Below are 120,054 nucleotides of genomic sequence, written 5' to 3' on the forward strand. Positions count from 1 at the left end.
CACGTCACATCTATTCCTTTATCATTCCTAAAAGCTCCTGTTACCGATCGTGCTTCCAAATGGCAGTGTATGAGAAAAACCCCAGTAAATTCACATGGTGGGAATATGAACCCATTGCATTCACTGCACTGACACTGTGACACTGTGACACCTGACACATCACTGACACTGATGTGACACCTGGGCTTCTAATGTTTATGGCAGGTGAAGTTGAGATACAAAATAAAATCTTCAGGGCAGTTCATCAAGGAAATTGATCGCATAATCCAAGATCCAATTATTGAATGAGACATCAACCTTCATTGTTGAATAACATTGCTGGCGATTATTCATCACTCATCACACTTAAGTGGAGGTTAATATTGGACTTGACTGTGGTAATGAGATTTAAATGCTTTAGAATACTTGCATGATATGTTTTAATATTAACGTCTGCAGCACCGAACTCTAGGGGTTTCACCCCCAGCTAAATATAAATTTGATTAGAGCAATCTTCATGGTTTCCATCACGTTTTAAAATTTGTTCAAGATTACCTGGTTTATCCTGTGGTTATGAAACAGAATCATGCCCCAGTCTTTAATGATGAATCTGGGTCTCAAATGTATTCAGGTTCATGATAAATTAATGCCTAAACACTGCAGGGAACCGAGCTGAATTTTTTAACTGTCCCAGCACGACTCAATATCATTGTGCCTGATTGTGTCATTGGTATCAGGACCTAACATAACATCTAGCTTCTTCCCAACAACCGTCAGGCTTTTGAACAAGTTCACTTGGAAGAGGGTAACTTTGACAGTATATCGCTCCCTCCCTTGGACTTGCAGAAGAGTCATCCCAGAATTTAGTCAGCACACTGGGCTACATTTGGTTTGAAAATGGCAATGAGCCACTGGGTAAATATAATGACGTGCAGAACAAAACGTTAAACCTCTGTTTTGGTGGAGGGCCACACCAGGAAATTGTCAAACCCCTAGAGTAAATGCAATCAATAGAGCTTGAGAGGCAAGGTTTAAGACAGATGGATATAATCACTGGACAACAACAATCAGTACTAAGGGAAAGGCCAACATTGAGCATTTTAAACCTGCTCTACAAAATATAGCAAACGAAAGGCCAGACATTTAGTTTAACATGGGATGAGGCAACATTTCCCAATCCCTGTAGAAAATAAACCTTACACTGCAAAGCTGGTGCTGCAGTTCAGAACTGTCTAAATAAACCTTACACTGCAAAGCAGCAGTTCAGAACTGTCTAAATAACCCTCCACTAGCTAATTACTTTCAAAACAACTTTACGTGGAATTCCACCCCCTGGTACATGCTAGCATTTATGATTCATCTCAGCATCAAAACATCCCTCTCTCATCCAATTCTATAAGTATCATCTTCAATTCCTTTTGCCATCATGAATTTCGCTAGTTCCCCTGAAAAGCATCGCGCTGACCTGAACTCATTTATTCAGTGAAGCAGTCAAACTTTACAGGGTTGTAATCAGAGTAAAACTGTCAATGACGCAAAGGTAACCCGGCATTGTCAGCTCCTTCCTACACAACGAGACCAAGGAGGTGGCCATAGAACTGGCCTTAGAATAGGGCTCATACACACCTAATGCCCCTATCATTCTAGGCTCAAGATACTGCAGATGCTGGAGAAACTCAATGGGTCAGGCAGCATCTGTGGTTGGAAATTGTCAGATGACATTCGGATCAGTTAGATGCTGCCTGACTCACAAAGTTCATCCAGCAGTCTCGAAACAAGGAACTGCAGATGCTGGCTCACGAGAAAAAAGACACACAACGTGCTGGAGTGACTCAGCGGGACAAAAAAAGACGCATAAAGTGCTGGAGTAACTCAGAGGGACAGCCAAATTAATCCAGACATTATTATTTGTTTGCAGCCTGCATCCGGTTTCCCCAAAGTATTGATCGTGCCCTATTTCTGGTCAATAGAGTCCATTTCTGGGCTGCCTCAGAGCTTCACCCATGCATGTGCCAAGCACAAGCACTTTTACATCACACATTACCTTGTGTAAGGTAAACAATCTCTGCTTCAACTGCCACACAAAATACTCATGTTTTATATCCAGTAATATGCTGAAGAAAAACAAACTTTCTCACTAACAGTTTACCCGTCATTTTTACCTTAGCTTGTGAAGGACAATAGACAATAGACAATGGACAATAGGTACAGGAGGAGGCCATTCGGCCCTTCGAGCCAGCACCGCCATTCAATGTGATCATGGCCGATCATTCTCAATCAGTACCCCGTTCCTGCCTTCTCCCTATACCCCCTGACTCCGCTATCCTTAAGAGCTCTATCTAGCTCTCTCTTGAATGCATTCAGAGAATTGGCCTCCACTGCCTTCTGAGGCAGAGAGTTCCACAGATTCACAACTCTCTGACTGAAAAAGTTTTTCCTCATCTCAGTTCAAAATGGCCTACCCCTTATTCCTAAACTGTGGCCCCTGGTTCTGGACTCCCCCAACATTGGGAACATGTTTCCTGCCTCTAAAGTGTCCAACCCCTTAATAATCTTATACGTTTCGATAAGGTCCCCTCTCATCCTTCTAAATTCCAGTTTGGAAGGAGGGAGTGGTCAGAGTCAAACGTAGTACCAAACAATCCTTCAACACTTTCTACCACTTTAGTTTAGTTTAGTATAGAGATACAGCGTGGAAAAAGGCCCTTCGGTCCACGGAGTCCGTGCCGACCAGCGATCCCCGCACACTAATACTATCCAACACACACTAGGGGCAATTTACAATTTTACCAAGCCAATCAACCTACAAACCTGTACGTCTTCGGAGTGTGGGAGGAAAGCGGAGCTCCTGGTGAAAACCCACGCAGATCACCGGGAGAACGTACAAACTCCATACAGACAGCATCCATAATCGGGATGGAACCTGGGTCTCTGGCACTGTAAGGCAGCAACTACCGCTGCACCACTGTGCCGCCCTAATACTTTTTAAATTTACATTTACTTTCCATAAAAAATGCAATCCGTTTAAGTTACTGTTGTTAGATTTTTGTATATCTAATTAGTCTATTGATCATTTTTGTCTTCATATTTCTATATCTAATTAATGGAAAAAATAATTGGAAGGTCTGGGTATGCTCATTCTCCCTTTTGCAGCAATGTCATGAAATCCTAATCTAACAAAACTTGAGCATTTTCACTCCATTAACTGCAGCAATCCATAAAGAAGGTTCACAACTACCTTCACAGGGAAAAACTTGTCCCTGTCAACATTTCATATCCCAAGAATGCATTAAAAAACATTTTCAATTATATTATGGTCAAGGAAATTAGAAAACATCAGAGCAGCTTAGACCTTTCAGCCCATTTAGACCATTCGATCATGGCAGATCTATTTTTTTCCTTCTCTACCCATTATCCTGCTTCTCCCCATAACCTTTGACACCCTTACTAATTAGGAATCTAGCAATCTCAGCTTTAAAAATACCCAAAGACTTGGCCTCCAACTGTCTTTGGCAATGAATTCCACAGATTCACTACTCTCAGGCTAAAGGAATCCCTTGTCATCTCCATTCTGAAGGGAACCCTTTTATTCTGAGTCTGTCCCCTCTGGTTCTAGACGCTACCAATACTAGAAACTTCCTTTTCACGCCTATTCTATCTAGGCCTTTCATTATGCCTCCACTCTCTCTGTTACTATCTCACACTTGGGGTGGGGTGTGTCTTACAGAAACAACATGACCATTATAGTCATTTTACTGTCACATAATAACAATGCAAGAGCAAATTAATTTCTAGCTCATCCGTTTAAAAAAAGTCAACAAATTTACTTTCACAATGAAATAACAATATTACTATAACAATTATAATATTGTTTAATAAAATAGATATGAATGGAAAGGCTACATTTGTTAGCAAAACACAAAGTGCTGGAGTAACTTTGTGGGTCAGGCAGCATCTCTGGAAGGAATGGACAGGTTAATTTTTAGTTCGGGAACCTTCTTCAGACTGATTGAAGAAGGGAGGGGGGAAGAGAGAAAACTAGAAAAGAGAGGTGAAGGCAGGAACAAGCCAAGCAAGAGATAATGTGTAGGAAGGAACTGCAGATGCTGGTTTACACCAAAGATAGACACAACATGCTGGAGTAGCTCAGCGGGTCCAGCGGTATCTCTGGAGAAAAGGACTTTTTTCGCCAGAGATGCTGCCTGTCCCACTGAGTTACTCCAGCATGTTGTGTCTATTACAGCAAGTGACAGGTGGATGCAGGTGAGGATGAGGTTGACCTGGCAGATAGGAGAAGTAAGTGGCAAAGGCGAGAAGTGAGAAGGACATTGCCTGCCAAAAAGAAGATCATTAGGCAACACCCTTGTGAATCTAATTGGTGAGCAGATGAATGGGTGTCTGAATATGATCTCATGCACATAGTTCATGTGTTGCCACTATCCAGTCATATACTTTGCTGGGGAAACTATCCTACTATTCCTGGGAGAAATAGCCGCAGTTTGTTGCTTCTACGCTTTAAACAGAATGCCACTGAGGACATTGGCTTTGTTTTGCTGTACAACTGATTATTTGCAGTGAGTCACATTTGCTAGCACACCACAGTGGTGGCAAAGAATACTCTGGGATAATCCCAGTGGCCAGATTCACATTACCGTAGTAGAAATACCTTACATGTGCAGCTCAAATACTAGAACCCAGGGTGAACATCTTTCAATTGCAGTTGGGGAAAGCAGGCGATGTTAAATGGGAGAAACACCCACTGGAGACATGACCTTTACTACGCATTCAATTCTCGCCTCTTTCTATTACTGACTAATCAACAGCAGACTGCTACCCTGTTCACAGGCTTCTCATTGTGCTTCAGCTCGTTGCTCGGAAGCCACGGACATCCAAGGGTCAATCGTTAGTTTGAGTTGAGCTAATATCATCTGCCACTCCTAATCAGCCCTGCTCCCATTACAATACCAGTTGAAGGAACGTACCAAACCATGGTATATGTGAGGTCCACAATACCTCACATATACCTGATGCACCAAATGTCACTGACTATCCAATTATTAAAATGCTAATTTTTTCTTTTACGTAGAGATTGGCATCTTCCAATACATTCCTATAGGGCACTACATAACCTATAGGATCAGGGAAGTATTCCTATAGGGCACTAAATAACCTATAGGATCAGGGAACTAATGGCAATCTAATCTTACCATCTCAAGTCTCTAACAGCTTTAGACTCTTAGACTTTAGAGATACAGCGCAGAATCAGGCCCTTTGGCCCACCGAGTCTGCGCCAACCAGTGATGACCCCGTGCACTAACACCATCCTACACACTAGGGACAATTTACAATTTCACCAAAGCCAATTAACCTCCAAACCTTCATGTCTTTGGAGCATGAGGGGAAAATGGAGCACCCGGACAAAAAACCCACGTGGTCACAAGGAGAATGTGCAAGTCCCATACAGACAGCATCCGTTGTCAAGATCGGCCCCGGGTCTCTGGCGCTGTAAGGCAGCGGCTCTATCGCTGTGTCACCGTGCCGGCCCAGCTTTTGAGGTTTCTGGTTTGAGGTGTGATTCCTCGATCAGAGCCCATCAAAGAGATGATAAGTTGCAACGATCATTGATTTGTTTTCTGGTCATGCTGGCTGATATTGGCCATCGTGTCAGGAGACCGTCCTTCTACTACTCAAACAGTGACTTGACATCCTCGGCATTCATCTAAACCATAGGATCAGGGCAAAGCTCATCAATTGTGTTTTCTCTGCCCCTCGAGATTGAAATTACAACCCAGATGATGTTCTCATGCCCGAGGGAAGGTTGCAGCTGTGGCTGGAGGAGGAGCATGGCCAAGAAAGACAACGTGACCAACGGTAGAAACGCGAGTGAGTGGCAAGTTCTTTTGCCGCTCCATGTTGACCAACTGATACAAACTCCCAATACAACTGCAATCTTCTTACTGCTATTACTTCCATTGATTGGGTGCAAAAATCATAACCTTGACGGCCCTTTCGTTTCATGCCAATCTTTGCTCCCGACCCCACCTTAGCATAATGCACTGAAAGTTCATAAGTTCATGAACAGTAATTCAGGAGCAGAATTAGGCCATTCGGCCCACCAAGTATACTCCACCATTTAATCATGGCTGATCTTTCATTCCCTCTCAACTCCATTCTTCTGCCTTCTCCCCACAAGTCCTGACATCCTTACTTAATAAACTTATTGAAATGCTTCTCGATAATCTTTGCAAAGTTGAGCTTCTCAGATTGGGTGGCACCAGGAATCTGACGTACCTCCCAAGCACCTGGTCGGCAAGGTGTGAGGAATACCTGGGCTAATGGTTCCGAACCCAGCGTAACGATCTCCAACACCCCTCGTCTGAGATCAGCTAATTCAGTTCAAAGCTGCGATTGAACCTGGGACCCTCTGGGCTGCACATTTGCCCAATAACTACTCTTATGTTGGTGTATCTAATCAACTAAAGGTTTGAGCCGATTGCCTTTGAATGAAACATGTAACTAAATGAGTGTAGTTCCAACACAATGTAAAATTGCCCCACAGAGAGATGCACCATCGAAAGGCATCAACTAATCTTTGCATCTGTGTCCATGGCTCATCAGGTCCTTGTTTCTCAGGTGAAGGGATCTGAACCTGGAGATCCTGCCTGGATGACTTTGCTACAAGTTGGCCACCATGACAGCAATGGACAGGACAGGGCTTGCAAGTCCACACCACAGGACACCAGCAGAGCCCCTCAGACTCTCTCTGTTCGATTCACTGCCGTCAGAGCTTTCCATGGTGCCCGACGGTCTGACCCTGGAACTGCACAGCTCGTGCAAGTTGCCCTGGAACTGCAGCTTCCTGGACTCCTTCCTCAGCGACTCCCAGATGGCAGCTGCATCTTCTGGGCAACCTTCCAGAACCGAGTCTGCGCAGGCATGGAAGCTGTCCCAGGACCTACAGGTAGAAGCACAGAACAGACCAACTCGATCAGCTCGAACAGTGTGGAAGATACAAGCACAAGACAAGATCAGGAGGTTTAGTTTAGTTTAGCTTAGCTTATTTTAGAGATACAGGGCGCAATAAAGGATAAAATAAGTATTTGCAATCTAATCTCACCTTCTCAAGTCTCTAAGAGCTTTAGGCGATTAGACTTTAGAAATACAGCACAGAAACAGGCCCTTCAGCCCACCGAGTCCACACTGACCAGTGACCACTACACCAGCACTATTCTACAAATTAGGGACAATTTATAATCTTTACCGGAGCCAATTAACCTACAAAACTGCATATCTTTGAAGTGTGGGAGGAAACCGGAGCTCCCGGGGAAAACCCACATGGTCACGGGGAGAACATATAAACTCTGTACAGACTGCACCCATGGATGGGATTGAACCTGGGTCTGGCAGCAATTCCACCGTTGCGCCACCGTGCCGCACAAAGGTCTTCTAATCCATTAACTATCGCAGAACACCAATGAGAAAAGTTTGCACCTTCTCCCTGTGACTACCTGGGTTTCCTCCAGGTGTCCTGATTTCCTCCCACATCCCAGACATGTATGGGTTTGTTAGATTAATTGGTCCTCTGTAACATTTCCCCCTAGTGTATAGGGAGTGGATGCGAAAGCAGAATAACATAGAACTAGTATGAAAGGGTGATCGGTGGTCGGTGTGGACTTGGTGGGCCGAAGGCCCTGTTTCCATGCTGTATCTAAATTAAACTAATGTATCATGACTTGGACAGGTTGTGAGTGGGCGAATGCATGGCAGATGCAGTTTAATGTGGATAAATGTGAGGTTTTCCAGTTTGGTGGTAAGAACAGGAAGGCAGATTATTATCTGAATGGTGGCAAGTTAGGAAAAGAGGAAGCACAACGAGATTTGGGTGTCCTTGTTCATCAGTCACTGAAAGGAAGCATGCAGGTACAGCAGGCAGTGAAGAAAGCTAATGGAATGTTGGCCTTTATAACAAGAGGAGTTGAGTATAGGAGCAAAGAGGTCCTTCTGCAGTTGTACAGGGCCCTTGTGAGACCTGGAGCATTGTGCGCAGTTTTGGTCTCCAAATTTGAGGAAGGACATTCTTACTATTGAGGGAGTGCAGCGTAGGTTCACCAGGTTAATTCCCGGAATGGCAGGACTGTCATATGTTGAAACACTGGAGCGACTGGGCTTGTATACACTGGAATTTAGAAGGACGAGAGGGGATCTTATTGAAACATATAAGATTATTAAGGGATTGGACACGCTAGAGGCAGGAAACATGTTCCCGGTGTTGGGGGACTCCCGAGCCAGGGGTCACAGTTTAAGAATAAGAGGTAGGCCATTTAGAACGGAGATGAGGACAAACTTTTTCACTCAGAGAGTTGTGAAGCTGTGGAACTCTCTGCCTCAGAAGGCAGTGGAGGCCAATTCTCTGGATGCATTCAAGAGAGAGTTAGATAGAGCTCAATGATAGCAGAGTTAAGGGCTATGGGGAGGGCAAGAACGGGGTACTGATTGTGGATGATTAGCCTGGATCATGGTGAATGGCGGTGCTGGCTCGAAGGCCTGAATGGCCTCCTCCTGCACCTATTGTCTATTGGATGACACCACTGGTGTCAACTGATCTGAAGATAGACAGAAAATGCCAGAGTAGTTTAGTGGGTCAGGCATCATCATCTCTAGAGAAAAGGAATACGTCCTTCCAAATATCCCGTATGATTGCTTCCCACCTGCAACCATGTGATGATTATTTACGTACCCAAATCAGTGGAAGAAAACAGCAGAAAATGTCCCTCTAATCTCCTGAAGCAGTTATAAATGACCCGGGGGATCAATAAACCCGATTAATATTATCAGGTGCGTTTTTCCCTACTTTATACTTTTATACGTTTCCACCAGTGGGAGGGTTTAGGACCAGACGTCAAAGCCTCAGAATAAAATGACATTCTTGTAGAATGGAGTTGAGGAGAAATTTCTTTAGCCAGAGGGTGGTGGATCTGTGGAATTCATTGCCACGGATGGCGGTGGAGGCCAAGTCACTGAGTATTCTTAAAGCGGAGATTGACAGTTTCTTGAGTAGTAAGTGTGTGAAAGGTTATGGGGAGAAGGCAGGAGAATGGGGTTGAGAGGGAAAGATAGATCAGCCGTGACTGAATGGTGGAGCAGACTCGATGGGCCACTGCACTTGTTCCCTTGGGCAGGCGTTGGCATTTTTGGCACAGGCTCTACGCCTCCTGGCGAGACGTGGAGTAGCCGAGGCCGGAGCCCCCGCGGGTCGGAGCACGTGGCCGACAGGGCCTGGGTCAGTGGTATCCGCGGCTGAGGTGGGAGCCCGTGGCTGGGGGAGTGGACGGAGCAGTGTGGCCAGGGGAGTGGACGGAGCAGTGTGGCTGGGGGAGTGGACGGAGCAGTGTGGCTGGGGGAGTGGACGGAGCAGTGTGGCTGGGGGAGTGGACGGAGGAGTGTGGTCGGGGGCGTGGACGGAGCAGTGTTTTTTTTTTTTTTTTTTTTTTTTTTTAATCAAAAATATTTATTCAAATATTAAAATAATATATACAATGCAATAAAACCAAAACAGAACCCACCACCAGAATATTATACAAACAAATATACCTATTAAAACTATCATACAATTATACTACAATCCCCATCCAGGATACATCCAATCCCCCGCGGTGCCCAGCGGTCCCGGAATTCCTCCAGGGTGCCCGTGGACAGCGCGTAGTCCCTCTCCAACACCACCCGGGCACGGACGTAACCCCGGAAAAGGGGCAGGCAGCTGGCTCGGGCAGAGCCCTCTTCCGCCTGGCGCCGTGAGTCTCGGATGGCCAGCTTGGCCTGGCCCAGGAGCAACCCAACAAGGACATCTTCGGCCCTACCCTCTCCCCTACGCACAGGGTGTCCAAAGATGAGGATGGTGGGTGAAAAATGCAGCCAAAAAGCAAGGAGCAGCCCCTTTAGATATTGGAACAGGGGCTGCAACCTCACACACTGCATGTACACGTGGTACACAGACTCTTCCAACCCGCAAAAGTGGCAGGCGGCTGGCGAGTCTGTGAACCGCGCGAGGAACAGGTTGCAGGGGACTCCTCGGTGCAATATCTTCCACCCCAGGTCCCCGATGGAGAGGGGCAGAATTCCTGCGTAGAGGGACCCCCACCGCGGGGTCACCTCGCGACCGGAAGGCAACACTGACCGCCACTTAGTGTCCGGACGGTGGACCAGGGCGAGGAAGTGCAGGGTGTGGAGGAGGAGCCCGTACAGGACACGCCTCCCTGCGTCTCGGAGGGAGATGAAGGGTGTCGAGGAAATGCGACTCATGTTGTGTGGGACCGGCTCCCGGGAAGGATTACGGCGCCTCGGTCCGACGAGTACTTCCGGCTGAGCGGGGGTTTGCTCAGCCGCAGATGCTCCACACATTTGAGCCTCTCCGACACCCAGTGGGGCAGGACAAGGGCCGGCTGCTCTCACGCCTGGGCCGCCGCCCTCCGTCAGCGGAGGGGGGGCCCGGTCGACAGCAACCAGGTTCCAGACTCTCAGCAAGTCCCGGTAGAAGCCGGGCATTCCCAGCAGGATAGCACGGCTGACGCCCACCATCGGGATCCGCGTACCTGCTTGAAGGCAGCGGCCCCGTTGGAAAAAGTGTGTCGCCAGCACGTGCCACCTGGGAGGACGCTCCGAGTACAGGTATCTCTGCAGAGTCCTGAGGCGGAGAGCCGCCAACTGGGTGCGGATGCACACCAGCGACTGCCCGCCCTCCTCAATCGGGAGACTCAGGACCGCTGCAGAGACCCAGTGCTTTCCGTTGCCCCAGAAGAAGTCCACCAACTTCTTCTGGATGATCCCAGCAAAAGTGGCTGAAGGGACCAATGTGGTCAATCTGTACCAGAGCAGGGAAGCCACGAGTTGGTTAATGACCAACACCCTGCCCCGGTAGGAAAGCACCCTGAGGAGACCTGACCAGCGCCCCAGCCGGGCGACGACTTTCAACTCCAGCTCCTGCCAGTTCGCCAGCCAGGTCTCCGCGACGGGACTCAGGTAGACTCCCAAGTAAAGGAGGCGCGTGGTGCTCCACGTGAAAAACCGCATCTCCTCAGGGAGGGAGTCCACCTGCCATGGACCCACCAAGAGTCCAGAACATTTCCCCCAATTGATCCTTGCAGAGGAGGCGGCCGAGAAGACTCGTTGGCACTCGCGCATCCTCTGCAGATCAGCGGGGTCAGTGACCATGAGGAGCACGTCATCGGCATAGACCGAGAGGACCACCTCCATATCTGGCTCGCGTAGAACCATGCCCGTCAACCTCCTCCGAAGCAGACTAAGGAATGGCTCCACGCAGATGGCGTACAGTTGGCCTGACATGGGGCAGCCCTGACGTACTCCTCTGCGGAAGGGAATGGGAGCCGTCAAGGATCCGTTGACCTTGATGAGGCACTCCGCAGTGGTGTATAGAAGTCGGATCCGGGCCACAAAGTGCGGTCCGAACCCAAACGCCCGCAGAGTCCTCACCAGATACTCGTGATCCACCCTGTCGAAAGCCTTCTCCTGGTCAAGGGAGAGAAAGGCAGTGGGTACACCGGTCTCCTGAGCCAGGTAGACCAGGTCCCGGACCAGATGGATATTGTCCTGGATGGACCGGCCCGGGACTGTGTAAGACTGGTCAGGGTGGATCACTTGGGCCAGCACTGGGCCCAGACGGTTGGCCATTGCCTTAGCAAAGACCTTGTAATCGGTACAGAGGAGGGAGACCGGGCGCCAGTTCTTTAGTAGGCGGAGATCACCCTTCTTGGGCAGAAGGACCACTACAGCCCTCCGCCAAGACAGGGGCATCTCCCCGGTCGCCAGGCTCTCCCTCAGGACCATGGTGTAGTCCTCCCCCAAGGTCCCCCAGAAAGTGCGGAGGAACTCTGCTGTCAGTCCGTCCAGGCCAGGGGATTTGCCCCTTTGAATCTGATGGAGGGCCGCAGTCAGTTCGTCTAGTGTCAGGGGGGCGTCCAGACGCTCGGCACCCTCCGGGCCGACCGTGGTTAGACCTTCCCACAGATCACTGCACTCGTCCACGCCGGAGCTATCCGGTGAAAACAAGGTCCCATAAAAGGAACGAACCGCCGCGTTGATGTCTTCTGGTTCGGTGACGGGGGAGTCATCGTCAGCGAGCAGCTCCACTAACTGCTGACGGACTCCCCGCCATTTCTCCAGCGAGTAGAAGAAGGGTGAACCGCGGTCCAAATCGTGGAGCATTTGGATCCGCGACCTCACATACGCGCCTCGGGATTGCTGTAACTGCAGCTCCTTCAGCGCGTCCTTCTTCTCCTGGTATTCCCTCCAGAGGGTCGGGTCCCCACCGGTCTGACTTAGACGCGAATCCAAATCGAGCAGCTCACTCCCGAGCTGTCGGACCTTGGAATCGCGTCTCTTGGTAGACCCCCTAGTGTACTCCTGACAGAAACGCCGGATGTGGGCCTTGCCCACGTCCCACCATAGCCGCAGGGAGTGAAATCCTCCCCTCTTCCCCTTCCAAGTGGTCCAGAACCTCACAAACGAGTCCCGGAAGCGGCGATCCTCCAGCAGCCGGTTGTTAAAGTGCCAGTACGCGGACCCTCCCCTCGTGCGCAGCAGGGTAAACTCTGCCCACACCAGGTGGTGGTCCGAGCAAGGCATCGGCCGCATGGAGGCCGCCGAGACCCGGGAGACGTACGCCCGAGAAATGTACAGGCGGTCAATGCGAGAGCCACCCCCCTCTGACCTCCTGGAGAAGGCACTGGAGTCGGGGTGGAGGTTCCTCCAGGTGTCTACCAAGTCAAAGGAGCCCACGAGCTCCTTCAACTTCTTCACCGACTCCTGGCCGCGCTGGATACCTGAACGGTCTCCTTCCTCGAGGGTACAGTTGAAATCTCCCCCAAAGATCACGCAGTCGCCAGGGTCGATGGAGCTCAAAAGGGTAGACACCTCCCGGAACAGGCACGTCTGCAACACGGCGGGCTTGGGGGCGTACACGTTGACAAAATGCAACGGCACGCCATCCAGGCGCACGGCCAGGTGAAGCAAGCGGCCTGGCACCAATTCCTGGACCTTTAGGATTTCTGGCCGGAAATTCGGGGCCAGCAAAATGGCCACCCCACTGGAAATGGAGCTGAGGTGGCTCATGAAGACCTCACCACTCCACTCCAGGAGCCAGGTGGACTCGTCTCCTGGGATGGTGTGGGTTTCCTGCAGGAAGCTCACCGCATATTTCCCATCCCTCAGGGTTGAGAGATGGTTAAACCTGCGGAGAGGCCCCCTGCTGCCATTGATGTTATAACTGGCTATGGTGATCGCCATGTCAGAAGTACACTAGATCCCCTCACCAGTCCCCTGGTCACTGACAGCAGAGTCGCCTTTGCCGCTACGGACCCTAGATGGATTGGCAGTGCGTTTCACCTTCCGGATCTTGGCAACAAGGGACGCTCTACTGGTCCCTCTACCCTCAGCAGGAACGACGCTGCTCTGGGCCTCGGCGTCCTTTTCCAGGTCGTCCAAGAAAGACCTGAGCTGACGCCGGTCGTTCCCCTTCACCCCCATCCCTCCCTTCACCCCCGTCCCTCCCTTCACCCCCGTCCCTCCCTTCACCCCCGTCCCTCCCTTTCCCCTCCCCTTCCTTTTGAGGATGAGGTTCAGGGAGCTGGTGACCCCTTGTAAGTTCGGCCACCGGAGGGAGGCCAGTTTGGGCCGATGTTGGGCTCCTTCGGTGGCCGCGATGAACTCGCGGATCTCCTCCACTGGAATGAGAGGAGTGGCGTCGGGGGCAGCGAGAACATCCATTGACTCATTGCCCGAGGAGTCCTCTTCCACCCCCCCACTGCAGATGGAGTCACCGTTCCCATCCTTGGACACACCTTCTGTGCTTGAGACTCCCGCCCCACCCTGTGCAGCGGTTGCCTCTTCCCCACCCTCTGGTCTCACCTCCACCTCAGTCCCCACCGTGGGGCCAGTGGCAGAGGGGCCTTCCTCGGGTGTACCTGGGCAGTCAAGACCATTGACAGTGGGGTCTATCCCTCCACCAGTTGGGCCCAGAGTGGACTCTGGTGCCCCAGACTCAGGGAGTCCCTCTGGAGCCAGGTCCTGCGGGAGAGAAGGGCTGGTTTCCCCTTCCCCCTCCCCCCCTACTATCCCTAACTCCACAGGCGTGTTCTGCACCTCGTCCTGGGTGGGTTGCTCCTGGGCTTCCTCGGGTGCATGAATTGGGATTCCCTCCCCAACAGGAATCTCTCCCTGCTCCATTACACCCGAGTGGTCCCCATCACCACCCTCCCCAGAAACCCCTTCAGAGCATGGAACCGGGGCCTGAACCAGAGGGCAGGAGTCATCCTCCACCACAGCACTCCCCGCCCCACTGGAAGATTCCCCTATGTCCCCCTTCTGCTCCTCCCTGGAGAGATTCCTCCTTCTTTTTTTCGAAGGGGAGGAGCTCACAGACTCTGGGGTCACCTGAGCAACCCTAGTCTGCGGCTCCCCCTCCTCCCGCCCAATCCCCTCTGCCCCTGGCTGGATTATGGGGCTTGCGGACTCCCTAACGGGAGGTGACGGGATGGGTGGCAAAGTCTTATCCCCGGGGGGTTTGCGTGGACGGAGCAGTGTGGCTGGGGGAGTGGACGGAGCCCGTGGCTGGGGGAGTGGACGGAGCAGTGTGGCCGGGGGAGTGGACGGAGCCTGTGGCTGGGGGAGTGGACGGAGCCTGTGGCTGGGGGAGTGGACGGAGCCTGTGGCTGGGGGAGTGGACAGAGCTCGTGGCTGGGGGAGTGGACGGAGCAGTGTGGCTGGGGGAGTGGACGGAGCCCGTGGCTGGGGGAGTGGACGGAGCCCATGGCTGGGGGAGTGGACAGAGCCCGTGGCTGGGGAGTGGACGGAGCAGTGTGGCTGGGGGAGTGGACGGAGCAGTGTGGCTGGGGGAGTGGATGGAGCAGTGTGGCTGGGGGAGTGGACGGAGCAGTGTGGCTGGGGGAGTGGACGGAGCCCGTGGCTGGGGGAGTGGACGGAGCCTGTGGCTGGGGAGTGGACAGAGCAGTGTGGCTGGGGGAGTGGACAGAGCCCGTGGCTGGGGGAGTGGACAGAGCCCGTGGCTGGGGGAGTGGACGGAGCAGTGTGGCTGGGGGAGTGGATGGAGCAGTGTGGCTGGGGGAATGGACGGAGCCCGTGGCTGGGGGAGTGGACAGAGCCCGTGGCTGGGGGAGTGGACAGAGCCCATGGCTGGGGGAGTGGACAGAGCAGTGTGGCTGGGGGAGTGGACGGAGCCCATGGCTGGGGGAGTGGACGGAGCCTGTGGCTGGGGAGTGGACAGAGCAGTGTGGCTGGGGGAGTGGACGGAGCCCGTGGCTGGGGGAGTGGACAGAGCCCGTGGCTGGGGAGTGGACAGAGCCCGTGGCCAGGGCCTGGGTCAGCACCACTGAGGCAGCTGGAGAAGACCTGGCAGTGATAGTGGAGGGGTCGGTGCGGAGGTCGATGGGGGCGCTGACCGACGGACGAGGACGGGCCACGTGGAGCGAGGACGCCGCTGCCGAGGGAAGGAGGACCCGGCATGGGGGACCGCCGTGAGGGGGGGGGGGTGAGAGGGAGGACAAAGGGGGACCTGGCGCGGATACTGTGTACACTTTGCAGCTTTGTCAGCACCCATATGTGGCAACCATTTGCATATCTTGGGCACGCAAGCAAAGAATTTCACTGTGACCTGTCCCACGTGACAATAAAGTATTCATTCACTCATTCATCAGTCCATGATGAAGGTGGAAAGTGTAAGTGTAGAAACAAGGAACTGCAGCTGGTTAATACACAAAAGGACACAGAGTGCTGGAGTAACTCAGCAAGTCAGGCAGCACCTCTGGAGACATGAATAGGTGACATTTCGAGTCGGAACCTTTCTTCAGATATTGTAAGTGGTGGAAAACAAATTGATGTAATAATATATTTCTCCTTTTAACAGATCAAAACTACATCCTTCTAACCTTCTGAATTATTAAATGAATTCAGAAGACACGATTGTTTAAAACTTAGCAAGTAATCAACATAATTTTAAATATATTGTTAGCTAATTATATAAAAAATACAAAAAAATTATTTAAAAAATTTACTGCATTATTAATTCCAAAATCAGTAAGATAAGTTATTTAGTGCAAGATTTTATTACTAAATGTATGAGTACATAGAACATAGAAAAGTACAGCACAGGAACATGGCCCACCATGTCTGTGTGGAACATAATACCAACTAATATCATCTGACTATACGTGATCCATGTCCCTCCATTCCCAGTATATCCAGGTGTCTATCCAAATCCTCGTCAATGCCACTAACATACAGTACCTGCCTCCACCACCAGCCCTGGCAGCATGTTTCGGGCACCCACCACCCTCTTTGTAAAAGACTTGCCCTGCACCTCTCCTCTAAACTTTTCCCCTCTCACCTTTAAGCTATTCCCTCTAGTCTTTGACATTTCCAGCCTGGGAACTAGGTTCTGACTGTCTACCCTATCTAGGCCTCTCATTAATTTATATACTTCTGTCGTGTCTCCCCTTAACCTACAGCGTTCTTGACAAAATAATGCAGGTTTGCCTAACCTCTTCTTATAGCTAATACCCCATAATCCAGGCAGCATTCTGGTACACCTCTCCACTGCCTCCACATGCTTCTTGTAATGGGGTGACGCAATACTTCAAATACGGCCTAACCAAAGTCTTATGGAGCTGGGTCGACACAAAATGCTGGAGTAACTCAGCGGGTCAGGCAGCATCCCTGGAGAGAAGGAATGGGTGACGTTTCGGGTCGAGACCCTTCTTCAGACTGATTATAGAGCTGCGTTAAGGCTTCCTGACTCTTATACTCAACGCCCCGAACTATGAAGGCAAGCAGACCACACGCCTTCTTTACCTCGGATAGTGAATTAAATTATAATGCTGAAGTCCGGATTAGAGGAATGCAAACGAAATACTTTGTGGGAAATGAATGTATTTTGAAAGTAACTTTAATTAGTAGTCTGGACAGATAACTAATTGGCTTGGCACATTAATTATGAAGCAAGAGGGCAACAGTTCACTGGATGTCACCAGCCGCAGCCAGTGAGAAATGTCTTGTAATTTAAGTCTCAGAATAATGGAGAGTAAATCCATAGCCGAGAAGCAGAAATCAATTGGAGTGAGAGGGGGAGATGTGGGAGTGGAAATCATAACCCTGCTACTCGAGCAACAAGCAAATCGCTGGTGATCTGATCTGTCTTGGAGATTATCAATCCAAGAGCAACTTTCTTGTTACTGTCAGATTGTAGCAATTTTCATGTTTGGCAAAATGCATTAAAATGCATGAATGTTGTTACCTTTGCCTTGCAGAGTGAAGAAGCTCAGTAATTGCTGTGTAAAACTTGTCAAGCTACGGATGGAAAAGGTTTAGATATCTGAAGACAGGTCCTGACCCGAAACGTCACCTATCCATTTTCTCCAGAGATGCTGCCTGACCTGCTGAGTTACTCCAGAATTTTGTGTCTATCTTTCGTATTAACCGGCATCTGCAGTTCCTCTTTATTATATAAAGTTTAGTGGGATATGGGCCAAACGCAGGCAGATGGGACTAATGTACGGCACAGTGGTGCAGCAATAGATTGGCGCCTTACAGCGCCAGAGACCCAGGCTCGATCCCGACTACAGGCGCTGTGTGAATGGAGTTTGCACGTTCGCCTGTGACCGCGTGGGTTTTCTCCGGGTGCTCCGGTTTCCGTCCCACACTCGTAAAGCAGAAAGTGGTCTGGTGCTCACTGGTTAAAACCACATTGTGTGATATGCAGAGGGATAGAATCTCAGAGGGAAGGACACACCTATCTACTCACCGACACACTGTGTCCAATTCCTTCACCTCCTCACTTTCCCCTTCAATCGATTTGGCCAAACTGTCTCCCAGTTTCAGCAAACATTCGGCAAATCCTTTGTATATGTGGCTGCACCTCTTGCCCGTGGCACCAGCTTCATTGAAGAGAAGAACTGTAAATAATAAGAAAAGATTCAGCCCATTGGGTCTACCCCATCATTCAATCATGATGATCAATCTTTCCCTTCTCCCGCCTTCTCCCCATATACCGCCTGACACCCGTACCAATCAAGTATCTCCACCTTAAAAATATCCATTGATGGCCGCCAAAGCTGTCTGTGGCAATGAATTCCACAGATTCACCCCCCTCTGACTAAAGAAATTCCTCCTCATCCCTATTTCCTTTTATTCTGAGGCTATGCCGTCTTGTTCTAGACTCTCCCACTAGTGGAAACATCCTCTCCACATCCACTCTATCCAGGCCTTTCACTATTCGGTAAGTTTCAATGAGGTCCCCCCTCATCCTTCTGAACCCCAGCGAGTACAGGCCTAGTGGCCTCAAACACTCATCATATGTTAACCCAGTCATCCCTGGGATCATTCTCATAAACCTGTTCTGGACTCTCTCCAAAGCCAGCACATCTTTCCACCGATATGCTTCACCGATTACATTATCATAAGCGGAAGTGGCAGCGCCTAACGGCTATGGCTCGCTAGCAGTCTGTTCGTCTTTTTTCCTTTTTTTTGTTGTGTGTCGGTGTTGGGATGGTTTTTGTATTTTTTTGGTTGTGTATGTGTGGGGGGGGGTGGTGTGGGTGGGGGGGTGGTGGGGGGGGTGGGGGAAACTTTTCTCTTTTAGGTCTCTTCCTCACGGCGCGGGGTGCGGCTCGGCCGCGGGGCCTAACATCGCCCGGAGCGGCTCGGCCGCTGGACTTTACATCGCCCGGTGCGGCTTGGCCGCTGGACTTAACAGTGCCCGGTGCGGCTCGGCCGCGGGACTTTTCATCGCCCGGTGCGGCTTGGCCGCGGGACTTTACATTGCTGGTGCGGCTCGGCCGCTGGACTTAACAGTGCCCGGTGCAGCTCGGCTGCGGGGCCTAACATCGCCCGGTGCGGCTCGGCCGCGGGACTTTACATCGCCCGGTGCAGCTCGGCCGCGGGACTCTTCATCGCTGGTGCAGCTCGGCCACGGGACTTAACATTGCCCGGTGCGGCTCGGCCGCGGGGCTTTACATCGCTGGTGCGGCTCGGCCGCGGGACCTTTCATCGCTGGTGCGGCTCGGCCGCGGGACTTAACATCGCCCGGTGCGGCTCGGCCACGGGACTTAGCTGCGCAAGGCTTGGTCGCGGGGCCTTCCATCGCCCGGCTCGGCCGCGAGACGTTTCAGCGCCCGGTGCGACTCGGCCGCGGGGACTTCCATCCCCTTGCGGGGACTGTGCGGGTCGGTCGGGGACGAGCTGTCTGTCGGTGGGCGTGGGGAAGAGAGTGGAAGTTTTGTTGCCTCCATCACAGTGAGGGGGTATTTGGAGTCACTGTGATGGATGTTTGTGTTGGGGTTATGTGTCTTGTGTTCTTTTTTGTATGACTGCTATGTAGTTTCGTTCGGTACCCTGGTACCGAATGACAAATAAAGCTCTGTTATACTGTTATACTGTTATATATGGGGCCCAAAACTGCTCACAATACTCCAAATGCAGTCTTCCCAGCACCTTATAAGTCCGTTTACAGTGGGCACTATGCAGAGAAGGTTTACTAGGTTGGGACGAAGAGTTTGGACAGGTTGGGTGTGTGCATATTGGTGTTTGAAAGAATGGGAGAGATCTTTCGCACCTGCGGAGGAGAGGCAAGGTGGGTGCTGAGACAGTGTTTCCCATCACGGTGCAACCGAGAGTGAAGGAGCTGCGTTTCCAAATAAGAGACCGTGCTTTTGGGAAGGGGGTCACGAGGAATTTCTTCTTTTGGAAAGTCATGAGTCTTTAGAATCAGCGTTCCATAGACCCATTGAGCCTGATTCACCGAGCTGGAGATCATTCGATTGCTGGTGTGTAGGGGAGTCGAGAGTTATGGGCAGGGATGTGTAGCAATGCCATTGATCAGAAGACCCACAATCAAATTGAACAGCAGATCAGGCTCAAGGGACTGCTTAGCCTACTCGAGCTCTTATTTCTAATATCCTCAGAGATAATAATGTAGATTTAACTTTCCACTCAATGTTTAAAAGCTTTCTGTCAACGTTAGAGGCAGGAAACATGTTCCCAATGTTGGGGGCATCCAGAACAAGGGGCCACAGTTTAAGAATAAGGGGTAGGCCATTTAGAACTGAGATGAGGAAAAACTTTTTCAGTCAGAGAGTTGTGAATCTGTGGAATTCTCTGCCTCAGAAGGCAGTGGAGGCCAATTCTCTGAATGCATTCAAGAGAGAGTTAGATAGAGCTCTTAAGGATAGCAGAGTCAGGGGGTATGGGGAGAAGGCAGGAACGGGGTACTGATTGAGAATGATCAGCCATGATCACATTGAATGGTGGTGCTGGCTCGAAAGGCCGAATGACCTCCTCCTGCACCTATTGTCTATTGTCTATTGTAACCCCAAATTATTGGTTTTCAGGAAAACCTGCACAGACTCACCACGCATATCGGCATGCTCTTTTAATTCAAACTCGCAATATATCTCTCATGCATGAACACAAACGTCCTGATCAGCACGTTATTAAACTGAGAGCAAAGACAAGGGGCTGGGGCAACTTAACGGGTCAGGCAGCATCTGTAGATGGAATGGACAGGCAACGTTTAGGCTTGGGGGATTGTGCTCGGAAGGCGCAGTCAGGAGTCAGAAGGCGCGTTTAGGCTTCCTCAGTCCATTTCCCTCCACAGATGCTGTCTGACCTGCTGAGAACCTCTGAGAGTTGTTTTTGGCTCGGGATTCCAGCATCTGCAGTCTTTACTGACCCCATTAACCGGCAAGGCTGTTCAGAGTTCCCAGTGCCGCAAATCCACTCGCCTACGTTCCTGACGGATAGCCCAGCAGAACACCCTGATCAGCTGTTGCAATAAATGTGCAGACAGACACAAAATGCTGGAGTAACTCAGCATGACAGGCAGCATCTGTGGAGAGGAGGAATGGTTGATGTTGCAGGTCGAGACCCTTCTTCAGACTAGAGAGATGGGTGTCAACCCGAAACGTTGCCCATTCTTTCTCTCCAGAGATGCTGCCTTTCTTGCTGGGTTACTCCAGCATTTTGTGTCTCTCTCCTGTTTAGCCCAGCATCTGCAGTTCCTTCCTGTGGCGTAGCTCTGCACATCTGCTGGATGAACACACGCGAACATCAAACCTGTGATTGTCCTGACTGCGCCTTCCGAGCACAATCCCCCACAGGCCGATTACTAGTTGACCCACCAGGACCATCATTTCCCTTCCCTTGAAGCTATTCCCGATCCATTGCAGGAGCTGGGGTAATTAATTATTGGCAGGCTCTTAGTTCTCTGCAGTTGCTACATAGTTATCACCCAAGGGTACAAGTAGTGGCAGCACGATGACGCAGCGGTAGAGTTGCTGCCTCGCAGCGCTAGGGACCTGGGCTCCATCCCAACTACTGGTGGTGTCTGTACAGAGTTTGTACGTTCTCCCCGTGGCCTGCATGGGTTTTCTCCGGGTGCTCTGGTTTCCTCCCACACTCCAAAGACACACAGGTTTGTAGGTTGATTGGCTTTGGTAAAATTGTAAATTGTCCCTAGTGTGTGTAAGATGCGGGGATCGCTGGTCGACGAGGACTCGGTGGGCCAAAGGGCCTGTTTCAACGTTGCATCTCTAAACTAAACTAAACTAAACTAAACTAAACTAAACTCTGCTTCCTATGATGAAGCCGATTCTGTATCCAGTTAGCTAGCTCTCCCTGAATCCCATGAGATCTAGCCTTCCAGAGCAGCCTACTATGTGGAGCCTTATTAAAAGCTTTTCTGAAGTCCATATAGACAACGTCTACATCCCTGCTAGAGTTCCCAACTGTCCCGTATTAGCCGGGACATCTCGTGTTATTGGGCTAAATTGGTTTGTCCCGTATGGGACCACCCTTGTCCCGTGTTAGGCCTGGGGGACACTGTAGGCCCGGACGCTGTAGGCCCGGATGCTGTAGGCCCGGACGCTGTAGGCCCGGACGCTGTAGGCCCGGACGCTGTAGGCCCGGAGGCCCGGGTGCCGCCTAACGGAGGTTGCGTAGCAACCCGCCTCCCAGCCCGGGCGGCCGCCATTGGTGGAGCGGAGCACATGGCCGCTGGCTAGGTGAGGTCACGTGGGGCGCGGGGCGATGAGGTCACCTTGTCCATTATTTGGGAGTGAGATAGTTGGCACCCCAAGTCCCTGCCCTCATCAACCTTCTTGGTTACTTCTTCAAAAAAAATCAAAAATATCCATCTGTTGTAATCTCTAATAACCTGCCTTTGCAGATAATTCCCATGTTAAATATTTTATGATACTCAAAAGGACTCAATAATATAATGGCGTATTGGTTGGTTGTGATTTCCCAGATGCATGTGGTGTTATTGAAGGAGGGACAGAAGGGTTGAACATTGCGTGCAATGACTGCTGTTTACTTCAACTCCCTAATTACACAAATGAGTCCCTGGTGAACAAAGGCAATTTGGAAAAGTGCTTTTCACCACACACTCAATCGTACATTTGATAATCCGTTTTGTGTGTGAGGGAAAGATTTATTGAAATAAGTGTGTTTTATCCTTGTTCCCAACGATTGTTGGGGACTAGCATGCCATCAGAATATTAACAACATAATCTTGAGTAAATGACTGAACTATTTTATGAATTCTGACCTCTGCAGGTGAGATTTCCCAGTGAAAGTGGACAAACGACAGATTAATTTTTAGCATACAGACTTGACTTACGCAGTTTTATATGTTAAGTTTCAGGTAATGCGATCTAGATACTTGTACAGTAATATATTTGTGAAGCGGCAACACTTGCTTCATGTGATGAGGTTGTAGCACTGATAGGCGATTACAGACAGCAACAAGCTATTTATTTGCAATGAAACTACCAGTCTCTTCAACATTATTTCTTGACGATTGGCTTCATGGAAATTTCTGTTCGTGACAATCAACTATTAATGGGACCCCATGTGGGCCTGGTCTCAGTCGTATGATCTCAATCAGTTACTTAAATTTAGATTTAACTTCATTTATCTTGTTCTTGATCTCATGCCAAAATAATCAGTTCCGCACACGTTAATAAATTTAATCGGAGAGATTCCCACTAGAAATTAGGTTGGGATCAATCAACGTGAGAGTGTATACTCAATAACGTTCAGACCACGGGCTGCAGATGCTGGTTTACTGAAAAAGACACTGGAGTAACTCAGTAGGTCAGGCAGCATCTCTAGAGTAGATCGTACATGACGTTTCAAGTTAGGACCCTTCTTCATCCTGGGCTTCCTCAAGGGCATTGATTTTAGTTTAGTTTAGAGATACAGCAAGGGAACAGGCCCTTCACTCCGCTGAGTCTATGCTGACCATCAATCACCAGTTCACATGAGTTCTATGTTATCGCACTTCCAGTCCCTACACATTAAGGGCAATTTTACAGACGCCAATTAACCTACAAACCCACACGTCTTTGGGATGTGGGAGGAAACCGGAGCACCCGGAGGAAACTCAAAACGCTCTCACGGAGATAAAATGCAAACTCCACACAGACAGAACATGCAAACTACACACAGGCAGAACGTGCAAACTCCACACAGACAACACGTGCAAACGCCACACAGGCAGAACGTGCAAACTCCACACAGACAGAACGTGCAAACTCCACACAGGCAGAACGTGCAAACTTCACACAGACAGAACGTGCAAACTCCACACAGACAGAACGTGCAAACTCCACACAGGCAGAACGTGCAAACTCCACACAGACAGAACGTGCAAACTCCACACAGACAACACGTGCAAACGCCACACAGACAGAACGTGCAAACTCCACACAGACAACACGTGCAAACGCCACACAGGCAGAACGTGCAAACTCCACACAGGCAGAACGTGCAAACTCCACACAGAACACAGGTGAAAACGCCACACAGGCAGAACGTGCAAACGCCACACAGGCAGAACGTGCAAACTCCACACAGGCAGAACGTGCAAACTCCACACAGGCAGAACGTGCAAACTCCACACAGGCAGAACGTGCAAACTCCACACAGACAACACGTGCAAACGCCACACAGACAGAACGTGCAAACTCCACACAGACAGAACGTGCAAACTCCACAGGCAACATGTGCAAACTCCACACAGAACGTGCAAACTCCACACAGACAGAGCGTGCAAACTCCACACAGACAGAGCGTGCAAACTCCACACAGACAGAGCGTGCAAACTCCACACAGACAGAACGTGCAAACTCCACACAGAACGTGCAACTCCACACAAACAACACGTGCAAACTCCACACAGACAGAACGTGCAAACTCCACACAGACAGAATGTGCAAACTCCACACAGGCAGAACATGCAACTCCACACAGACAGAACATGCAAACTCCACACAGACAGAACATGCAACTCCACACAGGCAGAACATGCAAACTCCACACAAACACCCGAGGTCAGGATCGAACCCAGGTCTCTGGCACAGCTCTATCATGTTGCCCTATTTTCAACACTATGGGAGGACATTCACAGGAAAGCAGTTGTTCTGCCGACCAGTTTGATGTGCTTGACGATTAATTCCAGTGATACATTCCAAACTTCCTCATCGTCAACCATTTAGTCCAGGTTCGTAAGTTCATAAGTTGTATGAGCAGAATTAGGCCACTTGGCCCTTCGTCTATTCCACCATTCAATCATAGGGTCATAGAGATCATAGAGTCCTACAGCACAGAAAGAGGCCCTTCGGCCCATCGTGTCCGTGCCGCCCGTTACCAAACACGGTCTAATTTTAATCCCATTTTCCCGCATTTGGACCGTAGCCCTGAATGTTGTAACATTTCAAGTGCCCATCCAAATGCCTCTTAAACGTTGTGAGTGTTCCCGCCTCCACCACCACCCCAGGCAGTGAGTTCCAGACTCCAACCACCCTCTGGGTGAAAAAGTTCTTTCTCACATCCCCCCGAAACCTCCCTCCCCTTACCCTGTATCTATGTCCCCTCGTTGTTGAACCTTCCACCAGTGGAAGAAGTTCCCCGCCATCTACCTTATCTATGCCCCTCATGATCTTGTACACCTCGATCATGTCCCCTCTCAGCCTTCTCTGCTCCAGGGAAAACAACCCCAGCCTGCTCAGTCTCTCCTCATAGCCGAGGCCCTTCATTCCTGGCAGCATCCTGGTGAATCTCCTCTGCACCCTCTCCAAAGCTATCACATCCTTTCTATAATGTGGTGACCAGAACTGTACACAATACTCCAGCTGCGGCCTAACCAGTGTTCTGTACAATTCCATCATTACCCCCCTACTTTTATATTCGATGCCCCGGCTAATGAAGGCCAGTAGCCCATATGCCTTCATGGCTGATCTATCTTTACCTCTCAACCCCATTCGCCTGCCTTCTTCCCGTAACCCCTGGCACCTGTACACCTGTACCTGCCCACGTGGGGAGCAGCCACAGGTAGCCAGCCGCCTGTCCCTCCAGCACTCTGTGCACAACAATGCCTTATTCCTGCAGCCGATGTCCTCTTTGGCCCAATCCACCCCCCACCTGGGCAATCGCCTCTGCCAATGACATGCCGATGAATTTTAAATCATGAAAGATTATTACATGCCACAAGTTGGACATGTGAAGGGATTTTGCTCTCATTTCCCCTCCCCCAACATCCCTGGAGGACTGTGCAGACGTTGACGAGGATCAGAATGTGACATTTGAGACAATAATCCCTTACATATCCAAAGAAATTAATTTTAAATCCCCTCTTCACATTTGAGTGCCCCAATCAGCACAGCAGACAACTGTCAAAGCCAACTCATTGGGTATTTTTTAAGTGTGGGTTTTCTCCGGGTGCTTAGGATTTCTCCAAAGACATACAGGTTTGCATGCTAATTGACTTGGTAAAATTATAAACTGTCCCTAGCGTTTGTAGGATAGTGTTAATGTGAGGGGATCGCTGGTTGGCACAGACCTGGTGGGTCGAAGGGCCTGTTTCCACACTGTATCTCTAAACTAAACTAAACTAAATATAGAACAAGATACAAGTACAGCACATGAACAGGCCCTTCGGCCCACAATGTCTGTGCCAAACATGATGCCAAGATAAACCAATTAGACTTTAGACTTTAGAGATATAGTGTGGAAAACAAGTCCTTTGGCCCAGCGAGTCCACGTCGACCAGCAATCGACCGACACTAGCACTATCCTCCTTCAGTCTGAAGAAGGGTCCGATGCGAAACGTCACCCATTCCTTCTCTCCAGAGATGCTGCCTGTCCTTCTGAGTTACTCCAGCATTTTGTGTCTATTTTCAATTTAAACCAGCATCTGCAGTTCCTTCCTAAACCTCTCACCTTAAAGTCAGGCAAGATCTCAGTTTACTTTGGAAACATGTCTTGAATAGTGCAGCACCCCCTCAGTATTACTGCCGAAAACGGTCATGTGATAGGAGCAGAATTAGGCCATTCGGCCCATCAAGTCTACTCCGCCATTCAAACATGGCTGATCTATCTCTCCCTCCTATCCCCATTCCTTGGCCTTCTCCTCATAATCCCTGACACCCTAGACCCAACAACTAGCCGAGATGCTCAAGACTTTGCTGTGTGTTTAAACTCATAAGCTTAACTCCAAGGCAAGAGAACCATCCCTCGTATAATAAACATGATCAACTGCACCTTTCATTTATTATCTCAAACAACGTAACATTTATTACTTTATCTACCAGTGCCATTGTCCATGTGATCGTTGCTGGGGCTTCTGATTGTAGTGTGTACATATTCATGTTTTATGCAATTGTGCATATTTTCATCTTCAGCATTTATAACAATCATGACATTTGATACCGTGAAGATTGCAGGACAAGAGTTTGCCCTCTAGGTGCTGAGCAATTCTGATTAGTACTCCACTGAGAAACTGGAGGTCAAATGCAGGGTCCGTTCTGCTCCCTGTGTTGGGCTCGGAAAGCAGGCTCTGATTGCCTCTCCCAAATTTTGCTTGTGTTTTTATTCTTGGCTTTTGATTGTTCAGACAGACTCCAGGTGATCTCTGGAATACTGAATGTGTCTCAGGATTGAAGAGTGCAATGTCAAACAGTCATCCCACAGCTGACTGCCAGATGCCTCAGCCGTAAGCTGGTCGCTGGTCAGGTTTATCATCTTGCTTGTAAAATGCTGGATTAGAAAATCTGATTATTTATTCAGCGCTGTTTCAGTCATGAGTCATGTTCCCATTCTCTCTTGCTTTTAGCAGAGGTCACAATTCTTTGTTTCGTTACATTCCCAACCGGAGAGCATTGAAGTCACTGTGTGACGTAAAGAAGTTGATACGCACAGTGAAGTCTCTCAACCAGCAGTCAAAGAAGTTGATTAAATCCTGGGTGACAAATTATCAGGATGCGTCACAGCCTGGTTTGGGAACAGCTCCATCCAAGACTGCAAGAAATTGCAGAGAATTGTGAATGTAGCCCAGACCATCACACAAACCAGCCTCCCTTCCTTTGACTCCGTCTACACCTCACGCTGCCTCGGCAAGGCCAGCAGCATAATCAAGGACCAGTCGCACCCCGGCCACTCCATCTTTTCCCCTCTCACATCGGGTAAAAGGTGTAGAAGTGTGAAAACGCACACCTCCAGATTCAGGGGCAGTTTCTTCCTGGCTGTTATCAGACAACTGAATCATCCTACCACAACTAGAGAACAGTCCTGAGCTACTATCTACTGCAATGGAGACCCTTGGACTACCTTTGATTGAACTTTACTGGACTTTATCTTACACTAAACATTATTCCCTTTATCATGTATCTGTCCACTGTGGATGGCTCGATTGTAATCAGGTATAGTCTATGCCACACACTTGATACTGTGTATTTAAATGATGCATGTCCCATAGCTCCTCTGTGCATTAATGGCACATAATTTCAGGCTGACAAGAGTGAACTTCTGACGTAGTAGGGGTCATAACTCAACAGCAGCTACCTCTTCAAGTTATTGGCTTCAATTAATGTCCTGAACTAGAAGCAGCAGATTGGAGACTTTGCCAATAAGTAGCTGGACATTCGGGTAAAAGTCCCATGCCATTGGAAAAACATGGTGGCCTTAACTTGATCATGGAAATGTGTGGCCCATCAGTTCAGTGTTGTTCACCAGTGACGATTCACCCACACAGGCCGAGGGAAGTGTGGATGCTTTCCCTCCACTCGACCAGGACTTTGCACCTCTGCCAGAGCCAGTCCGTCAGCCAGCGCCTGTGCAGTGCGCCCAGCTGTGGTCAAACACGCTTCCCACAGCTCCTGGACCAGTTGCCTCCAACAGGTGACTCTTGTGTGCAGACACTCGTGATGCAGTCTCCCAACAGGAGCCTACAGGCATCTATCTGCCCATGTGCACATTAGTTTAGTTTAGAGACACAGCACGGAAACAGGTCCTTTGGCCCACTGGGTCCGCGCCGACCTGCAATCCCTGTACACTAACACTACCCCACACACACTAAGGACAATTTATAATTATACCAAGCCAATTCACCCACAAACCTGTACATCTTGGGACTGTGGGAGGAAACCGCAAATCCCAGAGAAAACTCACACTGGTCATGGGGGAGAACGTACAAACTCCGTACAGACAGCACCCGTGGTCAGGATGGAACCCGGGACTCTGGTGCTGTGAGGCAGCAACTCTACCGCTGCACCACCCTTGGGTCTATCATATTTCGGGATTCTTTTTCGGTTTTAACTCAATAACTTACATAAATAACAGGCAGTGCAAGTTTGCATTTCTAGATTCACTTGTTTAGGGAGATGGACGCTGGCAATGAAACTGGGAGGAACACAGAGCATGCATGGGATCTTTAATGTGAGGAAGTATCAGGAATTAAATCATCTAAACCACCATATTTCCACTCACCTTAGATCTACTTGGCTCTATTATGGATCCCAGACCTGCATTCATTTGCTTCCGGAGTTAAGCATCATATAATATTTCAGCCAAACTGTAAACATTTAACTTATCTCTATGAGGTGATTGTTCCCATCTCCAGAGATGCTGCCTGTCCCGTTGTTGCTCCAGCATTTTGTGTCTATCTGCAGTTTATAAAACTTTGGTGAAGCCACCTTTGGAGTATTGTGTGCAGTTCTGGTCACCCCATTGCTGGAAGGATCAGGGGGCTTTGGAGAGGTCTACCACAATACTGCCTGGATTTAAGAGTCTTAGCTATAAGGAGAGCTTGGACAAACTTGTATTGTGTTCCCTGAATCGTTGGAGGCTGAGGAGAGACTTGATAGTGGTTATAAAATGATGAGAGGCAGAGATAGGGTAGACAGTCAGAATCTTTTCTCTGGGGTGGAAATGTTTAAGACAATGGGGCATAGGGTTAAGATACGAGGGGCAAAACTTAAAGGCAATGCACAGAGCAAGTGATTTCTACACAGAGTGGAATGTGCAGTGGAACGCATTGTCAGGTGTGGTGCTAGCTGGTACAATAGTGGGATTTCAGATGATTTTAGACAGGCACGTGAATGGAGGAATGTGGATCACGTGCAGGCAAAGGAGGTTAGTTTAACTTGGCATCATGTTTGGCACGGGCATTTTGGGCGGAAGGGCAGGTTTCTGTGCTGCCCGAAGTATGTTGCAATGGAAAAATACAGGTCTACTTTGGGGACTTTGCAAGCTGCTTAATGGGCCAAGACATTCACGGCAGATGCAGTTTAATGTAGATAAGTGTGAGGTTATTCACTTTGGAAGTAAGAATAGAAAGGCAGATTATTATCTGAATGGTGTCAAGTTAGGAAGAGGGGATGTTCAATGAGATCTGGGTGTCCTAGTGCATCAGTCACTGAAAGGAAGCATGCAGGTACAGCAGGCAGTGAAGAAAGCCAATGGAATGTTGGCCTTCGTAACAAGAGGAGTTGAGTATAGGAGCAAAGAGGTCCTTCTACAGTTGTACCGGGCCCTGGTCAGACCGCACCTGGAGTACTGTGTGCAGTTTTGGTCTCCAAATTTGAGGAAGGATATTCTTGCTATTGAGGGCGTGCAGCGTAGGTTCACTAGGTTAATTCCCGGAATGGCGGGACTGTCGTATGTTGAAAGGCTGGAGCAATTAGGCTTGTATACACTGGAATTTAGAAGGATGAGGGGGGATCTTATTGAAACATATAAGATAATTAGGGGATTGGACACATTAGAGGCAGGAAACATGTTCCCAATGTTGGGGGAGTCCAGAACAAGGGGCCACAGTTTAAGAATAAGGGGTAGGCCATTTAGAAAGGAGATGAGGAAGAACTTTTTCAGTCAGAGAGTGGTGAAGGTGTGGAATTCTCTGCCTCAGAAGGCAGTGGAGGCCAGTTCATTGGATGCTTTCAAGAGAGAGCTGGATAGAGCTCTTAAGGATAGCGGAGTGAGGGGGTATGGGGAGAAGGCAGGAACGGGGTACTGATTGAGAGTGATCAGCCATGATCGCATTGAATGGCGGTGCTGGCTCGAAGGGCTGAATGGCCTACTCCTGCACCTATTGTCTATTGACATTCACTGGGAAAGGACTGAGAACCTCGATGTGGATTGTCTCCCGTGGAGTTAGGACCTTTATTTGGAAGGGATGGGGGAGCGAATGTCTTGCACAGTGAGAGGTAACAGAAACAAATATCAATGCAGTTGCCTAGTGCTCTTCATGCATAAACATATCCCAAGGTAATTCCTGGAGATACAAGTATAAATAGATGCTGACCCAAATTAAAAGATCTTAGATGAAGTAACCAAAATCCCCATGAAAGATGGATATTTTAGGGAGAGTTTGAGAGGAAGAGGAATTGATGCCGAGAGTTTGCAGAGTGAAATGAGGTTTAGAGACTGGAACTCTGGTGCCCAATTGTAGGGCACTGAGGTCAACAATGAATCAATGGTCTGGGCGGGTGTTTTAGGTTTGGGTTAGAGACAAAGAGGAGGGAATTCATGAGCAATTTAAGCACAGGGATGAGAATTTTGAGTCTGCAGTGTTGAAGGTAGGATTTATTAACATCACTGGAACTTTTACCCAGACATGGGGAATCAAGAAAGAAGACAGAGGTTTAAGTTGAGGGGGGAAGATTTAACAGGAAGCTGAGGGGTGCAGAGGGTGGTGGGTGTATGGAAAGAGATGCCGGAGGAGGTAGTTGTGGCAAGTACTATAATAACATTTAAAAGGCATGTGGACAGGTACATGGATAGGAAAAGTTGAGAGGAATATTGGGCAAATGCGGGCAGGTGGGACTAGCGTGGATGGAGCATTTTGGTCAGCTTGGACAAATTGTGCTGAAGGTCCTGTTTCCGTGCTGCATAACTCCATGACTACAAAATGACAGGGGTTATAGTCCAGTAGGATGAGCTTGATGCGAGGTGAAATAAAGGCAACAGGGAAACACAGAGACAGAAAGCGATAGGAAGTGCTAATGTACATGAGATCGCTGGTGTAACTGCCTCTAGAGGTGATAGAGAAAGCCAGGCAAGTCTTGCACACAGATAGTCAGCCCAGCAGTACGATTATTGATTCTTCTAACTTCAAATAACCCTTGCCTCCTCTGACTCTGTCCCTCCCCCACCATAGTCATCGCTGTCGTCCTGTTGGGCTTCTCTGTATACTTATTATCACCCAGCCCACAGCCAACAATGACCTATTGTGCCCCACATTTCCTTGATTATCATTTATTTTTACATATCTTTCATTCATTGTTCATAATTACTGATAATATCTCTTGTTCCCCTTGCGCCCGGCTCTCAGTCTGAAGAAGAGTCTTGACCCAAAACGTCACCCATTCCTTTTCTCCGGAGATGCTGCCTGACCCGCTGAGTTACTCCAGCACTCTGTGTTTGTGAGGGGCTGATGTGGTTAATGCTCTGGGTGGTTAGGGTCCGATCTCGATGGTGGAGGGGATGGTGGAGGGTGGTGTTGTCATTTACACCGAGGATCAAACAGGTCGCTGAGATTGCAATCAACCTGAAGTGGCTGGGGAGATAGACTGTGTTAATTGTGAGAGTGCACATTTTCTAAAAGCAATGAGAGATCAGCTGGACCAGTCTACGACTCATCTAATAGACAGCACACACGGACAACACCAGCGGAGAAGAGAAATGACAGCGATGTGGAGTTGACACTTGGGGATAATTTGAGGTGATGAAGAATCTCTAAGTTCCCAAGTTTAATCATTCTGTAGAAGGTGCAGTTACTAAAGAAACCATACAGCTGCCCATTAAAGTGAAAGATGTGAACTGACATTGCAATGGAACTTTGCGCCTGTACTACAACAAGCAGGCATCCTTCTGCATTTACTTGTGATGAGGAACACAGCTGTAGATTCAAACTAAACGATCAATATGAGAGGGGAACGGCAACAAATGTGCAGCCCGTAATGGAGATGATGTCTAAAATGGAGGTGAAATCAAGATCAATGGACAGTTTAAAGAAGTATGTGAAATCCTAGAACAAAAACGTATTGTCCATCATCCAGCCTTAGATCTAGTTCTTTAAATGCCAATGCAGCACTCTCATTTTTCTTGAAAGCAATGCTGAGGAGTCTGGCATCTTATCGATTCTCAGATATGATGCACAGTTGAAGTCTTTTGTTATCATTGTACTTGACATTAAGGATGGAATGAGGATGAGACACGTTTTTCAATGAATTCAGTTGGGGCAGGGATCCTTTATGGGCACCATGCTGATGAAATCAATTTTATATTAAATAACAACCGGTACTTGTTATTCCAGACCATCCTGTTCAGCAGACTTCGCCAAAGCATGAATGTTTCAAAAATTAAACATGATTTTCGTTTTTTAACCCGGATTCTAGTGCAGCAGAAAGTCCCAGGCCCGGTGGCACTTAGACCATTTTGCCAGTTAACACTGTCATGCCAACATCTTCCTTCTCAAGTAGACATGGGAGCAGGAGAAAATTCCTGATGGTGTTCCCTATTGCCAACTTGTAGTCAGAGTCTGACCATTGACATAGCAAAACTGAATGGGGAAGTTTGATTTATCATAGAGTCATAGAGTGAAATAGTGTGGAAACAGGCCCTTCAGCCCAACTCGCCCACACCGGCCAACAAGTCCCAGCTACCCTAGTCCCACCTGCCTGTGCTTGGTCCATACCAATTTACAGTTCTGATACCCACAGAATGGTGGTCCCAACATCATTGGATACAAGGATTTTTTTTAAATAGAGTTGCACATGCTTCATTTAAGTAATAAAAATAATGCGTTAACAGAAGGACTCCCTGAGGCCAGGCCGGTCACTGGCAGAGTGGTTGCCATAGGGCAGAGGTCCCGGCAAACATTAGCTTTAATGTAGACACAAAGAAAAGCAGATGTTGGAAACTTGAGTGACACGTGATGGAGTAACTCAGTGGGTCAGGCAGCATCTCTGTTTCAAACAGTTTTAATATTATCGCTTCTCGCATTCTGGGCAAAAGTTAAAGCGGGAAAGCACGTTTAAGAAACATTTAGACGTGTATAGATAGGAAAGGTTTAGAGGGATATGGGCCAAACGCAGGCAGGTGGACTAGTGTAGATGGGGCATGTTGGTCGGCGTGGGCAAGTTGAGCCGAAGGGCCTGTGTTCACGCTGTATGACTTTATGCAGAGCTGGAATTTGATCAAGATTGGATGTAACTATATATGTGGAAAGGTCTGAGAGAACTCCCACTACATTGCAAATGCCAAACTGCTGAACAAACTGATCAATACACGACTGAGGGCAATGGAACTGCAATGAGTAACAGTAAATACAGAAACGTGCTGCCAACTATGCCTTGTGTATCAAACTGCTCAACTATTGAGGGCGGTGGGTGTATGGAACGAGCTGCCAGAGGAGCCAGTAGAGGCAGGGACTATAACAACATGTAGAAGACACTTGGACAGGTACATGGATATGAAAGGCTTAGAGGGATATTGACCAAACGCGGGCTGGTGGGACTAATGTAGATGGGGCATCTTGGTCGGCATGGCAGGCTGGGCCTGGAAGAGTGCAGCGGGTCGGGCAGCGTCTGGGGAGGGGGTGGGGATGGGCAGCGTCTGGGGAGGGGGTGGGGGTGGGCAGCCGACGTTTCTGCCCTGGACTCCATTCCCTCTCCAGGTGCTGTCTGACCCTCCAGCAGTTTGTATTTTGCTCAGTATTCCAGTATCTGCAGTTCCTGGTGTCTTTACTCCACGCCGCTTGGTCTGGTCGAGTTCAGGACCATGGAGACATCCAGCCCGTGGAGCAGGAGGGGGTGAGCGGACAGAGCGGGCTCTCTCTCGGCACATTGGCAACGCACAACACGGCGGTAGAGTTGCTGCCTTACAGCAGCAGAGATCCCACTACAAGCGCTGTCTGTACGGAGTTTGTACCCTGTGACCTGCGTGGTGTTTTCTCCGAGATCTTTGGTTTCCTCCCACACTCCATAGACGTGCAGGTTAATTGGCTTGGTGTCGTTGTAAATTGTCCCTAGTGTGTGTAGGATAGTGTTAGTGTGCGGGGATCACTGGTCGGTGCGGACTCGGTTTAAAGGGCACGAAATTAAACTAAAGGGACCAGCCCGAAATCTCCCACTCGCTCCTTGCAAAGTTACTCCTCTCTGCATCTGACTGTCTCCTTGTAATTAGTTGAAAGAGAAAGAGCAACAACAATAAACCGCGTTAACGTTTCAAATGCCGCCGGATGCAACGCTACATGTGAAAGGTAGACAAGATGCTGGAGTAACTCAGCGGGTCAGGCGGCATCTCAGGAGAGAAGGAATGGGTGACGCTTCAGGTCCAGACCCTTCTTCAAACCCTTCACAAGGGTCTCGACCAGAAACGTCACCCGTTCCTTCTCCCCAGAGATGCTGCCAGACCCGCTGAGTTACTCCAGCATCTTGTGTCCACCTTCGATTTAAACCAGCATCTGCAGTTTTTTTTCCTGCTTCCGCTACTCGTGAATCCTTTTGTTTCATTCCCCGTTGTCCCGACCGGGAAATGAATCACCTTGTGAGTAAGGGACGTGTCCACAGTCTGAGTTTCTCACCAAGTCTGGACACCACGAACCTCCACATCCGCCAGTGAATGTGAGCAGAGAGAATGTAGAACAAATGTACGCAGGAACCCGGCCTGAATGTCCACACAACGACCCTTGGACCAGCGAGACAAGTGATCGCCTCGTCAACATACAGCATACTACAGTACAGCACAGGAACAGGCCCTTCGGCCCACAAGGTCTATGATGTTAACCTCTGCCTGCACGTGATCCATATCCCTCTATACCCTGTATATCCATGTGCCTCTAAAAGCCTCGCAAACGGCAGTGTTGTATCTGCCTCCACCCCCCCCCCCCCCGGCAGCGTGTCCCCCCCCACCCAACAACCCCCCCCCAAACCTCCCCCAACACCCCCCCCCCCCCCCCCCCCAACACCCCCCCACCCCACACTGTCTCTGCAAACATGAACTTGCCCCGCGCGTCTCCTTTAAACTTTGCTCCTGTCGCCAACGCTGTGTGTGTTTTGCGCCTCTGTGTCTGATATCTCTGCTCTGGGGTAAAGTTCTTTGACCAGTGTCTCTCTCGCTCCCAATAAGCTCCCCGTTTATCACCCGTGACTCGGACCATCCTTACTTGCAAGAGAATGCAACTCTTTAGCAGGTAACCGTCGCCTTCAGCGGCCGCAGGTTCAACAACAACAGCAATTTTTAAAAAGCTCGTGTCAATTCATAATATTTTTGCTGGCGGCGCTCGGCAGAAGTCCCGCCACAACTGATCACAATTACCGCCTTCACGGGAGAGCCTTGAGTTACTTACCCAGCTGAAAAAACATGGACAGGTGAATGTACCGGGATCCCGAGCGACGCATGGCCGGACCAATGTTACAGCCGACTTGCTGAGACCCAAATGCCGCGTTTAAAGCGAGAAGTCAGAGGCGACCAGGAGTTGGCATTAGACAGGGATCAGGAAAACCCCGCCCCTGACAGCAGGCTGCGACTTAACTCTGGCGGAGAGAAGCTATCACATAATAATAGGAGGATTAAAACTAAAATAATTTCCGTCTGACTGGCTAAAACATTATGACATCTGCCTCGGTAAAGCAGCTGACAGGTCGCTGGTAAGATCAGGGATGAATATGCAGCCCTCTGGAAGGGATTTGTGGGAGGGAGAGGGAGGGGGGGAGGGGGGTGGGGGGAGGGGGGGAGGGAGGGTGGGGGGAGGGGGGGAGGGGGGTGGGGGGAGGGGGGGAGGGGGGTGGGGGGAGGGGGGTGGGGGAGGGAGGGAGGGAGGGAGGGAGGGAGGGAGGGAGGGAGGGAGGGAGGGAGGGAGGGAGGGAGGGAGGGAGGGAGGGAGGGAGGGAGGGAGGGAGGGAGGGAGGGAGGGAGGGAGGGAGAGAGAGAGAGAGAGAGAGAGAGAGAGAGAGAGAGGGGAGGGAGAGGGGAGGGAGGGAGAGGGGAGGGAGGGAGAGGGGGGAGGGAGAGGGGAGGGAGGGAGAGAGGGAGAGAGGGGGAGGGAGAGGGGAGGGAGGGAGAGAGGGGGAGGGAGAGGGGAGGGAGGGAGGGAGAGAGGGGGAGGGGAGGGGAAGGAGGGGAGGGAGAGGGGGAGGGGAGGGGAAGGAGGGGAGGGGGAGAGGAGAGAGAGGGGGAGAGAGGGAGGGGGAGAGAGGGAGGGGAGAGAGAGGGGGAGGGGAGAGGAGAGAGAGGGGGAGGGGGGGAGAGAGGGGGCGAGGGAGAGGGGGGAGAGGGAGGGGGGAGAGAGGGAGGGGGGGAGAGGAGAGAGAGGGGGAGGGGGGAGAGAGAGGGGGAGAGAGGGAGGGGAGAGAGAGAGAGGGAGGGGAGAGGAGAGAGAGGGGGAGGGGGAGAGGAGAGAGAGGGGAGGGGGAGAGGGAGAGAGAGGGGGAGGGAGGGGGGAGGGAGGGAGAGGGGAGGGGGAGAGAGGGAGGGAGGGGGTGAGAGGGGGGAGAGGGAGGGGGGGTGAGGGGGGAGGGAGGGAGAGGGGAGGGGGTGAGAGGGGGGAAGGGGGGAGGGGGGGAGGGAGGGAGGGAGGGGGGGTGAGGGGGGAGGGAGGGAGCTAGCTGTCTCGCTGTGACTGCGGCGCTGGTTCAGGTAACTCCGTTCCCAGTGACGCCCATTCCTTGTCTCTGGAGATGCCGCCTGAGCGGCGGAGCTTCTCCAGCTGTTTGTTTCTATCTTCGGTTTAAAGCCGCGTCTGCAGTTCCTTCCCGCATTGAACTGCGAGGAGGTTCACCCTTGGAGCGGAGCCGCGGACTGGCAGCTCCTGGGCCGATGATCCACTTCATTCAACATTCCTGGTCAACGTTGCCGGGAAGGTTTATCCGTGCATGTACAGCCCCATCGCCGGGGGTTATGGGGAGCTTCAGGCGCGGAAGGTGTCTGAAATAGACACAAAGTCACTCAGCGGGTCAGAGTTTAGAAGGGTCCAGACCCTATCCATATTCTCCAGAGATGCTGCCTGACCCTCGGAGTTACTCCAGCACTTTGTCTCTTTTATTTGTGAACTTCTTCAGTCAGAGAGTTGCGAATCTGTGGAATTCTCTGCCTCAGAAGGCAGTGGAGGCCAATTCTCTGAATGCATTCAAGAGAGAGCTAGATAGAGCTCTTAAGGATAGCGGAGTCAGGGGGTATGGGGAGAAGGCAGGAACGGGGTACTGATTGAGAATGATCAGCCATGATCACATTGAATGGCGGTGCGTACAGGCTCGAAGGGCCGAATGGCCTCCTCCTGCACCTATTGTCTATTGTCTAACTAGCATCTGCAGTTTCTTCCCAGTTGTTATCAGCCACTCAACCTATGACTTTACCCACCACTTTGTTATAGAGAACTTTTGTTTCATCAGATCTTCCCTGCCCTCCCCTGACTCTCAGTCTGAAGGGTCTCGACTGTACTTTTTGTGGCTAATCCTTCTCAATAGAAAAGTTCAAAGCCAAACTATACTGATTTCAAGTCAACATTATCCTGGTTGAATTTCACATGGTCAAAATAAATTGAAATTTTGCTATTAATAAACAGCTAAAAATCAATAGGACTTTGAGAACATGAAATAAAAGCCCTTTTGAGGAAAATATGCTCTTAAAAAAATAAAATAAAACCAAGGGGCTAGTTATTTAACAGCATGACACACATCCAATACCAACAGACAATAGGTGCAGGAGGAGGCCATTCGGCCCTTCGAGCCAGCACCGCCATTCAATGTGATCATGGCTGATCATTCTCAATCAGTACCCCGTTCCTGCCTTCTCCCCATACCCCCTGACTCCGCTATCAGGCAGAGAATTTCACAGATTCACAACTCTCTGACTGAAAAAGTTTTTCCTCATCTCCGTTCTAAATGGCCTACCCCTTATTCTTAAACTGTGGCCCCTGGTTTTGGACTCCCCAACATTGGGAACATGTTTCCCGCCTCTAGCGTGTCCAACCCCTTAATAATCTTATATGTTGCGATAAGATCCCCTCTCATCCTTCTAAATTCCAGTGTATACAAACCTAGCCGCTCCAGTCTTTCAACATATGACAGTCCCGCCATTCCGGGAATTAAACCAGTAAACCTACGCTGCACGCCCTCAATAGCAAGAATATCCTTCCTCAAATTTGGAGACCAAAACTGCACACAGTACTCCATTATTACTGAGCACTCTATGTCAACTAACAGACTTCCATGTAGAATAAAAACACTTTAAAGTGCAAACTATTTCCACTGCAGTCCTTCAAGTGTGTCCCAATATCTAGGGGCGGCACAGTGATGCAGTGGGAATGTTGCTGCCTCACAGCGCCAGAGACCCAGGTTCGATCCTGACTACGGGTGCTGTCTGTATGGAGTTTGTACGTTTTGTCCGTGACCTATCCGGGTGCTCCGGTTTCCTCCCATATAGAGTCATAGAGTGATAGATTGTCCAACTGTTTCTTAAATATTGGGATTGTCTCTGCTTCAACTACATCCTCTGGCAGATAGACACGAAAAGCTGGAGTAACTCAGCAGGTCAGGCAGCATCTCTGGAGAGAAAGAATAGGTGACGTTTTGGGTAAGACTCTTCTTCAGACTCGACCTAAAACGTCACCCATTCCTGCTCTCCAGATACAGCCTATCCCGTTGAGTTACTCCAGCTTTTTGTGTCTATCTTTGGTTTAAACCAGCATCTGCAGTTCCTTCCAATATACACCCCCCCCCCACCCCCCACCCTTTGTGTGAAAATGTTACCCCTCAGATTCATATTAATTATTTTCCCTTTCATCTTAAACCTACATAACATAACATAACATAACATAACAACACTTTATTGTCACTCGGCACAACACCGAGCGAAATTTCAGCAGTCACACAAAATACAGCAAAAAGAAAAGAACACAGGACACCCGACCCCAACACAAACATCCATCACAGTGACTCCAAACACCCCCTCACTGTGATGGAGGCAACAAAACTTCCCCTCTCTTCCCCCCGCACCCACGGACAGGCAGCTCGACCCCTACCGAGGCAAACGACACGCACAGCCCCCGCAAGGGGATGGAAGGCCCCCCGGCCGAGCCGCCCCGGGCACCGAAACGTCCCGCGGCCACACCGGGCGATGTTAAGTCCAGCGGCCGAGCCGCACCGGGCACTGAAACGTCCCGCGGCCGAGCCGCACCGGGCACTGAAACGTCCCGCGGCCGCACCGGGCGATGTTAAGTCCAGCGGCCGAGCCGCACCGGGCACTGAAACGTCCCGCGGCCGAGCTGCGCCGGCAATGTTAAGGCCCGCAGCCGAGCCGCACCGGGCACTGAAACGTCCCGCAGCCGAGCTGCGCCGGCAATGTTAAGGCCCGCAGCCGAGCCGCGCCCCGGGGAAGAGACCTAATAAAATAAAGGTTTCCCCCCGCCCCACCCCCCCCACCCCACTGGTCCTCAATTCCACTGCTTTGGGCAAGAGACTCTGTGCATCTACCCGATCTATTCATCTCATCTTACACACCACTATAAGATCACCCCTCATCCTCCTGTATTTTGCTCAGTATTCCAGTATCTGCAGTTCCTGGTGTCTTTACTCCACGCCGCTTGGTCAGGTCGAGTTCAGGACCATGGAGACATCCAGCGTGGAGCAGGAGGGGGGTGAGCGGACAGAGCGGGCTCTCGGCACATTGGCAACGCACAACACGGCGGTAGAGTTGCTGCCTCACAGCACCAGAGATCCCACTACAAGCGGGTTTTCTCCGAGATCTTTGGTTTTCTCCCACACTCCATAGACGTGCAGGTTAATTGGCTTGGTGTCGTTGTAAATTGTCCCTAGTGCGTGTAGGATCGTGTTAGTGTGCGGGGATCACTGGTCGGTGCGGACTCGGTTTAAAGGGCACGAAATCAAACTAAAGGGACCAGCCCGAAATCACCCACTCGCTCCTTGCAAAGTTACTCCTCTCTGCATCTGACTGTCTCCTTGTAATTAGTTGAAAGAGAAAGAGCAACAACAATAAACCGCGTTAACGTTTCAAATGCCGCCGGATGCAACGCTACATGTGAAAGGTAGACAAGATGCTGGAGTAACTCAGCGGGTCAGGCGGCATCTCAGGAGAGAAGGAATGGGTGACGCTTCAGGTCCAGACCCTTCACAAGGGTCTCGGCCAGAAACGTCACCCGTTCCTTCTCCCCAGAGATGCTGCCAGACCCGCTGAGTTACTCCAGCATCTTGTGTCCACCTTCGATTTAAACCAGCATCTGCAGTTTTTTTTCCTGCTTCCGCTACACGTGAAACCTTTTGTTTCATTCCCCGTTGTCCCGACCGGGAAATGAATAACCTTGTGAGTAAGGGACGTGTCCACAGTCTGAGTTTCTCACCAAGTCTGGACACCACGAACTTCCACATCCGCCAGTGAATGTGAGCAGAGAGAATGAGACCCAGGAATTGAGACCCAGCCTATTCAACCTCTGCCTATAGCTCAGACCCTCTAGTCCTGGCAACATCATCGTAAATCTTCTCTGTACCTGTTCCAATTTGACAACTTCTTTCCTTTCAGTGCCCCGAACTGAACACAAAACTCGAAATGTAGCTTCACCACATTCCAAAGATGGGCAGGTTTGTAAGCTAATTGGCTCTGGTATCATTGTAAACTGTCCCTAGTGTGTGTGGGATAATGTTAAGTACGTCGGGATCGCTGGTCGTCGCAGACTCGGTGGGCTGTAGGGCATGTTGTATCTCCAAACTAAACATACCCACAAGCCAAATTTTTAATTTCCCCCCAAAAGGCATTGCAGCCTCTCTAACTTGACATGAAGAAGCTAATCAAGGGACAAAGTGTGTTTGGAATAAACTGCTGTCCAACAGCACGGCTTGGTTTGGCCAGAACACCAGCTGGCATCTGGTCCCAAATGGCTCTGTGCTACCATTTCTTTTGATCACGGTGGCAACATACGTAAACGAGAGAAATGAAATACTGTCGCCATTCTCTGGAGGCCAGCTGCTGATGCCTCCTTTTGATCATTTTCACATTATCTTCCTAGAAAGAACTAAATCACATCGTATTGTTGCTTTGCAACTCTCAGCGGATTATTTTCTCCTTCCTACTAAACCAAGGCTTTGAGCCACTTGTTTTAGCACTTCCCTGCTCTATACTTTCAAAGTGAGTTACGCATATTCTCTCATCTGGATTTCTCTCTGAGAAAACCTTCAGCTTGTGGTTTACTTAGGCATAAAATGGACTCGAGTACAAATAGAGACACAAAGGACTGACTGGACTAACTCGGCAGGCAGGTCAGGCAGCGTCTCTAGGTGACATGGATGGGCAAATGTCTCGGGTCGGGAGCTATCTTCAGACTAACGTGCAGTGCGTTGTGTCTACAAGTACAGATGGATTCAGTGCGATTTACTTTAGACTTTAGAGATACAATGCGGAAACAAGTCCTTTGGCCCACCGAGTCCGCAATGACCAGAGATCACCCCGTATACTAACACTATCCTACACACTAGGGACATTTTTACCAAAGACAAATAACTTACAAACCTGTATGTCTTTGGAGTGTGGGAGGAAACTGGAAAACCCGGAAAAACCCCACGTGGTCACAGGGGGAACATACAAACTGTAGACAGCACCCGTAGTCAGAATCAAACTTGGGTCTCTGGCACTGGAAGGCAGCAACTCTACCGCTACGCCACTATGCCATCCATGGTATATCTCCTTCCAATGTTAGTGTTTCAGTATGTTTATATTAAGAACTAATTATATAAATCTTAAAAATGACATGTACCACTTCTAGAAATTACACTAATCATGTTTTTAAAAAATTCCTTGAAACATGTGAAGTTCGCCAAGATTTGAAGTCCACTACTGGCATTTAAAATAAGGATTTATAAGATGAAGATAACCTGAAATTGCAACTCAATGGGCTTCCTATCTTCAGAAAACAAGAGAAGGGGAATTATCACCAGCACACTAACTACAAATATTGTCAATTATCAATCCAGTGGATCTTGTGGAAATCTTCAGAGATATTAAAAGTTTGTCAGCAAATATCAATTATTTAGCTAAACAGATTTATGCTCATTTTGTAGCATCTGAATGCAGTTGTGAATGCAGTTGTGACTGTGTTGTTTCTTTTCAATTTAAATCTTCAAGTTTAGTCTTTTGAGAGCTGAAGTAAACCATCTATTCAGTTCTATGCAAACAGATTTGCATATAACACTGCAAAAGGACAAGTTAATCAGAATGTGATTGTGACATTTTAAATAACTATAATTCAGAGATTTTACACACTTTTCAACATATATATCCACCAGTTTGTTTGAAATTTGTATTTATTTTCAATATTACGGTTCTAAAATAGTAACCACAGAAGTTTTCCCAAAGTTATAACATTTTTTGAAGTAACCAAAAAGTTACAAAGAGTCGTACAAAAGATAGCAGTTTACCCGACAACTTGTTCAGTAAAACAAATATGCAGCATTGTGCAATGTTAAAAGTATAAATCAGTGCTAATGATTTAAGGATTTAAACCAATGCAGATAATTTCCAAAAAGTCATTTTATTGTGAACATTTTTGAAACATTATCCAAAACAAGGAATTTCCAGATTCAAGATAAAAAGGAAGCAATGTAAAATTACAACAAAATCGCAAATGCTGAAAAACATCATCAATAAACACAAACTTGTCCATTGTTTTTTTCCTTTTTAAACTAACATGATGGAACCAAATTTCAAGTAGTAACAGACCAACACTAATGAGAAAGATTCTGAAAATATATTTTGGATGCACATTGATCTTATGACAGTCCTTTTAACTCAATGCCAGAGGTCAGAATTTCAAAGTGAGATGCTGTTGAATGAGGAAGGAATTTGGCAGAAGGGAAGCCTGATCTTCAATTAACATTTGTGTTAGATGCGCTTATGCTGACATGCAGATTATGCCTCGTGTTGATTATTTAGCCTTTGCTGTTTCACAAATGTAACTATGGAGTAGGAAAGAGGATGTTTATATATACATATGGTTTTTAAACTGAGCAACATATAAAATGGGCTATCCAAATTCGGGGAAGGTCAAAAAAAGAAACAAGGAGGAACTAATGCATCAGGTGGACTAACCTGTGGCTCCAAACCAAATTTCTGACCACAGATAAGGGAGACCCAACCCTACAATCTGTTTCTTTATATTAAAAAAAGTTATATTAATTAGTAACATATGGGTGTGAATCGTTTAGTTATAACACAATCTTTACAGATGGAGGAAGCACAATTAGCTCAGTGGAGTCACCAATCCCTGAAGCATCATCATCAGTCTTCGAGCTCTTTTGCTCACAATATTAAGGGGGTCTGCCTGGTTGAACTGATAGAGTTTCTGTCTCACTTGATTTAATACAGAACCCATGTGATCTCGAGCAACAGGGTCTGTGTGATCCAGATTCATGACTGCATCTTCCAGATAACTGAAATGAAAGTAGAGATTAATTATTGCACAGGCAGCTTTTTTGCCACCCAAGCCTGCTTTGCCATTTAATACCATCATAAGTGATTTTCTACCTTAATATCATATTCCAGTTTTCTCCCCACACCCCAATGCATTTTGTGTGTGGTGTCTAAATACCTCCTAAAATAAAACCATCACCTTCCATGCCAGAGAATTCTATAGATTTACCCAGAGTGACGAGATTTAGTCATAGTCATACAGCACGGAAACAGGCCCTTCAGCCCAACTTGCCCACACCAACCAACATGTCCCAGCTACACTAGTCCCACCTGCTTGCGTTTGGCCCATATCCCTCCAAACCTATCCTATCCCATGCACCTGTCTAACTGCTTCTTAAATGTTGCTATAATCCCTGCCTCACCGACCTCCACTGGCAGCTTGTTCCATACACCCACTTCCGGTTGTGTGAAAAAGTTATCCCTCAGATTCCTAAAATCTTTCCCCCTTCACCTTAAACCTATGCCTTCTGGTCCTCGATTCCCCTACTCTGGGCAAGAGACTCTGTGCGTCTAACCAATCTATTCCTCTCATGATTTTAGACACCTGTTTATACACCCCTCATCCTCTTGCACTCCAGGGAATAGAGTCCTTTAATTTAAATTCTCTCAATTTTTCTTAATGTCAGTGCAAGATGCTTTAGCTCATACCTGACTGTAAACCCTCATTACCCTCCCACCCCTCAGGGGCAATCCCTCCACATCCACTGTGTCCACCCTTGGCAGAATGGTCAATACCTAATGTTAATATGACTTTTTGTAATGGAAAAGTCGGCAAACCAAATCAGCAATTGGTGGAAAAGATAGACAATGAAGACACATGGAACTGCTGATGCTAGTTTACAAAAAAGGAAAAATACATACTGGAGTAACCCTGTTGTTCAGGTAACATCCCTGGAGAATCCTCTGTCCTTGCTCTCTAGAGATGCTGCCTGACCCACTGACTTACTCCAGCACTTTGTGTCTTTTTTATACAAACAATGAACTTGTATTTACTTATAAACTGCCTTTCACGCTGTAAGAGTGTCGAAAAAATAATTGTTGGCATTAATTTATCCTGAAATAAATCGCTCTGAATGTGGAACTATATGCACGATGGTTTAATACCTGATCTGAACGATGGCACTGACTGGAACACTAACGCAGAGTGCTTATACAAATCCTGGGGTTGGTCAGCACTACACAAGATGCCTTCTTCGAAGCACAAAAAATACTCGAAGAAAAGTAATTGCTTAAAATTATTTTATTCCAGTGTTAACTAACAGGTTATTAATTCTTAAGATAGACACAAAAAGCTGGAGTAACCCAGGGGGTCAGGCAGCATTTTTCATTCATTTGTTCTATGTACCTTCCATATCTCTCATTTCCCCTTCCCCTGACTCTGTCTGACGAAGGGCCTCGACCCGAAATGTCACCTTTCCTTCTCTCCAGAGATGCTGCCTGTCCCGCTGAGTTACTCCAGCTTTGTGTGTCTATCTTTGGTGTAAACCAGCATCTGCAGTTCCTTCTAACTAATTCTTTGATTATTTCAGCTTTCCAGTTGTGATTTTTCCTTGTTTGTTTTTTTTTCCTTTGTACCTTACCTGAGTTTTAATTCTGTGCGAGAGTTGAGATCAGTGGAGAGCTGTTGAATTAGTGAAAGCAAAACCGGTTGAGTTAGGGGACACGGATGCTGACCGAAGACCAGATGCGAATCCACAGTTTCACAGACATAAAGGACCAGGTTGAGATCGGCTGCAGTCAAGGCCTGAGTGACAGAAAAGAAAGAATTAATGAAGATGGCTAATAGCTCAGTTTATTGCACAAACATAAGCTCATGTTTTCTGCACAAATCATTGCATTTTTACTCAGCGGATCAGGCAGCATCTCTGGAGAAAAGGAATGGGTGACATGTCTACCCCGAAGAGACAAAAATAGCTGGAATAACTCAGCGGGTCAAGCAACATTTCTGGAGAAAAAGAATGGGTGACATTTTGGGCCAAGACCCTTTATCAGAACCAGATTTTTGGAAAACTGCCGATTCTATGGAGTGGTGCAGCGGTAGTATTGCTGCCTTACAGCGCCAGAGACCCGGGTTTGACATCGGGTACTCCGGATTCAAGACGTACAGGTTTGTAGGCTAATTGGCTTGGTTAAATTGTAAATTGTCTCTAGTGTGTGTAAGGTAATGTTAGCGTGCGGGGATCGCTGGTTGGCCGACGAGCCTGTTTCTGCACTGTATCTCTAAACTAAAGAGGAATGGCATTGAACCAAATCAGAACAGACTCCGGTCACAAAGTAAACCAGAAACAGCTGTGGCTAAGTTAGGAAAATTGCAAGTCAACAGAATGCATTCTGCTTTTGGTCCTCAAGTCAGTGCACGTTCCCATCTTTGGGATGTTATTAAATGGCAGAGTGCAATGCTGCACTAACAACTTAATAAAAATACCATCCAGTAAAATACTAGTTTTCACCCTGCACAATCTTAATTACTTGCAACTTCAGCCTCATTTGTGGGAACATTAAACAGCTTGAGAAATGCTTGATGCTTAATTTTTAGTCCGATGAGAATGCTGAATTTATAGAAAATAATATCCTGTCTGCTAATTTAGTAGGGAAGCCAGTTATTGCCAAGCAATCATATCAGTAAACTGTAGTCGCAGTAATTCAGTTTTAATTAATCTGCCTTCAGTAGGCAGTATCCAATAATATAATCTTTGCATTAGTTCCATCTGAAAATAATTTAATGTTGAGATTTTCTGATTGCCTTAATATTACTTTTGGGCAATTTATAACCATGAAAACATGCATCATATAACTCACAACTGAATAACCTCAAAACACTGCAATGCTGTGATATTTCTAAGGAAACAATTTACTAAGTTGGTTCACTTGCATTTCAGAAGTCGCTAAGTCTTAGGAGCAGAACTTGGCCCATCGAGTCTACTCTGCCATTCAATCACGGCTGATCTATCTTTCCCTCACAACCCCATTCCCCTGCCATCTCCTACAACCTTTGACATCCTTACCACTTAAAAATCTGTCAATCTCCGCCTTAAAAATATCCATTGACTAGGCCACAGCCATCTGTGGCAATGAATCCCACAGATTCACCACCCTCTGACTGAAGACATTCTGCATCATCTCCTTTCTAACGGTACATCCTTTTATTCTGAGGCTGTGGCCTCTGGTCCTAGACTCTCCCACTAGTGGAAATATCCTCTCCACATTCACTCTATCCAGGCCTTTCACTATTCGGTACGTTTCAATGAGGTCTTCATCCTTTTAAACTCCAGCGAGTACAGGCCCAGTGCCTTCAAACGCATCATCTGTTAACCCAATCATTCCTGCGATCATTCTCATAAACCTCCAATGCATTCTCTCCAAAGCCAACATATTCTCCCTCAGGTATATGGCCAAAAACTGCTCACAATTTTCTAAATGCAATCTGTCCAGTGCCCTATAAACCTCAGCATGACTTTCCTGTTATTGTATTCTAGCCCTCTCGAAACAAATGCTACCATTGCATTCGCCTTCACCAATGTACGGGAATCGCTGGTCGGCACAGACTCATACAAACATAGAAAATAGGTGCAGGAATAGGCCATTCGGCCCTTTGAATCAGCACTGGCATTCAATATGATCTTGGCTGATCATCCAAAATCAGAATCCCGTTCCTGCTTTCTCCCCATATCCCTTGATTCCGTTAACCCCAAGCGCTCTATCTGACTCTCTGTTGAATATAAGCCCAGTCGATCCATTCTTTCATCATATGTCAGTCCTGCCATCCCGGGAATTTACTTGGTGAACCTACACTGAACTCCCTCAATAGCAAGAATGTCCTTCCTCAAATTAGGAGACCAAAACTGCACACAATACTCTAGGTGCGGTCTCACCAGGGCCCTGTACAACTGCAGTAGGACCTCCTTGCTCCTATATTCAAATCCTCTCGCTATGAAGGCCAACATGCCATTTGCTTTCTTCACTGCCTGCTGTACCTGCATGCTAACTTTCAGTGACTGATGTACAAGCACACCCAGATCTCGCTGCACCTCCCCTTTTCCTAATCTGACACCAATCAGATAATCTGCCTTCTTGTCTTTGCCACCAAAGTGGATAACCTTACACTTATCCACATTATACTGCATCTGCCATGTATCTGCCCACTCGTCCAACCTGTCTACGTTGCCCTGCATCCTCATAGCATCCCCCACCCAGCTCACACTACCCCCAGTTCACACTACCACCCAGCTCACACTTCCCACACCGCCACCCAGCTCACACTGCACCCAGCCCACACTGCACCCAGCTCACACCGCACCCAGCCCACACCGCACCCAGCCCACACTGCCCCCAGCCATCCAGCTCACACTACCACCCAGCTCACACTTCCCACACCGCCACCCAGCTCACACTGCACCCAGCCCACACTGCACCCAGCTCACACCGCACCCAGCCCACACTGCCCCCAGCCACCCAGCCCACACTGCCCCCAGCCACCCAGCTCACACTTCCCACACCGCCACCCAGCTCACACCGCCACCCAGCTCACTACCACCCAGCCCACACTGCCACCCAGCTCACACTGCCCCCAGCCACCCAGCTCACACTGCACCCAGCCCACACCGCCACCCAGCCCACACTGCACCCAGCTCACACTGCCCTCAGCCACCCAGCTCACACCGCCACCCAGCTCACATTGCCCCCAGCCACCCAGCTCACTGCCCCCAGCCACCCAGCTCACACTACCACCCAGCTCACTGCCCCAGCCACCCAGCTCACACTACCACCCAGCTCACACTGCCCCCAGCTCACTGCCACCCAGCTCACACTGCCCCCAGCTCACTGCCACCCAGCTCACTGCCACCCAGCCCACACTGCACCCAGCTCACACTGCCCCCAGCCACCCAGCTCACACTGCCCCCAGCTCACGTCCACCCAGCTCTGTGGCATCCACACCGGTGGGCTTGTACTTCTAACCTAAAGATAAATATCTTTTTCACCTCATGGTAATAAGTTCCTTTAATCTCCAGCACATACCTGTTGAAAGGCTTGGTTAAGTTGGCCCTGTTGCAACAGCTGCAAGACGTGTGCCTGCTGGGACTGGAAGTCCGCGTGTGTGGATGGGATGGGGGTGCCAGCCGCTGATCGCATGGCCTGCATGATGCTGGAAGCAACAACAACTTGCTGCTCCTTCATTGCGAGGCCAACTTCTCCTTTCACAATTCTCTGCACTTGAGTTAGAATGGATTCCTGCAAACTGTTAGAAATCATCATTAATGCCAGGAAGCCTTTTTCATTAAGCCGTACATTTGGGAAAAGCTGCGGATACATTTATTTGGTAAACTGTCCTTATCTAATATTTGCAATGCGGAACAGTGCACTCCAACTATGACAAAACAGAGAAAAAAAGTCAATTTATAATCTGTGGTTAAGACATTCTACTTTTGATGTTGTGCTTTTCAATCTGCCTTAATGTTATGCACAAATACCCAAAAATTAGTACATAACTACAAATATTGTTTTTAAAATTTCACTCTACACGCATTTAACTGCAGTGGTTCCACCTGAGTTCTTCTCCCATGGGGGCTTTTATCCTGAAGATCTTAAAATGCTACAGCAGGTGACTCAATGACGAAATAGGCTGCCTAACAGGCATGGAAAGACTGGCCACCATCTGCTCTCAGTGTGATGCTGCCAAACATGGGATGGCACATGCTATTTAAATTTAAAATACCTGGTATGAATACGCACTTGTTCAATTAATATTGATGATTCCAATATGTTTTATCTTGTTTAGATTCACACAGGTTTACACTAATTGCTGGAGGAACTCAGCAGGTTCATAAATTATAGGAGCAGAATTAGGCCATTCGGCCCATCAAGTCTACTCTGCTATTTAATCACGACTGATCTATCTTTCCCCGTCAACCCTATTCTTCTGCCTTCTCCCTGTAACCCAACACCAGTTGTTGCCTGACCTGCCGCATTCCTCCAGCACTGTGTTTTGCTCAATGTTCCAGCATTAGTCTCATGTCTCTAGGTTTACACCACTCGGCTATGATCTAGAGGCTTGATAGCGCAGCTTGCACAGTCTCTGCCTCACAGTGCCAGAGACACAAGTTTAATTCAGAGGTTGGGTGCTGTCTGTGTGGAGTTTACATGTTATCCCTGTGACCCCGTGGGTTTCCTCCGAGTGCTCTGGTTTCCGCCCACATCCCAAAAACAAACCAGTTTGTTGGTCAATTGGCCTCTGTAAGTTGCCTCTCGTGTGTAAGGAGTGGATGCAAAACTAGTGCCAATGGTCAGTGTGCTAAAAGCCTACTTCCATGCTGTGTCTAAACTAAACTAAAGGCTGGTAGGCAAAACTGGACCAACAAAATGCCCCAGCACGGATTTACGAAGGGAAAATCATGCTTGACTAATCTTCTGGAATTTTGAGGATATAACTAGGAAAATGGACAAGGGAGAGCTGGTGGATGTAGTGTACCTGGACTTTCAGAAAGCCTTCGATAAGGTCCCACATAGGAGATTAGTGGGCAAAATTAGAGCACATGGTATTGGGGTTAGGGTACTGACATGGATAGAAAATTGGTTGGCAGACAGGAAACAAAGAGTGGGGATAAATGGGTCCCTTTCAGAATGGCAGGCAGTGACTAGTGGGTTGTGTTGGGACTGCAGCTGGGACTGCAGCTATTTACAATATACATTAATGACTTAGATGAAGGGATTAAAAGGAACATTAGCAAATTTGCAGATGACACAAAGCTGGGTGGCCTTGTGAAGAGTGAGGAGGATGCTATGAGGTTGCAGGGTGACTTGGACGGGTTGTGTGAGTGGGCAGATGCATGGCAGATGCAGTTTAATGTGGATAAATGTGAGGTTATCCAGTTTGGTGGTAAGAACAGGAAGGCAGATTATTATCTGAATGGTGTCAAGTTAGGAAAAGGGGAAGTACAACAAGATCTGGGTGTCCTAGTGCATCAGTCACTGAAGGAAGCATGCAGGTACAGCAGGCAGTGAAGAAAGCTAATTGAATGTTGGCCTTCATAACAAGAGGAGTTGAGTATAGGAGCAAAGAGGTCCTTCTGCAGTTGTACAGGACCCTAGTGAGACCACACCTGGAGTACTGTGTGCAGTTTTGGTCTCCAAATTTCAGGAAGAACGTTCTTACTATTGAGGGAGTGCAGCGTAGGTTCACGAGGTTAATTCCCGGAATGGCAGGACTGTCGTTTGTTGAAAGACTGGAGCGACTGGGCTTGTATACACTGGAATTTAGAAGGATGAGAGGGGATCATATGGAAAAATATAAGATTATTAAGGGATTGGACACGCTCGAGGCAGGAAACATGTTCTCGATGTTGGGGGAGTCCCGAACCAGGGGCCATAGTTTAAGAATAAGGGGTAGGCCATTTAGAACGGAGATGAAGAAAAACTTTTTCACACAGAGTTGTGAAGCTGTGGAATTCTCTGCCTCAGAAGGCAGTGGAGGCCAATTCCCTGGATGCTTTCAAGAGAGAGTTAGAGCTCTTAATGATAGCGAAGGGATATGGGGAGAAGGCAGGAACGGGGTACTGATTGTGGATGATCAGCCATGATCACGGTGAATGGTGGTGCTGGCTCGAAGGGCCGAACGGACTACTCCTGCACCTATTGTCTATTGTCTAAAATCTTACTGGGACAAATCCTCTCCTTCTGAGTCGTAAATTCAGCCGTGAGAATTTTAACACTTGAATTTTCGAAGATCTAACATGTTACAAAAATGGTTGTGGAACTTTCTCCAAGTTGAAAAATAAATTCTCATGATTTACAGGCCCTCTCATCAAGGTATATTGTAACTTTCAGTTTAAATCTATCCACTGGATTGTATCAAGCAATCCTTTAGTTGGGCTTTCCAGAGCCATTTGTACTGTGAAAATTCTCCCTGTTTTGTACTGGAATGCCACTTAAACCAACCACAAAACATTCTCCATAATTGCACAAAATTATCTTCTACACTCAGTAATTTGGATGGTACATCTCACAATTATATTACAACAGAGGACCACTGACATCTTGGTTGGATTTAAGCCTTGCTCCTGGTGACACCATAACAGCACATTCCTAGCATCCACATTGTAGAAAACTCTAAAAAGCAAGAAACATAACGAGCCGCTTGCTACTCACTTGCCAACAATGATGTGAAGCTGATGTTGCATTTCGGAACGCATCCCGTTAGTGATGGTAGCAGCAAGATGATCTGTGGCATTCTGGAAATGGTCAACCATTTGCTGCAGCTGAGTTATCATTGGATCTCTGCTCTCTTGCTCTTGGGTCTTCTTTGATTGAAGGCGTATCTCAAGTTGCTGAATATCTGTGTGGGTGAAATGCAATTTAAAAAAAAAAGTTAATGTCCTAGATTAATATATCAACTGAAAATTACATTGTTGATGTCATTTAACAATAGCGCAAAGTTCACAATTTGCTTTCAATACTTTGCTCCCAATGAGGCTTCCAAAATAATGTTATTGTTCAGACAGAGAAGGATAATCCAGAATCAATAGGATTCCCAAACATTCCCTGCACTGACTCATTGGTGCCATTATCAGCCACCATTTTGCACCGTCAGATCTTCCATTGGAGACAATTCCTCGGCATTCTGTTAAAAACATTTCTCCTTCCTGACATTTCTGGCCATCTCTCATCCACCACCATATTCATTCCATTGTTATGAACTCCTGCCTCCCTCCCCTTCCTCTCTGTCCATCCACACTCCTCTGTCATCTCTTCTCCGCCCACTCCTTCAACTGGTCAGATGAAGTCCCTGGCTGCATCCTCAGGACCTGTGCGGATGGATCAGCTGGGAGAGGTATTCACATTCGTCTATAGCCTCTCATTACTCCTTTCTGACTACTCCCCACCTGCTTCACAAAGACCACTATCGTCACAGCACCAAAGAAAGGTAAGGCAGCGAGCCATAATGATTTCTGTCCAGTGGCTCTGACATCCACATTCATGAAGTGTTTCAAGAGATTGGTGGCGGCACACGTTAACTCCAACCTTCCAGGCAGCCTGATCTTCTGCCGTTTGCTTACCATCGCAACAGATTCACTACAGATGCCATCTCCCTGGCCCTTCCATCTCTCTGGAGCACCTATACGACAAGGCCTCCTATGTTAGACTGTTATTTATTGATGACAGCTCTGCCTTCACCACCATAATTGCACTGGCTGTAATATTAGCAACGATCTGTCCTGGATCAGCCACATTGATGTGACAGTTGTGACACACCAAAGCCTCTACATCCTAAGAGAAAATTCGGCACGTCTTCAGTATCTCTTACAAACTTCTGCAGATGCACCACAGAAAGCAGACTGAAAGCTGCATTAAAGCTTGGTTTGGGAACAGCTCTGCTTAAGACTGCAAGAGATTTGTAGAGAATTATAGATGTATCTCAGTCCATCGCACAAATCCCACCACTGACTCATTCTATGCTTCACAATGCCTCAGAAAAACAGCGAGCATAATCTACGATGTCGCACCCCGGCTATTCCTTCTCCCTGCTCCCACCAGGCAGAGGTACAGAAGGCTGAGATCACGCACCACCAGACTCAGGAACAGCTTCTTCTCCTCTGTTATCGCCTTTTGAAAGGTCGTTCTATAAGCTAGGGTGCTGTTCGATTCACCTTTACCCCACTGCGGACATTGTACTTTGTCTAAGGAACTATGTGCTACAACACTGAGAACAACATTGTGTCCTCCGTAACTTCCCCATTGCTCTATCAATTGCACTTGCGTTTGAAGTGATTGTACTCTATATCTGATCTGTACGGATAGCATGGGAAACAAAACACTTCAGTGTACCTCAGCACATGTGCCAGAAATAAACCTAAATCTAGTTATCAGAGTCGGAAACTCTCTCCTGATCCAGAAGCTGCCCCATTGCAGAAATTGCCAACCTTCCCAGTTACCAGCACAACACCAATCAGCTAATTCCACCCCGAATACTAATTGAATGCCTTCATGCTCTGAACTGTTCCAATTCCATTCAACCATTTATTTTTACTGTGAAATGAAAGAAAACTTCATTATCAGAGTGAAAAGTATCAGAGGTTTTTTATTAAAATGTTAAGTTTTGACATTGTGAACATAAAGACTATGAAGGAATAAAGTATCACCTACATTCTTGAGTTCCCTGTTTGAAGCTGTCATTTATCTGCTGGAACATTGACTGGCATGCTTTTTCAAACACTGGCACAACTATGCTCTGGAATGCCTCCCTGTAAGTAGTTTGTATTGGGCCTTGCAAGGCATCAGCTGCAGCTCTTCCAATGCTCTCTGTAGTGTTCTGCAACCGCAAGTCAGAAAAGGAAACAGTTAACCAAAGAGGTCTTCCCTTTCAAACGGAGAAAACAAAATCCAAGTAAAATTTTAAATAAGGAAAATGTGGTATTTAGTGCTGGCAGCTTTCTACAGCTGTATGCTCCAGCATATTGTTTCAGCATATGAAAACGTAGATGTTCAATCATACAATGCAGGAAACCAGAGGAGGAGCCAGCGCTGCCGTCGCAGCTGCGGCTTGCCTGCAGTCCGTCTGTCTTTTGTGTTTTTTGTTGTTTTTGTATGAATTGTAGTTTTAATATGGTGTAGTGTTTGTATGTTATGTGGGGGGAGAGGGTGGGAGGGAACGGGAACTGTAAAAAATTCTCTCTCCCGAACGGAGACGCAACCTTTGTTTCTGTGTCGTGTCTCCGTTCCCGTTGCGGCCTACCACCGGCCATGCACCTGGGACCACCTGGGGCTCTGGTTCGCAGAGCCCGCGGCCCGGACTCACCACCTGCGGCGCTGGCTGCCTGCGGATGCTGCGGGAGCGGCTGCGACTCGTCTCCGGAGGCTCCTGGATGGGGGCCGACATCGGGAGCTCCGGCAACGGCAGCGACAGCGTGTTCGCCCGCCCCGAATCGCGGGGCTTGGGTCGGCCCGCCACGGACCTTTCACCGTCCGGCGCGGCCTGGAATAGGCCGTGGACCTTTCACCGTCCGGCGCGGCGCTCCAATGTCGGGAGCCCCCGACCGCCCCGACGTGGCAAGTTCAACAGCCTGACCTCGGGAGAAGACGGCAGGGAAGAGAAAATACATTCTGGCCTTCCATCACAGTGAGAAGGGACTGGAGGAGACTCACTGTGATGGATGTTTCTTTTGTTTGGTGTTAGTGTATGATTGTGTGTGTTATTGCATTTTTATTGATTATTCTTATTGTTCTTAGTGTTTCAACTGCGGGTAATGTTTCATTTCACTACACATTTATGTGTATGTGACAAATAAATGACTATTGACTGTAGCACAAGCCTTGTGTTCATTCTTCCATTGACGTTAGTCACCTCTGAGGTAACATTAACTTAATCGTCACTCTAGGCATCACGCACAGCAAACATGTCCTACTATCTCTCTCCTTCCCCCAACCACAAACGTGAGAACCAATAGCCAAGTTCCAGATCACATTCATAATATTATACATTAAGGACTTAAAAAAATAGGAATATTTGTAACGTGAACTTCATTCAGATAATTAAAGTGAAGGTCTACCATTAGCATAACTTCTTACATCAATATTTGTATACAATTTTGCTTGGGTGACATTTAATTTAGTTTAGAGATACAGTGTGGAAACAGGCCCATCAACCCACCGAGTCTGTGCGACCAACAATCACCAATTCTATCCCACACACTAGGAAAATTTACAGAAGCTAATTAACCTACAAACCTGCACGTCTTTCGAATGTGCCAACATAAGTAACTTAAAATTGAAACAATTTACTTTAAAACCAGTTTAATAAATAAAAATAAAAAAGGGAAACATTGGCCCCTCCAAAAAGGTTTGGACTCAGACAACTTTTAACTAGGTCCCTTAGGAACATCTCAATATACAATGTCAGCATCAAACTCTATGGATTAGAGTGTTTGTGTTTTATAATTCCTTTCATGTGCAGAAATGGTTGCATCACTTCATCTAAGATATTGTTGCAACTAGTATAGCTAGAGTTGCAAAACCAGAAAAGCTACTGCCAATGATGATGGACTCAACACCACAAATGTGGCAAGAATTAGATTGGGAAAACCAAGCAATTCATGGAGCTGAACATAGGAATGTAGCCTCTGAAGGGCAACCAGTCAAATCCTAGAAACAAGGAACTGCAGGCGTTGACTTACAAAAGTAGACAAAGGGCTGGATTTACTCAGTGGGTCAGCAGTATCTCTAGAGAACATGGATAGTTGATGTTTCAGGTTGGAGCCCTTCTTCAGACCTGAAGAAGGGTCCCAATCTGAAATGTCCCCAATCCAGCTGCTCCTGAAATGCTGTCTGACCCTCTGAGTTACTCCAACACTTAGTCCCTTCTCATTCCAATCCTATACTGACTGGAGGTTTGAACCTACCTGTTTTCATTGAAGAGCTTTGGCCACTCAGAGACAGGCCAGATGCTCCCAGTGGAACAGTTGCTGCAGTGAAGTTGAACCATCGCATCGCAAGTCGTTTCCAGAGGGGAAACAATACAATTGCTGTGTGCATTGTAAGAAGAGCCCTAATACTGGGTAACATTGACAACAACCATGGAAAAGTCAATGATCTGGATAGCCTAATTAGAGGAGGTAACTGAACATTGAAAAGGAAATCCCAATGAAAAGTAAAGCAAATGTAATGGACACAACACGGAAAACGACTTGGATGCAAAACATATAAAATTGCAGAAATAGATTATGAGTTATTAAAAAATCTAGCTTAATTATTTGAAATCTGTCATTTTATAAGGCTGTCCGAAATTGAGAACAATTAAACGTTAGACGTTTAAAATTCTTACCTTAGATTTTATCATTTTTGTTACGTTTTCTTTTAATACTCCTTCAATTGCTGCAAGTTTGGTTGTAATCTGATTATTCAACTGACCAGATACAGGCTCCAAACATTTGGAAATAGCTTAAAAAAATAATTGTGAGTTAATGAATATGAACATGGATTTTCATTGAGTTAATCGCACTGATAAGGACATTAACTACAATCCTGCAACTCAAAGCTCCCTTCATGCTAAACCCTCAGTTAAACAATAATTGCCATGTACACGCATTAATCATATACTGACATGGATGGAAAAGTCCATTATGTACCATGAGCAGAAAATATACAGAATTAAGAGAAGAAAATCAAGTAGTTTAAAATAAATTAAATTTAGGGATTTAGAAAAAGCCTCAGCAATAGTGACCATTAAACTTTGACGAAATTATTCATCCAGTAACTGTATTTCATGTGTAGGAAAGAACTGCAGATGCTGAGTAACGCCACCAAGATAGACACAAAATGCTGCAGCGGCTTGGATATACCCCAACTATTCTGTAATTAAATATCAGAAAATTAAGAAATACAGTTACTGGATAAAATAATTTAGTCAAAGTTTTTAAGTAAATTAAGACCATTGGCATTGTCCTGATAAAATATTTTCAAATTCAATTGTACATACAAGAGCAATGAGTGGCAAATGTATAAATCGACAATCAATAGGATGTCCTATAGGAAGTATAATGCAAGTCGGCAATTTGACCCTTGCTATTCAATTAGATCTTTTAACTCAGAGGCATTTTCCTAGGTTTCATTCATATCTAAAGGAAGAACACTCATTCTTAAATACATTTAGCACTGAATCTCCATTGGCTAGAGAATTCCAAAATGTCACCCACTTTTGGGTGAAAACATTTCTTCTCTTCTTTTTCCTGAATTAGTGACATTACAAACAAAATCCTTGATTCTAACAACTTGTGTTAGTGGAAGACCCACAAATTCTAATGGAAAACCAAAATCAATACACTTTACATTACAAAAATAAATTTAATTTGTTAATTTAACTCCCAAGAACACTAGACAATAGGAACAGGAGAAGGCTACTTGCCCCTTCAAGCCTCACTTGCTTTTCAATATAATCATGGATTAACTCAATTAGTTGTATTAAAAAGTGATTTAAAAAAATTCTGAAGTACCTTGAGGAAAACCGCAACAAATTAATGCTGTAAAGCTGGGTTCCAAAGACATCAGTATTTGTGTGGAGGAAGCAAAGCCCAGCACAAAGCTGTTTGAGACTAACATTTCACCAGAAGATTCAGACATCAGGATATTTACTGGAATCCATGCTGACAGTTTAACACACAATTGACAGCATCTGCCAGCAGATTTTGTCCATCGACTCTTTCTCACTCTGTCCTTGCTGAGAACCATTTTCTGATTTCAGCATCCACATTATTTTGCTCTTGGTGAATTGCAGAATGCTTATTAAAAATGTGACTAAACTCTCTCCTACTTTAAGGTTCAGCAAAGCAGTTTTCAGTGTGTACTTACATTGCGGTAGGCTTTTCTTCATTTCATCCCGAACAGTCTTTTCTATACGATTACTGATAGAATTTGCTAAAGTCTGAGATAGTTGTTGAGACAACTGTTCCTGAAACTGCCCATTTCTTTCATGCCCTTCTGCCAAGATCCTGTCTGTTCGCCTCTCTAATGGTTTAAGTGTTAAGGCAAATCTTTAAAGATCACATGGATTGTGAATGAAAACAGTAATTTTGCATTTTTCTATCACTACATCTATTGTACAGCTTATCAGGTAAATGTCATTCAGCAAACAATTGTTTTAATCAAACAGAAAAACAGGAAAAGGGAGACAAAACTGCCGCTCAACGTACAAAATAGCAGCAGTCAATACATAAAAAGCAGCACCTAAACATCATCAGGTTATTAAAGATGCAATTTGAGGAGACAGAGGAAGGTGACACATAGAAAAGGAAATTCACAAAAGATCTCAAAACATCTCAAATAATTAAGTCAAAAGATCAAAGACATTAAACACAGCAATGTTCATTGGATTCATAAGGCTACAGCTGAGGATGATATCAAAAGAGGCATCCTGCTGGGCTGCTCGAAACACATATTAAAACAATCCAGAAAATGATCCAAGTATTCCCCTTGGAATAAACGCTTATTTTTATTCTAGTTCCCGATCACTAATATTCCATTCACCAGTCCATTTCTGAACTACCAAAATTGATCTCATGCACATCAATAATGTAATTTGCACATAATGTCTCCTCTTCTCATAGACAGTCCCTTGAATTACAGATGATCCACTTGCACTCTGGTTTTGTGGGTTCTGAGATGGCTACTGAGCCCAACATGACTACTGCAGCCTCCCCTCAGGTCAACGGGATGCATGTTTTGTGGGTGGTGCACTTCGACCACACTTACACAGGCTACTGCATTCCTGACGCACTGATAAGGGACTCTCAATTCTATCCAAAACACACCTTCTCCATTTTGAGCAGACCATGTAGCAAAGGTTCCCAGTGGTCGGTGTGGCTTTTACATTTCAAGGAAGTCGTGAATCTTTTTTTTTCGTGTGCACCTTGCATTCCCCCTCCCATATGAAAGTTCAAAACAATATGCCTTGCATGTCGAAGGTAGACATAAAATGCTGGAGTAACTCAGGTGGTCAGGCAGCATCCTTGGAGAAGGAATGGGTGGCGTTTTGGGTCGAGACCTGAAACGTCACTCATTCCTTCTCTCCAGAGATGCTGCCTGACCAGCTGAGTTACTCCAGCATTTTGTGTCTACCTTCGATTTAAAAACCAGTATCTGCAGTTTTCTTTCCTACATGCCTTGCATGTCCTTCTGCCAAGATCCTATCTGTTCACCTCTCCAAAAGTTCCCTGCAAACCATGTGGCCAGCAAAATGTGAAAATGTACCTACACATTGCTATTTATCAAAACAATGTATCTGCACTTATCCTTGGCACTGAAATCAAGGCCTGCCACTCATAGTCTCGAATAAAAGCTTTGCCTTTATTCCACCAAAACCATTCATCTTAAACGTCATTACACCTAAATCTCTTGAATTTAAAGATAATAGTTACCAATAATTTCCTCAGCTTCACGTAAAACAACTTGTTTTCCCTGTTTCTCCACATTACTGGTCCATCCTCCCTGGAAACAAGTTAGTGAACGTGCTGTGCAATTACTTCATGATCCATCCATTTATTTGGAAAGTATGGTGCCCAAATTGAACAAACTGGACATCCAAAATCCTGAAGTGTTTTACCAACTATAGCTTTCATGCTTTGTGTACACTATACCTCTATTATTAAACCTGAAGATATATTTTTGTTGAATAAAACTGTCCTGCCACGTCCAAGGAATATGTATCCACAACTCACCTTCTTGTTTTTTCTATTGACTTTTGATTTCAACCAACTGATAAAGATTCCCGACCCGAAAAGTCACCTATCCATGTTCTCCAGAGACGCTGCCTGACCCGCTGAGTTACTCCAGCACTCTGTGAAACGTCACCTATCCATGTTCTCCAGAGATGCTGCCTGACCTGCTGAGCTACTCCAGAACTTTGTGTCCTTGCTGGTAAGTCTTCCTCTGATGCGCTATTGATGTAATACAATTAAGAGAGTCTAGTGGTTATAAATCTTCAGAACCACCTTTAAACATAGTGGTAGGAGTCGCAATGTTAAGATTACATCCAGTTGAACTTCATAATGTAGTCAATCATATTGTGAACCTGCAGTTTTGTACTGCAACCAAGATATTACTTAATGGACAGAACCATTTAATCAGAGAAAGTATTTTTATCATCCTAAAATAGATACTCACAACACGTTACACATCAATACACAGAATACCAGTTGTATTTCCTTTCCATAGTGTCGTGCCTCTAAGCAGATAATATCCATCTCTATGAGGTTGAACATGGGATCCATCTCTATGAGGTTGAACATGGGAGAATGAAAGGATACGCTCGTGTTCTTGCTGTGTGACCATAATTCGCTCGACGTGACCCATGATCGAGCCCTGCACTGCATCCATGTGGTCAGTGAGCCTCTGCACAAGTTCCAACTGATTCTGTCTCAATTCACAGAGCTCCCTCTGTTGACTGCGCATCAGAGACAGCAACTCCTCCTGCTGGTTTGTGTTGAACGGCTGCTCGGGGAATAAAATTAATCTTTTAAGGATGTTTTAATAAAGATGAATTTAGACACCGATTAAATTACATGCAATGACCCGAGGTTCTCTTCTTCTGACATGAATGTAATTGTTTTGCACAGAGGGAACACCTGTTCTTTGGGCTTCGTGGGGCTGGTGGGGGGGGAGGGACCAGACCAAGAATGATGACGATGCTCCTTCAATGTTCTATGAGAAGCTAATCTTTGAAGACAAGCAAGAGAGCAATCAGCGTGTCTCAGTTTGCAAGTCATTTCAAAATAACATCCAATTTGTATTAAATTGGCCATGTTTAATGTGTTTAAAAAGTAAATGTAAATCAATAAGAAAGAAGCACAACGCATGCCTATATTTTGCGGAAAGGTCAGAAGCCATTCTCCCCTGACATTCACCAATTTTTACAAACCGTGGCAAATTAATCACAAGATCAACGCAATATTGAGACAATCATTAATAGACATTAGATCTTTGACATTACCATGTAATCCCTAATGGCCAATATCCAATTCTGTGAGAGGAAAATCTACATTTGATAATACAGATCAAAATTTGATTTCAGATTTCTATTTGGTCAGATTCTTATGTACGTATTTAGTAGTTTATGCTTATTTTCACTTTGGTCTATGGGTACTCTTGAGAGTTCAGTACCAGCACAAATACTTATTCTTCAAAGGATATAATTTATAAGTGGTTTGAAACTATGCATTGTAGAAAATGGCAATATCAATGAAAGCATCAACTGGAGGCATAATCTCTTCAACTCTAAATTTTAATTATTTTCCCCATGGATTCAACTTCACAGATTCACTCACTCTGAAATCTTATAATTGAATATTCTGTAACATCTAGTCATGAATGGAAAGAAAATAATAGCATTTACATATTTCAGACCATTATATATGACAAAAACGTAACAGGTGAATGGTGAAGGCCTAGATAAAGGTCAGACAGCACAAAAGCGAATTTAGTTGACTTCTACATTCTCAACTATACTTGTGAAAATAGGTATGGACCAAACAGATGTAAAAGAAAATTGCCAGGTGTTTGCAAAATACAGACTATATATAATTCTAAACTGTTTAACTCTTTGTACAAATGCAGTTATTTTAAGCACAAAATTCCTCATTTACATATTATTTTTAATTATTGGTTTATTTATTTTATGTGCATTCATTCCACAAACCAAAATGCATTTCTAAAAAAGAATTAACTATAATTTAAAATGGTTTGAAAATAATGTGCAAGTACCGACCTGCTGTTCTGACCGCGGGGACTGTGTGGTCTCCCTGAACAACAAAAGGGGAAAAAAGAAAGAAAATCACCGTTAAAATTTAAAGCTGTAACTATACATTAAAAAGTAGCAGTCGACCAAGGCAGGCAATCTGCACCAAACGTAGGCAGCAGAGGTAAGCATATTTCAATCAACAACTGCACAAGAGTGAGTTTTCGTGGATAGTTATCAGAAAAGGGAACAATGGGCGACTTACCTTCTCTAATTTAAGGACACTGAAATCAGTTCTGTATCTTATCCATATTTAAGATTAATTTAATTATCTAAACACAAGAGCTATTTGATTTACGCAATTCAACTGCATCATTAGAGTAATTAAATTTACTCATGTATCTCATGTATCTCATTTCCAAATTTTGCTACAATGAATCAATATGTTGAAATTAAATAATTTTTTGAGAGGCTGTATTTTTTGATACAGCCACAGTTCACACCACCTCAATTTCACAATGAATTATGACCAATTGAAGAATTAGCATTTACAGTGAGTCATGCAGCATGAAAACAGGCCCTTCAGCCCAACTTGCCCATGACGACCAAGATGCCCCATCTACACTAGTTCCACCAACCTGTGTTTGGCCTATTTCCCCTAAACCTTTCCTATCCATGTAACTGCCCAAATGTCTTTTAAACGTTGTAATAGCATCTGCCTCTACCACCTCCTCTGGCAGTTGGTTTATATACCCACCATCATGTGCAAAAAAGTTGCCCCTCGGGTTCCTATTAAATCTTTACCCTCTCACCTTAAACCTACGTTCTCTGGTTCTTGAATCATCTACTCTGGATAGAAGACTCAATGCATTCTAATCCCCTCATTATTGTATACTCCTCTACAAGGTCATCCCTCCGTCTCCTGCACTCCTCGCCAGCCCAACCTCTCCCTATAACCCAGGCCCTCAGGTCCTGGCAACATCCTAGTATATCATCTTGACACTCTCTCCAGCTTAATCACATCCTTCCTACAGCAGGGTGACCAAAACAGAACACTGTACTCCAAATGCAGCCTCGTACAACTCTAACATAATATCCCAACGTCTACACTCAATGCCCCGACTGAAGAAGGCCAATGTGCAGAATCCTCCTTGACCACCCAATCCACCCAGTGACGCCATTTTCAGGGAAAAGTTTCCTCAAAAAAACTATAACTGTCCTTCATAATACTTCCATACCAATCGATATAATTCAAATAATTGAATCTGAGTAATCCAATAGCTAAAATATGTAATTGAAAAAAAATCTTAATCAAATCATCTGAAGTAATTAACTTTGAATAATTTGTAGATAGATGTAGACTTCCACTAACCAAACTAAAACAAATGTAAAACAAATGATATTTCCTCCCCTAAATTGAATGCGAGATTTAAAAAAAAATCTTGCATTCAATTTAGGGGAGGAAGAAATTTTTTTAAATCTCAATTCATTCATGCAATAACATTAAATCGACATAATAGTTTTACAAGTAGATAAAAGGTCGCATACACAAGATGGAAACATGTACGGAATGTTAAAAACTGAGTATAAACTTAAACAAAACAATTGCCAAGATATGACGTAGAATTCATTCAAAAGCTCACCCCATCAGACAAGAACATCTGTCATTCAGAAAAGGAAAATCATCTTCCTTTGAAGAAACAATAAATTGTGGAAGCCAGAAAGCTTAGCGTTTAACGTAAAAGCAAACTATCTTGCCTTCATTGATAAAAATTACCAGACAATTGTGCACATAATGAGTAGTTAAAAAGGACATCCTGTCTAAGTAATAACCTTAATAATACTTTGATAGTTTTAACTAGTTATTGTCCACTAAATAGCTTATATTTGGACGTGTAAAGTGTTTTAATTCAATCACCCGCCACCATCGCACCGAGACTGATTATATTCTGATTTTGGATAAAGTAATCTAAGTTATTAAAAAAGATAAACCAGTTCAAACCGATACATAATCATATTACCTGCACCAACAAGTTGCAAAATGTCTTCCTTATGCTGGCATTGTAAATAAGTAAATAAAAGATTAATACCCATCTTCCTTTTTGCTTTTTCTCTTCAATTTGGGAGAGGATCGTGGAGATAGTTTTGATTTCCAGTCTTTAACTGGAAGTCGATGCGAGGCAGACTTTGAACCAAAGCTGCATGTTGTGGAAGCAAGACTTGCAACTTCATCATCGTGATCACTGTATTAACAACAACAAAAATACACATTTGAAGTACTTTCAGAATATTTCATTCTCTTAAAAAATAGGGCAGTTATTCATTTTAATAGCTTATTTATTTCTGCCAATTTCATTCTGTAATGACAACAAGCAGACAGAAAGTATCCATGAGACATCTTAGTACACAGTTGATATAATTTGTATGAGTTCCTATTGCGATTTTACCACTATGGTAAACTTTAGCTACAAATCCATTTCACCATCACTCCTTTATAATTACCTGTTTGTTTTCCTAGTCAAGCATTTCTTTGCTCCAATTTTATTTTGCTAACACACATTTAAACTGAAATGACGAATGAGCAAGACTGGATTTGAGCCAATTCTTATCATGATGTAGAGATTTTTACTCATCTTTCTAGTTTGACATATAATTGTTTGGACTATCAGTTGCTTGGAACTCTGCATTACCTCTGTTCAGCACTGGCATCCTGACTATCATGCTGGTGTAGCTGGTATGGATGCCGATGGAAGGTGGAGTTCTTATGTTTCTCTTGCATGTCCTCTCTGGAGCTTAAAAATAAAAGACTGATATGAAACTTTTGGAAAGATAGATAACTGCATGAATGTCATCCAGAGGCATCAGTTTGAATCCACTCAAACAATTCCTGGAAAATAGCCCTGCTAAAATCATGAAAATAACATGTAGGTCATTGCAGTTAAATAAAATTAATCAGAACTGTATCTTTTAATTATAAAGTCTAATTTATTTATTATACTAACTACAAACGATATGAAATTCTTCTTGACATTGAAGAATTGAAAACATATTTCATTATATTGTAGATTGATAATCAGTGATATGATCTGAAGTCCAACGTTAGATTACACTTCTCAAATTATTTGAATTAAGATTTGAAAACTTTCACTTGCCACTTCAGAAATAATGTTGAAACAAAACAAATTGCAGGAAGGTACCAATGAATTTATAGTGAAAGAAGCCATCCCTTTGTACAGAAACTAATGACTTCCACATCATATCACAGCATCTCTGGAGAACATTGACAGGCGATATTTCGGGTTGGGACCAGTCTTCAGATTGATTGTGGGGGGGGGGGGGGGGGGGGGGGGGAAGGGAAGAGAGAAAGCAGGAAGAGAGGAAGAAGCAGGACAAAGCCAGTTTACCAACTTTCAATCCAGGATAAAATAAAATGTTGCCAAGACTTTTTTATTTGAAGGAAACAGCACAGCAAAAATAGAATTTACTGAGGAAGATAAGATTTTACGCATCAACTACATTTAAAATAAAATGCATCTTCGGCTTTCAAAATTTCTATACTGGTAAATATTGCCAAAAAAAACTCCACCCCACTGTATAGAGGCCAGGGGACTGAAGGCAAAGGTTTGTGGAGAAAACAAGTAGCGTACAAGAGATCACCCAGCTAATGATGAACTAAATCATAGCAAGACCAGGCTGGGGCCGCCCCCCATCACAACCAGCTGAGTGTCTACTGCCTTCAAAGCCTTTCTTCCAAGGAATGTTGTATATCACAGACAAATGAATGTGCAAGGAAGTATGCAAAAGGCAAGGAGCAAATATAATGACCTGAACACAGTAGGTAGAATTATTTTTTAAACAAATAGCCAACATATGGAATGATTTACTGAGATCTATTATAAAGTTTGCGACTGTACCTCTCGTTGATACTGTTACGGGTTTCGCGAGTAATGTCGGGTGCTGCTGGCCAAGGTTGGGTGGCGACATTGTCCCCTGCTGCGTTATCCTGAGACAAGACAGATTCCAATAACGATGGAGTGCTCAGCCGCTCCACTTCCTTCTGAGGCATATCTAGAGAGTGCGGACTATGTTCTGAGTTCGGCCTGCTTCTAGGAGATAACAGATGCAGGGCTGAAGCTGCAGAGACCATGCTATCCATACGATGGTTCGGCTCCAAAACTTCACCGGCTAAAACGGAGCCTGCAAACGCACGCTGAAGGGTCTCTGAAGCTATTTCTGGAATGTCCTGAGACATTGCTGTGGAAGCAGAAGAGATCACATCAGGGGAACGTTCCCGTGTTGGTGAACTTTGAGGCACACAAAGGGGATCCACAGGCTGAAGCTCCAAAGGTAGTGACAAGTTAGCACCTGGAACCTAATAGAAAAGTAAACCAAGTTAGAATCATAACAGCGGGAGCAATTCAGCTCAACATATCTAAATTCATGATAATATTACACTTGGATATCAACTGAAAATTTGATCTGAATTAATTATACTGCATGAAGTAGCCAGCGCTGCTACAAATCAATTCTACCAATACTGGAAAACCAAAATGTAAGATAGATACAAAATGCTGGAGTAACTCAGTGGATCATGCAGCATCTCGGGAGAGAAGGAATGGGTGACGTTTCGGGTCTTGACCCAAAACGTCACCCATTCCTTCTCTCCCGAGATGCTGCCTGACCCGCTGAGTTACTCCAGCATTTTGTGTCTACCTTCGATTTCAACCAGCATCTGCAGTTTTTTTTCCTAAACCAAAATGTAAACTTGATATCACCATAAAGTAGATGTTCAATAGAATTTATATCTATCCATAAAATATTTTTAAAAGACACAAAGTGCTGGAGTAACTCAGGTCATCAGTCACTTGCTGCCTGACCTGCTGAGTTACTCCAGCACGTTGTAGCTTTTTTTTTTGTAAAAGAGCATCTGTTGATCTTACTCATAAAATTAGTAACTTGCACATTAAGCCTTTGACTTAGAAAGCACAAGAGGAGTAACGTAGTAAGGACATGAAAACTAGAAGGGAATATGCAGTTGATTTAAATTATTAGATCCTTTCATTGTTGTCTCAAGTTGTGTTTCACAAATATTCTGCGCATTATCCAAATGGTATAAGGTAGCTTTATAACAGAAAATCAACACCAAGGTTTTAAAGATTACTCCTTTTCTAATGTACGTACCTGCAGAGGTTTTGAAGGAAGCTGGTCAGAAAGTCCTGGGATAAGCTGCACAGAATTGTTTCTGGGACTGGCCTGGACACTGTTGCCTGTGCTGCCACCGAGAGCCACACTCTCTAATGTCACCTTTGGACTGAGGCACAAATCTTCCGCAGGTCTAAAGAAAGAAATTGCACAAGGCAACAACGTATTAGATTCTGAGAAGCAATTCCATCAATCTTTAAAATAATTTGCAACCCAAAATTTGAGATTAATATCATGCATAACTAATGATGTTTGTATGATATTGATATGTAAAAGATGATGTATTTCTCTGATTTTCTCAGGCTTCACATTCATAAACAATCAGTACAAAAGCAATTCACGTAAAGCACATATAAATCCTGCAAAAAGCAGAAATATTATCATTAAGCACTCATTAGCTTATGAAAACATCGACAAATATTGAGCATCTACAAAGTCAAGCCATAAGAAAAGAAAAGCAAAAGATAAATCATATTTGCCTATGATTTTAAACTCTAAAACCACCAGAAGCTTTGGGAAGCGCAATCTTGTTTGTCAACTTCATGAACTTGTACGATCCATGCAAATAATCAGCACAGTCCCCTGATGCAAAGCTTTGTGCATTTTTTTGGAGACAAAAATTATTTTGTTTTTAAATTAACCATAACATTATTTTTGAAATGTCAAAACTTTTGCTTCAGAGCCCTGTACTGATTACTTGAGTATGGCTCACACAAGTGAGTATGGCTCACACAGGTGAGTACGGATCACACAGGTGAGTATGGCTCACACAGGTGAGTATGGCTCACACAGGTGAGTATGGCTCACACAGGTGAGTATGGCTCACACAGGTGAGTATGGCTCACACAGGTGAGTATGGCTCACACAGGTGAGTATGGCTCACACAAGTGAGTATGGCTCACACAAGTTCATGAAGCTGAACAAATATTAATCTGCAATGCTCTGCATGAACCACCGCCTTCATTCTCTTCAAACAAGATTTTCCATTTATAAATTAAGTCAAAACACCACCTGCAAAACCCACGACCTCTGGCGAGGACAAGGGTCTCTGACTGCAGGTTATCTAATTCACAGACGACTTGGACTTGAAAATATATCGCCATTCCTTGCATACTGCCAGATCTAAATGCTTGAATGCATTATCCAACAATATTATGGCAGCACCACCACCATGGACCGCAGCGATTCAAAATCACAGTGGACTAACTACTTAAAGGGCAATTAGGAAAGGATGATAAAATATACGTTATAAAGTAAAGGCCCTGACACCAAACTGAGTAGGACTACCAAATACCTAAGCCTTGTAGCATCAGTTTAGAGTTAAGACAGCCCTTGGTACTCAATGTTTACTGTGCCTCCTTCAATTGACAAAATTGTACCCTACGTGTTGTATCACTGAGAGGCAGCACTTATTGAAGCACGAGCACAGTAGGCAGTTGGGTGGGAATTTTAACATACATTTGTTTTCTCAATCAAAAGGCAAAAACAGAAGCAGCCCGTCCTCTGTGTTCACCCTTAAACTTTTTATAATTAAAATTGTTGAAATTAAGCAGAAATCCTTGTGTTCAACTGATATTTTTGTGCAGCTAATGAAAGTCACCTACCTTGATGCCCCTGTCTCATTAGCAGAGCTGGTACTCAAACCAGTCACTGCAGTCAAAGTGCTTACACTGCTTCCTGGTGACACAGAAATCTGTCAATAATAAAACATTTGGTATATCAGCAAGAAATGCAACAGGAAGTCATTACATTTGTAATTAATTAACCTTTGCCATTATAATAATATTTACATTTTGCACGTCAGATACAGGGTTCTTGACAACAAAATCCAACACAGATCAATGAAAAGCAAACTAGAAAGTCTGACTGGTGGCAGCTGACGCCCGAGGAATTATTTCAAATGACAAATATTTCAGCACAAAGGAATAACTTTACCCGCAGTAACTTGTTCATCAAAAAGAAGCACTAGAGACTGAAGATGTTGGAATGTGCCAGCGGCTCTCAAAGTGAGGACAGGTTAGCTTACAATTCTGAGTAGGAAGGAACTGCAGATGCTGGTTTAAATCGAAGGGAGACACAAAATGCTGGAGTAACTCAGCGGAACAGGCAGCATCTCTGGAGAGAAGGAATGGTGACATTTCAGGTCGAGACCCTTCTTCAGAGTGAAGAAGGGTCTCGACCCTAAACGTCACCCATTCCTTCACTCCAGAGATGCTGCCTGACCCGCTGAGTTACTCCAGCATTTTGTGTCTGCCTTAGCTTACGATTCTTCCAGCTCTGGGACCCAGTAAATCCAACCAAAGTGAGAATTTCCTAAAGATCTAATTTAAAATTAGTTCTACGGTTTGTTCGCCTCAACTCTATACTTGATACTTACCAAGTTCACAAGTCTTGTTCAAAATTTAATTGGAATGACTGGTCCAGGAATTCATGAATTTATACTAGAGCAACCATGTATATAGGCCTCTGGTGTTGGAGGTCAAGATACACTGATTATTTTGACACATTGTCTTCCGTCTTGTACTTTGTTACAGTCAGCCATGGATACAAGATAAAGCTCCTAAACCACTACTTGTGGCCCACTCACATCGTGGTGTAAGACCGCTATGTTACATCCATGGCTGACAGTAGTCTAGCACAAGGCAGAAGACAAGGTGCCAAATTCCTAAACAGATATACTTCATTAACAAAAAGCAAAAACTGCCCATTAAAATTATAATCAAACCGTAGGAACAAACATTAATCTCACCTGTTGCAACGACGCGCTAGGAGTCATGAAGGCATCTGGAGTCATTAACTTTGGTTTCACATCATTGGCAACGGAAAGGAAATCCGCAGGTGCCGGAAGATCAACTATACGTCGCAGGTCATGTTGAGAACGTCTACCATGTTGAGAGCCTTTATCAGATGATGAACCTTCAATGCTCACATCAGTTAGATGGTCTGTAAATGCTACCAAACATAAGTAGAAAATAATGAAAAATAGAATCCATACTGAAAGCAATAGGGCTGCCCCGAGAGAGAAAATATTAACCACTTTATTGGACGGTTAAGCAACATTCAGTGCTAGGATTTGAATCCACAACTCTGATCCTTAATAAATTAATGATTCAAATCAGAGTACAGCATTTCATCGCTGGTAATGAAAGGCATGCCTTGTGTCTCCCCAGAAAAATCACATAATCATATGCTAAGTTTCAGCGTATTATGTTCATTTTTACTGCACTTAAGATATTGAACTCAGAGAACAAACCATGTAGATAAAGAATGAGTATGTTCAAGCACAATGCTAAAATGAAAATTATATCTTTCATCAGCTATTAAGAAACTTCAGACCAATAATCGTAATGCACAACAGCTCCCAAATTCATTTTAATTTAGCTCATTCACATCTCAGTAAATATTAGTAGATACTTAATCTTGACGTTCTACACAAACAATTGAATATTTACATTTGTTTTATGAAATAAAGATTATACTGAGTTGTTAGCCCTCGTAACTTAAAACCAGGTGACAAAATAAATAATTAAGGAACGACTGAAAGAGGTGCACCTTATATTTTTCAACATTGAGAACAGAATACACCACATAGACGTTAACTCAAATACTTTAAACAGTGCAACATCAGTCATCTCATTCAGATGTTGGACATACTTGCACTCTGCAGATTTCCAGACTTCAAATATTAAAATGAAGTGCAAAAGGAAAAATTTGCCAGTGGATTTTTCTAAATGTCCTGATGGAATGTCAAGTGACAGATAAACAATAGATGCAGGAGGAGGCCATTCAGCCCTTCGAGCCAGCACCGCCATTCAATGTGATCATGGCTGATCATTTTCAATCAGTACCCCGTTCCTGCCTTCTCCCCATACCCCCTGACTCCGCTATCCTTAAGAGCTCTATTTAGCTCTCTCTTGAATGCATTCAGATCAACGTATAACTCACTGAAATCTTCATTGGAAATAGCAGAGGGCATATTCGTAGGTTCTTCTGCATTCTGATGAGGTTGGAAATAAATTTGCACATCTTGAAGTGTTCTGAAACAAAACAAAATACTGGTCAGAACGTATGACAGGCAGTAAAACAATTTGTAAACCCGCCAACAGCATCTAATGTCTCCTAATGATGTTTGCAACAAAAATACAATAATTAAAGGTCCTCTCGGCATACACCTTGTACAACAATGAACCTGTCAAATGTGAGATGAAGTAAAATCCAAAACTGCATCTCCAGCAAATGGAATATTCTGATATCGTCTATAATCCAAACTTGTTTGTCTCTGCCTAACCTGTCGTGCCATAGAGTGATAATGTGGAAATGCCCTTCGGCCCAACTTGCCCACACCCAGGGCCGTCTTAACGCATGGGCCTGATGGGCACTTGCCCGGGGGCCCACGAGCATAGGGGCCCCATGCTGATCTGTGTATGTTAAGTGACTTGCAATAAATAAATACTACTTTAAAAATGTAGGTTCAATAAGTGCTTTTTTCGCAAAATTTTCGGTCCCTAAGTGCTTCTCACAGCGATCTGTAAGTGCTTTTCGCAACAATGTAGCACCCTAAGTCTATCGCTAAGTGCTTTTCGGTAAGTGCTTTTCGCTGGCACGACAGGGGGGGGGGGGCTGGTAGGGAAAGCGGGGTGGGGGAGAGTAACGGTAGGGGCCCCAGTACACTGCTTTGCCCGGGGGCCCATAATGCTGTAAAAAAGGCCCTGCCCACACCGGCTAACATGTCGCAACTACACTAGTCCCACCTGCCTGCATTTGGTCCATATCCCTCCAAACCTGGCCCATCCATGTATATTGAGTATTTTGAAACATTACCAAAAAGCTTCTAAAGCATTAAAAATACTACCTAAAACAGTTAAAATATTCATTTTAAAAGGAACTGAGCCTGGAAAACCACTCAATTAACTCATTTTTAGGCTAATTTCATTCAATGCAATTCATTACAGAAATAAAAGATATTTAATACTGGCACAATGAATAAAACAAGTCTAGAAACTATAATGCCAAATGGAACCTCAAAATATTTTAAATGCTCATTCCAGCAAGTAATGATCTTTCAGAGTTCACATTTTCCCTTTCGGCACACATTTCAACACGATCACTAATCAAACACATCTCGTTGTTATCATATTTAGTACTGACTTACATTCCACCAAATTAAAATTGTCAGAATACCACTTCCCAATTATTTAGAATTAGGGATTCTTAATTAAAAGGTGATATGTTTAAATTATCACAGTATATTAAAAAAAAACACAAATAAAAAATGCCTTGATCGTGGAAAATTATCTCTGGATTCAATCAGCTCTAGATAAGTGAATCTACTTCTGCTCTGAACCATCACCCGGCCATTATGAAAAGATAACGCACCTAAATTACATTCTCACGTACTAGAAAAAAAATCTCATGGCATCATGAAAAACTGGTGCTATTGAAAAATCTATGCTGCTGTCAAAAGATTGTGGGGCAATTTGGATGAAACTACAAAGAAAAGGGACCACAGTAAGTAGAAACATACTTTCCTCGTCATGAGTGATCAACCACAAAGGAACAGAGACATAAATTAAGTGCAAGAGACTTTGTACAGGGTTGGAAATCATTTACAAAAGTGTATGAGACAATGGAATAGGCTTCCAGTTTAGTGATTATCTGCAAAACTCAGAGAAACCGTGACTGTCACTTACTTGCTGTGTACACAGTACAATTTTATCTGTATGACTGGAGTTTCAACAGGGCCAGGATTTCCTTCTGCCAAGCAAAAAAAATGAACACATGAAGAACATGTTCTTTTCAAACATTTTCCTCACATTAAGACTGTAGTGGCAACTTCGGTCCTTTCCACTAAAGCCCTCTCCGCCTGCCACCGCTCCACAGAGGGTGGAGTGATCGATCTTGACGCAAGCCAACAACAGAGATCTTCATGACGTTTCAGTTTAATTAGTCGTTTATTGAAGTAGTAAACCAAACAGATCTGTATCCCTCCAAGCTTTTCTCTCGTCATAGGTCTGGTAAGAACTATATCTCACCATGGCTCCTCTGTGTCTGACCCCTCCTGTCTCTGCATACCCAGATATACTTCTAATTCTGGCTCCTCCCGGTCCATTAGGCCACATATGTATTCATCTCACGACATCCCCCAAGGGTCCACAAATAACACAGCAAGATAGAAAATAATATAATATGTTAAACAGCCGGTACAAACACAAATGGCTCCTACAAAGTCCACCCGCTACCTACACTCTGTTTCAAATGCTTTACCTTTAAAACCCGATTTTAAATTAGGAACAAATCAATGCTCGAGGCAATATTTGCCCGCATACCATAGTTATTGCTTTGGCAAATAAATACATCAAATAGAAGTGATGCTAAACTATTATTAAAGAAGTCAGGTCAGTCGAGTGAAGATATCTGTAAATGTAGCAGACATATAAAAGAAAATCACTGAAGTCCCAAACTATAATATCATAGATTTTATTTTTTTTAATCGAAAAGGTCAATTTTATAAAATCTACAATGATGGGTGAATAGCAGCAGGAGTAGATAGCAGTGCTCAGAACTTGGTAACATTCAAAAATGTCCAAGGAAGGAGATTTTACCAAAACGTTTCTGATCATGCATCCACGTTGACATAACAAAAACAAGTACAGGGAATAGACTCGCTGAAACCTGCTTTGCCATTCAACATGACCCTTCATCTACTTCAACTTGTCAGTCCCCACTATCTCTATGTCTTTTGAGTGGCATTTACATGAATAAAATTAATTTTCATACAGTAGATTTTAGTCAATTCACAACTTCGGGTAAAACCACTGATTCATAAATACTGAGGTATGATTTTCTAAGTTCACATTCACACATCAAGGTGAGGAATTCATCTCCCCCCCCCCCCCCTCCCATCAAAACAAGCACTAAAATACAGGTTTTGAACAAAAATTGGCATGAACAACATTGCAACATCTTGTGATCAGAAGATCTGCCAGCCTTTTCAAGAAAAGATTTGTACACACTGAAGAGTCAAATTTAGACAGATCAAAAATGTGAAGCTGAAATATATCCCAATCCAACCATCAGCCAGTTTTTGATATTACTGATAACACATTTGGCGGTGCAGCGGTAGAGTTGCTGCCTTCAAGCGCCAGAGACCAGGGTTTGATTCTAACTACGGGTGCTGTCTGCAGGGCATTTGTACGTTCTCCCTGTGATCTGCGTGGGTTTTCTCCAGGTGCTCCGGTTTCCTCCCACACTCTAAACACGTACAGGTTTGTAGGTTAATTGGCTCGATAAAGTTGCAAGCATTGTCCCAAGCAAGTAGGATAGTGTCAGTGTTCAGGGATCGCTGGTCAGCACGGACTCAGTGGGCCGAAGGGCCTGTTACCACGCTGTATCTCTAAACTAAACTTTACTCAAAACGAAAATACATTTTACAATATGCCATCAATTTTTGGCTGACCTGTACTTAAAGTTTCACTGTCTTCCTCAGCAGGTAGAACCTCTGTGTGCCGGGGCCGACATCTGCTGACGTCCTGAATGCCGAAGCTGAGCACTGGGTGGGTAAGCAAAAACTCGGATATGGAGATAAAGTGGGCTTTGCCATCATCCTGGTTCTGATGCAGCTCCATCACGTACAACACCTACAGCAGTTAGATAACAATTGAATACCAGTTGAACAGCATGGCATAAGGAACATTGTAGATAAAAAATACATTAAAGGAACCTGTACTTATTAACACACATTTGGATCTCAAGTAGTTTCACGTTAAAAAAAAATTAAAGGAGCCCAAAAGTAGAGGAGAAACAACAAATGCGAATAGCATAACTGGAAACAAAAAATAAGTTTTTAAAAAGGCAAATAGTTTTATAGGGAGTGCTGAAGAAACAAATACAAAGCAGGGCTCCAGTGTGATTAAAAAAACAGCAGTTGTTGGAATCATGACCATAACACAAAGTGCTGGAAGAACTCAACAGGCTAGGCAGCATCTGTGGAGGAAAGAGACGATGTCTCGGGTCGGGACATTATTCAGACAAAATGGCGGACTATATTGGAAGGACTGAGGGCTCATCCAGCAAGCACAGTTGTTAAAGTTTTAGATGTTACAAGGGATCAAAGCTTCAAGGGGGTTGGTAAATAATTAAGATGTTGTTACTGTCGGCGAATAATGGATCTAACAGAAACTAGCAATGGACAATGAGAGCGGGATTTGCTATACAACAGTATATTGGTGAAATATATATCAAGACAAATCGAAACAGGAGATTCTTTGGAAATCAATGAGGAAGACATCATAGAACAGTACAGCACAGCAGTTCACTGGCCTATAATTTCCTCGATTACATCTACTCTTTTTAAACAAATGAACAAGAGAAAGACTGAATATTCCTGTATTTCAACAGTAGTGTATTCGAGGCAAGATAGAGTAAAACAATGTGTAGGTGGAAGATTTTTAGTGATAGAAAAGTATGGTTCGTGCCATAGTTCAGATTCACCAGGTTTATTCAGAATATGTACAAGCAGATTTGATGTGGGCTGGCAACTCAGGAGCAGGAGATTGGAATGAAAGAGAGGGATCAGCATTCCTCCTATGTGCCATACATAGTGTCAACCTACTAATATAAGACATCTTGATACATTTGCCAGACATCTCGATAAAATAGTCATCACCATAACCATAAATCTGGTCACAGAAAATGATCAGCCATGATCACATTGAATAGCGGTGCTGACTCGAAGGGCCGAATGGCCTACTCCTGCACCTATTGTCTATTGTCAGATTTATCTTTTTTGGGGGGAATTTAAAGCAAAAAGGCCAAGCTTGCTTTAGAAGCAGCTGGCTTCAGTATACAGGTTTGGAGAGAAAACCACATTTCCTCTCTGAAACATCAAGATGAGCAGAACAGTACCTGTGGGCCTGGGATCACTGACCTCCAACCATTGGGTCACCCCTTGCATTCAAGTGTGATCCATGCAGCATTGTTTCGATATAGGGGGAAAGATTTAATAGTAACCCGAGGGGCAACTTTTAAAAACCACACAGGGTGGTGGGTGTATGGAACGAGCTGCCAGAGGTGGTAGTTGAGGCAGGTACTATCACAACTTTTAAAAGACATTTGGACAGGTACATAGTAGGAAAAAACCCTGCAGATTCTGGTTTAGATCGAAGGTAGACACAACATGCTGGAGTAACTCAGCGGGTCAGGCAGCATCTGGGGAGAGAAGGAATGGGTGACGTTTCGGGTCGAGACCCTTCTTCAGATGGGTCTGAAGAAGGGTCTCGACCCGAAACGTCACCCATTCCTTCTCTCCCCAGATGCTGTCTGACCCTCTGAGTTACTCAAGCATTTTGTGTATACCTTGGACAGGTACATGGATAGGATGGGTTTAGAGAAATGAGCCACACACAGGCAGATGGGACTAGTGTGGTGTAGATGGGGGCACGTTGGTCGGCCTGAGCAAGTTGGGCCGAAGGGCCTGTTTCCACTCCGTATGACTCTGAACTGCAAGCTCCCAGGCTAACTGTTTTGAATGTCTGCCAGTTTCTCTGACATCTCCAAGCACTTGAACTCACCTGGGGCCTGCTATCAAGAGAAACATTAAAAAAACATTTAATCTTATAACAGGTATGTAGGTTAATTGGCTGGGTAAAATGTAAAAAAATTATTTTAAAATTTTAAAAAATTGTCCCTAGTGGGTGTAGGATAGTGTTAATGTACGGGGATCGCTGGGCGGCACGGACTTGGTGGGCCGAAAAGGCCTGTTTCTGGCTGTATATATATGATATGATATGATAATAAAGCAGAGGCAATTCAAAAACATTTAAAATAGATTTTTATTTATAAAAAGCCTCGGGAATGCTGAGGTAAATTTGTTCTTTATTCATCTGTGTAAGGCACCAAGGCAGAACATTATCCACGCAATTAATGTGCCAAGTCAGATGTGTTTATTTATGTCTTTTATCCAATACACGTTTGCTTCCATGAAGACTGCCATCTTCTATTTTGGAAGACCAGTGAGAACAAGGTCAAACATGGTTTGACAATGAAAAATGTATATTAGCTTGAATGCTCTATTTTTAAAATTGAGTGAATAAATGGTATTAAAGTTTATTGTAAAGAGATTCATGCAGAGTCATTACAGGAGGTCTGAAGAAACTCACTTTTCTATGTACATCACTGAGGATTAAGTATTCTGCAGACAGATCCAAGCTGGCTTTCAGACTTGGCTGCACATTGGTATTGAAAGAATCAGGCATAAACCTAAAGCATAAAAGAAAAAAAAAAGAAAAAATTGTCAATGTAATCCAATTTTTCATCAATTATTACACAATTTGGTTAAGTGTTCCCAAATTGGAAAAAAGTGAGGAAAATATACTTCGACTCATTTTAAACAGAAAGAATGATAAAACTGTGCATAGTATTAACAACTAACGGGTTGGGGGGGTGGGGGGGATGGGGGACGTCAAAAGATCAAGTTGAAATTTAGGGATGTGAGATATAACCCGCGACCATTAATGCCAAGGTGAGATTTGGTGATAGCACATTGGACACTGTTCAAAGGGGAGAAAGCCTGGCTTATTTATTGTTATATATGTTATATGTTATTTCGTTATTAAATGCAAAATCTCCAAGTTTGCCGATCACATAAGGTTGGGTGGCAGTGTGAGCTGCAATAAGAGCGCTTTTGAGGCTGCAGGGTGACTTGGATAGGTTGGGTGAGTGGGCAGATGCAGTATAATATGGATAAATGTGAGGTTATCTTTGGTAGCAAGAACAAGAAGGCAGATTATTATCTGAATGGTGTCAGATTAGGAAAAGGGGAGTTGCAACGAGACCTGGGTGTCCTTGGACATCAGTCACTGAAGAACGCATGCAGGTACAGCAGGCAGTGAAGAAAGCAGATGGCATGTTGACCTTCATAGCGAGAGGATTTAAGTATAGGAGCAAGGAGGTCCAACTGCAATTGTACAGGGCCCTGGTGAGACCACACCTGGGGTACTGTGTGCAGTTTTGGTCTCCTAATTTGAGGAAGGACATTCTTGCTATTGAGGGAGTGTTGCGTAGGTTCACCAGGTTAATTCCCGGGATGGCGGGACAGACATATGATGAAAGAATGGATCGATTGGGCTTATATTCACTGGAATTTAGAAGGATGAGAGGGGATCTTATAGAAACATATTAAATTCTTACGCAATTGGACAGGCAAGATGCAGGAAAAATGTTCCTGATGTTGGGGGAGTCCAGAATCAAGGGTCACAGTTTAAGAATAAGGGGTAGGCCATTTAGGACTGAGATGAGGAAAAACCTTTTCACCCAGAGTTGTGAATCTGTGGAATTCTCTGCCACAGAAGGCAGTGGAGGCTAATTCACTGGATGTATTCAAGAGAGAGTTAGATATAGCTCTTAGGGTTAACAGAATCAAGGGATATGGGGAGAAAGTAGGAACAGGGTACTGATTCTGGATGATCAGCCATGATCATATTGAATGGAGGTGCTGGCTTGAAAGGCCGAACGGCCTACTCCTGCATCTTTTTTCTACGTTTCTATATTATGAGAGTTACAGTTTACCAAAACAAAAGTTAAGAAATGCATCCAAGGTATCGTAAGTGTAAGAAAATAACTGCAGATGCTGGTACAAATCGAAGGTAATTGGAGGAACAGCACCTCAAATTTCGCTTGGGCAGCTTGCAGCCCAGTGGTATGAACATTGACTTCTCCAACTTTAGATAGTTCCTCTGTCCCTCTCTTCCCCTCCCCCTTCCCAGATCTCCCACTGTCTTCCTGTCTCCACCTATATCCTTCCTTTTCCCGCCCCCCTGACATCAGTCTGAAGAAGGGTCTCGACCCGAAACGTCGCCCATTCCTTCTCTCCTGAGATGCTGCCTGACCTGCTGAGTTACTCCAGCATTTTGTGAATAAATACCTCCAAGGTATCATTGTTGACTAAGAATGCAGCAACATATTTTTTATTAAATAATCTGGTCCACAAAATTTTCCTTAGAATTATAGAAAACTAAAAGGTAATTTGGCACATCACATCAGTAAGTTACCCAGCCTGATCCCATTTTTCAGCATTTCAAATGCACATTTCAGGGCTCCAGGACAACCTCTCTATTCTTATATTCCACATCTTTGCTTATAGAGGAAAGCAACCATACGCCTGAACACCTGTCCTTATTTCTAAACTGAAAAATTCAAAACTAGCAATTCAATGATACTTTATTGTCACATGTGCCTAGGTACAGTGAAATGATTTGTTTTGCAAACAACCGGGTAAAATTCTGTAGCCAATCTCACCGAGGAAGTACACGTGTCACCGCGTTTTGGTGCTGGCAAAGGTACAAAAGTTAACTGAACAGTCCTATCTACTGTTTATGAAGGAACTGCAGATGCTGTTTTAAACATACACAAAATGCTGGAGTAACTCAGCGGGACAGGCAGCATCTCTGGAGAGGACTGGGTGACGTTTTGGGTGGAGATCCTTCTTCAGACTGACGTCAGGAGGAAATTTGCCAGACCCCCTAACATCAGTCTGAAGGTCTCGACCCAAAACGTCACCCATTCCTTCTCTCCAGAGATACTGCCCATCCCGCTGTGTTACTCTAGCATTTTGTGTCTATCTTTGGTTTACACCAGCATCTGCAGCACATGGCAGCAGGGGCTCTCCTTCCCCCTCCCCCCAGAATCTAGAAACAGGAACAAAAAGTGCAAAGAGAAACAATCCTGAATACAAAGCAAATCTGATCATCAGGGTTTCGTGACGCTGGCAATTACAGCATTCCAGTGCTTTGACAATAACATCCTCGCATAAACTGGAAACGTTCACCATTTTGGTTACAGCATGTTAAAATCTTATTAAACAGAATCCGAGAAATACTATTATCAAATGAAATAAAAACCATGACATTTAAGTTACGATATATTCACATATTTCTCTATGTAGCAATTGGGTCATGACAGCATTAACAATTTGAACTGGACACTGAAGATGAACATATTAACAGTCTTTCTACTGTTCTATTTTAACTTGTACCTGATGGTTTGTAAACAAGTCCATGACACTGTACACCACATCTTCAGCTCCCGATTCTGATCTGCTCCAGTGATCAAGAAACGCCAGAAAGGGACCCTGTAGAACAGATTAAGGGAAGTAACAAAATCATTTGCAGTAGACCAATCCAAAATCAGATGTCATCATCATAAATAAAGTGAAAAGTAGATCTGGGAATATAGTGCCTTTTCTGACCCAAGAACAGCCCAAAACACTTTGCAGCAATTAAGCAATTTGGAGCAAATCTATCTGTCTGCAATGTGACTTTTTTTAAAGTATTAATCAAGAGGTTAAATAGTTAATCTATTCTTAGTCTTTTCATTCTGTTTTACATAAAAACAAACTCTCCCACAGACTTCTTAATCTCAGTAGGAAAGTAGAAATGTGACAACCAGGTTACCTCGCCACCCAACTATTCATTTTTCAAATAACTTGAGGTTCTGTTTTTTGTTTCTTTTAAGTAAATACATTCTTAGGTTTGCTTTGGAGTAACCAGGTAACAAAATAAATGTAATACTTTGGGGAGGGAGAAAGAAAACCCCAAAACTGCTTAAGGCACCAAGTTTACAGTGTGTAAGAAAATAACTGCAGATGCTGGTACAAATCGAAGGTATTTATTCACAAAATGCTGGAGTAACTCAGCAGGTCAGGCAGCATCTCAGGAAAGAATGAATGGGTGACGTTTCTGGTCGAGACCCTTCTTCAGACAGTCTGAATGCTGCCTGACCTGCTGAGTTACTCCAGCATTTTGTGAATAAATACCTTCGAAGTTTACATAGTTCTAAGTCCAAAGATTTTCACCTGTGAACATCAATGTTTATTGTATCAGGGCTGCTCTCATTCTCACCTGCCAGTTATTCTCACATGATGTGTTGCCATTTCAGATAGCACCGGGGTGGGGAGGGGGGGTGGGGACGGAACATGGCCTTCCAGGAGTAGAGTACAGAAACCTTAAATATCACCCCCCCCCATACAATCACACTGAAGAATAGATTTCAGCCTATCCCAACTTAATTCATAAGCCCTAACTAAATATCATGTGGGAAAAATAATCATGGAACCTGGACACAAGTCCAATTAGTACATTATCTAGAACAGACCACTTCAGAGAAGCCTAAATGATTCCTTCACTTTTCAAATCTGAGCTTACTTTTAAAGCACATTCTTCCTTCGTCCCATAAACATTTCCCAATATCTGCAGCCCAAGGCAGAAAGGTCAGTATGGGAATAGGGAGGGGCGTTAAAGTGTTTGGCAACCAGGAAATCACTTAGGCCAAGGCGAGGGCTTAACGGACAGTATCAAAGAACTACATGATCCAAAGACCTAGAAATGGGAAATGAGAAGAGAAAAAAAGAATCCCAAAATAACTTTGCAATACTGTATCCAAAATCTTCAGACACTCAACCCGTCCTTTGATTCACAAAAATCAAGCCGCATTTCTCTCTTGCAAAGTGCTGGGGCATGGGAGGATAGTTGAAATAGGCAGTCAGGAATATTTGACCCTCTCTCATTTCAAAGCAGGTCTGAGTACAAGCAAAAACAAAAGGAACTGCTTTGAAATTTGTTATTTGTCACCTCAAAGCACAGTGGGTTTGCAAGATTCATCTTTAAGCATCTACCCATCTTCAATATAAAATTATAGGTTCATGCAGCATATTTCCAGATACTCAAGCAAGTACATGGCACGGAAATGTGCCCTTCAAATAACTCACGGATACAATACTGCAGTACAAACTTACTCTGGATCCTGCTTTATGTGATTGTCACAAAAGAGAAGGCATGATAATGGTCTACCATCATGGGGCTGCCATTCATGAAGACACCTGAAAAGCCCCACAGAAAATAATTAGGAAGCGCATTCGAGAACAAACAAATGTCAGATATCAAAGCTTTATTCGTTATTATATAATGGGATAATAAGTACGGAAGTAGTTCTGCTACAGGGCCATTCTTTGGAAAGTGAACCCAAAAGTCACACGCTTGACCAGAGGTCATCACATAAAGTAAAACATTAAAAAGTTCTTGCCAGAGATTAATCTTATTCATTGCTATTTTTCTACCTGCAGAACTATAATGCATGTCTTTTTTTTAAATTCAGAGTTTGTAAGGTAAAACTGAGAAGTGCTTCCGTGTGAGGCCACACACGTGACCAGTCACATTTGACCTCTGACCCTAAACAGACGTTGTCAGCATAACGTATAAAAATGTCACGTGATAAACTTCGACATGTATAAGTCATGTATACAGTATAAAACAATATACCTGTAATGCTTTCAGAATGAGAAGAGATGTATTGCACAATTTTTCATATTTTTGGTCTCACACGTGACTAAGAATGGGCCTACAACTCAAGTGCCCAGAGCACAAACTGCATATAACATGATTGGGGAATTATGGAACACCATTTGTATTATACACACTGAATTAGTTATCGCACAACTGGAGAACAAATTAAAAGTTGCTATTGAAATGGACAAGAAGAAAAAATACATGTCTTGGGGGAAAAAAGTGTTGGAAGAAAAACCTCCATATTTTCATAATCAGATAACATTGCCTCTGAAGAACACAGCTGCGAGCTTCACGGTGGGAAGCCATTGCAATTGGCAAGCAACCGCTTGTGCAATGAACCTCCATTAAACTATGTAATATGCAGCCTTTAGGTATTTTTAGCATGACCAACAAAATTAATCATATAGCTATTTAAAAAAGATATATATTTGAAAATCCTGCAAGAAAATTAACATTGTTATAGTGAGTCTGAAACAATCTAGCCCCATCCCCACTTTTCCCATTGACACAATTGTTTTATAACATAATTTTCTATGACACAAGGTTTCTTAGGAACAATCGCTCTACAGCAGAATTGCCTGCAATTAAAAGGACAATTCTTATTAATTTATGATTTCAAATGTATACTAGAAATGAATGTTTATCCCATCAGTATGTGGAAACTTAAGAAACACATTAGCAAAAAAATAACCTGCCATACGGTGAAGGGTGACTTCACCCTGTCATGACTGATAGGGTGAAGTCATGTGGCAGGTAGGTTCAGTTTAATGCCACATGACTTCACCCTATCAGAGAAATTCCGTGTTCTAGCCATCGTCCTTCACGACTTTTGCTGCCACCTAGACTAACCTTGTCTCTCTTTCTCAAGTCTGCTAAAGGATCAATTTGGTTCTTTTTTGTCTCTTATCCAACTTGCACAAATCTGATCTGCTGGGCAAGTCTCAGAATGTTATCGTTAATCAGATCAAGAAGCTTGAAGTGCTGGTAACAGCCACCTTTAAGCCATTTCAGCCCTCACCCCCCACATCACAGATGTTCACCTCACTCAGCACATTTCCCACTGACCTATTTTCCCACTGAAAACAGATTTAAATCTTTCTCTTGAGCAAAAAGTGCTGGAGTAACTCAGTGGGTCAGATAGCTTGTCTGCCTTTTCTGATTCTGACTCTAGACCCAAAACCTTCAATAGTTTTCTTTTTGCAGATTCAGTTTAGTTTATTATCACGTGTACCGAGGTACAGTGAAAAGCTTTTTGTTGCGTGCTAACCAGTCAGCAGAAAGACAATATATCATTACAATCAATCCATTTACAGTGTATAGATATCTGATAAGGTAAAAACGTTTTGCGCAAGGTAAAGCCAACAAAGTCCAGTCAAGGATAGTTCAAGGGACATCAAAGAGGTAGAGAGTAGTTCAGCACTGCTCACTGGTTGTGGTAGGATGATTCAGTTGCCTGACAACAGCTGGGAAGAAACTGTTCCTAAATCTGGTGATGCTGCCTAATCTGCTGAAGTTTTTCCCCCCCATTTTCTATTTTTAAAAACATTTAGTTCAGCAAACGCATTCTAAAACAGAACTTAATTACAAAACATTGAAAGAGCCATGGGAACAAAAATACTTTCCGATGAAAATTTGTCCAAGAGAGTTATGGGGATGGGCATACTTACATCAACTAGCTGGTTATTAAATCTTCCCTCTCTCACCTTAAACCTCTGCCCTCTGCTTCCTGATTCCTAAACACGGGGGGGGGGGGGGGGGGGGGGGGAGGAGTAGATGAACTGATAGATGTTTATACGATTACATCAGTCATTTGTACTACAAGGAGTAAAGATTGTGTCTGCCCTACATCTCCCTTTTACTCAGTCCCTCAAGTCCGGGCAACATCTTCATAAACTTGTAGTACAACTTTATTTAGTTTTTTTCCAATTGCATTTGCCTGGGATTTTTATTAAGACACTTTAAACAAGTTATATATCTGTACCTCGGCTGATCTTGCCCCTCTATGTAGATCTGCCAGAACTTCACATATCCATCATGACTTGCAGTTGCCAGCACCGTTCCATCTGGCGATAATGCACCTTCACTGATCCTCTGGGGAAAAAAAGGCCAAGTAGAAAAAGGTGAAAACACTGATTACATTCATCTTTCCGAAGCTTTTATATCCTTTTCAGCAATTGACACACGATTAAACCGCATAACAAGCCAATCAACCTGATCTTTATTAAAATCACCAAGTAATCATTCTGTAGTGCTTAAGACATGTGCAATTTACAACAACAAAAAATAGACAGCAACCACATAAAACTCAGAAGTTCATGAACAAAAGGTGATAAGGATGGTGAAAAGATTTTTGAAGTACTGCGAGTAACAAAGCTAGACACGTATCATCTTTAATTCTTGCTGTTCTGTGCAAATATCAATGATAAAAAGCAAACATTACCTCTACCATATTAATTCCAAGACTTCAAATAGCATGGTTAATCACTCATGCATAAGCCTCAGTACCAGGTTATTTATGAAAATGGGGTCCTCAAAGACAGCCCAGATTCAATATAGCTAAGCAGAATCCACCAGTACAATCGTTGGAAAGGCAGCAAACTATGTTGCTAATCAGAGTAAGCAGAAAATAAATTATAATTCCAGAAAGAAATTTCAGTCTGAAGAAGGGTCACCCATTCCTTCTCTCCTGAGATGCTGCCTGACCTGCTGAGTTACTCCAGCATTTTGTGAATAAATTCCAGAAAGAAATATAATTCCAGAAATTGCCATTTTCAAAACTATTTGGACCTGGAAAAAGCAAGCCTAAATTTCTGTGTTGTTTGGTCTTTCTACTTAAAATAAAAATTTATTGTCGGATAGTACACGCTTGACCCCAAATGTAAGGAAATGACACAAATAAAATGTGTTATTCAGCCAATAAAGCAGGTTCAAAGTGTTGTCACTGCAATAACCTGACAGCTGATTTTCCTCACAACATTTTCCCTAACTTTTACTGCAACAATGGCAGTTTTTAGCCGGGTGATAAATACAGAGCTTTATTTGTCATTCGGTACCGAGGTACCGAACGAAATTACATTGCAGTCACACACAAAAAAATGTGACCAGTGCAAGTTTTCTTTAGTACCACGGACTCAGATGGCAAACAAATCCCGTTTAATGTCTTGAAAGGCAGCAGCTTCTTACATTGAAAGACTGAAAGAGTGCCATAGTGTTTGCGGTATGACTTTTTAGATGAGATGCAAAAATGTCATAAATGATTCTAGGGTATGGTCCTCAGGAAAAAATGGAACAATTATTCCTGGTGTCCTGCTCGAGCTGATGTGGTAGGTTTTGTGCAGCAGCCATGCCACATGAAATAAATTCATGCAGTAACCCTGTACTCCTCAGAGCTGAAGTGGAAGCAAGTTGTCCTCGATCCCAAGGGACTACCCAAGAAAAAGTCAACTCCCTCAAGAAAAAAACCCAGAAAAGATTGTCTCTTTTGGAGTGGAATTCCCCCACTTAAAGTTTGATACGCCCCCAAGTAAACCACTAGAGAAAGAACCAGGCATGTTCTGAACAACAACGGGGATTTAATATGAAACTAGACCAAGTGGACCCATTGGGCCCAAACCTCTCCTGCATTGGTGCAGCACCCTCTCCCCTCCCAATCGACTCCTCCCCCCTCCCTTCTTAGGAGATAGATTTAAACTTTAAAATGTGAACAACTTAAAAAATTATAACACCAATTTCAATGAAACTTCTTCCATTAGCACCAAAGGGACGACGGTGAGTAAGGTGGGCCAAAATTGTTGCGCTATTGTGTATCGTTTTGGCTGTAGTTCAGGAACAAACAAACGAGAATTTTAGTATATAGATGTCCACCAAGGGAATATTACACGTTAGATCATAGAATTAGCCTGGAGTTATTACTGGGTACTCTTTCCACACTTCATCCATTCACTTCTCACTCTTCTCAAAAGTACTCTTTAAAAGCTTATTTTGCCAAGCTTATGAGTCGGAAGTGCCTTTGAAGTTTTAAACTGCTTTAATTCTTCTAAACATAGCACAAAAAGTAAGGAAATTTGTGTTTGGTAGATTATTTCTTTGTTGTAACAATGCTTCTTGGCAATAAATCTTATACCGTTGGAAAGCCTGTTTATTTCCCTTTTAAATGGTGCCACATTTGTGGGATGAGCAGCAGAGCTGAGTATGTGGGTTGTGGGTTGCGCCCATGAAAAATCTGCCAAATCTTCTCTGCCAATGCCAAACAGCTTATTCTGCCATTGACTCTTGTTCGGTGTTGTTTGGTGGATTGGATGATTGAAGTCTGAAGAAACAAGACATATTGGCAATTTAACAATTTATTCATTTAATAAACAGGAGCCTCAGTAGCGTGTGGAAGAACCATACACAGCCACAACAGCCTGGCACCTCCTCCTCATGCTGGTCACCAGCCTGGTCACACACTGTTGTGGGATGGCATCCCATTCTTCAACCAGCATTTGTCGCAAGTCAGCCAACGTGGTTGTGTTGGTCACTCTGGCACGAACAGCACGCCCAAGCTGATCCCACAGTGTTCAATGGGGTTGAGGTCAGGACTGCTGGCAGGCCATTCCATCCTCTCCACTCCCAAATTCTGGAGGAAACCCTGCTCTGTGGGGGCGAGCTTTGTCATCTTGGAGGAGAGTTCGGTCCCAGACTGTGGAGATATGGGATTGCCACTGGTTGCAGAATCTCATCTCGATATCTCTCTGCATTGAGATTGCCTCCAATGATGACAAGCCTCGTTTTTCCAGTGAGGGAGATGCCGCCCCACACCATCACACTGCCTCCACCAAAAGATGTTACTCTATCAGTGCAGCAATCAGCATAGCGTTCTCCGCGTCTTCTCCACACTTTGACCCTATGATCCAACTGCCGTAGGCAGAATCTGGACTCATCGCTGAACATAACGTTCCTCCACATGTTCAGGTTCCAGTGCACGTGTTGCCGACACCAGCGCAAACGGGCCTGACGGTGAAGGGCAGTCATGGCAGGCCTCCTGGCAGCCCTATGAGACCGGAGATCGGCTGCGTGCAGTCTGTTCCGAATTGTCTGGGCAGAGAGCCGTCGGCCATATCGTCCTGCAAACCTTGACTGCAAATCTGTAGAAGACAGCCTACGGCTCCTAAGTGCTGACAGGGTGAGGAAACGGTCTTCTTCGGGTGTCGTCTTCTTGGGACGCCCACTTCGCGGCCTGTCTCTGACATCCCCCGTTATATGGAACTTGGCCTTCACTTTGGAGATGGTACTAGGGCTCACTCCAAATAATGCCGCAACTTGGTTTTGCGGAACACCAGCTTGAAGTTGCCCTATCGCACGGGCCCTATCCAGATCAGTCAAACGTGGCATGACGATTCTTGGAGCAGGCACCTACTGACCACTGTGGCAGGGCCCATGCTCACAGATGCTGCCAATCAGGTGCCAATCAGGCACCTGATTGTCAGCACCTGGGGGTACCAGAAGCTCAAAACAAGAGTCAATAGCAACAGCAGAATAAGCTGTTTGGCATTGGCAGAGAAAATTTAGCAAAGTTTTCATGGGCGCAACCCATATACTCAGCTCTGCTGCTCATCCCACAAATGCATGTTCCTTACAAATGTGGCACCATTTAAAAGGGAAATAAACAGGCTTTCCAACAGTATAAGATTTATTGCCAAGAAGCATTGTTACAACAAAGAAATAATCTACCAAACACAAATTTCCTTACTTTTTGTGCTATGTTTATATGAATTGTATAAATGCAGTTTGATAGCTATTCAAGCTCCAGCTATTGTTGATCATATCTACCTTCATCCAGTGAGATCTGTAAACAACATTCAGAGACTAAGTTTCATCATCTTTCAAACAAAGGATTAACCCCAAAACTAAAATCATTAATTAAAAGCACTAAAATAAAATAATAAACATTTAAATTAGAATAATCAATGTTATACATTTAAAAATAAACAAACTCTCCGCATCCCATTTTCTCGTGTTCATATGAATAGATTAAAAAAACAAAAACCATTAATAAGAAAATAGGAGGCAGAGTTGATTTTTTAAATATATAGAATTGATGATTCTAATTTAAATATTTATGATTTTATTTTAATGCTTTTAATTAAATCTGATTTTACTTTTGGGGTTAATATTTTATTTGAACCATTTGAATGCAGAATAAATAGTTGCACACAGGTTCAAATTATTGTTTGTTACTTTGATTTAATTTTCTACTTACAGCCGTGTGCCCCTTGACAATGATAAAGCCTTCCTTCATGTCTGTGGCCTCAACAGGCCAGGTATTGTTGCTGTTTCTTAGAATATCCAGGTCCCAGACCTCAGCCTGCATCAAGTCACAAGTAGAAAATATTTAAAACCTCAAAGAAACAAGAATGCATCTACTCATCAAGCAGCAATAATAATCTGTGCAGGAAAGAACTGCAGATGCTGGTTTAAATCAAAGGTATACACAAAATGCTGGAGTAACTCAGCGGGTCAGGCAGCATCTGTGGGGAGAAGGAATGGGTGATGTTTCGGGTCAAGACCCTTCTTCAGTCTGAAGAAGGGTCTCGACCCGAAAAGTCACCCATTCCTTCTCTCCAGCAATAATAATCTGATTTCCTCATGGCTCATGGAACAAATGAACAAGATGCCGAGCAAAGAGAAGGGCAGGACAGTGAGAAATACTGCACCCTATTTGTTATATTATCAGTAGGCCTTATCTTCTTCCCTGGTAAACAGATAAAGTCTAAAATACTAAAGTTTAAATAAAACAATCAAGAATGCATATCCAACATTTTAACAGGATTAATATTTGCAATCCAGACTACACATTACTTGTGAGCATAAACAGGCATGTGTATTTTGCTGAACTGTTACAGACTTTAAAATATTCCCATCCATCTTACCCTGTCTTCATGTAAAACAGCAAGCGTTTGGCTTCCTTCATCATTTTCCTCATTTTCTTCTGGAATGTAGGGGCACCAGATGATTCTCCTGTTTGCATTTAAAGGTGTTCCATCGGGTCTCTTAATGTGCACTACAATTTTTTCCCTGAACATTTAGTATAGGAATAATCTTAATCACAGGACTATTCCACCAGGTGGTGCCGCGATGGCTGCCTCGCCTTCTGTCTGTCCTTTTCCATACTTTTTTTGTTATTTTTGGTAATTTTTAAAAGTCTGTGTTAATGTTCTCTGGTTTGTTTTATGTGGGGGGTGGGGGAGGGGGCCGGGGGAATTTTTTTTTCAATCTCCTACATTGCCGGAGATGCGATTGTATCTCCGGTCGCTCTGCGGCCTAACACCTTGGAGCTGGCGGCATTGCCTGGGACTGGCTTTGAGCCCCCGCGGGGCCATGCACTTACCATCTGAGCATGCGATTCCTTGCCTGGATCAATGCTCCAACTGCGGCCTGCGGACGTCAACATCGAGGAGCTTGCAGTCTCGGGTCAGGAGCTCCAAGCCGCAGGACGTTCGACAAGCCCCGGCCCAATAGACAATAGGTGCAGGAGGAGGCCATTCGGCCCTTTGAGCCAGCACCGCCATTCAATGTGATCATGGCTGATCATTCTCAATCAGTACCGGGGTAGATCGCCCGGCGCGGGGAAAGCTGAGACCCCCCCCCCCCCCACCTCGATGCAGGCTTGATCGCCTCGACGAGGAAGGCCCACTGTCGGCTACAGGAGTAAAGATCGTCCCATCAATGGACGGTTAGAGGCCCCCGACCGCTGGAGGACAAAGGGAGAGATTGAACTTTTTTTCGCATTCCATCACAGTGAGGAATGTGGAGGAGTCACTGTGGTGGATATTCCTGGGCTAGGGGTGACTTGTACAAAAGGGACGGGTTGCATCTTAACAGCAGGGGGACAAACATTCTGGCTTGCAGGTTTGCTAGTGTGACACCTGTGGCTTTAAACTAAGTAGTGGGGGAGAGGGGTTAACAAATTGTGGATATGAAGATGAGGTAAAAGGGAATACAGGAGATATTGCAAAAGACTCTCGGAAGAATGGGAACAGAAGTTCTAGAGCGGAAAAGAAATTAAGGGCAGGGCCAATTGTGAACGATGTGAGAGGGGAGGTAAATACAGAAGTTAAAGTGTTGTACTTAAATGCGCGTGGTATAAAAAATAAAGTGGATGAGCTTGAGGCTCAGTTAGTCATGGGCAAGTATGATGTTGTAGGGATCACTGAGACATGGCTACAAGAGGACCAGGGCTGGGAACTGAATATTCAGGGGTACACAACGTATAGAAAAGACAGACAGGTGGGCAGAGGGGGTGGGGTTGCTCTGATGGTAAGGAATGATATTCATTCCCTTGCAAGGGGTGACATAGAATCAGGAGATGTTGAATCAGTATGGATAGAAATGAGAAATTGTAAGGGTAAAAAGACCCTAATGGGAGTTATCTATAGGCCCCCAAACAGTAGCCTCGACATAGGGTGCAAGTTGAATCAGGAGATAAAATTGGCGTGTCAAAAATGTAATGCTACGGTGGTTATGGGAGATTTCAACATGCAGGTAGACTGGGAAAATCAGGTTGGAAATGGACCCCAGGAAAGAGAGTTTGTAGAGTGCCTTCGAGATGGATTCTTAGAACAGCTTGTACTGGAGCCTACCAGGGAGAAGGCAATTCTGGATTTAGTGTTGTGTAATGATCCTGATCTGATAAGGGGACTAGAGGTAAAAGAGCCATTAGGAGGCAGTGATCACAACATGATAAGTTTTACTCTGCAAATGGAAAGGCAGAAGGGAAAATCGGAAGTGTCGGTATTACAGTATAGCAAAGGGGATTACAGAGGCATGAGGCAGGAGCTGGCCAAAATTGATTGGAAGGAGGCCCTAGCAGGGAAGACGGTAGAACAGCAATGGCAGGTATTCCTGGGAATAATGCAGAGGTTGCAGGATCAATTTATTCCAAAGAGGTGGAAAGACTCTAAGGGGAGTAAGAGACACCTGTGGCTGACAAGGGAAGTCAGGGACAGCATAAAAATTAAGGAGAGGAAGTATAACATAGCAAAGAAGAGTGGGAAGACAGAGGATTGGGACTCTTTTAAAGAGCAACAAAAGTTAACTAAAAAGGCAATACGGGGAGAAAAGATGAGGTACGAGGGTAAACTAGCCAATAATATAAAGGAGGATAGCAAAAGTTTTTTTAGGTACGTGAAGAGGAAAAAAATAGTCAAGGCAAATGTGGGTCCCTTGAAGACAGAAGCAGGGGAATTTATTATGGGGAACAAAGAAATGGCAGACGAGTTAAACCGTTACTTTGGATCTGTCTTCACTGAGGAAGATACACACAATCTCCCAAATGTTCTAGGGGCCGGAGAACCTAGGGTGATGGAGGAACTGAAGGAAATCCACATTAGGCAGGAAATGGTTTTGGGTAGACTGATGGGACTGAAGGCTGATAAATCCCCAGGGCCTGATGGTCTGCATCCCAGAGTACTTAAGGAGGTGGCTCTAGAAATAGTGGAAGCATTGGAGATCATTTTTCAATGTTCTATAGATTCAGGATCAGTTCCTGTGGATTGGAGGATAGCAAATGTTATCCCACTTTTTAAGAAAGGAGGGAGAGAGAAAACGGGTAATTATAGACCAGTTAGTCTGACATCAGTGGTGGGGAAGATGCTGGAGTCAATTATAAAAGACGAAATTGCTGAGCATTTGGATAGCAGTAACGGGATCATTCCGAGTCAGCATGGATTTACGAAGGGGAAATCATGCTTGACAAATCTACTGGAATTTTTTGAGGATGTAACTAGGAAAATTGACAAGGGAGAGTCAGTGGATGTGGTGTACCTCGACTTTCAGAAAGCCTTCGACAAGGTCCCACATAGGAGATTAGTGGGCAAAATTAGGGCACTTGGTATTGGGGGTAGGGTACTGACATGGATAGAAAATTGGTTGACAGACAGAAAGCAAAGAGTGGGGATAAATGGGTCCCTTTCGGAATGGCAGGCAGTGACCAGTGGGGTACCGCAAGGTTCGGTGCTGGGACCCCAGCTATTTACGATATACATTAATGACTTAGACGGAGGGATTAAAAGTACCATTAGCAAATTTGCAGATGATACTAAGTTGGGGGGTAGTGTGAATTGTGAGGAAGATGCAATAAGGCTGCAGGGTGACTTGGACAGGTTGTGTGAGTGGGCGGATACATGGCAGATGCAGTTTAATGTAGATAAGTGTGAGGTTATTCACTTTGGAAGTAAGAATAGAAAGGCAGATTATTATCTGAATGGTGTCAAGTTAGGAGGAGGGGGAGTTCAACGAGATCTGGGTGTCCTAGTGCATCAGTCAATGAAAGGAAGCATGCAGGTTCAGCAGGCAGTGAAGAAAGCCAATGGAATGTTGGCCTTCGTAACAAGAGGAGTTGAGTATAGGAGCAAAGAGGTCCTTCTACAGTTGTACCGGACCCTGGTGAGACCGCACCTGGAGTACTGTGTGCAGTTTTGGTCTCCAAATTTGAGGAAGGATATTCTTGCTATGGAGGGCGTGCAGCGTAGGTTCACTAGGTTAATTCCCGGAATGGCGGGACTGTCGTATGTTGAAAGGCTGGAGCGATTGGGCTTGTATACACTGGAATTTAGAAGGATGAGGGGGGATCTTATTGAAACATATAAGATAATTAGGGGATTGGACACATTAGAGGCAGATAACATGTTCCCAATGTTGGGGGAGTCCAGAACAAGGGGCCACAGTTTGAGAATAAGGGGTAGGCCATTTAGAACGGAGATGAGGAAGAACTTTTTCAGTCAGAGGGTGGTGAAGGTGTGGAATTCTCTGCCTCAGAAGGCAGTGGAGGCCAGTTCGTTGGATGCTTTCAAGAGAGAGCTGGATAGAGTTCTTAAGGATAGCGGAGTGAGGGGGTATGGGGAGAAGGCAGGAACGGGGTACTGATTGAGACTGATCAGCCATGATCGCATTGAATGGCGGTGCTGGCTCGAAGGGCTGAATGGCCTACTCCTGCACCTATTGTCTATTGTCTATTGTTAAAATGTATTTTGTGTGTCCTGTTGCTTTTTTATTGTTATGACTGTATGGCAAATGAAATTCCTCGTATGTTGCAAAACCTGCTTGGCTAATAAAGTATGATTGTGAATTAACAGAATCGTTAATAGTAATTAAAATAAGTATTTCCTTAAACATGTCAAAGACCTTGAAAATGTGGGTCAGAATTTCAGAAGTGGGCCTTGTCATTGGAAACTCATGGACACATTGTGTTCCATTGTCTGATGATTTATTGGCTCATTGAGCCTGCATTCATCCTTTGGTACATCTATCCAAATTAATCTGCTTCTCCCATGCTTTTAAAATGTATAAGATGTCATCTGTGCTTCTGAAAATTATCTATCTATCTATCTATCTATCTATCTATCTATCATTCCTCCCTCCCTCTCTCCCTCTCTCTCTCTCTCTCTCTCTCTCTCACACACACTCTCTCTCTCTCTCTCTCACACACACACTCGCTCTCTCACACACTCTCTCTCACACTCTCTCTCTCTCACACTCTCTCTCTCACACTCTCTCTCTCACACACACTCTCTCTCTCACACACACTCTCTCTCACACACACTCTCTCTCACACACACACTCTCTCTCTCTCACACACACACTCTCTCTCTCTCACTCTCTCACACACACACTCTCTCTCTCTCAATTCAAAAGATAGCATGAAGAGCAAATGCATCATCTGGATATCCTTGATTTCCACTTTACCACAACTTTGTTCTCCCCAACTACCTTCCCCAGTGCACACGACTCTCCCTTGCAACTTAAAACAGTTTTAATCTCATTTTTCTAGCTGCAATGAAGGTCAATGATGTGAAACTTTAAGTGTTTCTAATTCTACATATACTGCCAGATCAGTTCTGCACCACTAGCAATTTCTGTTTTAGAATTATTTTGCCATGCCATCTCTCAATAATTGTGAATGACCTGGAAATATGCCAATTTTCACCTCTCATTCTCTTTGACTAGCCTATTATATTGTTGACCATTTTGATGCTCTGCAAAACCACTCATTGTTTAGCAGGGCAATACAAAGTTGGTTGATTCTATTTTATCCATTGTGCCAAAATTCACCTGTAATGGCTTTTCTTGCCTCAATGGGGGTGGGGGCCGCAAGGTAGATGTGGTGGGTGGAGTGGTTACGCAATTAGAGTATTCAATGTTCATGGGTTGGGTTGTAGGCTACTCAAGCAGAATATGAAGTGCTTTCTTTCAGTTTGTGTGGCCTCACACTGGCAGAGGAAGAGGCCAAGAACAGACGAGTTAGTGTGGGAATGGAAAGGGGAATTAAAATTGCTAGCAACTGGGAGCTCCAGCAGAAGTGTTTGGTGAAATGGTCACCTTGACCACAATTGGTCTCGTCGAAGTCAAGGAAGCCACATTGAGAGCACTGAATGCAATTGGATGAGGTTGGAGAAGGTGCAAGTAAACCTCTCTCGGTCTCACCTGGAAGGACTGCTGAGGTCCCTGGATGGAAGTGAGAGAGGTAGTGTAGGGACAGGTGTTGTTTCTGGGGAAAGTGCCTGGGAGTGGAGTGGGTAGGTAGGGAAGGATGAGCAAACCAAGCAATGGTAGAGAGAAAGTTCACTGCGGAAAGCTACAGGGACGGGAAGACATGACTAGTAATGGGATCACATTGAAAGTGCCAGAAATGTCAGAGAATTATGTTTTGGATGTGGGAGGCTGGTGCGCTGAAAGGCAAGGACCAGGGGAATTCTATTACTGTTCTGTCTCAACACAAAATGTTGACTGACCATTTCCCTCCACAAAAAAGCTGCCTGAACCATTGAGTTCCTCCTGCTACTCTCCTTTTATTGCCACAAAATTCCAGCATTTTCAGTCTCTTGCATAACTGTGCTACACAACGTGACAGGTTTACAAACAGCGAGGGGGAAAAAAAGGTTAATTCATATCTAATATTAAGCTGATTGCCCCAAACTCAGATGGCTATGGTGGCACGGAAATCTTTCTGCATCAAGAGGCTAGGGATGGGAAAAATAAAACAGTTTTCCACTCCAGCTCATTGTTCTCAGTGGGAATTAAATTGAGTTCACGTGGGATTTCCTTGGAGGCATAAAACCTTGCAAGTAATGATAGCAATAATGTTCTTAAGAATGCTTTACAAATGAATGCCTTAAATCAAAAGGATACTGTATTTTTTCATTTTCTTCATTCAGTTGCCAGACAAAAAGGTTGCCTGCCTCATCAACACATGCTAACTGGTTGGAGTTGAGGTGTGCAAAGCCCAAATCAGCAACACCACCAGTAAATCCTTTGAGAAGAGTTCGCTCAGCCGTACCAATACTCAATACCCGTACCATGCCAACGCTACTAGCCCCTATGAGGAGAGAAAGAAGAAAGTTATTAGGTTCTATTTAAGTGAATATCCATCAAATATCTATGAATTTTAAAAGCTGTAGTTTGTAATAAAACTAAGAAAGACATGGAGTTAAATTATTTAAAGCAAACATTTTAAATAACTACATGTCTATGCATAAATCCAACAAACTAGAAACTATTTCGCCTATTTTTGGATAAATCGTAATGTCATTCCAATTCTCAATTGACAAAATTTATGCAAATACATATTTTTGCAAATTACAAAGATCATTAAATTAATCCATCACTGACTTCTTTAAAAAATGAAGAGGTTGCCCACTTACATGAACTCTAACCTACACCAATGATTTGTGGGTTATGATGCAGCGATATTCAATTTTCAAATAGTTTTCTAAAACAAATTTCTTAGGGCATCTATTGTTATTGCAGGAAACAGGTTTTAGTTAATAAACTCTTAAATGTTGCTGGAATTTAAAAGATTGAGGGAGGATCTTATAGAAACTTACAAAATTCTTAAGGGGTTGGACAGTGCTAGATTGGAAGATTGTTCCCGATGTTGGGGAAGTCCAGAACAAGGGGTCACTGATTAAGGATAAGGGGGAAGTCTTTTAGGACCGAGATGAGAACGTTTTTTTTCACACAGAGAGTGGTGAATCTGTGGAATTCTCTGCCACAGAAGGTAGTTGAGGCCAATTCATTGCCTATATTTAAGAGGGAGTTAGATGTGGCCCTTGTGGCTAAAGGGATCAGGGGGGGATGGAGAGAAGGCAGGTACGGGATATTGAGTTGGATGATCAGCCATGATCATATTGAATGGCGGTGCAGGCTCGAAGGGCCGAATGGCCTACTCCTGCACCTATTTTCTATGTTTCTACTAAAATAGATCAGCAGGATCTATAGTTCTTTACTCCTGTAGGATTCATATATAACTAGTTAATGTGCAATTATAAAGGATGCTCACCTCGAATGGTATATGCCAAATACTGATTAGACACTGCAATAAGGTTGCCATAGTAATATTTCTGCTCCCATTCATATTTTGCAACCGGTTGTATTTTTACCTGAGAGAATAATACACCGGTTAATTTTCTGGAATAAAAGCACCTCAACCTCTTATAGCACAATCTTATCTTTCCAGCTCAGTATTTTTATAATCTTATTTTTCCTATCATTGACAGTCAGACTGACGTTTACAACTGAGATAAACTAACACACTGTCCAGTCCTGCACAAAAAAATGAAAAGTGTACGTATTTAGAGACATAAGTCTCTTCAGCCAAACCTGACCACGCCAACCAAGGTGCCCCCTCTAAGCTGGTCCCATTTGCCCGCTTTTGGTTAAACTTATCCTACCCTGTATCTGGCCAAATCTTTTAAATGCAGTTACAGTACCTGACTCCTCTAGCATCTTGTTTCATGTATCCACCACCCTGAATGAAAAAGTTGTCCCCTCAGGCTCATGTTATATCTTTCCCCTATTACCTTAAACAGCTACCGTTTGTTTTTGATTTCACTACTCTGGGTAAAAGACCGTGGATTTTCCTAATCTATTCCCCTCATACATTTCTTGATATTGTCAAGCCAAGGTACTAAGAATGTATGTCCAAAAAATATTCCATTAAATAAGAACACGAAGCTTTACATTTTTAAGTGATATAACACAAAACATAATTTACATATTTTACTATATTAAACCAAATAGTTTCCCTAAAAATAAAATCAAACCAGATTTAGAGAGATTGATCAAAGAGCCAAAGGAAAACACAGCAGATATTAAGTAGATGATAAAAAAGAACAAAAATGCAGTGGAGTAGATATGTAATACAAGTACAAATAGTTTGATTTAATTACATTTCCATTGTGACCAGGCATTTTAATTGGCCTGTTCAGCACCTGCTATATTTCATCGGAGAATCTAGTAATGGAAAATGGCTTATTTGTACAGTCAGATAATCACTATTAATGTGACAACTTTACCCAGTCCCAATGAATTGTTATCCACCTGAAATATTATGACTCATCCTTTTTCCATAAATGACATCTGACTTAAAGATAAATATTTAACTTTTTACCGTAACTCTTTCTAGTCAGCAATTATTAGTTATTATATAGACGCCAGACTGCGTGTGTGTGTGTTCGTGGCGCGAGCCACAGGGTGTTGCATGTGTCTCGTGCCCTGGTATAAATCCAGATGCCACTAGCTAGCATTTTTGCAAAAAAAGGGAGCCGAGTGGGTAAGCCTGCCCCTGCCAGTACAGAACCTCTGCATCATCAAGACTCTCGCAGTGCCTCCTCGTGGCAACACATGGTAACTGGGGCCACCTTCAGCCCCAGCAGGCTAAACTGCACGGGGATCTCGGAGGAACTCTGGCCCCCAGAGATGCGACATGCAGACCCACCGGCGTGTGGACACGCCCTGACGTCCATCAACCAGGTCCCAACTATGGGTTAAATAGCACCCCGCTGCCTTGTGGGTAAGGCTCAGGAGAGCCAAAGGTACTGGAGCTAGAGTCCCTAGAGACGGTCGGCTGATCCCTCGTGCGTCCGCCTTCCAGCAACTCCTGCAACCGAGTAGGCCCCAGACGTAGCAGCCATGCCGTTCCTCTGGAATCAGCCTATTCGGTCGAGAGGGGAATGCAGACGCTGGGCAAGTTTGTATTCCCATTTACCTGCCCAGGCTCAGCGGCCAAATCAAATGGAGAGGACACTTCATCCTTGCTGGGCACAGCGAGATGTAACCGCAGATGAAAAATCCCCCTTTCCAAACAGGACAACGCCAAGCTGCACCATCATCTCACGAAGATGGACGGATGCCACTAGACTGTGTATAGTGCATAAACAGCCATATGGTATTAATTGACAAGATATATTATAGGAATCAATAATAATTTCACATTAAAGATCATATCTACATGCTGGGTGGAAGCAAACTGTAATTGTTTGTTAGATTAAAACCAATCAAGAAGCATCATCGTAACCTTATTTATTCAAGGATTTTTGTTCCCAAACTCAAAAGAATAATGCCCATAATGTAATAATTCTTTAGAAATCTTAATTGTGTTTAAAATCCTTGTGTAAATTGCATGCATAAAAATACCAGGTACCATTCAGTGCTCTTTCAGAAGAGTCAGCATTACCTTGTTGCTACCCCTTGCCTTATTGCTGACACTGGAATCATTGCTCGCTACAATTTCCACTTCTTTGGCAGATATAACACAATTTGAGCTGTCGTCACCAGACAGGTATCTGGAAAAAGATAGACAATCAAACCATTAGAGGAGCCTGATATTCTTAAGACTAAAGTAGCACACTATCCTGTAGCACAATGTATTGAGTGATGCATCCTGGGGAACAGATTTTCATTTTTCTCCACAAACTTTTTCATTCTTCAGAAGGAAATAGAAAAGCAAACCCACACAAAAAGATCATGGTAACCAAGAGGTTATTAACAGATGATGTCATGAATGTCCCTTTTATTTTTGATGAGAAGGCAAGGATAGTAATGGTGAAAATAGATCATATTTTCCAATAGCAAATTGCATTTTCTTGACATAAACCTAAAATGTATAAATAGTACAGCATCTTACATCTCTTGATTTTCTTGTAGCTTCAGCCTGTGAGCATTTGCATGGTTTGACTCTCTGAGAACAGGGCCATCTCCAGATGCAATGGGATCTGGTATCAACAACCCATTCAGTTCTCCATTGTAGGACGTTGTTTTCTTTTGGCCATCAACCGTCGACTCTGGCAAGAAGTAGAAACATAATTAAGAAATCTCAAAGCATGACAAAGAGCAAATTAAAATAAATCTGATTGAATCAAGGAGGTTACATTTAACCCAAGATAAGTGTAACAAAAAAAACAAATTCAGTATTTTTGGAATATGGAATCTTGCATCTTAGACATAATCTATATGTTATCAAATACAAGTTATAATCTTAAGAGAAGTTAACAAAAGGAAATTTAATCACAGATGTACTTTTAGAGGGCACAAAGGTAGGTAATTTGAAGGTATTTATGGTGATTTTGATATCAAGAATGAGGATGACAGTAGCTATGGAAAAGGAACCAAGAAAATGAGCAATGAACAACTTCACCAAAAAAATAAACTTGTCAGTTCATGAGTCGAGAAATAAAGGGAGAGAATGGACAAAAACAAAAGCTAAGTGAGTGAGTGAGCGAGAGGGAAAGCAAGCAAAAGACAGGCAGATGTTTCTGATTATTCCTGTCTCTGCCATATTTTGTATTTGCTCTGCCTCGTAGTTTATTTGAATCTTTCTTCACCCTTTTTCAATTCATTCTTACTTGCAAGTCCTTATTAATATCCTCTAGAACCCACCATCGATTTCCTCCGGTAGGAAACACATTAGAAAGTGTTACCAATAAGGCATCTCACATCAGATTTTCCAAAGCTGGCAGCTTTTGAATTTGAAAGTGCAAATGTGTGAATTGTAACAAAAAATAATCGAATTCTTTAAAGCTAAAAGGTATAAAAGGTGAGCCGTGAACTACTACGGTAAAAAATATACTGATGAAAAGGTATAGCGTGTAGCCAGATAGCCAATATTCCATAATAATTTGTCATAGACGAAGGGATTAAAAGTACCATTAGCAAATTTGCAGATGATACTAAGTTGGGGGGAAGTGTGAATTGTGAGGAAGATGCAATAAGGCTGCAGGGTGACTTGGACAGGTTGTGTGAGTGGGCGGATACATGGCAGATGCAGTTTAATGTAGATAAGTGTGAGGTTATTCACTTTGGAAGTAAGAATAGAAAGGCAGATTATTATCTGAATGGTGTCAAGTTAGGAGGAGGGGGAGTTCAACGAGATCTGGGTGTCCTAGTGCATCAGTCAATGAAAGGAAGCATGCAGGTACAGCAGGCAGTGAAGAAAGCCAATGGAATGTTGGCCTTCGTAACAAGAGGAGTTGAGTATAGGAGCAAAGAGGTCCTTCTACAGTTGTACCGGGCCCTGGTGAGACCGCACCTGGAGTACTGTGTGCAGTTTTGGTCTCCAAATTTGAGGAAGGATATTCTTGCTATGGAGGGCGTGCAGCGTAGGTTCACTAGGTTAATTCCCGGAATGGCGGGACTGTCGTATGTTGAAAGGCTGGAGCGATTGGGCTTGTATACACTGGAATTTAGAAGGATGAGGGGGGGATCTTATTGAAACATATAAGATAATTAGGGGATTGGACACATTAGAGACAGATAACATGTTCCCAATGTTGGGGGAGTCCAGAACAAGGGGCCACAGTTTAAGAATAAGGGGCAGGCCATTTAGAACGGAGATGAGGAAGAACTTTTTCAGTCAGAGGGTGGTGAAGGTGTGGAATTCTCTGCCTCAGAAGGCAGTGGAGGCCAGTTCGTTGGATGCTTTCAAGAGAGAGCTGGATAGAGCTCTTAAGGATAGCGGAGTGAGGGGGTATGGGGAGAAGGCAGGAACGGGGTACTGATTGAGAGTGATCGAAGGGCTGAATGGCCTACTCCTGCACCTATTGTCTATTGTCTATTGTCTATCTCTAACCCCTGTTTCCATTAAGTCACAGGATGTTAATGTTATTCTATGAGGGGAAACAAACCTAATTTGCAGTGTTCTTTTGAACAAATGCTGGATTAATCAGTTTAATCAGAAAATTAAGATGAACATGGAAAGATTTGCCATTTGTTCATTGAATGTTTGTTTACCAGAAAGGAGCAAATTTGGTTGTTGTTCTGGGAGTGATGATGGGTGTGCCATATTAGAAGACATCTAAAGCAGACAGGAGAGCTACAGCAGTCAGTTAACTTTTGACAGTGAATACTAACAAAAGGAATTTGGAAAAAATGCAGGTTTGATTAAGATGTGATCAAAGAACAGAGCAAAGCTTTGAAACTAAAGTGGTTGTTCATGAAGCTATTAAAACTATTTTAGATATTAAGATGTGATGATCAAAGGGTTTGACATTTATCGAACCAGAGATTCCATTATATAAGTGAACAAAAATGAGAAAATAAAACAACAAATATCCACCATTCAGTGATCAAAGCTGACCACTGAGCAAAGGGCACAGTGAATCTGGATCAGGAATTTATTAGAAATACCTATTACAATTCTAAGATTGTAGGAAGGGAAGAGGTTGAAGAGAAAGCTTTATCGCTGGACTGTCCTCTGTAATGGAGATGCAGAGATCTGGGAAGGAAAGAATCAATGTGAAAGGTGAAAGCAGTGTGGGAATTGGCTGCAAAAATAAAGAAAGTTTGAGTTCCGTTTGAGCGCAGGAAAAAACACCAATGATATCTTTGATATATCAGAAAAGGAGATTGGTGAGGATGACAGAATAAGACTGAAACAAAAATAGATCCATGCATTTCACAAAAAAACAAGCTAAGCTTGGGCCCACATAAGGGCTACACTTCTAATCAGGCTTCAACAGTTTATTGGAGTTCTTTGAGGGTAATGGGCTGTGGATTAATGTGAAACAGTGGATTAACTGTACATGGATCTCTAGAAGGCATCTGATAAGATGTGGCCTCAAAGTTATTGCAAAAAGTGAATCCCCCTGATGATTGGGTGGCTAACAGGAATCCGAAGGTATAAATGTCTTTTGCTTGCTTTCCCTCTCACTCACTCGCTTAGCTTTAGTTTTTGTCCATTCTCTTCGTTTATTTCCCTACTCATGAACTGACAAGGTTATTTATTTGGTGAAGTTGTTCATTGCTAATTTTTCTCCTTGTTTATAAATGGATATTTTTTTATTGGACAAGTTGGATAGATGGTGGTGCCTCTTTCTTACATTTTAAATAATAGAACTGAATAAAGGCACTGAATATAATATTGCTACATTTGTTGATGGCACACAGGTGCAGGGTGAACTGTGAAGAGGACAGAAGGTGACAACAGAGATGTCTGTGCATAGTAAATGGAGTATAGTATTGGAAAACGTGAAATTATCTGACATGATTTAGTTTTAAAAAGCTTATCATCCATATAGTGTTGAAGTGTCTAAGGTACAGAGAAATCTGTTGTCCTAATGCATTATTCACAAAAGCTAGTATACAAAAACAGCAAGTAATTGTAAAAGCTATCAGAATAAGATTTATTGCTGGATGTTGAATACTAAACTAGGAAGCTTATTCTTCAGTTATATGGCAAGTCCATATCTGCAGTGCTCCATATATAGTATTAGTTTCCTTATTTTAAAAAAACGAGTTGGAAGCAATTTGGAGAAGATTGACCGGATTAATGCCTAGGTGGGCTGATTGCACAAGGATCATGATGCACGTGCTTGGAAAATGGGGAGTAAAAGCTAACCTAATATCACTCTCCTCCTGATGGCCACCTTCATATGTGTCTGCATCGGGCTGTGCTTGGAGCCAAAGTGCACAGGTGCCAAGAGTTGCTAGCTGCTGGGGTTCAATCTGTCCCCAGTGTTGCGAAGGGTTGGCCTGACGCCTTTGCTAAACAATATCCGTCATTTGGACATTGCTGCAGTATCTATACATCATAGAAAGGTTCTTGCAGAAAGCCCTGCAAACACTGTCAGACAGACACTCTGGATCTTGTGGCAGATTGTAAAAACATCTGACAAAATGTCTCACAGCCAGAACTCAACGACAAGCTCACACCATGCTTGATTAACAATGAGAGGGGCACTCCCCGTCACATCTTTCCTGTATGGACGTATTTTACCCGGGATGACTGCAATGAGAAAGGAATGTTAACTCTGTTTCTCTATCCACAGGTGCTGCCTGACTTGCTAAATATTTTCAACACTTTTCAATCCACGAATAAATTGGTAACCAACAGTCTAAATTAACAATGGAAATGCAGAGTGTAAAACTAGATTTGCAGAAGATACAAAACAAGCTGTTTGTTTTCTTCTTCCTCCTCCTCCCCCTCCTCCTCAGAATATGCTGATGTCGCTTATCTAACTCAGCATGAGCACTTTATTTATAAAGTGGCGGTGCTTTTTCATGATCTGAGTTTATGGAGCACGAGGTGAGATACATCTAATTATAATCAATCATAAATTCCACTGTCACTTGTTTCTTTCTAGAATTTATTTAGAAGTTGTGAATAATTTTTGATATGTTTGTCATGTATTTGCATTTCAAGAATATGTAGGGTTGTAGCCAACAATGCAGCATACCACAAACGTGAAAATGATAAAAGATCAGAAGTATGAAATTCAAACCAAAGGGATATATTAGCACCATGTTGATGAAGTTACTGCTCGATTTTAATGCTCAGAATAAACAATAATGTGTGCACAGGCTTGTCATTCTGCTTGGTTAGTTGATTCATGATAAACAGTCCTTGAATGTCAGAATCCTGGATCTGTTCCTGTTTGGTTATAAAATCTGAAATTATCTACTAAATAGTTTATCTGAGCAAAACTAGAGTCAGCTACATAATTGCATGGCTTATAAAGTGGAAATTAGTCTAATACAAACAAGTTGTAAATAATTCACATCTGCAGTTTTCAATGTAATATCTCAGCGCCCCTTCCCTGGATGTGCGCAGTTGTTCCATTTAAGATGTCAGTTTGATGTTTTATTTTGAGGCATCAATAAATTTAAACTAGAGCTTGAAATAGTTTAACGCAAGGGAAAGAGACACAATGGTGGGTTGACACAAAAGCACAAGAAGCCATGTCATAGGTGTGCAGATTGATTTACAGATCAATGGGATACATCGAACAGAACAAAAGCAGAATGACAGCTTGAGTAAAACATGGAGTTCTGGCCACATCTAAGGGCGGTTGCTGATGGAGTGAGTTTAAGTAGATTTGCAAAGACATTGTTAGATCTGTAAAATTTCTTCTATGGAAGGAAAAGTGACTGGCTGGGATAGTTTGCTCTGGAAAAGAGGGGAGAACTAATCAGGGCATATACGATTGAAAGGCAAAAAGGTGAATAAATGAATCATTTTCCTTTGTAAAGGGGACAATAACTAGTTGGCACGGATTCAAAGTAACAAGCAGAAAATTTAAGAGTGGAATTGAGAATTTCTTTCACCCTGGAATTTTTTTATTTGTAATAGATACAAACAATTTAAATGAAAATCTATGTGGCTGATATGTAAGTTTGCAGATGACACAAATATTAACATAGTTGTGAATAGTAAGGAATGTGCTGGTGCTATGAAACAGCATCTCTATCATCTGGGCAACTGTGCTGACCACAATAAGTAAAAATACTAAATTATCTACTTTGGTGCACAAAACAGAAAATCAAATAACCTTTTAAATCAGGTAGTGTTGAAGTTCAGAAACCAGGGTGTGCAATAAGTTACTGATGGCCAGCAGGTAAAGAGAAAGGCAAATGATTATGTGGATACAAGCAACTGCAGATGCTGGTTTACAAAAAAGGCATAAAATGTTAGAGTAGTTCAGCGGGTCAGGAGTAAGAAAGTCTTATTATAATTATATAGCACATAAGTGGGTCCACATCTGCAGTATAGTGTAGAGGTTTGATCTCCTTATCTAAAATAGAATTGATGGAGTATACAAAGATTCTCTCGACTGGTTCCAAGCATGGCAGGTTGGCCTGTCAGGGTAGACTAGAGTTGCATTCTCTGGAGTTTGGACACATGAGAGAGATCTAATCAACGCAGCAAAAATGTCAAAAGACATGTCAAGCCAGTTGTAGGAAGGCTGTTTCCCCTGACTGAGGAGCATGGGACCAGGGAAGATGGTTTTAAAATTAGTAGTGCGATTTGGGACTGAAATGAGGAAAAATGTTTCTTCATTCTGAAGATGGTGCAAGTTTGAAATTCTCTAACCCAGAAGGCTATGGAGGCTCAATCATCAGTTTCATTTAAAACAGATTTCCAGAAAACATGAGAATCAAAAGATGCAATAAGTATGGAAAGTGAAACGAAAATGTAAAAAATGATTCGCGATCTTGATGAATGGCAGAGCAAAACTAGTGCAAATCAACTGCTTATACCTATACAACTACTCTCTTGAGAAGTTTTTTTCCCAGTGTGAAACATGAAACACATTAAAAAAATGTACGTTTGTAACATAAACCACCCTAGGTTACAACCAATTTTAGGAAAATCAAACTCAAACATGAGGGTATACAGTGAGAATGGGCAATCAACTTATTTATTATTATTAGCATTGCCATATTATAACCAACATGCCCTGCAAAAGTGCCACCTTTGAAAAGTTTGAACTGGACAGGTTGATTCAAGATTGAGTTTAAAGAAAAATGTCAACCTCGTTCAAATAATTTATGATAATCTGGTCTAAGCAACGTAACCAAACTAACGCGTCAGCAACAAACTTTGCAGCATTACAATAATCAAGATTGATAACGTGTGGATTGCCGGTGAAGGCATGCTTTGAACCTCAAATATCAATACACAGAATATTAGAAATGTACTGTATGTCGATTGCTACAGTTCAGTAATACTATTCCAGGAACGTATTGATGATTTGAGCACAAATCATTCAGTCTGAAGAAGGGTCTCGACCCGAAACGTCACCCATTCCTTCTCTCCCGAGATGCTGCCTGACCTGTTGCGTTACTCCAGCATTTTGTGAATAAATACCGATGATTTGAGCACAATCATTAACCAAAATCAGCAAAGTGGGACAGCAATAACAGTATAACAGTACTTTATTGTCATTCAGTAGCCCAAAGAGATAAATCTTCCATTAAACTAATGGATCCAAGGCTCAAACACAGATATAAAATGAATGAGAAGGCGGCCATCAGCCCGGGTCAGGGCAGGCGGGCGCCCTCCCTCCGAGCCTGCATCAGTGGGCGCCCCGTTCCCGCCACAGCAGCCAGAGGCCGAGACCATCCTCTCACACGGTGACTGGGAGCAGGGGCAGGGGCGAGACCGGGCGGGGCAGCTGCAGCCCCCGCTAGCCGAGCCGAGGCCCCGGGCTCCGGGCTAATGTCAGCGCTGCCCCCTCCCCTCCCCTCCCCTCCCCTCCCCTCCGCGACCCGGCGTAACCCCCCACAGCCGCCTCTACTCTGCACCGACCCGAGGCGAGTTCCGTCCTTACCGGACACCCGGTCCAGCTTCAGTATGTCGCGAAGGTGCTGCGTGGCGTTCTGGATGTCCATCTTGGAAGCGGAGGAGGAGGTGGTTGGTGTTGATGTTGTTGGCGGCGGCGGCGGCGAAGCCATGGCCATGGCGATGGCGAAGATGGCGATGGCGGCGGCGACAGCTCGACAACCACAGCGCGTGCGCAGGACCAGCAGCAGCAGCGGCGGCCGCCCCCCTCGGAACCAAAGATTCCGCGGGCAGCGCCACCGGGAATAGCGTCGTTTCCGGTGCAACCCGCTCCCTTCCGCCCGGCACCGCCGCTGCCCGCCACGGGACGACAGTCTTTGCTTCTGTAATCACGTCTATCTCCTGCCACAAATGTCTCCTATTATTGTTTGTTTGCAACAGAGACTCCCGAATTAATGAATGGGAAAGAAAGTTCGAGAAGGGATAACAGAGTAAGTTCAGGGCCAATAGTGACCAGTGTGAGAGGGTATTTATTCACAAAATGCTGGAGTAACTCAGCAGGTCAGGCAGCATCTCAGGAGAGAAGGAATGGGTGACGTTTCGGGTCGAGACCCTTCTTCAGATTGATGTCAGGGGGGCGGGACAAAGGAAGGATATAGGTGGAGATAGAGGGAGATCTGGGAAGGAGGAGGGGAAGGGAGGGACAGAGAAACTATCTAAAGTTGGAGAAGTCGATGTTCATACCGCTGGGCTGCAAACTGCCCAGGCGAAATATGAGGTGCTGTTCCTCCAATTTCCAGTGGGCCTCACTATGGCACTGGAGGAGGCCCATGACAGAAAGGTCAGACTGGGAGTGGGAGGGTGAGTTAAAGTGCTCAGCCACCGGGAGATCAGGTTGGTTAAGGCGGACTGAGCGGGAGAGTCTGGACCAACCACTGACCCTGGAGGAGCTGACTGGTTCCATCCGTTCCTTTGACTCGAGTAAAACTCGCAGAGGCAATAGACAATAGACAATAGGTGCAGGAGTAGGCCATTCAGCCCTTCGAGCCAGCACCGCCATTCAATGCGATCATGGCTGATCACTCTCAATCAGTACCCCGTTCCTGCCTTCTCCCCATACCCCCTCACTCCGCTATCCTTAAGAGCTCTATCCAGCTCTCTCTTGAAAGCATCCAACGAACTGGCCTCCACTGCCTTCTGAGGCAGAGAATTCCACACCTTCACCACTCTCTGACTGAAAAAGTTCTTCCTCATCTCCGTTCTAAATGGCCTACCCCTTATTCTTAAACTGTGGCCCCTTGTTCTGGACTCCCCCAACATTGGGAACATGTTTCCTGCCTCTAATGTGTCCAATCCCCTAATTATCTTATATGTTTCAATAAGATCCCCCCTCATCCTTCTAAATTCCAGTGTATACAAGCCTAATTGCTCCAGCCTTTCAACATACGACAGCCCCGCCATTCCGGGAATTAACCTAGTGAACCTACGCTGCACGCCCTCAATAGCAAGAATATCCTGCGATGGCTTACCGGCAGAGTTGTACTCGGCTCTGTGGGACTGGGTGGGCCCGGACCTGCTGGAAGTGTACAACGGCATACTTCTAGCCGGCAGCATGTCAGACTCTATGAGGAAGGGCAGCATCACCCTAATCTACAAGCAGAAGGGGGAGATGAATGACATAAGGAATTAGAGACCCATCACATTGTTAAATGTAGACTACAAGATCCTGTCTAAGGCCATCGCCAACCGGGTCAAGTCTGCTCTGGGACAGGTGATCCACCCGGACCAAACCTGTGCTGTACCTGGCAGGAAAATCTCAGACAGCCTGGTGCTGCTGAGAGACACCATTGCCTACGTGCAGGACAGACGGGTGGATGCCTGCCTGGTCAGCTTGGACCAGGGGAAGGCCTTCGACAGGATATCGCACACGTACATGAGGGACGTGCTCTCCAAAATGGGCTTTGGGGAGGGAATCAGGAAGTGGATACACCTGCTCTACACCGATATCTGTAGTGCAGTCCAAATTAATGGGTGGGAATCAGACAGCTTCCCCGTCAGGTCTGGAGTCAGGCAGGGTTGCCCTCTCTCCCCTGTCTGTTGCATTGAGCCCTTTGCCGAATCCATCAGGAAGGATGCGAGCATAAGAGGAGTGACATTGCCAGGCAGTGGGGGCACTCAGGTCAAGGCCTCCCTGTACATGGACGATGTCACCATCTTCTGCTCGGATCCAGGGTCGGTCCGCAGACTGATCAACGTCTGCGACCAGTTTGAGTTGGCCACGGGGGCCAGGGTAAACCGCAGGAAGAACGAGGCTATGCTCTTTGGCAACTGGCCCGACCGATCTTCCATCCCCTTCACCATCAAGCCTGACTTCTTGAAGGTGCTGGGGATCTGGTTCGGGAAGGCTGAGGCGTGCAACAAGAATTGGCTGGAGCGGATAGCCAGGGTCGGGAAGAAGCTGGAGCTGTGGAAGCAGCGCTCCCTCTCCATCATGGGGAAAAATCTGGTCATCAGGTGTGAGGTGCTCTCAGGGCTGCTGTACTTGGCGCAAGTGTGGCCCGTCCCTCCCTCCTATGCCAGGGGTATCACCCGGGCCGTCTTCCACTTCATCTGGGGGTCGGCGATGGACCGGGTGCGACGAGCCACAATGCACAAGTCGGCAGAAAACGGGGGTAAAAGCGTGCCCAACGTCGCCCTCATCCTGATGGCCACCTTCGTGTGTGGCTGCATCAGGCGGAGCGTAGAGCCAAGGCACGTGGGCACCAAGTGCCACTACCTGCTGAGGTTCTACCTGTCCCCGGTGTTGCGAAGGATGGGCCTGGCGCAGATGCCACGCAATGTGCCAGTCAGCTGGACATTGCCGAACCATTTGTCGTTCGTGGAAAGGTTCTTCCGGACCAACACCTTTGACCACAAGTCCATCGGGCAGTGGTCAGCACGGAACGTCCTGCAGGCACTGCAGGGGAATGACTCCATGGATCCTGTGGCGTGGTTCCCAGAGCAGACTGCCCAGCTTGTCTGGCAAAATGCCTCATCGCCAGAACTCACCAACAAGCACCAAGACCTGGCTTGGCTGGCGGTGAGGGGAGCCCGCTCAGTCAGATCGTTCCTGCACTGCCGGAACCTCACTACCGGCGCACGCTGCCTTCGGGACGGCTGCTACGGAGAGGAGACGGTGGCCCACCTCTTCACAGAGTGTGGATTTGCAAAGAGAGTCTGGAGAAGTCTGCAGGGGTCCCTGTCACGATTCATTCCGAGCAGCTGCGTCACAGAGGACTCTGTGATCTACGGACTGTTCCCAGGTACGCATTCAGAGACTGACATCGAGTGCTGCTGGAAGGTCATCAACTCGGTGAAAGACGCCCTTTGGTCTGCCCGATCCTTGTTGGCCTCCCGGCAGAGCGAGATGTCCGTTAAGGAATGTTGCCGACTGGCCCGCTGCAGACTGCAGGAGTATGTGCTGAGGGACGCACTGAAGCTTGGTGCAGCCAACGCCAAGGCCCTGTGGGGGAGGACCACAGTCTAGGGTCCTTCCGCTGCTGGACATGGGGGGCAGGGTGTGGTGGAGAGAGACGCCTCTCCAAATAAGGGATACTGGGTTAATGTCTGTAAATGTAAGTAAATGTATGTAAATTTGGAAGTAAATGCCTGTATTGAATGTGTAACCTCCAGAAATGTCGGATGGGCTTGTTTAAAAAGATGTTTTGTAAATGATATTTAGTACTTGAATAAAGTATTTTTTGATATAAAAAAAAAAAAAAGACTGAGCGAAGGTGTTGAGCGAAGCGATCGCCGAGCTGCGTTTGGTTTCGCCGATGTAAATAAGTTGACATCTAGAGCAGCGGATGCAATAGATGAGGTTGGTGGTGGTGTAGGTGAACCTCTGTCTCACCTGGAAAGACTGTTTGGGACCTTGGATTGAGTTGAGGGGGGAGGTAAAGGGACAGGTATTGCATCTCGTGCGGTTGCAGGGGAAAGTGCCCGGGGATGGGGTGGTTTGGGTAGGAAAGGACGAGTGGACCAGGGAGTTACGGAGGGAACGGTCTCTGCGGAACGCAGAAAGGGGAGGGGATGGGAAGATGTGGCCAGTGGTAGGATCCCGTTGTAGTGTGAGAGGGGAGGTGAATACCGAAGATAAAGTGTTGTATTTGAATGAGCGGTTAAAAAAATAAAGTGGATGAGCTTGAGACTCGGTTAGACATTGGCAAGTATGATGTTGGGGCAATTACAGAGACATGGCTGCAAGAGGACCAGGGCTGGGAGCTGAATATTCAGGGGTATACGACCTATTGAAGAGAAGACAGGTGGGCAGAGAGTGAGGTCGCTCGTTTGGGAAGAAATTATATTCAGTCCCTTGCAAGGGGTGACATAGAATCAGGATATGTAGAATCAGTCTGGACAGAACTGAGGAATTGTAAGTATAAAAAGACCCGAATGGGAGTTATCTACAGGCCCCCAAACAGTAGCCTGGATATAGGGTGCAAGTTGAATCAAGAGTTAAAATTGGCATGTCGCAAATGTAATGCTACGGTGGTTATGGGAGATTTCAACATGCAGGTAGACTGGGAAAATCAGCTTGGTAATGGACCCCAGGAAAGAGAGTTTGTGGAGTGCCTCCGAGATGGATTCTTAGAGCAGCTTGTACTGGAGCCTACCAGGCAGAAGGCAATTCTGTATTTAGTGTTGTGTAATAAACGGGATTTGATATGGGAACATGGTAAAAGAGCCATTAGGAGGTAGTGATCATAATGTGATAAGTTTTAATCTACAATTTGAGAGGGAGAAGGGAAAATCGGAAGTGCCAGTATTACAAGGGGGACAATGGAGACATGAGGGAGGAGCTGGCCAACGTTGGCTGGAAAGAGACCCTAGCAGGGAAGGCAGTGGAACAACAATGGCAGGTATTTCTGGGAATAATACAGGAGCAGGATCAGTTCATTCCAAAGAGGAAGAACGATTCTAAGGGAAGTAAGAGGCGACCGTGGCTGACAAGGGAAGTCAAGGACAGTATAAAAATAAAAGAGAAGTATAACAGCACAGATGAGCGGGAAGCCAGAGGATTGGGACACTTTTAAAGCGCAACAGAAGATAATTAAAAATACAATATGGGGAGAAAAGATGAGGTACGATGGTAAGCTAGCCAAGAATATAAAGGAGGATAGTAAAAGCTTCTTTAGGTATGTGAAAAGGAAAAAAATAATTAAGACAAATGTAGGTCCCTTGAAGACAGAAGCAGGTGAATTTATTATGGGGAACAAGGAAATGGCAGACGATTTGAACAGGTACTTTGGATCTGTCTTCACTAAGGAAGACACAATCTCCCAGATGTACTAGTGGACAGAGGTCCTAGGGTGACAAAGAGGAACTGAAGGAAATTCACATTAGGCAGGAAACGTTGTTGGGTCCCAAGTGGTCAGGATGGGGAACACACATCTAGCCCCCTCACCCTGAACATAGGATCCCCCCAGGGTTGCGTCTTTAGCCCCCTACTGTACTCCCTGTACACACATGACTGTGTGGCCAGGTTCAGCTCAAACTCCATCATCAAGTTTGCTGATGACACTATGGTGGTGGGCCGGATCTCCGACAACAATGAGAAGGCCTACCGGGAAGAGGTGGCTGATCTGGCACTCTGGTGTCAGGACAACAGCCTCCTCTTGAATGTCACAAAAACTAAGGAGCTGATTGTGGACTTTAGAAGGGCTCAACATCCAAGGACGTACACGCCACTGGAGATAAATGGGTCTACTGTGGATAGGGTGAGCAGTTTTAAATACTTGGGAGTCTACATCACAGAGGATCTGACATGGACAACGCACATTGCCGCACTGGTGGGTAAGGCAAAGCAGCGCCTTTACCACCTTAGACAGCTGAGGAAATTCAGAGTGTCTCTGAGGATCCTTCATTGCTTCTACTCTGACGGTCAACCACTGAAGGTCACCTCACCTTCTGTCTCCTTTCTCTGTTCGTTTACTTATTTATCTATTTATTCACTTCCCTATGTTCTTTAAATCCCTGTAAAGCGTCTTTGAGTGTATGAAAAGCGCTATATAAATGTAATGCATTATTATTATTATTATTATTACTCTGAGGCTGTAGAGAGCATCCTGTCCGGCAACATTACAGTCTGGTTTGGGAACAGCTCTGCCCAGGACAGGAAGGCCCTGCAGAGAGTAGTGCATTCGGCAGAACGCACCATGGGAACTACACTCACCCCCCTGCAGGACCTATACATCAGGAGGTGCAGATCGAGAACAAGCAAGATTATGAGGGACCCCTGCCACCCCAGCAACGGACTGTTCCAGATGCTACGGTCAGGCAAACACCTCCGCTGTCACGCTGTGAAAACGGAGAGGATGAGATGGAGTTTCTTCCCACAGGCCATCAGGACTGTTAACTTTTATATCTCCAGGGGCTAAATTTTGTCTTCTCCTTATTAACTGTATTAACTTTATTTATATGCTGTAACTGTAATTCTTTTTTGTGCACAATCCGCAGGCTTTGCCACTTTCATTTCACTGCACATCGTGTATGTGCATGTGACCAATAAACTTGACTTGACTTGACTTGACTTGGGTAGACTGATGGGACTGAAGGCTGATAAATCCCCAGGGCCTGATAGTCTGCATCCCAGGGTACTTAAGGAAGTGGCTGTAGAAATCGCAGACGCATTGGTGATCATTTTCCAATGTTTTATAGATTCAGGATCAGTTCATGTGGATTGGAGGGTAGCTAATGTTATCCCACTTTTTAAGAAAGGAGGGAGAGAAAACGGGAAATTATAGACCAGTTAGTCTGACATCAGTGGTGGGGAAGATGCTGGAATCAATTATAAAAGAAGAAATTGCATAACATTTCGATAGCGGTAACAGGATCGTTCCAAGTCAGTATGGGTTTACGAAGGGGAAATCATGCTTGACTAATCTTTTGGAATTTTTTGAGGATGTAACTAGGAAAATGGACAAGGGAGGGCCAGTGTGTATAGTGTACCTGGACTTTCAGAAAGCCTTTGATATGGTCCCACATAGAATAGTGGGAAAAATTAGAGTACATGGTATTAGGGGTAGGGGTACTGACATGGATAGAAAATTGGTTGGCAGACAGGAAGCAAAGAGTAGGAATTAACGGGTCCCTTTCAGAATGGCAGGCAGTGACTATTGGGGTACCGCAAGGCTTGGTGCTGGGACCGCAGCTATTTACAATATACATTAATAACTTAGATGAAGGGATTAAAAGTAACATTAGCAAATTTGCAGATGATACAAAGCTGGGTGGACGTGTGAACTGTGAGGAGGATGCTGAGGATGCAGGGTGACTTGGACAGGTTGTGTGAGTGGGCGGATGCATGGCAGATGCAGTTTAATGTGGATAAATGTGAGGTTATCCACTTTGGTGGTAAGAACAGGAAGGTAGATTATCTGAATGGTGTCAAGTTCGGAAAAGAGGAAGTACAAAGAGATCTGGGTGTCCTTGTTCATCAGTCACTGAAAGTAAGCATGCAGGTACAGCAGGCAGTGAAGAAAGTAAATGGCATGTTGGCCTTCATAACAAGAGGAGTTGACTAGAGGAGCAAAGAGGTCCTTCTGCAGTTGTACAGGGCTCTAGTGAGACCGCACCTGGAGTATTGTGTGCAGTTTTGGTCTCCAAATTTGAGGAAGGACATTCTTGCCATTGAGGGAGTGCAGCGTAGGTTCACTAGATTCATTCCTGGAATGGCAGGACTGTCGTATGTTGACATACTGGAGCGACTGGGCTTGCATTGAGGGCGTGCAGCCTAGGTTTACTAGGTTAATTCCCGGAATGGTGGGACTGTCATATGTTGAAAGACTGGAGCGACTAGGCTTGTATACACTGGAATTTAGAAGGATGAGAGGGGATCTTATCGAAACGTATAAGATTATTAAGGGGTTGGACACGTTAGAGGCAGGAAACATGTTCCCAATGTTGGGGGAGTCCAGAACAAGGGGCCACAGTTTAAGAATAAGGGGTGGGCCATTTAGAATTGAGATGAGGAAAAACCTTTTCAGTCAAGAGTGTTGTGAATCTGTGGAATTCTCTGCCTCAGAAGGCAGTGGAAGCCAATTCTCTGAATGCATTCAAGAGAGAGCTAGATATAGCTCTTAAGGATAGCGGGGTCAGTGGGTATGGGGAGAAGGCAGGAACGGGTACTGATTGAGAATGATCAGCCATGATCACATTGAATGGCGGTGCTGGTTCAAAGGCCAAATGGCCTCCTGCACCTATTGTCTATTGTATACACTGGAATTTAGAAGGATGAGAGGGGATCTTATTGAAACATATAAGATTATTAAGGGATTGGACACGCTAGAGGCAGGAAACATCTTCCCAATGTTGCGGGAGTCCAGAACTAGGGTCCAGTTAAAGAATAAGGGGTAGGCCATTTAGAATGGAGATGAGGAAAAACCTTTTCACTCAGAGTTGTAAATCTGTGGAATTCTCTGCCTCAGAAGGCAGTGGAGGCCAATTCTCTGGATGCTTTCAAGAGAGAGTTAGAGTTCTTAATGAGAGCGGAGTCAGGGGGTATGGGGAGAAGGCAGGAACGGGGTGCTGATTGTGGATGATCAGCCATGATCACATTGGATGGCGGTGCTGGCTTGAAGGGCCGAATGGCCTACTCCTGCACCTATTGTCTATTGTTTTTAAGTTTGGTTCAGAGACACAGCTTCGGCACACTAACCGGAGATCCCCTTTTACACACAAAGGGCAATTTTACATTTACATCAAGCCAATCAATCGACAAACCTGAAGGTCTTTGGAGCGTGGGCTCAAAACCAAAGATCTCGGAGAAAACCCTAGCAGGTCACAGGGAGAACTACAAGCTCCGTACAGACAGTGCCCGGAGTCAGAATTGAACCCCGATCTCTGCCGCTGTCAGGCCGCTGCGCCACCGTGCCGCCCTTGCACGTACATGTGTATGTGTGTGTATATGTGTGTTTATGCACATGTGCAGCTTCTTTTCTCATTTATTACATTGCTTGCAGTGTACTATGTTTACATATTCTGTCGTGCTGCTGCAAGTAAGAATTTCATTGTTCTATCTGGGACATTTGACAATGAAACACTCTTTACTCTTGATCTGCACCTAACATGAGGTGTTCCATACCAGGATATCCGAGATGTTACTCATCCCCTCACTCGAGTCTCCCGGGTGATCTACCCTTGCTCCCCCTCCTCCCCAGTCACAACAGGGATAGAGTTCCCCTCTCAGGGAAAGTCCTCACTTTTCACCCCATCAGCTATTGCATACAGCACATAATGCTCCAACATTTTCACCACCTCCGAGATTCCACCTCTAGCCACATCTTCCCGCGCCCCCTCATTTCCGCTTTCCGCAGAGACCGTTCCCTCCGCAACTCCCTGGGTAACTCATCCCTTCCCACCCAAACCCCAGGTACAAGGGGTGCCAACTATCGCACTCCCAAATACGGGACAAGGTAACGTCACTGCCCCGCGCCCCACATGACCTCGCCCAGCCAGCAGCCACGTGCTCCTACTCCACCAATGGCGGCCGCCCAGGCCAGGAGGCGGGTTGCTATGCAACCTTCGTTAGGCGGACCTCTGGGCCTACACTATCTGAACCAAAACTGTCCGGACCTACACTGTCAGAAACCTAGCGTGCCGGGACCTAAACTATCGGGACCTACAGCGACCCCCCCCCCCCCCCAGCCCTAACACAGGACAAGGGCGGTCCCGTATGGGACAAATCAATTTCGCCCAAAATACGGGATGTCCTGGCTAAAACGGGACAGTTGGCAACCCTTCCAGGTACTTTTTCCTGCAACCGCAGGAGATGCAACACCTGTCTTTATATCTCCTCCTTCCACTCTGTCCAAAGATCTCTACAGTCCTTTCAGGTGTCGCAGAAGTTCACTTACAACTCCTCCAATCTCATCAATCGTACCCAGTTTCAGGTGTGGACTCCTATCTATTAGCGAGACCAATACCAAGCACAGGTTCAGCGATTGTTTTGCTGAACAAATCCTGTCAGTGTATCTGGCCAAAGTGATCTCCTAGTTGCTAAACACTTTAACTTCCCCTCCCATTCCTATACTGGTCTTTCTGTCTTGGGCCCCCTCCACTGTCAGAGTGAGGGCCAATGCAAATTGAAGGAACAGCACCTCATATTTGCACTAACACTGGTTTTTTGTTTGTTTATTATGTTATCTATGAGCACTGCGGCTACAGGTCAGTTATGCTGCTGCCAGTATGAATTTCATTGTTTCGCTGTCAATACGTACATGAAATACTCTTGACTGTTGTCTTGACTCCAGTTCTCAGCACCCTTCTTTACTCCTTGTACACCCACGACTGTGCAGCCATGTACAAATCTCATTCAATTTTCAAATTTGCAGACGAGATCACCATCAAATAATGTTAAGACGGGGTATAAGGAAATCCAGAACGTGGTGTCCTGGTGTTGAGGCAACCTTTCTCTCAATGTCAGCAAGACAGAAGAGATAGTGATCGACTCCAGGAAGCGAAGCATACCCCAGTTAGCATTGACGGTGCTGAAGGAGAGTCAGAATCACCAACAACTTCTCTTGGACCTCCCATATTGAAGCAACAACCAAGACAGCACACTATCGCCTCTTCATCTTTAGAATGCTGAGGAAGTTTGGAAAGTCCCCTACAACTCTCACCAACTTCTACAGATGCACCATTGAAAGCATTTTATCAGGATGCATCACAGCTTGGTTTGGGAACAGCTCCATCCAAGACCGCAAGAAATTGCAGCAAATTGTGGACGCAGCCTAGACCATCACACAAACAAATCTCCCTTCTATTGACTAGAAAATAAATTTACTCGCATAAATGAAAACAGAATAGGAAATAGGACATGATTTTTAAGAAGTCTTTTAAAAACAAATTTACAATGTAATTTTTCTTTTTTTTAAAAATCACAAGTGTACAATAGTCAATGGAATAATCTACAAAATATTCAGCAATGTCCCCAGAGTATTTTTGTCAGTAGTTGAAATAACAAACAATTGTCTCATTAATTAAGACTGCAGGTACTAGATCCTTTATTGAGAGATTTAGATTAATTTTGCTGTACATTATTGGTACAATCCAAAGACCAGCTTTTGACTTATCTAGGTCAGTTCTATTTGTGATCATGTCTACTTTTTATTGCAATATGATCGTTGTAAGAAACATTTAAAAGTGATTTCAGGAGTCTAGTCTGCCATCTAGTGAGAAAAGATAGGAAAACCAAAGTCCAGATGCTCGAAATGAAATATTCAATTGAATGTTAGCACATAAATGTCAGCACCATTCCATCAACCAGTTTAATATGGATTAGTAAGGAAGTTGGGCATTAATAAATCTGACAAAATGAGAACAAGATAGGCAGAACAAAATTGAAGAAATCACCGATTTATCCCTCTCCACTTTTTACTCGCCATCCTTTTGTGCAATTGAGGTCGGATCATCGCCAAAGTATTCTAAAGAATATGCCACTTCTGGTCAACATCGTTTAGTTAACAAACTTGCGCCCTGTTTCAGGAAGCAATTCATAATCAATCGTATCGACCATCAGGATGCAGAGTTGGGTTGTAAATTCCATTTACTTGAACCAGAAGAAAACAACCTTGAATTTCCAGTTGGGACAGTTTAAAAATCAGGATGTGAAAGATGATAAATGTAACTTACGGTGGACTACAGAACTGCCCTGTAAGCTTGGCACAGTCTGTGCCCAAACAGATACATCACATAATGTAATTGTATTTTATTCACCCGGAGAACCCATTGAAGCAAATTGTGTCACACCCATCTGCTTAGAACCTCTGGAATTCTTATATCCAGAAATAATGTTTTATGCTCCCCAACCAATGAAATACTCAAGCAGTTTTTGAAAAGCCTCCTCCTGGTAAAGATCTCAAACTTGAAAAGAGCACAAACCATATTGGTAGGTAGCGAGGCACTTTGACAGAATATGGCAGGTGGTTGCTCAGTTGGAAGAGTCCATTTACAAAATGTTTGAGAGAATTTCATTCCAAATGCCTAAAAGCCCCTTAAGCTAAGTGGACACCCACATCACATGGCATAACCATTAAGATAATATTGGAGTAATGAAATTCCTGTATTTGGTAAAGTACAAAATCATCAAGAAGTGATGCCATGGACCCAACATCAAGAAATTTAAAAGCATATTAGTTTTGCTAGTCAATAACATCTCGTCAATTTATTAGCAGCTTTTTAGCATATTCATGACTCTAAAAAAGCTTTTGTTTTTCAAAACTTCTTTTACAGCCTCCTCCTTTATATACCCAGACTATGGACATTTACCAGCCAACAATACCTCATCTAATTAGTTGTTCGCCATGAATAAGCTTCGTTGGCAACTTCGTCAATGCACAAAGACTCATCTGCACTGCTATAGGTGCCACCTGTTTATTAAATTGGGTGGAATCAAGCAAGAGGAACCTTTTCCAATTTCATGCTTGTGAAAATTGCAAACACGGATTTGTGGACCACACTTCCAGTTGATCATCCAGTTCACGATGGGCTCAGCAAATAAAATCCTGAATTTTCCTGATCCAAAAAGTCAATTGACCATAAAAAAAAAAAGTTGTTCAAAAAATGAATGCATGTAATAGCAAGACTACCAGGAAAAGACGAGGCCCCACTTCTCACTTAAAATAAGTATGAGAAAATAATCAGTCTAGAGTATTTTGTCATATGTACCAGAACAGAGCAATTAAAGTCTTCCTTGCGACAGCACAGTACTCAATAGCTAAATAAACAGACAAAAAAAATGCAATACAAAAACCCGATATAGTGCAAAAGCAAAACAAAGCCAAAGTCTGCAACTCTGGCAGGTCATAGTTTAGTTGTGTGTTCAAGAGCCTGATGATTGTTGGGAAGAAGCTGTTCCTGAACCTGTATGTTAGTTTTCAGACTTCAATATTCCTGATGGCAGGAGTGAATTGAGAGCGTGGCCAGAATGGTGTGGGTCCTTGATGATGTTGGCTGCCTTTTTGAGACAGCACCTCTTCGAAATGCCCGAGATGGTAGGGAGGTCAGTACTTAGACAAGAAATGCAAATCAATATGAGAATCTATGTCTTAATTGCATTGCACTAACATCCACTAGGCATTGAAAAAGACAAGTGGAAACTGGAATGAGGTAAAATGCATGCTCTTCCTGTT

General features: G+C 44.8%; 2 protein-coding genes across 2 annotated transcripts; both read right to left on the minus strand.

The window, feature by feature from the left end:
- Window positions 1-4,201: 4,201 nt before the first annotated feature.
- On the minus strand, window positions 4,202-35,801 carry LOC144594767 (neuritin-like protein). The gene is made up of 3 exons (XM_078401613.1): window positions 35,690-35,801; window positions 17,807-17,957; window positions 4,202-6,934 (listed from the first exon to the last, which is right to left on the minus strand). Exons 1-3 carry the CDS (start codon window positions 35,739-35,741, stop codon window positions 6,655-6,657), a joined length of 483 nt encoding a protein of 160 aa, XP_078257739.1. The 5' UTR covers window positions 35,742-35,801; the 3' UTR covers window positions 4,202-6,654.
- Window positions 35,802-42,671: 6,870 nt separating this feature from the next.
- Window positions 42,672-107,119, minus strand: edc4 (enhancer of mRNA decapping 4). Its single transcript, XM_078400329.1, has 29 exons — window positions 106,932-107,119; window positions 99,512-99,668; window positions 99,062-99,170; window positions 96,887-96,986; window positions 95,737-95,923; window positions 89,481-89,625; window positions 88,811-88,915; window positions 84,551-84,660; window positions 82,020-82,103; window positions 80,262-80,357; window positions 77,389-77,488; window positions 74,688-74,868; window positions 72,922-72,985; window positions 71,177-71,268; window positions 69,981-70,183; window positions 68,836-68,924; window positions 67,211-67,364; window positions 65,944-66,401; window positions 64,720-64,821; window positions 64,120-64,272; window positions 62,060-62,093; window positions 60,603-60,786; window positions 58,150-58,305; window positions 56,627-56,742; window positions 53,953-54,118; window positions 51,958-52,144; window positions 48,832-49,051; window positions 45,396-45,559; window positions 42,672-43,775 (listed from the first exon to the last, which is right to left on the minus strand). Exons 1-29 carry the CDS (start codon window positions 107,059-107,061, stop codon window positions 43,586-43,588), a joined length of 4,236 nt encoding a protein of 1,411 aa, XP_078256455.1. The 5' UTR covers window positions 107,062-107,119; the 3' UTR covers window positions 42,672-43,585.
- Window positions 107,120-120,054: the final 12,935 nt, after the last annotated feature.

The sequence above is a fragment of the Rhinoraja longicauda genome, chromosome 6 (assembly GCF_053455715.1).
Source record: "Rhinoraja longicauda isolate Sanriku21f chromosome 6, sRhiLon1.1, whole genome shotgun sequence".
NCBI classification, from domain to species: Eukaryota; Metazoa; Chordata; class Chondrichthyes; order Rajiformes; family Arhynchobatidae; genus Rhinoraja; species Rhinoraja longicauda.

Bases quoted from the DNA above. Each gene is read 5' to 3' on its own strand.
- edc4 (XM_078400329.1), bottom strand. From the start codon at position 107,061: ATGGCCATGGCTTCGCCGCCGCCGCCGCCAACAACATCAACACCAACC. The intron at 71,269-72,921 runs GTAAGTGACAGT...GTTTTGTTTCAG, and splicing joins TTGTACTGTGTACACAGCAA to AACACTTCAAGATGTGCAAA. The intron at 56,743-58,149 runs GTAAGTACACAC...TATTTTTTTAAG, and splicing joins GAAGAAAAGCCTACCGCAAT to CTATTTCCAAATGTTTGGAG.
- LOC144594767 (XM_078401613.1), bottom strand. From the start codon at position 35,741: ATGCGTCGCTCGGGATCCCGGTACATTCACCTGTCCATGTTTTTTCAG. The intron at 17,958-35,689 runs GTAAGTAACTCA...TATTATTTACAG, and splicing joins GTCCATGTTTTTTCAGCTGG to TTCTTCTCTTCAATGAAGCT. The intron at 6,935-17,806 runs GTGAGTAGATAG...TTCTACCTGTAG, and splicing joins GAATTGGACACAGTGTGTCG to GTCCTGGGACAGCTTCCATG.